General features: G+C 42.6%; 2 protein-coding genes and 1 long non-coding RNA gene across 6 annotated transcripts; all 3 read left to right on the top strand.

Moving 5' to 3' along the window:
• Positions 1 to 20328: 20328 nt before the first annotated feature.
• On the top strand, positions 20329 to 24095 carry LOC146547667 (helix-loop-helix protein 2-like). The gene is made up of 2 exons (XM_085265715.1): positions 20329 to 21024; positions 21741 to 24095. The coding sequence occupies exon 2, from the start codon at positions 21777 to 21779 to the stop codon at positions 22146 to 22148; it is 372 nt and encodes a 123-aa protein (XP_085121841.1). The 5' UTR covers positions 20329 to 21024; positions 21741 to 21776; the 3' UTR covers positions 22149 to 24095.
• A 15693-nt stretch (positions 24096 to 39788) lies between these two features.
• Positions 39789 to 116097, top strand: LOC146547665 (vang-like protein 1). Of its 4 annotated transcripts, none has more exons than XM_085263865.1 (9): positions 39789 to 39924; positions 67380 to 67658; positions 75794 to 75920; positions 90544 to 90975; positions 91460 to 91635; positions 108643 to 108776; positions 112632 to 112779; positions 112872 to 113106; positions 113440 to 116097. In XM_085263865.1, the coding sequence occupies exons 2-9, from the start codon at positions 67588 to 67590 to the stop codon at positions 113698 to 113700; spliced, it is 1584 nt and encodes a 527-aa protein (XP_085119991.1). In that variant the 5' UTR covers positions 39789 to 39924; positions 67380 to 67587; the 3' UTR covers positions 113701 to 116097. The 4 variants fall into 4 exon arrangements, with proteins under 4 accessions (XP_085119991.1, XP_085119990.1, XP_085119994.1 ...); XM_085263864.1 differs by having other exon boundaries at positions 108643 to 108803; XM_085263868.1 differs by lacking the exons at positions 39789 to 39924; positions 67380 to 67658; positions 75794 to 75920 and adding an exon at positions 76471 to 76587 and having other exon boundaries at positions 108643 to 108803.
• Positions 95750 to 108633, top strand: LOC146547666 (uncharacterized). The gene is made up of 3 exons (XR_014890633.1): positions 95750 to 96058; positions 96526 to 97130; positions 103713 to 108633. It is a non-coding gene; the product is annotated as an uncharacterized LOC146547666 (long non-coding RNA).
• Positions 116098 to 117718: the final 1621 nt, after the last annotated feature.

Here is a 117718-nt window from a genome sequence, read left to right as displayed (position 1 = left end):
TCTCCTCTGACCTCTGGCATTGATGAGGCTTTTTGGACAAGAGAACTTCTGTTTGCTGGACATTTTCTCTTGCTCAGGCCGATGTTTGTAAACCTTAAATATGCTTCTGCAGGAAAATCCCAGTCAATCTAAAGTTTCTGAAATACTAAGACCAACCTATCCAGTACAAACAACCAAGTGTGAAAAGTCCCATAAAGCCCCCTTTTTCTCATTTTGATGCTTGGTTTGAGCTTCAGCCAGTCATCTTGATCATGCCTGCATGCCTAAATACAACTCATTGCATTTAGGCATGTGACTTATTACTTGTTACCAATGGCTTATTTGATATTTGCATTAACCAGCGGCTGAACAAGTACAAATAAACTGGCCAAAGAGCACATGTTATGTGAAAATGTCTGAAGCTATGAGACAGAACTTTGAGATCGAAAAAAGCTGTTTCAGGACTCAAATATAAAAGATATGAAAGTCAAGACTGAGTGTGCAGTTTTTATTTCAAGTGACCAAAATATTTTAATGCAGCTTTAAATGCATTTCTGTTCTGTACCTTAATATTTAATCACAGGACTGCTTTTCTCTCATTAGCTGAGAGCTTATCTGTTTCTCCTATTAAACCCAAGTGGAGGTGTATGTCAAAGCCATTTATGGTTTTCATGTAGCGCTCAGAATGTACACCTTTTCATGCAGTTCATCGACAGATTACACGCGTTGATAACAGGTAACAAACATGACGTATGCCATCACACACTGGTGAGAGCAAAATGGGCATCCATCACAGATGCTAACAACTGTGATTAAAAATACATAATCTGCAAACAGCCCCCCGATGCTGCCGTCAAGCCATTTCGGGCCTAATTGCAATTGGTCTCCGTTATGATCAAAGGCAAGTCACACCTGCTCGTCTTTAGCTTTCGTTTCGCTGATTACACTTTCAAATTTCATCAACGTCAAGTGGATAGATATGAAATTACGGGATAAACCTGTTTGCTTGTGGTCAACGCCATCACAATCCCATCTTTTTCCACTGCGTCCAATTCCCTCTGTCTGGCTCACACCTTGTTTTTCTGCTCTAGTGTTCGAAATCCAATCAAGTGTTTCATAGCGTGTTGGACAGCAAAGAAAGTCCGTAAACAGGTTAAAGAAAGAGCAGCCGTGAAAGACACAGTAGAGCTCACAGTCCTGATACAAACATAATATACAACAGACAGCTGAGCCAAGCTGCCCCTCCTCCTTCTCCCCTTTCTCTTCACCTTACCCACCACCTGTATCTCATGGGGTGTGTGAGTGACAAAGCATCAAGAGGAAGAGTACCAAGTCTTCACTCAGAATGCTTTGCACCCAGCGTTCACCCAATTTACACCTCTCCCTTTCCTGCAAACCCCACCCAGGATCCCCTGGTGACAGCACCATGCTAACCATCACCTCCCTGCTGGCATGACCGTGTGTGAGCATGTGTGTTTGTGTGCACTGACGAGAGTGGAAGAAAGCAGAAGAGCATGTGTGGTATCCTTGGGGGATGCAGTTTTAGCCCTTCAGACTAGGTTCTTTTTTGCAATGGGATTTTCATTTTGTTGCCTTCAAGGCCCTAATGTGAAAAAAGGACTTGACTTCAGGGTTAAAACGAGGAGCAGGTTTCAAGTCAACATTTTTAAAGGTTTTGAAGTTTGGCATGTTTTCCAGTTCTCCACTTCAGTTTTACTGAGTGGCTATCTTCAAATTCTGATGTTTCCTCACTTTCCAGTCCTAGCCCACTACTTCCTACTTCCACAAGACATCTGATCCTAACCCACCTAAATGCCTGCACTTTGTTTCCTTCGTTAGTTGCAAAATATATAAGCAATTCACTCAAATTCATTCCTGTTTACACAGAGAAAAATTACAACAATTGTCTCAAGGAACAGAGAAAACCCCAACAATTAGACGACCCCCAGTAAGCAAGCACTTGGTGACAGTGCTAAGGAAAAAGTCCCCTTTAACAGGAAATCCCTGACAGTACTCTCACTGCAACATTTTGGATGTGGTAATGGTATCTGGAGTAAGGAAGTCGTCACACACCATGTTTGTAGGATTTTTAAATAAGAGTACAAAAACCTCAGTCTCACCCTTTCTCCAACCTCTCCACTCTCTTATGTCTATTTACTGTTTTTGCACTGAACACTTGGAACGCTTTGAAAATCCCTCATTGTCAATGCAATCAGTCCATCTGTTCCTCAGCTCCTCATTCTCTGAAACTGTGTTCACCAGTTGTTCTGACTAACCCATTTTCCCAACGAACTCCAAGCCTGTACTTCCTGCCACTATTCACTTTGCTCCGCTGGAATTCCGCCTGCCAACCAAAGACTCCCTAAGTAAGGCAACTTCATTCACTCAATTTCTAATAATATTTACATTTCAACCTTGACCTGGAATAAGCTTTCCTCTCCTTTCTCACATCTTACTAACCAGTTCCTCAAGTCCATTCCCCCAGTGTTCAATAAACCTTTTAAACTGCTCTAAGTGTGATGATTCTAGTTATTAAGTCCAACCTCGCTGTTAAGCATGACAACGATTTTTACTTCATACTTCAAATCCCAGTGTTTTACCTTTACCCTGGGGTCTTTACCTTACAGTATAGGATGACTGAATAGAACCAAATTGAACTGAAATATGAATCTCATTTTAACCATTATTTATTTGCCATAATTACAATCTGTCTCTAACCTAAAGAATCCTTCGGCAGATATTTCTCATTCCCGACGTGTAACATACCAACGATTTGTCACATGGCGTACGCTTTGGGATGAGAACGTGTTGTCCATGTTTACTCCATATTTCTTACTAAGCTGCTCTGAAACTCTGAAACTCTCACATATGAGACTATAAATGTGCTGCAAATCCAGACTAACTTTTTATTGAGGAAAATTAGCAGTAAGTGGCTCAATGGGGCAAAACTCTGCTGCTGGGGGGAAAACCAGATGTGATTGACTACTCTATCTGAAGAGACAGTTATAGATGCTAACAAATCCTAGTGCTACTATTTACATTGATAGCGACAGATGAGGAATGAATGCCCAGCACAAACTTGCCAATCAGAGCAAAGTGGGCACAGATTGTGATTGTAATTGTAACTTGAATCCTATTGTACATATAAAAAATATACTTTTTGTTTTTTCTGCAGTTCCCAAATACTCTGGTCACAACCATGCTTTCTGTCACAACCGACTTAAGCAAAGAGACAAGCCATAGTGGGCCACAGCTGCCAGCTATTACACAAAAATTAAAGCTTGATTTTACAGTTACAGGCTTAATTTTCCTGTTTACTCAGGCAGAAACAGCTTTAAAATTTGGCATATAAGTAGAGAGTATGTAACATAGCATACAGAATGTGCTTATCGGAAAAATGCAAAAACATTTGTCAGCAGCAGGATGATGGCCTACATAAACTTATTTTACTGTTGGGGAGAGGTGCTTCACAATAAGAAAGGAAAAAAAGAAAAAAAATCAGCACCCTCACTGAGCTAAGCCCCAACTTTAGGTAACAAGTGAAGGGGCAGAAAAAAATCCCAAAAACCTCACTGACATCTTTTGAAATGATGTACCTACTGTACGTAAGGCCTGTTTAAACATCTTGACAGGATTAGAGTGGAGTTAAACTGCTTTGCGAGCGCAGTTAATTGAAGCGGATGAGGTTTTTAATAAAGCGTGCAGTGTTAGCAGCTGACAAATGGCTCGGCTGACACACAGGGGAAATTGCATTTAATGGCATCAGGTATGTGCTTTGCTGGAGCTTATCACATTACACTGGTGGGTGCACACACACACGCACACACACACACACACACACACACACGCACACACACACACACACACGCAGACACCCTACTCATGCATATGTGCATAAACACTCACACCCTATTTTCATCTTTATTTGTGGGTTGGCGTATGCATGCATGTTGGCCCACAATATAACACACGCGAACACGATAATTTACGCTCACCCGAGTCCGTCAAGGTGTTTTCCCTCATGGATTTAGATTATGCCACGGAAGGATGGAAAAGGTAGGTGCAGTATGTAGATAGGTCAGCTGGGTAGACAGATGGATACACTTACATACCCTATTATTTTAATGTCACAAGAAGAACTTTCTGCATCATTATTTATTTTATTTCTGAGTTTCAACCTTCCCTATACAATCACGGGCAGTCTACTTAAGGTTCATTTGTCTTTATGCAAAAGCTGAAAACACTAAGCAGCCAAAAGGTTCATATTTACATCATTTCTGTTAGATTTTAATGGTAATATTGATTTTACAATTAGGTTGTAAAATTGTAAAAAGTTATGCGCCTCTTCCACAGTGTGTCCTATCTTGTCTTCCTTCCATCACCCCCAACCAGTTGTGGCAGATGGCTGCCCCTCCCTGACCCTGGATTAGCGATTTCTGAGGTTTCTTCCTGTTTAAAGGGAGTTTTTCCTTCCCACTGTCACCAAGTGCTTGCTCGGAGGGGGTTGTTTGATTGCTGGAATTTTCTCTCTATTATTGTAGTCTTCACCTTACAGTATATAGCATCTTGATGTGACTGTTGCTATATAAATAAAATTGAAAAGTTACAAACCACAAGTGGGTACAAGGGCACAGTGAAAGATCCTCAGAAGTTACTATCCCAGTGACAAGCTGCTAAGTGTACAATAAGGCACTTTGTGTCTTTTTAAGTGTAGGTCTAGGCATTAAATTGGGTCTAGACACCAAGACAGCTTCAGGATCAAGGGAAAAGTCATAATTTGAGTTATAATAGACCCCCTCACCACGTCAACGAGCCAAACTTAATTGATCTGCATCAAGTTGCTTTGACATTTCCTTGGTTACCTTGAATGGGTGTGACTATGAATTGAATGGTTGGTGGTTTAGTAGCCACATGGAAAGTTCAAATGTCAAAGGATTTGTCAAAGACACCCATCCAAGTGGCCCTTGATGTATCCTTTAATATGTGTGATAAGTGCTTAAATGGCATAAAGCGGGACAACAAAGCTCTGTAGAGTGAATGCCACTTGTAGTGTAGAAGCCTAGAAAAGGTCTACATAAATACTATTCTATTCCACATTTTGGCTTCCTTGGTTACCATGGTTTTCTGCCCAGCTACAGTGACAACACTACACTTTCACCCAAGTGGTCACATTGTATCTATTTGAGTCAGTATAGGACTACTGAGGTCTGTTGAAAAATGACACTGAGGAGAGACCCAGTGTCACCACGTAGATCAAAGGTTCCTGACCAAGTGTTAGCATATGACAAGCTATGAGTGAGACTGGTTGAAGTAAATGGTACATTTATTACAAAATTGTTGGCGGATGAAAGCAGCACATTAATATCAGGTCCACAGCTTTTCCAGCAGTGCATTGCTTTTCAAGCTGATCGGTGCTATTCATAATAACTGTCACTTACACCATTTTGACTTATGGATCTGCAGTATGCTGTCAGGAAGTAAGCAAAGAAGTGCTTTTAATAATTTTAAAGTTGATTATAATAGAACTACAGAACTAATAGAATTACAGTGTTAACTGACGAGCCACTGAACATAACGTAAACAAGAAAGGTTGCTTGCCATTTCTATTAAGAGGTTGTCTGCATGTTTCTTCCCAGCAATGTTGCGTTTGGATTCTCTGAATGTCATAAAAGGCAAGAAACTGTCAGAAAGGACAACAAGGCGACCTGAATCATTTCAAGTGATATGTTGGGAGACCACTGCATAGATGCCCTTCAGGAGTTGTCAGTTTGATATCTCACCCAGTAGTGTATACACACACCCACGCATACCACCCACCCACACACACACACACACACACACACACACACACACACACACACACACACACACACACACACACACACACACACACACACACAACCACAGATAATCCAAAATGTGGGCCTTTAAGAAATTCCTCATATAAGAGGACAATTAGAGTGTCTCATTTCCCACTAATATCAATCACACAGCTCATGAATAAAGACAATTAGGCCCTCACGATTCCATACAATTGCATCTGCCCTTTGAGCTCCCCTCCGAATTGGGAGCGATGCCTCTTGGGTATATGGCTCTCTCATCACCGTAGCTCAGCATGAGCCACCACAGTCAATAATAGGAGACAAAACAGAGGAGGCAAGGGCCCAGTTTCAGACTAGATCAGATCCTCTGGACGCATGTCACTCTTCATTAGGGAGGCGGGGTAGCAGGGGACGCCCTTAAGGTGAGGATGGCCACAGAGTGGAGAGGGCTAGGGAGGGGAGGGGCAGAGAGGCAGCTGTGGAACAATGACAGAATCTGTGTCCAAGGCCCCCTCGGGCCAAACACCAGCTCTCCTCCACCCTGAACTGATCCTTCGCCTCTAGACCAAGAGAGAGAGGGAGGGAGGAAAAAGAGACAGAAATAGACCAGTCACACTCAGTGGACTTTCTATCCAGACTTGCTGTAGTGAAGACTGGCTGACATTGATGGAACACATCACATCAATGTGTCTAATGTCATATTCATAGAAATGTGATTGGTTTACCTCAGGCATGGGTGGTTCCCCTTACAGCACAGCAGCTTGGATAATGTCAGGTATTAATCTTTCATAGCCCCCATTAAATTAAGCACTTTGATTCACTTATTATTAATTTATACTGATTGCTGCAATGTTGGTGTACATGCAGGCAAAAGCGGTTACTAAAGGATACCCCTCCCTGGGATTGCCATTTGGGAAGACAGTGATCTTTACCCAAGTAGGAATAAACATTTCACAGTGTAATTATGTGATCTGTTCCAAAGCTAGTGGGATGAATTTGAAGTTTAAGAAAAACATCCGATAACAAGTTTTTTTCTGAATGCAGAGCACATCTTAAGTGGGAAGCTGGAACCTAACGTTCCCCATCTTTGTGCGTTCATTGCTTTGGCACGATTGCCTCCAGGTTTACTTTGTTGTGTTTGTGCAAACACCCACTCATCAGCAGACATGTGCTTCACAGAATGGATTAAATAATGAATATTGTCTCTGAAAAGGGAAGCTAGAGCAAAAAGACCTCAAAAATTGTATCCTTCTTAACAACCAGCAGAGAGGGGTCACTCAAGCTGCAAAATGTTTAGAAATCTATACAACAAAAACCCAACTTCTGACTTGATCAGTAAACAGTTTCCTGATTTGTTTGTGATCTTAACTGATAATTTTATGTCTTACTGAACACAGCACAATATCTATTTTAATGCCCTTGTTCAGAGTATAACTGATGAAAAACCAGGGGTGTGGCTACCTTGTGGTTAAACACATAAGTACACATCCTCAATTTCTAATGGTGTTCGATGGACGTCAAATTATACAGCGCACCACACTTTTTGTGGCTATTCAGGCAGTCGTGCAAAAGGATTTGATTGTGGTTTTGACTTCTTCTTTTACTATATCAGCACTTATGTGGTGGTGAGTCTGAGTGGGGACACCTATCATTTAGGAGAAAACTGCAGCTTCCTGCACCTTAACGGCAGGTATAAATAAAAAGGACTGTGCGATGATGTTCCACAAGCGACAAATCCAGAGGGTGTGCTGATGCCCACAGTCTGATCCACCACTTTTGAAGTCAAAAATCCAAATCAGTTGGTGATGTCACTGTGGCTGCATCTATCTTTTATATACAGTCTTTGCTTCGTCTTCCTGACCAAAAAAGACCTGATGTGCTGTAGCAGAAATGTGCTGGGTTTACTGCAACATTAGAAAAACAACGTCCAATCTGTCTTAAAACTCCACGACTAACAAACACTGTGTTACACTGTGAACATGAGATCTGGCTTCTGTTTGCAATTTCTTAGATTTTTTTTTAAGCAAAAAATAAAAAAAACCTAGTTTCCATCAAACGTGGGGATATTTCATATTCCCTATTATGTGACGCACCAAATGGTGCAGCATCCGAGCACCTGATGTTTGAGCAACACACACATTTTTTTGGCATCGGCGATACATCAAACTAATAACCTCATCTAAAAGAGGACAATGGGCGCTGTGACGCAGGCCGCGGTGCTCTCCTGCCACACGTAGGTGGCACACACTCGCCTTATTAGCCAGGTCAAACATAATCAGTGATAGACACGGCAGGGCTGTTTAATTATGGCTGGCAGCTGGCAGCGGGGGCCTTCCTTCAGGGGCCGGGTTATGCCCATGCATGAACCCCCTCCCCACCACCACCACCACCACACACACAAACACACACACACACACACACACCACACCCTCCACACCAAATACTCCACCACCACCCACACTGCCTCAAATGAAGAATAAATCTAACCCTGCTTTTGTTTGGAGTGAAGCATGTGGCAGCCCCTTCATTTAAAGCAAGAATAAAAATGTGGACAGAATACGGGATTAATAGAGGAGAATGGGGCATTAAATTAGTGTAATTGTGTAATTGTGAGGTAGCAGCACTATATACGTGTGTGTGTGTGTGTTTGTGCGTGCAAACGTAATAAAAATATCCCTCCAACGAGAGCAAATCCATTTCTCAGAACAAACCAACAAAGCACCTGAGCTATTAGAGGGCTCAGATTTTTCCGTTTCATAACACAGAATGCCTGACAGCTTGTTTGCTGCACTTTGGATGACACAACAGATGTATTCACATGGCGGCTTCCTCCCAGCTAGGCATGTTGAAAAGGCACCTAAGCTGCTGTCGCAAACAGCTTGTAAATCTGCACTTAAATGAGAGCAAGTGAGAGCCCGACTCCTGCCTGTCTGTCTGCCTGCTTACCTGCTGCGCCGCTGAAGAGATATAGCCTCGTGAAGTTTGCAACAAAGCAGTCTGGAGGCAGATATACTGTGTGATTACATTGTTGCTTCACCTTAATGTTTTACACACACAAAAATACACACACACACACACACACACAGTCTGCTCTTGTGCATGCAGTAAAAAAAATGAAACCCCAAAAAACAGCTGTGTGTGTGAGAGACCCAAACAGAGAAGCTGTTTGAGGCTGCAAGCAGTTGTGCACTCTGATCTCCCAAGGCTGTCTGTCCACACACACACACACACACACACACACACACACACACACACACACACACACACACACACACACACACACTGTCTCTCATATATGCAGGACTCCCTGATTCAGCCCCCTCTGGTATATTGATCCACTTCATTCTGCTTCAATGAGATGCAGACAGCATCCCAGGCCCAGACCACTCATAATCATCATATAACACGGGGCTGCATTGAAATCTGCCATAGGAAGGCATAAATCGGATAATGCTACAGCTGGGATAATGAACAATATCAGATGACATATTGATGTTGTCATGCACAGCCCGCAATGAAACATAAACGCGTATTGTGCAATATTAGGTTTGAACTAGTACACTCAGGCTGGAGCAGCCAAACAGCTGCAAACACACGTTATTTGTCCTTAACACTGCTCCACACGACACGTACGGGAAGTTATGAAAGCCAAAGGAGCTGCGACCGCTTTAAAGCAGGCCCTTGGACATGTCTCCATTCAGACTCAAGGTTGTTTTAATGCGAGGTTGTGCTTATATATACGTGAATTCAAGTCCACTGTCCTCCTTTATTTTTTTCCCCTTTCAGCCTCTCCCCTATCACGCTGCACCGTAGCCATGGCAACTATTGTGATCGATCCGGTGCCATCTAATACCAAATCTTTCTCCGAACCAAAACTTAAACAATCATGCAGGTCGTCAGCGACGGATCGGGGAGCAGAGGGGATGATGGGAGAGCGAGGTTTGCTTTCCTTGCTTGCTGGTGTGTCAGCTCTGAATTCAGTTCAATAATAAGTACTGTGCAATCCCATTTAAATCACACAAATTAACGGATCGTCTATTTACACTGTGAGTCACAACCTAAAACAGATGTGCATACATTGGCTTGTGAAGTCTCATCTGCAGATTAGCGCTGAGTAGCACACAAATAAAGTGCGAGAAGTTCAATCACCAGAGATTGAGCACAGACTTCTGGGAAGGCCTGAACTCAAAGAAAAGGAAAATATAAATAAATCTGCTCAAATTAATTTTTTTACATGTAATTTTGCATGTCGTTTTGTTACATAATTACAATGCAAAATGTTACATTTAATAGAATCTGTGGACATCAGTTTGACAAACACAAGTGAGAGGTCCACGTCAGCGTCAGTGTCCACTCGTCATTCAGTTCAACTTAAATTAATTTAAAAAGGGTAAATGGTTTTAAAAATCGCCTTGTTTACAGGAGCAAAACATTTTTTTTTACCAGTAGTAAACAACTTTATTTCCACTTAAAATTTCTGCACATTACCACAGAATTTATCACACTGACACGCTTCCGGAGCCACATGTGGAACTGTAGTTTGTAGTTTTGCACTGGGTTTATTTTTCTGCTGCTTTGCACAGCACACAACAGAGTTTTGTCCTTCATCCGTGTGGTGTCACTTCTTTTTCCAAAGGCTACAGAGACACTTCAAATATTCTCTGGCATTTCCTTTAGTTTTTAGAGCTGTTGGGGCTTCCATACAGCACCAAAGCAACAAAGAACATAGCATCTAATGCAGACTTTAGCACTTGCCCAGCAGCTGGAAGGGGAGAGAGTGGGGTGGTAGGGGTGGTGGGTGCAGGGGTTTATGTGAGGAGAGATGTGTCACGTTTACTTTGTGTCAACAGCCATAGATCGCTGGTCAGGGTTCAGGGGTTACACTGTGATATTTCGCCATGTCTCTATTCCCCTAAACAGCAGTGGAGCTTGTGTTTATGTCCAGAAGCAACGCTGCCTCTCGCACCAGATCTCTCTGTCTGTCTGCGTCTTTTCATGTCTGGGGAATGAGAGCGAGACAGAAAAAAAACCTTCCAAAACAAAAGTAGAATCAAACAAACACAGAGAGGATGAAGGGAGGGAAAGAGAGAGACTGAATGAAGAGAAAGCTTATTACCAGAAAACAGATGGCCCCCCAATTCATAGTGGCCCCACGGGGGACCTGGAGGGACAACTCTTTGCACCTCCAGGTTACCAGCACTGCAGAGAGGGGTGGAGCACTTAAACACGACTCTGTGTGTGTGCACTTTTGTGTGTTAACTTGTAAACAAAAAGCAAATTTGTGACATCCTTGGCAAGGTGCCACTCTCAGCTCGATTTCCCAGGAGCTTGTGTTTAAAGACTATTTCATTTAGAGCTTTTGTTACATCTGAAAATGGATGAAGAAAGACAAACAACTCTGCGATGCCACAATGCTGCCAGCTACGAAGAGCTGTTGAGAGTTGAAACTCTGTTTCCTCGGCGGACGCTGCGAAAACCAGACTTGCATGTTGAATGGTGGAGTAAGTATTTTTAGAAAAATAAAACACAAACACACATTTGGCATCACCTTTTGTTTCATCAAACCCATCGCTCGACATCGTCGCCGGGCGAGTTAATGTCACAACATCCGTAAAATGAGATCTCACACGCACCCAAACATTCACACCCTTTCAGTGTGCCTATGCAACTGTACGAGTGGACACACACACACGCGTGCACACACACAGATGACAGGCAGTGAGTGGAAATGAAGGATTTGGAGTTCCATCCCGTTACATTATGCAGCAGATGGCGTGCAGGCCAAGCCCGGCCAGGCCTCTCCCAGGAGAGAAAGAGTGAGAGAGAAAGAGGGGAAGAGAGACGATGGGGGAGGTGTAGAAAAGAAGGGTGAGGGACAAAGCTGTTGTCTTTTTTTTCTTTCTTTTTTTTTTTTTAACTTGCGTGAACGCACGTGTTTGTTTTCCTTTTTTTTTTTTCCTGACTCCCTCTCGGCTTCCCCGTGGGACAGAATCCTTCTCCTCTCTTCTCCTCTTCCTCTGCTCTTCCTCACATCACCTCTCCGCTCCATCCTCCCCCCTTCTGCCCAGCTGAGGCTACACCTGAGCCCAGCCACGGAGGCTCCAACCCCAGCTGACCCGCCGCAAGGAAGCAGAGGACAGAGGAGGGAAAAGGTGAGAGCAGAGGGAACGATGAAGTATGGAGTATTTTGGAGATATTTTAACGAAAAAAATAGACCAACGCACCTTTTTTTGTTGTTGTTTCACATGGAAAAATTATAATCATGTGTGTCTCGGTGTAGGAGCTGTATACTCTGACTAATTTGAAAAAAATTCACACATACATAAACTGCCGCTGATTTGATCAAATGCCACAGTCAATGCACACACACACACACACACACACTCTGATAGACACACATGCAAAGTGTACTGTGACGTCCCCCAGATCTTTGCCCCTGGCACTTTTTGTTTTGTGTTTTCCGAATTAATTGAGCCAACGCTCAAGTGCAGGGCCAGATGTCACTGCGACCTGTGGGGATTATTAGAAATCTGTTACCCTCATTGTTTATGTGGACCCCTTCAGACCACAACGCCTTGCGTTCTTCCCTCTGAAGTTTAAGGGAGAAACAAGCCCCAAACCAGATTGCTAATGTACGAAATAACAGTCTCCAGGTTCCAGGAATGGGACCAAGCCTGCATATTGACATGTGGGACATTATGGGACTTTTCTGTCCCAACTCCAATGGCCAAGGCCTGTGCCCAATGGCCACCGGGGGCCCCCTGATGCCCTCCCGGTTTGGCCCAAACAACGCCATACTCCTTGGCAGAGCTCTGGGCCTAATGAACTCATCAGCCAGCTGGAGGCCCTAGATGGAGCGACAGGGTGCGCTCAGGGGAGGATGAGGGGCCAGGGGGAGAGAGAGAGATAGAGAGAGAAAGAAAGGGTCATCGGGCTGGGGTGCAAGGTATGAGGAAAGTGGAGGTGTGGGGTGGCTGAAGATAGCTAACGAACACCATAAATGAGACAGGTGCAGCTTCAGAGGAGGGCTGAGGGCCAAGACAGGAGGGTCAGCGGGCAGGAAGAACAGGTATGGGAGGCTGTGGAGAATGAGCAGAACAAGGTGGGATGGCAAGAGAGAAAGAGGAAGGAGAGGAAAGGATGGATGGCTCTAACATGGGGTTCAGATGGGCAGGTGATAACACAAAAGTTCTGAAGTTTCCAGTCAAGATTAAGAGAAGAATTAAATGCACTAAAGAAGAAGAAGAAAAGAGAAGCCATTCAAAGTAACAGAGCTTTAATGTTCTAATTGAAGCTGCAGATCCACTCAATATATAATTCCTATCGTAAATACCAATTTTCTGAGCAACCTTCAAGAAAATGATATACAGGAAGCAATCATTTTGAGTAAAAGTCGAATGAAATATTTGAAAACAAAGGTTTATTCATTCAAATGATTAATCTTAAAGGTAAACATATTTGCTAAAATCCAATAAAGTCCATTTAATTTGACAAGAACATTAAATTGAATATTTTACATTTTTTCTTGAGTCTATTGCCATTCTAAATTATGTACCAGCCTAGTTTTGCTCTGAAATGAAAGTTGCAGAAAGGAATGAAATATGTTTTTTTTTTTAAAAAGTCAGTGCACCTCATGGATTCATGGATAGTGCATAAAAATAATTATGCTAAAAAAAGGATCATAGTCAGGATTTAAAATCTGAACTAAAAAGCTGAAAATTATCCATATATACTCTTGTTTTTCTCATATCAAGTTTCACAAATTTCTTAAAAAGTAAGTTGAGACAACAGCTGCTTAAGAACTTGCTGATTACTGCTGTGAGCTCAGATAGAAAATCAGTCTGATTGAATAAACAAAGTCACCGGAAAAACACAAAACTTCAGGCACTGCAGAGCAAACTGAAACAGGGCTTTACGAAGCTACAAAATGTACAGTTGTGACGATCAAAAACAAAAGGGCAGAGGCTGACCAAATGCATTTTCCCACACACAGAAGAAAGTGTACGCTGATGCTGAGAAGAGTGATACAAAGACTGACACCTCTTTTAGGTGCGGATGGTTGACGGAAAAACATGAACCCTTGACCCATACACTGCAGGTCATGTGTTCCCTTAGAGGGAAGGGTCAATGCAAATCAATACCAAGTTGTTCTGAGTGATCACCTTTTTCCTGTGATGATACATTTCTGTCCTCATGGGTATGAAAATGATTTATATTCACAGCCGGACCTTCACAGTCAAACCCAACTCAACACCTGTGGCTTAGTGAGTCAAACATCACTTTCCAACCACCATGTTCAAAATCCTAAATATGGGAATATAGTTTTCCAAGAATGGTTTTCTATCCATGTATTAGAGTTCCAGAGACTTTCAGAGTCAATCCCAAGGAACTGTTCTGGCAGTACATGGTGGAGTAATGACTCATGAGGGCATTTTATGATGCCTTTTTCTATAATTTGCATGTAATATCATGCTAGCAAGAGGCTAGGTTAAAGTACTCTAACACCAATGAACTTCTAAATCCTTCTAAATATGCTTGTTTAACCCATTTTTAAAACACACAAACGTGAAAAATTGTGGACTATTACATTAGTTCAGCTGCCTGGCAAGTTATGAATGTCAACCTAGCTCCGCCTACCAGCTTTGCCATTTGTATATCCAGTCTCTGACTGTAGCGTGGTTGTTATCACACAGCACTGTTGAGGTCATTACTCAACAAAAGTAATGTATTACACATTACTCTTTACTTTTCTTAAAAGTAATGCAACATGTTTCTGAACTTCTCGCCAGAAGTTACATTACATTCCTTTTGCATTCCTTTTGTGTTACTTCATAAATTGTCACATTTAACAATATAAACCTTATCTACAGTTCTGCAGATGGACACAAATCCCTATCCTACTGTGAACACACAACCTCTCTTTGTTAAAGTTGAAAACTAGAACACAGAGACTGCCAAGAGTGATTCTACAATAGAAACATTTACAAGAAAAAAGTTCCAATGTTACAAATATGACTGCTCATCAGGATCTCGGCTGCTTGGACTCAGCTTTAATACCATTCTGGACTCTTGGCTTGCTTTGTGTTAGCATGCTATCTGTGCAGATGTAAAGATTATAAAGAGCTGAAGTTGTATTAACAGTATAATACGGCTGTTTCTGTACAGAGGCTGTATTTGAGTATTGTGCTGTTGTCCTTTCATGCAATAAAAATAAAAGCAATGGTAAATGGACTGGTTCTTATATAGTGCTTTTCTACTCTATTTTGAGCACTCAAAGCGCTTTACACAACTTGTGCATTAAACCATTCACACAATCACTTCATCCACACACATTCATACTCCGATGGATGCATCAGAGAGCAACATGGTAGGTGACCTGCTCTACCACCTGAGCTACAACCACCCCGTAATGTCATTCTCCTTTATAATCTCCACTCTTTAAAATCTGTAGACCACTCCACCGTTTTCCTCCTTCCATACAAATATGGGAACCAGCCAAGTGTAGCATAAATGTGTTGGAAGAAAAAGGTATGTTTGTTTGCTTTTATTTTTGTCTTTCCTCTTCACGCCACAACCCTGAACTGGGTAAGCGCAGGAAAATGGATCCTCTTAGCATGCAGATAACTGAGGAACCTTTTTAATGCAAGTAAATGGTAAATGGACTGGTTCTTATATAGTGCTTTTCTACTCTACTTGAGAACTTCCAGTAGCTTCATCCACCATTCATACAACCATTTCTTTTCTATGCTTAAGTGCTTTCTGTCTAACATTCACACTCTCTTGGATTCAGAGCAACTTGGATTTAGTATCTTGCTCAAGGATATTTGGCATGCAGACTGGAGCAGCCAGGGATCAAACCACCAACCCAGTAGATGACCTGCTCTACCTCCTGAGCTACAGCCACCCAGTAATAATGTGATAAATACGTTTTTTGTCCTGTCTTCCTCTCCTCACCCCCAACTCGTCCTGGCAGATCGTTGCCCCTCCCTGAGCCTGGTTCTACCTGTTAAAAGGAAGTTGCTGCTGATTGTTGGGGTTTCTTTATTTTTACCATACAATATAAAGTGCCTTGAGGTGACTGCTGTTTTGTTTTAGCACTATGTAAATAAAATTGAATCAATGTAATTATTGAATTTGGTGTGTCAGAGCCAACACTGGCACACAGGTATAATAATGACTCTGCTTAAATTAGTCAAAAAAGAAAAAAAGTTTTTTAAAAAGCACAGAAAATGAATTGTCATCTTTATTAAAATGAAACTGAATGTTTTATGTGAGCAGAGCACATCTGGGTCATTTGCTGACTAATCTTTGCCTCTGAAGTCATCACACTTAGATCAGCATCATCACCAAGACATTCTCATCCTGTTCACTGCACAATCAACAAACTCATCATCTGTCCTCCTGCACCTCTCACTATTCGTTCCCAAGTGTGTGTCTCTCCACTCCTGATGAGTGAGTGTGCGCGTAACTGCACATTCATAAGAGAGAAAGCGAGCACCTTTGTGTGTCCATATGCGTCTGGGTGGCGTAGAACGTGCTGGGCGCCCTGCTGGGAGCACAGATGGTGCCGAGGCCTGCCACGGCAGCGCTGACGACGGCCACATTCTCACATGGGACCTCCAGCTTTCTGGATCCCACACCTCCTGTTCAGGCCTGAACTGACAAACGCTTCCCCTCCCCATCCACACACACACACACTCACTTTCTTTCGCTCTCTCTCTCACTCACACACACACACACACACACACACACACACACACACACAAACACACACGAGGCCAAAGACCAGGCCGCTGCCTATTTCACTAGCCTGGAAGAAAAGAGAGAACACAACACATGGACGAGTTGGCGGTCACACGCTGCCCAGAGTGTTCCCCAGTGCGTGAGCGTGTGTCTCAGTGATGCAAGTGAAGCAAAGGTGAGAGGGGTCGAGTTAGAGTTCTATCAACTTTTTGGCTTCTGGGGCTAAATGATCAGTCGCAGCAACTTCCTCAATGTGTTCTTTGTTTTTCTCAAACTGTCTTTTCTCCCACTTTGTCTTCATTTCGCTCACCTTCGTGGAACCTCCTGGCCTGCGTGCCTGCTCTTCTCCATCTTTTCTTTTTCTCTCTCAGCCTCTTAGTTCTCCTCTCTCCCTTCTGCCTCGTGCAGACGCCCCCTGTGGCTCACCGTCCACCTGAGAGAAGCCTCATACATCTCCTGACAAAGTGACTAATCCTTCCCATTTCACAGCTCCATCCCACTGCTCTCTGGGAATGTTCAAAACTGTGTGTATGTGCGTGCGAGTGTGTCTGATAGGTGACAGGAGGGAGTATGTCACACAGGTTCAAGGTGGGTTTTTTTTTTTTGTTGTAACAAGCAGCTCAGACAGCCACAGGGGTCTACAGAGCTCTGACTGATTAGAGAAATAACTCCATTACAGACATCTCATCAGAGTGATATCACCTCCCAACTTCTTGTTGACAGCTTCGTCACCACCTACGTCCACCTACGCACAAACACACACACAAAAAGGCTTGTTTTTAAGTCTTTTCGGCTTTTAGACTAAGCCCGGAAAACAATTTGATCCTTTCAGGTTTCAAATTTGCATCTTATTTCCTCACAAACTCAGCAGCAGTATTCGGCCTCAGCTGGTTGATATGAACCCCTCAAATAATAATCATAATCATAAATCACCGAACGGCTTCCTTCCCGTGTGTCTGCCGGTCTGAATGATTATGGGAACCACAGCAAGAGAGAGTATCAGCCTACGCCAAACTCGTGTTCACAAGGTGATTGTTTCGAGGGAATATCTCAGTCTGAAAAAAGTTTCATTAGTTCTTTATAATGCTTTTTTAGCCACTTAAGGAAAAATGAGTGTGCGCTTGATTTGTTGAAATTTTAAGTATGAGATGACACTGTTCATTGTTTACATTTTCATCATATTACATTTTTTAAGGGGGTGTGTAATGGTCAAAACCTAATGACTTATTGGATTGTTTTATCTTCATATTGCTACAATGTCTGTGTGCAATGTCTCTAAAACTTTCTTTGCATCATCTCTGCGCCCACTGACCTGCTGGAAACGACACGTGTGAGGTTGTTATTAACATGCAGTGTTGTGTCACAACAAAATTTCATTTTCATAAGCGGAAGCACGACTTGACGTGCACACAAATCAGCTCGGAACCAGCTCAGCTTCTTTACCAGCACCGCCATGACTAAAGCAAACATCATCCATTAACTGTTCTCTGGTGACTCCACCACCCTGCAGCTTGCCTGTCTGTCTCCGGAATCACTACATCAGCTGTGGGATGTAATTGCAGCAGGCACTAACAAAACAGCCTTGGAGGGGTCCTTCATGTCTTTGGCCAAGGGCCTTATGGTCTGAGGAGGGGTCCGGACGATGCAGACCACCAAGCTTATACTATCTCCACTTCTTCCATCTGTGAAGTAATTAGGGTGGTGGTCCGTGCGTGTGTGTGTGTGTGTGTCTGTGGGCTCCAGCTGTCAGGAGGCCTCTGTCTCCTGGTCTTGACATGTCTCCGATACGCCCCGCTGTGAGTCCCTCTGTGACACACACACACTCCACAGACCCGGCCAGAGCCCAAGGCGAGCTGTCCGTCATCTCACACACAAGCATTCCCTCTCTCTCTCTCTCTCTCTCTCTCTCTGTCATGCACACACACGCTGATTTTTCAGTGATATGGTCCTTCTGGCACTGTGGTAGTACTTCTCTCCCTCATTCACATATTGTGTGTGTGTGTGTGTGTGTGTGTGTGTGTGTGTGTGTGTGTGTGTGTGTGTGTGTGTGTGTGTGTGCGTGAGACAATAAACACGTCGGTGGCTGCGGGCCACGGCAAGTCATCCGTGCTTCCCCTTATCGTTTTAATCACCTCGTTAGGCGCAGCTAGTCCCCACACTTACTGGCCGCTGCTCCTCCTCTGGAACCATGCCCTCCTGACCCGACGCTGGTGGTGCCACCGGGCACAGGGAGGCATGATGGGAGAAGAGAAGAGATCAAGTTTGCTTGATTTGAAGTTTTCCTAAATCTAAATGTCAATATAATAAGGAAAAGAAAAAGTTGTGTTTATGTTTGTGTCAATTCTACTCCAAAAACATTATATATGACATAATCCTGGGATATATATGTGACAAGCGGGACAATATGTTGGCATTTATCCCCACTTATATTCTTCACCAGCCATTCTTCCGCTGGACTCAGCTGTTACATCCATCTTTATTGTGTGTCTGGATATCAGGTTTGTTTCTCCGAGGCCCTTAAACTACACTTCCACTTCTCTTTTTTTTCAGGGACAGGAAAGAGCTGCAGAACTTGGATAAAAGTCAGCGATGTGTAGGCTATACTGTAAGTCGCATATCTGAGAAAATAGGAAAAATGTTCTCCCTGATGCTTCTTTGCTATTCTTTAATATCAAAGTCCTTTAATAAGCAAGTGTCATCAATCAGGGCCTTCTTGGTAACACCTCTGGGCACTTATTTGGGCAGTCATTGAGTAGCATAGAGCAAATTAAAGCATATTTTCCCCTGCTGTAGATTAGCAGCCAGGATTCTTTGAGGTGCTGTTTTTCTCTTTTATAGTTTCGCTGTTTATTTACCAAATCAAATGAGGATGTCAACAAATGGATATGAATTGTTTTAAACATAAAAAAGATTCAATGAGTGTTAAACACTGTGAGGAAAAAAAATGAAAGGAAGAAGTTTGACTGACAACAGTTGCTTTGATTCTTGTTCTTGTTTTATAACCTAATCCTAATACATCCTCGGACTGGCATGCAGCTTCTCCACCCTTTTCTCTCTCCACACCAACTAGTTTTGACAATAAAACAAATATTTATTTATTTATTTATTTTAATAATCATTAGTACAACAGACCACTGATCAACGCAGGGTGAAACACACTCAGGTGTGTCAGCCAGGGAAATCTAAGTCTCAACCTGTCAACAGCACCAAATTAAAACCATATAAAAAAACAGAGGAGCTGCTTTATTATTTCACCTCTTTACAAAAAATGGTTTCTAATTTTCATAAATCCAAGAAAATAACCAAAAATAAGCAACATTTCTAAAGCATTCTAGAAAATATTTCTTTACAGGCTTGTATCGCATTTAAGTTGACCCCCCCCCCCTTCATTTGCATTTCAAATACATATATACATTTATTTATAATCATTAATATTCACTACAAATGTGAGCACGTGCAAAAACTCACAACATGGACAAGTATTCCTTTTTTTCCACGCTTTATCATGCACACATCTCTGCTTTCCCTTTGCCCACTGCTCCCACGGGAGTGAGACCGCTTGAGGGGGCTGAGGGGAGTGAGGAAAGAGGGAGGAGGTGTGTGTGTGTGTGTGTGTGTGTGTGTGTGTGTGTGTGTGTGTGTGTGTGTGTGTGTGAGAGAGAGAGAGAGAGAGAGAGGAGGAGCGAGAGAAGGAGAGAGAGGGGTGAGAGAGGAGGGAGGGAGGGAGGGAGGGGCGGCGTTAGACAATACCATTCCTCAAATATATTCCATCCCCTCCGTCCATGAAGTGAGCCTTTATTAGTCCAGATCGCTTGGATCTTATCTCGCATATGACACTCGGCGCAAGAAGGAAGAGAGAGGGGGGATTATCCGCGAACCGCCTTCCGATCCGCTGATTCCTGACAAGGGAGAGCCTCGCTTATCTGTCCCTCTTTTTATCCCCATCTTCCAACAGGCTCACGGACGAGTAGCCCTGGCTGCACTTTCACCGCTATCAGCCCATCTCCTCTATTGTCTCTCCATCGCTGGGATCACACAGGGGGGCTGACTGATCCACGCTTATCATCACCATCACCACCACTGTCATCATCATCATCATCATTATTATTTCTTTTTCTCCAACTCGTCCGACCTAATCATCTCAAGACTTTTGATGGGCTGTTTTTTTATCAGCAGAAACATTTCCACGCTTGACGTTTGACCCCGCGTGATCCCATGTTGCAAGTTCGCGGCTGAGAAAAGTCAAAAACTATTTTAAAAAAAAACCGAAAGAAAGAAAGAAAAGAAAATAATTTTTCTCCTTTCTTTGTTTTCTTTGAATGTTCGTCTCATTAACATCTGATGTTGTTGTTGTCTTTTTTTTTGTTGGTTCTTTTGGCCGGTGGAATATGAGTTAATTTGGAGTTGAAGCTCCGCTCAAGAGCGCCTTTTAGTTCCCAACAAGAAAAAAACTGAACAAAACCTCCAACCCTTTGTCAAGGTGAGTCTCAGATTTCTGTGGAAAATTAAGCTTTTAAATAAAAACAAATTAAATACGATTTTTTCCGATTTGTTCATTTTTATTATTATTATTTTTAGATTCGTAGATCTATTTTTCTTTATTAACAAAAATCAAGAAAAAAAGCAACTGCTCCAATAATTTGGTGTCCAGCAGATGTCAACATTATTTTACCATCTCCTGCCTTCATGCTGTCAAGTCGCTCCGGCCTCAGCCAAGCAGATGTGTTCATCACACTGTGACAGATGGCCAATTCTGATTATGTTAATTCGCAAAAAAGTTTTTTTTCTTTAATTTAAAAACAAATAGTATTTTTAAAGAGTTTCGTCGTTTAAAAAACAATATTTTGCAAACATGACACTTGGAAATTCAAATTTGTTGGGCTGTTTTTAAGGCCTGAAGCTTTCGTGAATTAACCGCGAATTTTGAACCATTCATTATTTATGGAGTTTAATTTTATTATGCAATAGGCACAGGAGGGACTGGAGCACCCGCTGTGGGCTTTCTCATAGTGGTGCCTGAGTGCAGGAAAACAGCAAAAACGATGATTTCAAAAATCAATCCAGTTTTTTATTTCATCCAAACGCATGTGACACAGTAGCTCTCTGACTGTAAAATGTGGAATTTAAAATGACCATTAAAAAAAAAAAAGCAGCAATGTTTTAATGTTTCAATGACAGATTTTTTCCCGTGCACAGGTTCTTGAGAAGGACTGCCAACACCGCAGAATAAAAATGATGCTGAGCCCGGATCAGGCTGAGGCGGACCTCTCCTGGACTCAGTCCGACCCGGAGACGATGCTCAATGGGTTGAAGTCGGCCGGTTGTGCCTCGGACGAGCCGGCGGAGATGGAGGACAGAGCCAAATGCAAAGCCGACCAGCCCCTGAGCAGGGAGGAGAAGAGGAGAAGACGGAGGGCCACGGCCAAGTACCGCTCAGCCCACGCCACCAGGGAGAGGATCCGGGTGGAGGCGTTCAACGTGGCCTTCGCGGAGCTGAGGAAATTACTCCCCACATTACCTCCGGACAAGAAACTCTCCAAGATCGAGATCCTCAGACTGGCTATATGCTACATCTCCTATCTCAATCATGTGCTGGATGTCTAAAAGTGACCCACTCCACCCCCCCACTCCGCCCTCTACGCGCACACATATGTGAGAGAAACTGGTTGAGTTGTTGGGAGACTGGACTCGCTCGACGTGCTGGGAGTTAACTGGTTATGGCAAGGTTAGCGGTCAGGGTGGAATGATGCAGGAGATTTTTTTTAGCTTTCAACACCACAAAGCACTACTTTGAATAAAAGGAAGGTCAATTTTTAAGTAATCAGATAATTTTGCAGTGAATTAAAAAAAAAACAATCGAAACTTCTGCTGCAGGGGTAGAAACTGTTGTTTTAAGGTGGACTTGCTTAATTGATTGATGTAAAAATGTCGATATCGGCTCCACATATATATCGGTCTAACACCTGTGACACAGTGTTGCCTTCATCTCACCGAAACTTCTATTTCATTTAATGATATGTAATAAAAAATTTCCATCCAATTCAAGGCCCAAAATCTGCCCAGCATCATCTCCATCCAAACTAAAGCATCACTTCCCCGGATGCTGACACTCTGCCATACCTCTAATGGTGAGCTGAGCCCTTTAGTGTGAGTCCAGTGTTGATTGATGTAGTGGCAGCGGTGCAAAAAGTTACGGGAGCCTAAACTTTCAGTCCAGATCGCTCACTGCAAGCAGCAAGCGCCGAGTTGTTTTGAGCCGTTGGATGCAATAATGACAATTATTTTTTCCGATATTCAGCAAAAGGGGAGGGGGGGGGGGTCTGGAAGAGCCCCCGCAGGCATTCATGCTTCCTTTGCAGTGATGCAGTGGAGGACAGAAAAAATAATAATAATTCGCGTGGGCTGCAAAAAATTCAAGAAGATTCTGGTTATTTTAATTTGCTTCACATTTAATCTACATCTAAAAATGATATTAGCCTAATCTCATCTAATATCATGAATAGATTTCTGAATGCTCCCCTCACTGTGTCACTTTGAGGTTGAACAAAATAAACACGGGGTCTTTCCCCCCCCGATCGGAACGAAAGGACGTAAACATAGCTGCTTTAGATCTAGCTTAGATTTTCCATAAAGGAAGAAAAAAAAAAACATTTCAATGCGTAAGTGCCACTTATGACATATAAAATTGTGACCTTAATCATGCTTTTTTGTTTCTCCTAAAGTGTATGGAATTATTTATTTAATTGTGTTAATATTTAAGGCTAATTTATTTATGTTAATATCATAAGCTGCCGTCTTTTTTGTATAAATGTATAATGGTTTGTTGCTTCTATATTTTAGGCTGTGAATTTGAACTTGGAAAGTGGTGGTGTTCTTCAAAAATGGCACTTTCTGTTAATCCATTGTATAATTTATTCGTTTGATGTATGTTCGATGCTTTTTTCTGTTGTTGTTGTTGTTGTTGTTGTTTTTTGTTTGTTATTATTTTTCATGTCCGCTGTCTATCGATGGCAACGATAAGCACTTCAAGATGGGGTCTAGTGGCCCCATGAATTTGTTTCCCATTTTTTGAGAGGTTTCTCTGTGAATTAGAATTGGGCTGCTAAAGAAAAAAAACTAAGTAAAAAAAACATTTGCTTCATCGACACTGATTGTCAAATAATTCAAACCACCAAGGGGATACGATTCAGAGCTCAACCTCTTTGTCTTATTTATTTATTTATTTGCTATAACCAAAAAATTATTATTTTGAAAAAAATATTATCTTCAGTGCGCTGATTTGACTATTATTTTATTTTCTGATTAATTGGGTTATTTATTTGTCTCTGCTTTGTATTAGGAAAAGTCAATAAGTAATTTTATAGTGAAAGGGAAAAAAACATATCCTCTATCCAAAGATTTTTTGTCTCTTCAGGGTTGTGTAGGCTACTTGTTGCTTTATGCAGATCTTTTGTAGTAGAGGTATTGTGTGACAGCTGGTTTCTAATGGACAAACTTTTCATATTTTTCGGTGTTATTTTTAATTAAAAAGGTAATACTTGAAAAGAAAAAGCACGTTTTGTATTTTATTTTACTCAAAAAAAAAAGTTTTGAGGTTTTGGAATGTAACAGAGAACTAGGACATAGCCACCGTTAGAATATTCAGCTTATCCTAATGAAGAAAAGCCTACTGGCCTGATGACGTCAGGCTCACGTAACGCGCACGCGCGTACACGCACGATCGGAGTGACATAAGTGTACATGCAAATCATTCAGCATGCATGTAGTGCAAGCTCTCAGATGCTTTCTGGGCGTCTGAGAGCACACACACACACACACACACACACACACTAGCCTACTCACATAAAAATGTGCATAATGTACAAACACACACACAAAATGAAAGGTGAAACAAGTGCAAATCCAGTTTAGCATACAGATGAAAACTCAGCCTACTGTACACACATGCACATGGCTGTGTGTGTTTGCACATGTGCATGATAAAATAAGCGCACATTCATAGAAGGAAACTCAGTCAGCTGCACACGCACACACTTGCTCTCTCTCTCTCTCTCTCTCTCTCTCTCTCACACACACACACACACACACACACACACACACACACACACACACACACACACACACACAGACCCAATGGTCAGCAGCTAAAGGCAGTGGTAGCCTACATGTGTGCTCCTGGCTGAAAGGCTCTCTCCCTCCCCAGAGAGGGGGCAGGTGTTACTCCAGACGAGCCAAGACAACCAAATTACTGGCCGTCTGGCACCTCCCGTGGGAAACCCGGCGAGAGAGGAGGGATGGGAGAGATGGAAATTTATGAGTGAGAGAGCAAGTGCTGAGATGTAATATTGCCAAATGGTATGAGCAAAAAAGAGATCCAAATATTTATATTCATTTGCGATATAAATATAGACGCCTATCCCCATCGATTGTGCTATAAAAGGCTTGTAGCTGAGTCGAGTTACAGAAACAGAGATGTGCAAATGCTTTTATCTAAGCCACATTAGATTATCATGAGAGAACCTTTTTTAAGCATGCACAGCCCCAGAGGGAATTGAACCTTTAACCCTGGATATGCCAGAATTCCAAATCAGCAACAGAATAAATAAAAATCTATCTATCTATCTATCTATCTATCTATCTATCTATCTATCTATCTATCTATCTATCTATCTATCTATCTATCTATCTATCTATCTATCTATCTATCTATCTATCTATCTATCTATCTATCTATCTACCTACCTACCTACGGTGGCAGGTGCAGTCACATTTCTCCTTGAAAGTTTTTTTTTTGTAGACACTGAAGGTAGCAGGACATTTTGCTTCCTTTTCAGCTCAAGGGTCTCCTGGGTCTTGTTTTTCTATTTGGTATTTCTCAGTCAGTCATCTTCCAGACATTCTTGCTTTAACTTCAACTGCAGACTGGGAACGTTTGCTGGCCGACATTGCTAACTCACTAATCAGACTGACACGTCAGTCATTAAATTCAGCATACAGTATATACCTTCTGAAATATAAAAGAAAAACTCATTCATGTCTCATATTCTGAAAAAGACAAAAGTAGTTGATGATTTCAGCTTAAACTGTGGGTAAGGAGTCCTTGGGGGCTGCGCAGAGCTTTGCATACTCATGTCTAAATCTCACTAGAAGCAAAAGTGGCAAAAATACATGGAACAACACAGGTCACTCTTGTTCATGTTTGTGCATTTTTTGGTCCTTCTGTTTAGGCCCTGCCTCTGAGAATATAAAGTCAGTAAAATTAATAAAACCCTCCACTGCTGCCTTTGCTTTGTACTTCTACACTTCTGGTCACTTTGTTTGGTAGACCTTTCTAGTACTGGATTGGACCCTTGACTTCAGAACTGTCTTAATTCTTTGTGCTAGTAAGATTCCTCAGAGATTTGATCCAAATTCACGTGATAGCATCATGAAGTTGCTGCAGATTTCCCATCCAGCTACATGACACAGACAACAGACATTACTCAGGTAGCTTTTCTGTTTGCGGTCAAATACTATCCACTCTCAGTTTGTCTCAACATTTACATGAAATCTTGAGAGTTTGAAAAAGCCACCAGCATGGACTTTTGTCATTTGGCATTTTGTCTGGCTGTCAGGCCTCTAACTAAAGGTTTAGGTTCAATCTCAGTACTTTCTGGATTCTGTAGTAGAAGGATCTTTCTTCACAACCCACACCTTAAGGCTGACAACACATTCTGGGTATCAATAAACAGAACTCCATAATAAGCTTTCGCCATTATGTAAGTAATGCTATCAAGTTGGTCTAAGAAGAAACACACAGGAATGATACATGGCCTGTTTCTTTTTACAGCGCTATTCTACTTTACTGAAGCGCTCTATACAAAATGACACATTCACCCATTCACACAAATGTACATACAAGCACCTATTCACACGTTTCATAATCTGACAAACACATTGGAGCAACTTGGGGTTCAGTATCTTACCCAAGGATACTTTGGCATGCAGACTGGAGCAGCCAGGAGTTGACCACCAACCTCCCAATCAGTGGATGACCTACTCTACCTGGTCGAACAGGTCATCCATCGGGAGTATGAATGTGTGTGAGTGTTAGATAGAAAGTACTTAACCATAGAAAATAACTGCTTGTATGAATTTACAGTTAATCTGAGATACAACAATCACATTGAGTTCAGGAGGGCTCACAGTGGTATGGCTGTAAGCTGGAACTGAAGGAAGATGTGATGAGACAGTGGGATAAGCAAAAGACTTTTACCTTGGATAGCAGGTTTAAGTCTTTTACAGTTTTTCTCAGTCGCTTTGGTGCGTTTCTCAGAACACCATTAACATTTGCACAGCAGTTAGTGCATTTCCCAAAACAATTAGTGCAAACTGCAAAACCTAGTGGATAGCCTGCTAAAGCACGTCACATGCACAGAATTGATTATCCATACCTCAAAAGCAAGTATCCATGTCAATGAAACTGTCAGTGCCATCAAAATGAAAAGTCTTGACACCATCTTTATGAACAAGATAGTCAAATGGCATTGTCATGTTTCCACTATGACAGTTTATAATTTCAGTGTTTCCCATTGCAAAAACAATTGGTGACACCTGAAAATGCTGACGACAGCACTATGGCCTACCTGTACAGCCATCTGAAATGTGCAGTAAAGTCACTGTAGATGTTATGGGAGTCTTGGGAGTAACTGAGACACTGAATACGTACGTCTCACATTTCCATTGTGTAGAAGTGTTTGTAATCCTACAGAATTGTGCAAAAGAAAAATATGCTACAGTCACTTGTTCACTGTAGAATACATGTAAACATAAAATCACCAATTTGGTAGAGCCTCCTCATGAGTGACAGCTGTAATTCACCTGAGATCAATTGTTCAATTTCGGAGACATTTCCAGGAAAAATGATACAGAAAGGTATAGGATTTGCTTGACAGATGGCCAATATTTGGCATGTGATAACTAGTTCAACAATTTTGTGTGTGATGACTTAAGCAATGGATGTATGACTATTAGTTTTATTGGGAATGACTGTTCAGCATCCATAGGTATGATTACTTTTGACTGACATGACATAAGCAAATGGAAATGTCAGAAAGCAGCAGGGAAATGTATGGAAGCAACTGATTCATGTCCAAAATCATTTGCAGTTTGTTCAGAGAGAGGAGAAATTGCTACTATGATGTGCACAAATGACTGAGTGTTGTGGAGGTTGAACTAATAGTTATGAGAATTTCAATTCTGATCTGAGAAACGCACCAAAGCGACTGAGAAAAACTGTAAGTAGCTAAAGGCAACAATGAGTTAATATCTCTAGAAGGAACCGTTTCTTATTTTTCAAGCAACTTTAATTTGATCTAAATCTAATGTTAGGCTAGCATAAACAAAGACGCTGCACCTTTTATGCACTAAGTGTACATACGATCCACTTGGCGGGTTTATTTACCATTGTACCAAGTTTGATAGCAACAGGCACTGCTGCTGTGTGTGTGGGAGTGTGTTAACATATAGCCTAAACTTGTGCTCAGCTCAGCCTCTGACCAAAAACACCAGAAAATCTGATTCTTTACTCCACGTCCCTGTTGACTCGTTCCCGCTCTCTGCTCCCTGTACACCCTGGGATATGTGTGTAAACTTTTTTGCTAAGGCTCTTGCTAAACATTTTTAATGAGTTCATGCCTAAACTTGCTTCCCATTTTACCTGAAGTCACAACAACTGTTAAAACACGTCACTGAGGACAAGAACACCACACCTGTCACATGTTGAAAGGACGCGGTCTGCTACACTCAGCTCTTATTACTGTCGACATTTCATTTTGATTTCCACGAGATTATTTGTTTTACATTATCCAAATCTGACTGGCCCAGTATTTCAGAGTCTATCAACGCTTTCATTTTAAAAAAAAAAGGAAAGAAAGAAAGAAAAGAACACCAATATGTTGCATCAACAGATTGTCCTCTTCAGAAACACAAAACAAGCTCTGTGATTCTGGCATGGCGTGGAGACAGACTTCTGCTCAAGCTTATTGAATGGAGGAGTCCATCTGTACATTGCCACGAAGCACTACAAGGCCATTTGTGCTCTTCATCCCAAAAGCTTCCATAGCATCAGTCCTCTTCAATTTATTCTTTACAAACCCCCAGAAGGGGCAGGGGAGAGAAAAGTGACAGGCGAAGCCCAAACTGCTGAGGGCACTGAACAGCCTGGCTGACAGTGTGGCCGGTGCTTGTGTGTGTGTGTGTGTGTGTGTGTGTGTGTGTGTGTGTGTGTGTGTGTGTGTGTGTGAGAGAGAGAGAGAGAGAGAGAGAGAGAGAGAGTGAGAGAAAGTGCCACGTTTCACCACATCCCCCCACTCTCTTTGCACCGTGTGGCTTATGTAACGGCGGAGGCCGAGGAGTGACCATATGTCAGGAGGTGTGTGCAGACGGCAGGGGATTATACAGGGGCCATTAGCAGCATTTGGACATCCTTCTCCTCATCATCATTCAGGTATAGAGCTACTCAAATCCAGGAGAAGCACACACACACACATTTAATTCTGAGAGCTCACTAGCTCTGTGTAAATTGGACAGGGAGAAAGAGTATGACAACAAACAGCCATATGTTCACAGTACAAGGAACAACATTTGGGGCTTTTTGTGCTGCCTCATTTTTTCTCCCTCGCTTTTATTCTCCACGTCACCGGGTATTATGGAAGTGTTCATGTTCAAGGCGAGAACTCCCCACTGCAACTCCTTCCCCACCCACACCCGCCCCTTCCCCACCTTTCCTTCTTGCTTGCCTCTATCATTGCAGTGTGCTTTTGGGAGAGTGCGTGGAGTGTGCACATCCCTGCCTGTGTGTGTATGTGTGTGTGCAGTATGAAGGGTGCTCGTGCTGCAGAAGTACAAAGCCTGATCCATGTGTTGAAATGCAGCCCCCGGGATGGACCGTATTATCCCTGCCTACTTCACCAGCAGGGTCCCGGGGCTCGAGCTGGCTCGTGGTCCTTTGTCTCCAAACAGATGGAAATGGGCAAAGGAGAGGAGAAGTGGAGAATCGGAGAGGAGGAGGAGGAGGAGGGAAGGAATAGAATGGATGGAAGAAGGCAAAGGGGAGGGAGAAAGAGTCAGTCTGTTCTCATTAAGTGCTGTATTGAAGAAGACGTCCCCCCACAATGCGTCAGCAACCGTGGATGTTCCCCCTCTCATTCAGGCTCACGCTCGGACCATCTGTACCACAGGGTCTGTCATAAGGTGTGCGTGCATGCATTAGGCCCCGGCATACGGCCCAGTCTGGCGAGTTAAAATGGTGATATTCATTGGGTTTCTATTTGGTTAAGATCGTTTAAATCCAATTGTTGGACCTTTGTTGCGGACGCCTCATTGGATGTGAGTCACTGTGAGTGAGGAGGGGAGTTTATTCAACATCCTGCTGTCCCTTTTTTAAGTCTCAGAGGGCACAGGGACAGAGCCAAGATGTAGATTTCTAATTAGCAAATCCTAAAGACATTAAGGAAGAATGATCTCTACTTTAATCCTGTTATTATATTTTAGTGTGAAATACATTTTTGCTCCTTGTGGCCCTGTTTTGAACTCAAGCCCTCAGGTTGTTGCAGAACTGGGTAGCTAATATTAGTTACTAATTTCTAGTTACTCTGCCACACCACTGTTCGGTGTATAAAAATATGATCCCAGACTCCACAGTGAAAATAAAATTAATCTAAAAAAAGGTTTTGTTCGCTGTTGTACTTCATGGCTCTCCTTCAGGGAACAGAAGTTATAGACACAACTGTTCATTTTGCAACGCAAAAACACAAAAGATATTAGATTTGGCATTATGAAACACACAGAAATATATTAAATATTCACGTGAGACATAGAACCTGGTCATGTTTTTTCATTTGTGTTTGATTTTTTTTTTTAACTGATGTTCAAGGGCAATTTTGGCATTCAGTGTTGCTCTTCTCCTTGAATTATTTGCAAGGCCGCTCAACGTGCTGGGAGGCAAAAACTGGCAACGAATCTCTATGAATTAGGTACATTTAGAAAGGTAGGGCCTTTTGGACAACATCATTTCAGTTGATATTGCTGTGATGGATATTAAACTTACACTTGTTTAAAAAAAAAAAAAAGAACTTTATTCCTGCAACCTAACTTTTAGGTTTTAGGTTTTTAGTGCCCTGTAGCTGCTCATTTTGTCTGTTGGTAATCCAGCTTTTTGTCTTTTTGGATTTTGTCTTAATTAACTTTATTTGTGTCATTTTATATCAGATTTAATGATTTTGTCTTGTTTGATTCTCACTACATATATAAAATTGTATGTTATTAGTATTAAAGTTTATTAAACCATTACTATATAAAAAATATTAAACCATAGATAATATGAATATATATAACATTGCTCATTTGTTTTTGATGTTAACAATCAGTACTTGATCTTATTTTAGAATCTGATACAGCTGATCATATAATCATTTTAAGCATTGGGCTGAAAGCAACACATTTAAATTGTTATTTGTTTATCTTTATCGTAGAGAATTCTTGACAACCTCTAAAATAACAAAGTGACTTCATTTAAGGGCTCATGTGGACTTTCCAGTAAATCTACCCTTCATCAACTTAAAAATAGTGCTATGTTCATCCTTTTGTCTGTCTGAGTGCCTCAAAGAAACTAATGCATGCGTTTACATCTAGCATGTATTGTAAGTGTATATAGCCTACCTAAAAAGTATTGCTTGTTTGGAAAGCTTATTTTTAAAGAAGTTCATGACCTACCTCCAGTATAGAGCAGTTCCAAAGTGCAGGACAAAAAGATTTTCACCCTTTATGACCTGAACAGCTACAGTCAGTGGACCTGAAAGCAGCTGGAAATGTAAGTCTGTAAGTCTTAAAACTGTACTCTTATGTCTGGCTTTTGATTCAGTTGATCTTTATTGAAATAACTTCATTTTATTTGATTTATATCTGCTCATCTGACCTGTAGTTTTATTCTGTTTAATTATTTGGCCTTAAATCTTTTAATGTTTCAGCATCACACCTTCTTATTTGCTGATTATAACTTATTGATATCTGACTGGTCATTTTATTGTATTTATGTTTTACTTTTTAGTACTTTTTAAATATTTCTAATATTTGAACTTTGTTTTTGAATTCTTTTACAGGCATCTTATATTGTACTTACAAGCTATTCTTAATATAACTGAATCGTTTAATCTTGTTTAATCTTAATCTTTAATCTTTTTTAAAAAATTATTTTAAGGCTGTTTGTTGTTATTATTATGTTAATTACGTCATGTTCTGTCTGATTATCTGTTTCCCAGTCTGTGAAGCAGATCAGAAATACACCAACCTTCATGAGAGATGATACACAAATAAAGTCTGAATTGTGAATGCGCCAAAAATATTTTTATGATATATATATCTGAGAGGAAGCCTTGAACTTAAAGTTAATTTGTCACATACACTGAATGAAACAGGCCCCGAACATGGAATCTCATCTGGCTGACTGCGAAGCGGTGTTTCTCTGGAAACTCTGGCATTCATCTCTTTCTCTCTTTCTCTGCATGCATGCGTGTGGTCTCATAAACGGCATCTCTTCCCACTTCGTCTTCATTTTTACGCGCTTTCATTTTTCTCCCCTATTTACCAAAAAAAGCCCCTCTAAACTCATAAACTCCGTGTCTTTGGGGAGGGATCCATCCATCTTCCCAACACCAAATTGAATTGATCTCGGGGGGTGGGATGGGTGGGGAGGTGGGCGCCTCGTTTTCTCAAAAGGGGCCATCTGCGCGCGCTTCCCGCTTTGAATAAACGTGAAAAGTGACAGCACGCGCTGCTGCCGCTGCTCCTGCTGCCTGCCGTCACACGACGCGCGTGCCAATGAGGGCTCCTCGTGCTTTCACTATCACTCATGTGGGGGCGGAGGGGCCGTGTGTTAACTTGAGTGTCCTGTAATTACATTGAAACGTTGCGCTTTATTAATTCTAAGTTAAAATCACAACTTTTCACTTTTAACCGAGGAGTAAAATAATGGCGAATTACAGACAAAATAACACGTTATCGCAAAAATAATGTGCACGTTTCTTCAATTTTATGGCGTTCGTTACTGCAATAATAGAAATTATTATATATACGTCTGCCAGCTGCTTGATATACACTGGTCAGTCATTTGGGGAGTGTAATTGTGGCAGATTACCACTTGGTGGCGCACTAATCTTAAACTACGATGCCTGGAAACTGCTGCTGCACGTGAACTGGATTATTCAAAAATAAAGCAGCTAAATTGTGAAAAGTTGTGAAAACTGTGAAAACATTTTCACTGCTGATTTTTTAAAATCACACGTGTTTTCTTTTAGCTTTCATATAAAGTGACGGAGAATCTAACATTCACCCATGTCTTCCCTCCCCCCAGGCTTGACACAAGACTGGTGATTATTTGGTTCTCCAAAGGGGGGAGAAAAGAGGGAAGCTCCGGGGTCGTGTCCCAGTCATGACCTCCATTGTGTTCTGGAGGGGATGAGATATATCTAAAAGAGTGCTGCATGTGTGTGTGTGTGTGTGTGTGTGTGTGTGTGTGTGTGTGTGTGTGTGTGTGTGCATTGCATTTCAAAGCAGGACAAAATATTGATTCATATACAGCTGTGCAACTGCTGGAGGCATCTGTTGCCTTGTGGATTGAGCACTGTGTGTTTGGAGACTGAATGAACTGGCTCGAGCCCTCTTTGTCTTATGACACAATAGATGGAGAAGACAACAACAACAGAGAAATGTGAAATCAGTTGGTGGGGATATATATTTATCACTGATGTTCTGTAGCCTTTATTTAATTTGTTTATCAAGGTTAGACTGCTATATATAGAAGCTGCAGGGGAAAGTCTAAGTAGAGGTGTTCTACTTTGGGTCTCTCCTCATCAAGCTCCTTACTTTATCTCTTAGGGAGAGTCCAGCCAATCTTCAGAGGAAGCAAATTTCCACTGATTGTTTCAGCAGTCTTGTTCTTATGGTCTCTACAACGAGTTTGTGGCCATAGGTGAGGATGGGAATGTAGATTGACCAGTAAATCAAACGCTTTGCTTTGACACTCAGCTCTCTCTTCACTATAATAGATCAGTACAGACCCATCACTGCAGACGCCACCCAGTCTGTCTTTCAGTCTCCCACTTCACTTTCCCATGAACAAGACCCAAAGACACTTAAACTCTTACACTTATTTCAGCAACTTGTGCTTGACCCGGAGTGAGCAATCCACCCTTTACAGTGAGGACCACTGTATCACACTTTCAGCCCTTTTCCACTACTACCTAGTCAAGTTGGCTCAGCACAGCTGAGTTCGTAGGATTTTCCATTAGGTGGTGGTTCCTTGTATCAGGTATGTTTTTAGCGCCTACTCGGCCAGGGTTCCAAGCGATCCAGGGCAATCTGAAAATATGATGTCAACAGACTGAATGATTGGCTAGTCAGTGGCATCACTTGATGAGTCACAAGAACATCTCTTTCTTGAAAGTCAAAACCAACATTTTTGAAACCCAGCAATGAGGGAAATGACTGCACAAAAACTATACCATGGTCCCTGAGGCTGACAAAAAGACACAGACCAGCAGGTATACCATTGCGTTGACATCCTTATACTACCAGCAATGCGAACCAAGCTCTCACTAAGGCTATACATGAACCGAATGACCCATAGCAATTGGCCACTCACCCTGCATTCCCAAAGAACCCCCACAGGATTCTCCAAGAATGCTTTCTTCAAGTCCAGAATACACAATTTGGCTGGTTGGGCTACCTCCCACACACCTTCACACAAGCTGTACCAGGACAGAAACTGCATTGCTCTTCTTAAATCAGTGGTTTGACTAACAAATCCAATCCTCTCCAGCACCCTGGCATACCCTTCACACAGTGGCCGAGGAGTGTGAATCAGCACACCCTCCAGTCCTCCTTCTTAAAAAGGGGGACCATCACTCCGGTCATCCCAAGGCTCTGTCCCTGACTTCCACAAGATGCTGCAGAGGTGTGTCAACCAAGACAGCCCTACAATATCCAGAGTCTTAGAGGACTCACCTTTCTCTCCTCCTCCCTCTCTCCCCCACACTCTGCTTCCAGGTGTGTCAATAGGGATTGTCAAACTATTCTTTGCACCACCTGGCTATATCCTCAGTTGAGGTCATCAGCATTCTATCCCCATTGCATATAGCATAGCAGGAAGCCAGGTCTCCTTCCTTCCTGAGTCTCCTGATGGTTTGCCAGAATTGCCTCAAGGCTGACCGAAAATCTTGCTCCATGGCCTAACCGAGTAATCAACACCTGAGGTTTTGCTTTAGCTACTGCTAGGACCACATTGCTTTACTCGGCATCTTCGTATTTGTCAGCTGTCTCCAAAATCCCACAAGCCAGCCAAGCTTGATAAGACTCTTTTTTTCAGCTGCCTTCACCTCTGACATCTGGTCGGTAAATTACCACCATAACAAACACCAACCACCTTGGGGCCACAACTCTATATTGCAGCTTCGACAATAGGGCTGTGCAACAAGGTCTACACGGACTCAGTGTCTACAGCCTCCTTTGTAATGCTGTTGAAGTTGGATTTGAAGATCTCACAGACTGGGACCTCTGTCAGATGCTGCTAATGCACCGTCATTACCCTAGACTACATCAGGTCCATCCAGCATCCTCCCCCACCACCAGATTCAGCTCACTATCAGGTGATGATCAGTTGACAGCTCTACTCCCTTCTTGTTCAAACATGCAGCCACAGATCTAATGAAACATACACATGTACTATATAGCGGTAGGTCTGATGATACAATTAAAAAATCAATGATCGACCTGCGACCTAGGGCAGCCTGGTGCCAGGTGCACTTGTGGACCCCCCTATTCTCACATATGGTGTGTGTTATGGGTAAACAGTGGTTAACACAGATGTCCACATAAAAAGTCCCCCGGAGGGGACAATGGAGCCCAGCTTGGGTACCTTCAAGCACCACATCCATGGATTCCAAGGAGACTGGGTACACTGAGCAGTAAGTGCAAATGATATGAAGGTGCAGAGAAGCAGTCCTCTTGTCCACCACTGAAAACTCCCAACGTGAAGGCACTGAACCACTACAGTCCGTCCTGCGAGTGGCGGGCCCACAGACCGACCCATGTATTGCTTTAATGCAATTTCCAGCCTCGGTCCATCACCCGTGTCCCTCGATTGTTTCTTCATCACAGGGGTTTTTCTGAAACCCATTATCTGGTCTCTCACCATGGATGAGTGGATGTATTGTTTGTCTTAGAAAAACCAGCTAACAGGAAATATCTTAATGCACAATAACTTATTTTTCTTTAATACTTTATATTGGTACTTTTAGTAAGGTTAATCATCTAAATACTTCTTCCACCACTGCTGAACTGTTAATCCACAGAAGTGTGATTATCTCTAAAACTGAACAGCCAAATGCTCAGGCGACACTGACTATAGCATCATAACATTCGTGTCTGCCTTTATCAAAAGAAGAGTAGTTATCTGGAGTGCTTGTTTACATTCTCTTTTCAGAGGCTTACCCAAGGCCTCACTGACTTCATTGTGTTTGTTTCACTAACTGTGTCCAAGCCAGATTGCTATCGCTCCACTGCTTTGATTTTTTGCTCTGAGTGAGTGACTGACATCATTGACGACTGTTTACCTTTTTCAGCATCATGAGCTGTGACAAAAACATTGCCTCTCTGTGTAAGTGGGAGGGGAGAAAAGAGATTGGTGCTTTTGTAAATAAACAAATACATTTAATATATCAATAAATCACAGGAAAAATATCTTTTTAGAACTGTGCTAGATTTTCATATTCTGCCCATTTAGTTCATGCAGTTTTACATTAAAATATCTCATTTTAAATCTTTCTTAATGTTGTGCTATTTTGATATAAATGCCTGCAATTTTCACTTAAAAATCCAGATTAAAGAAGGATATTATATTCAATCTACAAAAGCACAGAAAACCCCCAAAACAAACAAAACAACAACAAATTGAAATTATTGTATTTGCGTTTTCCAATATAGCCCTATGCTTAACATGTCTTACAAAAGTTGAGATATACAGTAAAATATTAAAAATGAATTCAAAAACAAATGTACCCGGTAAAAAACAACAACAAAAAAACAACAAAAAACAAATTGCGCAAATAAGCGATTCATTTGTAATATTGTTGCATATGAAGAAACAGAGATAAGAAGTTCAGCACTATGAAAAACTGCCAGGTCTCTTCCTGTTTAAAGTAAGTTCTTGCTCCCCACTGTCACTAAACACTTGCTCACAGGAAACTGTCACAGTGTAGAGGTTCTCTCTCTATTACTACCACTGTGGATGGATGGATGGACTAACTGTACAAATAGTTAAGTCATTTAAAATAATTTTCCTTACAAATGTTCTAAATTAGTTTCTCATGTTATTTGCACAGTATTTGTGTATTCAATAAGCAGCGCTATTATTTTTAAGATGTTTTGTTTTAAATGAGAGAAATCTCTGCATACAAAGACCAAGGCAAGGACTACTGAAGAGCTAAAATCCTACACTCACAGTTAAAGTACAACTTTTCAACTATTTTTAAAAGCCAAACAGCTAATCAACAAATCACATAGCAGCTCAATGCATTTAGGTGTGTAGACATGTCAAGACAGCCTGCTAAAGGTATAACCGAGCAATGGATTGGAGAAGAAAGGTGATTTAAGTCACTTTGAGTCTGCCATGTTTATAGGCTTCAGATAAGCTAATCTGAGTATTTCAGAATGTACTAATCTCTTGGGATTTCCCACACAATCATCTCTAGGGTTTAAAGAGACTGGTCTGAAAAAAAGAAAGTCTCCCGTGAGTGGATGAGAATACCTTACTGATGCAGGAGATGCGACAATGGCCAGATTACTTCATGCTGATAAAGAAGACAAAAGTAGCTCAAATAAGCACTTCTTACAACCAAGCAAGAAAGTGAAAAAGAGCATCTATGAACACACAAGGTGTCAAACCAAAGCAGATGGGTTACAGCAGCAAAAGACCGTGCTGCTGCCCCTCCTGTCAGCTAATATTTGAAAAGTCTCTTCTAAATGGAACAGTAAACAATTTTTAGAAATGTTGCCTGGTCTGATGAATCTCGATTTTTACTGCAACATCTGGACGGTAGGGTCAAAATCTGAAAGCTGAACATGAAAGCATAGATGCAACCTGCCTAATATCAACGGTCCAGACTGAAGCTGGTGATGTAACAGTTTGGGGCATAGTTTTTTGGCACACTTTGGGCCCCTTATTACTGAGTGTTGTTTAAATGCCAGAGACTTCCTGGGTATTGTTGCTGATCGCTTTATGATCACACTGTACCTATCTTCTGATGGGTGCTACCAGCAGTAAAATGCTCCATGTGACAAAGCTCAGATCATCTTAGACTGCCTTACCAGGGTTTTGTTTATCTCACCAGGTTAAGGAGACGACGCATACGCCACAAGGTTCATGCAGCGACTGGTGACTGAATCTGCTCTGGACCGTTTGTTGCCTTCCACCTGCTCTCTTCTATTTTCCTCTCACATTATAACTGTTTCTATCATAAAAAAGGTGAAAAGATCTGAATACATTTTCTCAGTCTAAACTTTGTACAATTTTCAACTTGACATCCATTTTCTTCTTTTTATCCGATGCAGGATTCCAAGATAGCTGGAGACTCTCCCAGATGTCATAGCACAAGAGGTGGCTGGACAAGATTCCAGTCTGTCACATGTTTAACCCACTGAGATGGACAGCTATTCCCACCTTTGCATCTATGGCTAATATAGAATGAGCAGTTAACCTAACATGCATGTGTTTGCACTGTGGGGAGAAGCTGGAGTACCTGGAGAGAATCCATAGAGATCCCGCAGGGCTGGTGAATTTGAATATAGGACCCACATGCTGTGAGCTGACAGAGCTAACCACTGCACCATTGTGCCACTCAAATCACTTTTCAAAGTACTGCATTCTGTGTCCAACTGTTTGTGGAAAAGTATATGTTTTTTTGAAGAATGAGATATTCTTTAAGGGTCCATTTTGCTATAAGTCTCTCTTTTGTTTTTGTGTCTGGCAACAACCAGGACTGTAAGTCTCTGTGAGAAACGGTTTCTTTTTTAGAATTCATCAGCAGCTCTGGAAGGATGTATTTGAGTATTTCCTTAGATCTTTTATACCACTTTGGCTTACCTACAAGCTTAATCCTGTGATGGCTTAATCCTGTAGAAGTGGGCAGAACTATCTCCAATTATTAACGAACAGCTGAAAAGGTGTGTCTTGTTGTATTAGCTATTTATCATTAAGTATTTTTTAAAGTAAAAGTATCATTATTAGTATTGGCAATACTTGCTCTGTATTTACTTGGTACTGGATGGATATTGAAATTCACAGTATCACACAGCACTATAATCCTGACAAGGAGAAAAACCTCAGTGTTTAGCAATTCTGTGAAACAACTCCAGAGAAAGAGAAAAACAGCAAGAACCACTCATCAAGATCAGCCAGAAATCGGTTCCTTTCTACAGCAGTGGTTGACCAAAGCAAGAAATGGGAAAAGGCAACACAAAGTCTGCAACAAAGACTACGAGTAAATGATAATTTTTAAGTTTTTGGCATAATGTGTTCCCATTACATTTAGTCTTTTCTACACTTTATGCTCAATAAAGTGTTTTACACTTTGTTAAACAATGGTGATTTTAATCCATTGTGCTGTAAAATCCAATATGACTACACATTTTAAAAATGATTCATTATTCACTGTAAAGTGATGCTTAGTTTTTATACTTCCAATTAATCCCAAACAGAATAATAGAAAATGGAAACAAGAATTTCAGGAGGATGATCTGTCATCAGTTATGTAACTAACATGTGTGAAAGTTGTCATTTTCACATATATTCCAAGAACCTTCTGTTTTCATCAGCTTTACTGACCATTTCAACAGCTAACAACACTTTTTTTTTTCTACAAACATTAAGTCCCTCTGGACACCGCAGTTTTCAGTGGGTGAAACATTTCATTACTTATCCAGGAATTTACTAAGGCATTTTTTATTGCACAGTTCGTTATCGAATGCTTTATTTCGACTCTTCTGGTCCTTCATATCTTATATATTATTAAACGGCTTATGCAGCAGGTTCACTTTAATTCGGTGTTTCTGTGATCTTTGCAGTGGCAAACTGGGGGCAAAGACACCCCCCTAGCGCCATGTATCCGCACTGCACCCCCTCACGCCGAGAAGCACTGCCCCCTGTGAAATTCCTGACTGCCAGGGTGATTCCTACGGTTACCAAGGGCTGCTTCCTACTGTAGCTTACCGTGTGCTGTGTGGCAAACTATTTTATAACCTCTGGATAAATTATCAACCACGGGAATGATATCCCCAGCGATAAAGGGTGAGTTATGATTTAATTACACCTGAGATTGTGTCGGCCATGTGTGTTCTGCAGATGTTAGTGTGCGGGCTCAGCAGTGTGTGAAGCTCAGTCTTATAGCCTATAACGTCCTGTCTTGATTCCAGTCGCCTACAAAAATGTGTGTTAGCGTGCCTACCTGTTTTTCCATACAGACAACAAAGGCAGTTATCCGCTGAATGTGTGTTTTTAGAGAAAGACTTGGGAACACGCCCTTGCTTTTTTCCTACCTGTATGAAAGGAAATATTTTTAACTTAATTTCAATACCCTTAAACTGCGGTCAGACCCACGCACAAATCCACACTCGGAAAGTTACCCGTATTTGTTCATATTTGGCCGCAGTTTGGAGTTTCTAATCGTCTCGGATCGAGTAGATATACATATTTATTACTGTCGCTCTCTCAAACACAAACTCCCAGAGCTACTGAGAGAGAGAAAAGTGAACTATGTTTCATACGGATGGCTGGATCCGCATAACCCCGGCTGGTGCACCGCAGCTCAGCTGTTAACTGTAACCTGCGGCGGCAGAGTTGTCGCGGACGGATACATAATGACACCTCAAGCCTCGAAAAGCAACCAGTAAACCGAAAAACACCCAGTTCGCCCGCCTGTGACCACTGCAGCACGCTTTGGGTATTCAGCTCGTCGTAAATATGGGCTACAGAGGTTAGGGAGAGCAAGAGGGGGGCGTCCGAGGCCACGGTAAAACCGGGGAGTTTCCTGCCACTATAGGTCCGCCTGCGTGCCGGGTCACAGGTAGAGGTTGGGCGGGTAACCTTGCTCAGCAGCTCCACCAAACCGAAACATGACTTCTGTTTAGCTAAATGGTATCACTTTCCCTCGTGTAGGCTTAGGCTAGGTAGCTTTTGCTTTCGTGTGTGACTTGCTAAAATACTCCACGAGGGGAAAAAAAGTCTAAATTAAGTTAAGCAGGTGCTTATGTGGCACGTGCAAGTTAGGTGACTTCTAATTAATAACCTGTAATGGTTTCTGTTGAGCTGCTTTCATCATCAGTGGTTGCCTGCTCTGTCTACAGGCCAGTGTGTGATTGACAGAAACTTTAATTTCCAGTGAAACACACCAGGCCATCCTTTGCCATGTTAGTTTAGACAGGGTAGCATCTAATTATCAGCTGCTGTAATAAAAAAAAAAAAAAAAGAAAGCTCATTACTATGAGCCAAAGACTGCAAACTGTAATAAATGATACAAAACGGAGCAGAACAACAGATTTGTGGCACTTAGACTTGCTGAAGTACTTGTTAAACGACTAACCACTTGGTTAGCCTTAATAAAAAAGTTTTATATATAATTACAGTCAGTCATATAAAGGCTGATGTTTTCACACAGTTTCTGAAATCTGTCTAAATAAAAGCTGCATGAGTGATGCAGTGAGATCCCTGACCGACATTACATTGTGACAACAGCTTCCTCTCCATAAATTATGTAAGACCCTCATCATCATAAGGACTTTATATTCACAGTGCACATGGATTCTTTTTCATTTCCTGCTCTAGAACAGTGTCTCTGGTTTCCTTAAAGCTTATCAATGGTCTGTCTGTCATATGTAAAATGTGTGTTTGACAGTGCGTCTGTGTATACAGCATATTTGGACCTAATTCTTAAGCTTGACATCAGAATTACTTCTGTAAAATAACCATGAACTCTAGGCATTGCATTAGCTGGTTAGAAATCAGTGAGCTCTGCAGAATTCCTTACATTGCTGGGGTGGTTCTGATAAACAAGAGGCTCAGCCACTTTACATGCACTGCTGCAGTATAATGTGATGTGCTGAATAGCTTCTATTTAAATAGTTACACGAGCTGTTCAAGTAGAATCATAGAGGAAACAGGGCTTTCTCTAAGAAAAATAAGATTTGTGTAATCATGTTAATTTATGTCGTTCATGTGAAGGTGGAGTGATTTTTTTTAAATTCTTTTTACTTTTCTACTGCTTTTAGTACAACAATAATGATTGTGAAATGATTTTTTTTAAAGTATGCTGGCATTTTCACATGTCCAGTGGTTGAAATAATAAAATATTTAAAATGTAGTTAATAATTCATAGTGACATTTTGAGACTTATTGTCACTATTCTGCCTGGAAGAAAACAAACCAAAGAAAATACTGTAGTTATTTATGAGACCTCTAAACGACTCGGTGAGTTTTGGGGAAAGCTTATGGTTTGTGTCAAATTAGTCCCTTTCGCAATGATAACCATGTTTTGAAAAGCTTATCTTGCTTATCTTGCTGACTGAAAGCCCTGAAGGCAAACCTCTCATATGTGTGGTCTTTTTTCCCCCTTGTCTTACAAAGCCATGACATCACAAAGAGGTAACTGATCAGTTTAAACGATTGTCCTGGAGCAATGTCAGATACACAGGTAACCAGATGAAGTGTAAACAGAAACGCCTTTTGTAGTGACTGTTCTCGTTTACAACAGCTTCTTTAAAGTGTGAGACAAAATGGGGTTGAAGAGGATCCTAAATTGGATATATTTAAAGTCTCACATCAGTGAGGCTTGCGTTTCCGAAGATTAGCAGAACATCTGATTTTCATTCTGCATAATGGGAATTATTTTGCTTTGACAGGATAAAATGAAGAAGTTCACTACTCCTTCATAACCTATTGAAACTTTTTTTTTTGACCGGCATATTAATGTAGGGAAGCACTTTGAAAACAGAATTTTTTTTAAAAGGGCTGCTTCCTGTTAAAAAGGAGGGAGCAGTTGCCAGTAGCTAATTTGTGTAATTCAAGATGTAAATAGTTTTTAAAAATTCTTTTAAAGTAGGATTGGGCACTTCATTCATTCCCACAGCATGTCTTTATCATGTCTTCCTTCTCTCACCCCAACTGGTCACGGCAGATGGCCCCGCCCCTCCCTGAGCCTGGTTCTGCTGGAGGTTTCTTCCTGTTGAAAGGAAGTTTTTTCTTCCCACTGTCGCCGAAGTGCTTGCTCATAGGGGGTCATATGATTGTTGGACCTTTCTCTGTATGTATGATTGTAGGGTCTACCTTACAATATAAAGCGCCTTGAGGCAACTGATGTTGTGATTTGGTGTTGTATAAATAAAATTGAATTGAATAGAGTCAAAAGTGAATCGAAAGCTAATACCACCAATCTGTAAAATGTTCCATTAATCACGATTTTGTTTGAGGGCATATTGCCCAGCCCTATTGTATAAACCAGGAGCTTCATATCAACTAGATAATCTGACTGTAGCTATTGCGTTCATCAGAAGTCAGTTTATTGACTGACCACCGAGGACCAGCTCATTGCGGTTGCCTAGTAACACCGGCACAAAACTGCAACAGGTAAAGGCCAGCTGTGAATCAAGCATAAGGTGTGGAGTCGGTGTCAGTGAGCCTGCCACTCTGCAGCAGCGCGAAATGTGCACGTTGAAAAAGTGTGAAGTCAGAAATCCTCAGATTCCAAATATGAAATGCTCGTGGAGTCTGTAAGTGTCTGCTGCTGGTTCTCTGGCTCTGTTTTCATCTCAGTGGTTTTCTCTGGGCTTCACTTTCATGACACTTGGGGATGTTGATTGAATTCCACAGAATTAATGGCCCTCATTTGCTCAGTCATAGATGACAACACAGCGAGCTTGTGACCGGGGCCAGACTTCCACTGCGACATGCTTCCCTCGTGTCCCGGCACGCCTCATGACTGCAGCCGTCATTGAGCTGCCTTCTCTCCAAGTGAAGTGAAGTCGGTACTTTGAACTGGGAGCTGCTTGGGTCTTATTACAGCGAAGGGAGATGTTTTATCATGGTGGTAATAGAGGCAGTGCTGCGAGGGCCTTGTGGCTATGGAGCAGGGCGGCGAGGGAGAAGGAATGAGCTGCGTGCTGATGTTGGGGAGCAACTAGCATGCTAATTTGTATTGTAATGAATGACAAAAACATCTTTGTGTAGAGATTATGTCAAAAGTCAGGTTATCCAGTTATTTTATAACTAAGTGATAATCCCCAGTTTAGCACTAAGGCCATCACATGCTGAAGAACATACATAATTAGCTCTTAATAACGTCTTATAGGGATGCACAAATTGTGACAGTCTGGGCTGATGGAGATGTTCATCCACCTGTTAGAAAGTCTGTCAGCGTGTCATCACATCATTTTTTTGACCTTTATCAAGCACAACATTGATGAGGAGCAACACATAAACCTCTGTTATCAGTAAATACCTCTCTACCCGCATCAAATACTGATACTTGGTCAATACTTCTGTGCATCCTGAGTATATTTCCTCAAACCTGCATCACTCAGAGATGAGATGTTCACTACAGATTTGGCCCTAATCATTTCAACCAATATGCCGGGAACATTCGACCTTTTAAACTTGTGGTTCAGTTGGGTTTTGTTGTTTTAAAGCAAAGTGAGTGTTACTGAGTATAAAATTAGGGTTGAAACAGTGCAGGAATCAAAGATTTGCCATAAAAGGCTGTGGGATTTCAGGATTAATCAGCGCTGGGTGTGAATGATCCACAGAGCTTTGCACTCCTGCTCTGTAAAGGGGAAGAACGGATAAGCAGGCTGCCTGAAAGGAGGTTTTGAATGAAAACACGATAGATAATCTTGGCTGCTTCATTAAATGCCTAATTTGCTGTTCAACACTGGAAAGTGCCATTTCTGCCTCTAACTTGGCTCCTACTCGTATAATGAGCATGCCTTCGTGGTTTAGGAGGAAATCAGCTTGCAGCAAATCACCTTGTTGGTTCAGTGACTTCGGCCCGCATGAAAACAACAGGTTCTGTACAGGCTGCATGTCTCTTCGTCTGTTGCTGTAAAAGTTCATTGTGTGCTATGGGACCAGTAATTTGGTAGGTTGTGAGTGAGCTGTGTGCTTCCTGGAGTTTCCGTAAACAGCTTCACAAATGTCAGTCTCACAAATAATTGTTAATCCCCTCAAGATGCAGCTGTAACTACTAAGTGCTTCCAATTTGATGTATTAAAACATCACATATTTTTCTTTCAGGTTGGTTGCTGTGAAGCTGTCAGTCAGGTCTGCTCAGGACTAGACACCCAGACTGAAAATGACCTTTTCGGGGACCCTTAGTTCTATTCTAAGTGAACTCTAGTTTGTGAAAAGGCACAGGATATGTGATGGCATTTGTATGAGAATTAACACGTAACATGTTTGTATAGTTTACTTACTTCATTGCATATACAAAAAATAAATTACATCTTTAAATATTACATTTTTCAGCAGACTAGCATAATTTAACCGGACATTAACGATGGCATGCCTGCTACAGAGCAAGATGCAGACAGTATTCCAGATGTTTTGAGTCACAGTTTGCATTCTGGATTTTAGATTTGTTGCACCACGAACAAACGTCCATCAGTCCATAAGCATCGTCTTACAATGGCTGGAAGATATTCACTGTGGCTCGTGTTGCACGTCTGCTATTATAACTATTACATATTCATTGTAGTACTTTCCCTGGAAGTTATCTTAGCCTTCCAAACCACAACATTCTCATTAAAATACATACTATGCATTTTTTTTTAAAGTGAATCTATTATGCTTCCCCTTATTAGTCAGCATACCTTTACCATGTTATGTTCATAAAACGTGAATCCTAATGCAACAAAAGCTCAGGCTTCAGACTGTTTTGTACATTTTTTGTCTTCTCTTGGATCTGTACGATGTCGGTTAGAGCAGCTATCCCTGATATGATCGCCTCTGGCACGCAGCTCTGGTTGTGAATCAACAGCTTCACCCATGTGCTGTTGAAATCACAGTTTTCAAACCATAGCCAGTCAGAAGAACCCTCGCTTAAAAACTGGGTGGTCTCACTTGTCCTCTTCTTGATTTCTCTTATTCTTTTTTTTCATGTATGTTTCACGTAATCAAACTAATTTTAATATTTGATAAATATAACCAGAGTGAATAAATGATGATTTCATTTATTAAAGGAAAAAAAGCTATCCAAGCCTAGCTGGTCCTGTGTAATTGCTTTGCTTATTAATATTAACCACAGTTTTTGGGAAGCGGAGTTCAATTTCACAAGCCACACCCAGGCCTGTTTACTGCCAGACCTGTTGAATCAAGAAATCACTTAATTAGAACCTGTCTGACAAAGTGAAGTAGACTAAAAGCTCCCAGAAAGCACAATATAAAGAAATGGATGAGAAATTTGGAAAGGGTTATTTAATTGATTTGAAAAAAAAGCTGAACTTTTTGTAATGTTATAAATTTTTCATTATATCTGGTAGGGCTGGGCCATATTATACCGTTCACGGTAATACCGGTATAATGTTAGGCAACGATAGGAAAATGAAATATCGCGATAGAATGGGAGTAAAACGCGCATGCGCAGTGCCTTTGTTTTCATACGCACATGGCCGATTGTTGAGTGAAACAGATGAACCAGAATTGGTTTGTAAAAATGGTGCAACTTCCGTGATGTGGAACTGGTTTGGTGTTTGTCCGTCAGATACACAACAAAGCACATTTTTTTGCAGAACATGCAAGCGGGCCGTCGTTATTGTCGTATTTGTCGGACTAAGATGCTCTTAAATCTGGGAGTAATCTGGGTCCTAAACTCCGTATGCTTCAGGTCAAACAACACTGCAGCATCACTTAGAGTTAAAAACTGTCTAAATTCTTTCATCTTTAATAAAACGATCAGCATTGCTGCTTTACCAGGTGTAACTATAAAGTTTAACTTCCAGGCATCCATGAAAACAAAAGTTATTACATTTAACGGAGTTAGAAGTTAGCAGGAAGCTAGCGGAAGTTAGCTCGCTAGTTTCGCTAGTTACCTAAGCATGATATTGCATGTTCTGACTGAGAGATTTCTGAAAAAAATCAAACGTACAGCTCTGCTATCACTTCCAACATAAATGAAGACAGGAAACTAAACAGCAGTGACGTTTGTAGGGTTACTGAAGTTGGGCTAGCTGGTATATAATGATGTGCTACGTGATCGCTAGCGACACAGCTATGTTAGCATAACATAAACAGTGAAGCTGGAGGACGAACGCTAACACTTTTCCACTTATAAAAGTTAACGTGAAGGTTCTTCATGGTTAGAGACAAATGCAATCGCATGGCAGGATGCTGTAAACGGACCAAACTTCAGTCAGGAGAACAACTGAGATAATCCATCCACAATACGAGGTTAGTCATTAATATACTGCAACAACATGGGAATAGAGCAGCTGCCAGAGAATTCAACATTAATGAATCAATGGTACAGAAGTGGAGGAAGCAAGAAGAATGAGTTTAATAAAGTTTGATTTATCTGACTGCTTTGTTTCGCTTAATGTGCCTTATAATCCTGTGCACCTTATGGTCCGAAAAATACGTACTGCACACTGCAGTTTAATGTTGCAAAGCACCTCTTTTTAACTTCAGTGGATATTATACATGGTTATGCTCAGGATGTGTCAGCCCATTTCTACTGGAAATGCCTTTTGGTTAAACTTTCAGCAAGGAATTTGCATTTGCACTGTTACATTTTTATAAAGCTTTAATGTACATAAAAACCAGCTTCTTGTTTAAGTGAAAATAAATGGAAGGTTGTCTTTTTGCGCTAGTAATGTTGTGGAGTTGTATTTTGTCTCGCATCAATTATATCGTCAGTTATATCATTATCGCAAATTTTCAAATATATATCGTGATAAATATTTTTGGCCATATCGCCCTGCTCTAATAGCTTATATTAACTCTTGGCTGATATTAATGTGACACCAGCCTCAAATAACATAACAAGTGATGTGGTGCTTTGGTTATGGTGAACCATGAGAAATATTTTTGATTCTGAATAATTGCATCCATCCAGGCTTCCATACCATATCCTAGCTGTGTCCTGGAATGGTTTTATTAAACAATAAAGACACTAACTTCAAAATTACTTCCCCTCAATTGAAGTATGAGACATGGTCAATATAAAGTCAGTAGAACTCAATCCATCCATATTTTGACAGACACCAAACCAATTAGGTGGTTGGAATAAAACAGAAGCCACATCACGTTAGGTTGATGCACGGAGCGTAGGAGGAGTTGCTGGCAGCAGCACATGCACTAACGTTTGAGGTACTGCAGTCACACAGACATGTTAGGAGTGCGAGAGGGTTCAAAGAAAAACTGACAACAGAAAATGTTAATGAACTCGAGCAACAGTGTTACCGAACTTGGTGGGGGACAAACTGTAACACCAAGCATCATCTAAGACAATGCCATAAACAAACACCCAGCACGCCCCTGCGGGCGGTTTTATCCTTCAAGCTCGGGTCCTCTACCAGAGGCCTGGGAGCTTGAGGGTCCTGCGCAGTATCTTAGCTGTTCCCAGGACTGCGCTCTTCTGGACAGAGATCTCCGATGTTGTTCTCGGGATCTGCTGGAGCCACTCGCCTAGCTTGGGAGTCACCGCACCTAGTGCTCAGATTACCACGGGGACCACCGTTACCTTCACCCTCCACATCCTCTCGAGCTCTTCTCTGAGCCCTTGGTATTTCTCCAGCTTCTCGTGTTCCTTCTTCCTGATATTGCTGTCATTCGGAACCGCTACATTGATCACTACGGCCGTCTTCTTCTGTTTGTCTACCACCACTATGTCCGGTTGGTTAGCCACCACCATTTTGTCCGTCTGTATCTGGAAGTCCCACAGGATCTTAGCTCGGTCATTCTCCACCACCCTTGGGGGCATCTCCCATTTTGACCTCGGGACTTCCAGGTTATACTCGGCACAGATGTTCCTGTACACTATGCCGGCCACTTGGTTATGGCGTTCCATGTATGCCTTGCCTGCTAGCATCTTGCACCCTGCTGTTATGTGCTGGATTGTCTCTGGGGCATCTTTACACAGCCTGCACCTGGGGTCTTGCCTGGTGTGATAGACCCCAGCCTCTATGGATCTTGTGCTCAGAGCTTGTTCTTGTGCTGCCATGATTAGTGCCTCTGTGCTGTCTTTCAGTCCAGCTTTGTCCAGCCACTGGTAGGATTTCTGGATATCAGCCACCTCCTCTATCTGCCGGTGGTACATACCGTGCAGGGGCCTGTCCTTCCATGATGGTTCCTCGTCTCCCTCCTCTTTCTTGGGTTTCTGCTGCCTGAGGTATTCACTGAGCACTCGGTCAGTTGGGGCCATCTTCCCAATGTATTCTTGGATGTTCGTTGTCTCATCCTGGACTGTGGTGCTGACACTCACCAGTCCCCGGCCCCCTTCCTTCCGCTTAGCGTACAGCCTCAGGGTGCTGGACTTGGGGTGAAACCCTCCATGCATGGTAAGGAGCTTTCTTGTCTTTATGTCAGTGGCTTCTATCTCCTCCTTTGGCCAGCCTATTACCCCAGCAGGGTACCTGATCACGGGCAGGGCGTACGTGTTGATGGCCCGGATCTTGTTCTTACCATTCAGCTGACTCCTCAGGACTTGCCTGACCCTCTGCAGGTACTTGGTGGTTGCAGCTTTTCTAGTGGCCTCTTCATGGTTCCCATTCGCCTGCGGGATCCCCAAGTACTTGTAACTGTCCTCTATGTCTGCAATGTTGCCTTCTGGTAGTTCAATCCCCTCAGTTCTGACTACCTTCCCTCTCTTTGTTACCATCCGACTACACTTCTCCAGTCCGAACGACATTCCAATGTCATTGCTGTATAGCCTGGTAGTGTGGATCAGTGAATCGATGTCTCGTTCACTCTTGGCATACAGCTTGATGTCATCCATGTACAGGAGGTGGCTGACAACTGCTCCGTTCCGTAGTCGGTATCCGTAGCCAGTCTTGTTAATGATCTCACTGAGGGGGTTCAGGCCTATGCAGAACAGCAGTGGGGACAGAGCATCTCCTTGGTAGATCCCGCACTTGATGGTGACTTGTGCTATGGGCTTGGAGTTGGCCTCTAGTGTTGTACGCCACATCCCCATTGAGTTCCTGATGAAGGCTCTTAGAGTCCCATTGATCTTGTACAATTCTAGGCATTCCAGTATCCAGCTGTGGGGCATTGAGTCATAGGCCTTCTTGTAATCAATCCAGGCAGTGCACAGGTTGGTCAGTAGCGTAGTGGTTAGACTACACGCCTTTGGAACAGAGGATCGCAAGTTCGATTCCTGCCTGAAAGCTGCACTTTCTTTTTGCCTTATAGTCTCATTTGTCATAACTTCTCCGTTTTGTGGTAAGCTTTTCTTTGGCTGTCACTTCTTCACCCTGACCTGTCTTATTTGGCTCAGCAGAACTAAAATATATATCCTGCTGCTTTTACACACGGACTCACATAAGCTCAGCGATTCTCTGCGCGATCAACCTCTCACATGTTTAAGCTTGCTGCGGGAGATTTCACTTGTCATGTTTGCATAGTAAGCTAACGATTAATAAGACGATGTCAGAGGAATTGGTGCACAAATTATCATCACTCACAGATCAGTGCTGTCGCTCTCTATACACAGTTCGCACGATTGCAAAGTGAAAGCAAAAAAACAAGCGCAAATTCAAACGCGATTTCAATATGTCACATATTGACAGTGGCTCACCGATGCCAATGACATAATTACCCAGCTACATTTCTGAAAGAATGCAAAAGCATTGACATATATTTTTCCTTCCTACAATAGCCCGACGGGCAGGGTAGCCCGTCTGAAAAAAATCGTTAGGCCCAGGACGTCGGGCTAGCGATTTTGCGAGCGCTGTATCTGATTGAGGAATCACTCATCTTTGGAAAAGAGAGTTTATTACAGAGAAATGTCTCTTTCTAAAATAAAAGCTATACTATCCGCTTCTTCTGGGCTATATTCTCAGCAGCATAAGGAGAATCATGTGCTAACAGCTGTCTAAATGACTCGGCTAAAGTTAGTAGCATGCTTGTTGTTTTTGTCTTTGCACTAGGATGATGTCGGCGTAAATGTGCAGTCATATTCGTTGTGTTCCCACTAGTGCTTTCAGGTTAATCTCGTTGAAATGACCTTAACGCCACAACACGGCAAATCTCCGTTAACGAGCTACCGCCGATCGCCCCGTGCATGGGGCTAGACGGCCAACACGTTAACGAGCTAACTGCGCTAACACACTAGTTCCCACCCATGTAATTGAGCATTGCATGGCACATCCAACATACTGTTTTACTTTAGTCCATGACTCGCTTACCTTCAGGGTCATACGTCACATGAAAACCAAAATAATTCCAAACGCCAGATCTGAATGAGAGTGGGGGAGGTCCATGTTGCAAGGAGAGCTTAACTTCTGTCTCGCTAGCTTGCCCTGTGCTCTTCCTTCTGACTATGCTGTCTGTGTTGAGCGCTCAGTGGATCTGCGCTCGACAGTGCAGCCTCAGCGGAGTAGTCAAACGCAGATTCACTGAGCGCTCCACACAGACAGCATCGTCAGAAGGAAAGTTGATAAAATAAATTACAAATGTTGTATTGTTCGATACATATGCGTACCGAACCGAAAGCACTGTATCGAACGGTTCAATATCGATACGAATATCGTTACACCCCTAATATATATATATATATATATATATATATATATATATATGTAGTATGCATATGTATCGAACAATACTAAATTTTTCATTTATTTTATCAACTTTCCTTCTGACGATGCTGTCTGTGTTGAGCGCTCAGTGGATCTGCGCTCGACAGTGCAGCCTTGGAACTATTTTGGTTTTCATGTTACGTATGACCCTGAAGGTAAGCGCATCATGGACTAAAGTAAAACAGTATGTTGGATGTGTCACGCAATACTCAGTTACATTGGTGGGAACTAGGTGTTAGCGCAGTTAGCTCGTTAACATGTTGGTCGTCCAGCCCCAGGCACAGGGCGATCTGCGGTAGCTCGTGAACGAAGAATTGCCGTGTTGCGGCGTTAACGTCATTTCAATGAGATTAACGCTGACAGCACTAGTGGGAACACAATGAATATGACTGCACATTTACTCCGACAGCATCCTACTGGAAGCAGACAAAAACAACAAGCACGCATGCTACAAACTTTACCCGAGTCATTTAGACAGCCGTTAGCACATGATTCTCCTTATGGGGACCTGATATGTTTAATATGCTGCTGAGAATATAGCCCAGAAGAAGCGTATAGTATAGCTTTTATTTTGGAAAGAGACATTTCTCTGTAATAAACTCTCTTTTCCAAAGATGAGTGATTTCTCGATCAGATAGATTTATTATTTTATCCCTTTGTTGTTTCAGCAACATTAAATTTAAAAACTGTACTTTTGAGTTAAAATATATATTTATAATTTTAATAAATGACAAATTAAAAAGGCATGAACAATTTTTTTTGTATCGAAAAAATACCGCACCGTGAAACCAAAGTATCCGTGAAACCGAACCGTGAATTTTGTGTATCGTTGCACCCCTAATATATATAAATATATATATATATATATATATATATAGGGGAATTATGCAAACCATAGCATATATTGATGGATCGATTATCAACTGATATGAGAATTTTTATGATAAGACTGTTTCCACGTTGACAAGCCCTAGTCTGAAGCTGCAAAAGTTTCTAGATCGAAACCTGCACTGAAACTCTGAGCAGTGGCTTGGAGCGCAAACACAAAGATTTATGGCTGATTTATGGCTCCAGTCGGCTTGAAGGTGATGAGAAACTGAACAAACTGTCTCCCTGTTATTCCACATTCAAAATTCCAGGCAGAGGAGTCACTTAGCCAGGTTTAGTGCACAAACTACACTCCCTATCTAACACTTAATGGGGACCACACACACACACACACATTTCTGGTTCCAAAAATACACTCTAAACATCTAGTGTGACCCATTTCGAAGGAGAATGGTGTCAGCACATCTGTGACTGTGTGAATGCATCCTTGTCTGACTGTCATTGATCCCTAAAAATACTTTGAGGACTGCAAAACTGCATATCTGGATATGCTAATCCTGTAAATCATTTTTAAATGTCTGAATCATCCTCACATGATGACAAATCCTCCCTCAACTGGCTCTCTGCAGTCTTGCCAGCCTGCTGCATTACCCATGCATGCAGTATTCTGTCATGGACTCACATAGAAGAAGTAGGGTTTCCATAAGCCCCAATTTTTGATGTAATTTCTGCCTCCAACAGATCAATACCAGTTCTTTCCAGTATATTTACTGGCCAGACTTAACAGGTAAAAAGAAAAATCCCAGAGCTCTTCTCAACAAGCAGGGATTTGAGTAACAAGTAGTACATCAAAGTATCGATCTTGGGTAAAGTTTTAAAATGACAAGTCAACACAACTTTTGAAAGGAGCAGTTTAACATTTTAAATAAACCCACCCTCTTTCTTGCTGAGTCTAAGACGAGATACTCGTCATGCCTATAGAAGCTAATGCTGGAGTCACCAGCTGAGTAGCTTACTATAAAGACAGTATCAGGTGGAAACAGCTAGCTTGGTGTAGCCCAAACTCAATACAGTTTGACTAAAAGCACTTTTAAAGCTCAAAATGTTACATCCCATTTGCCTAATCTGTACAAAAAACCCAAAGCGATTCAGGACTTGTGTTAGGAAAAACAGCAAAATGCAGTTTCCACATTATGGCTACTATAGAGACCCAAAAACCAAACTAAATAGCCAAAACATCTGTTTTATTACGTGTAGTTGTCAAAATCTATGTTAAATCTATACAACAGTCATCTCAAGGGGGCCTGTATATTATAAGATCAACCTTATAAGAGCGAGAACTCCAATGAGCCAAAAATCCCCTATTTGCAAACACTTGGCAACAGTGTAGTAAAAGAACTCCCTTCTAACAGGAAAAGATCTGCAACAGTGCCTTGAAGGAATGTAGAAATGTAACTACACGTCTGCAACTATTACAATACAGGAATAAAAATCATAGCATCAATGTAAGGACTCAATGTCTGCAGGTTCCTGGAGGGAGATTGCTGAAACTATCGGAATGGATATAACTGAATATACAAAGATGTGGAAAAACTTGAGGGATAAATATGTTTGCCCCTGAGGAAAACTTACCACAACAAGGAGTGGGAACCCAGAAAGAAAATTAGTCCCAGCATTATATTGGTCTTTATCATGGCTAGCACCGCATATAAAACACCAGGACACAACCTCATGGTAATTAACACAATGCACCAGCACACGCATAAATGCCTGCAATGACATCAGCCACTTGCTGGTTACATCATAGGCTCAACAAAGATTCCTCAGAGAAGTCTAAATCAGGCCATATGGTCAACCTCTGGCTTTAACCAGCATGGCAGCAACCAAAATGTTAATGTTAAGACTTCAGAAAGCAATGGATGAAGTCACAGTGGCTATATTTGTCTTTTATATACAGTTTATGATCACAGGAACATTTTCTGTAGGAAAACAGGCATTACCCGAGGCTACTAGTGGCTAACACTCAGAGGTGTAAATACTAGGAATTTTTTTCAAAATTACTCTAACTACTCTTAATTTCTACCTAAAAGTATTAAAAAAAGGTTTTCTCCAAATCAAAAGCAACTATAAAACCAAAAAAACTTTATTCTGGTGGCTCAGCCAACAGCTTGCCAACCTTGGTTAAGTGGTCCAACCTAGTGCTCTCCTGCAGACTACATCTACTGAATGATGTGCGCTAAGTGAGCTGGACATGTCGCAGGTGCATTTCCAATACCTGGTTTAATCCTCTTAACAGTGAGGGCACGCAGCTTCAAGAGGGATTAATTGGGTTAAATGAGAGCGTGGTCCAGGTTCAGTCTGAGTGCAGGCACGGGAAGGATCAGCCGGGTTAAAAGCTGATCGATTATTTCCTGCTTCAGTGCATGCAAAAAAAGCTGAATCCCTTCTCTTAAAGAGGGAGGCAACCCGACAGATTCTTCACAGTAATCCAAGACCCCTGCTGAGCTGCCGGCTTGTCTGTTTGCCCTCGAAAACACCCGCAGCAAGCAGTGGGAAAAGAGTAGGGGCTATATTATATCACTGCAATCAAGCATGAAGGGTATAGACTCTCACAAGGCCCTTTTGTGCGCTTTGTGAAAACATATCGTTCAATTAAGTGACTCAAACCCATCAACTAAACTCTGAAAAATAAATGGTAGAAAGATTATATACACTCCAGTCTAATATAACCTAACAGGTACAACAACCTGAGCACATACATAGAATATAAACACCCAGCAGACATTAGTGGGAATGGAAACAAACAACCTTGCGTAAACAGCCCAAGAACATACTTTCATCTGAGAGCAGAGTTCCTCTGTGGCCACGAGACATCTGCTGTCAGCCACCAGCTACACAGTGCTGCGTAGCTGCCCCTTTCCCATCACATCCAATAAAAGCTGGCAGCATGGCAAGATCTGATTATTACCGGCTTCAGTGAACACATGTATGTAATTTAACTAAAAGGACTTTGGCATTGTAACATAGCTCAAAGATCATTTTCTTTGTTTATCCTTTAGACAGCAGACAAAGAGTGCTCTTTGTAAACTGAAATTTAGATGAAAATCTAGCTATTGTGTTTATTTTCAGCGTCACGTTGTTATTCTTGGACTGAACCTAGGATAGAGTGGTGGAAAACGGTATTTACCCCCATCTTCATTTCTTAGTTTTTAGCATATTTGTCACCTAATTTTAATATGAGACAACAAAAGTTGTCCAAACGTGCAGAGTAACTGAATACGTCGTTCAGGTGCTAAAGCAGCAAAGGAGCCCCAGACCATCACACTTCCACCACCATGTTTGAATGTTGGTCTGATGTTGTTTTTATGAAATGCTGTGTTAGCTTTATGCCAGATATTAGAGCTGGGGCCTGTTCTTCGTACCGCGCTAAGTGAGTTAGCTGGATTAGATTGTTGACGATTTCGCGTGATCCTGGATCGTTCGGTTCCCCGAAGCCCATCCGGGACTTGCTGTCATAGCAACAGAGCCGTAAGCGTAAACCTGCTGGGGAGCAGGTTTACTTTATGTAAACAGGATTAGATCGCGGCCACGCAGGTATGTCCGCTTCATTTATACGAAAGCAACAGCGATATTCCACCACTGTTTCACCATAAATAAATAACATCAATGTAACTAAAGATAATGCAGCACTTGATCCTTTTATTGATGTCACACAGATACATACAGGTCATTCCCTAAAAAAGGGAAATGTACTATTAACATTCTATTACATGTATGTGATTATTACAGATGTAATTCATATTTCAGAGTAGTAATTGTAAATTACTTCGTGTAATCAAGATGAGAGACCACGGCTATAAAAGCGAAGGTGGATTTGGGAAGTCTGTCGCAGTCATATCCTGTCCGTTTACGCGAGCAACCCATTGCGGAAGGTGCAAGATTGATAAGGAGAGTCCTCAGAATTCAGCGTATATTGCGGGACAGACAGGATCCTTTAGCTCAGCGCGACAGTGTGCTCATAGAGAGATATCGATTTTCCCGTGAGGGTATTATTCACTTAACCAACTTGTTGACGAGGGGGTGCAGGACCACCACCTGTCTTTTTTTGCTCTGCCCTTTTCTTGGTTGCTGTTATAAACAAACAAACAGATTATTTCAGGGTCTCTTTCCAAGAGACGAAAAGCAGTATAAGTGATAAATATTACCATTCTGTAGAATATTCTTATATTTCACTTTTACTTGTTCCCATGTTCTAGTGGGTCCTGTTGTGGCTCTAATGTGAAAGGGGATATAATATAACATATTATAATATAATATAATGTAATATAATATTGGATAATATGGTGTGATATGATAAATCTACCCTACCGCCTACTGGTGTTGGCCAGAGGGGCCGATGGCGCAATATGGCAGCCTGGCTTCTGTCAGTCTGCCCCAGGGCAGCTGTGGCTACAACCGTAGCTGCCTCCACCAGTGTGTGAATGTGAGAGTGAATGAATAGTGGCATTGTAAAGCGCTTTGGGTGCCTTGAAAAGCGCTATATAAATCCACTCCATTATTATTGTTATTATTGAATTACTTACGAGTTTGATTTGTCAGCAACTTTCTGCCAGCCCTCTCTCCTTGCTTTTGCAGCCTTTGCAGTGTTCCCTTGCGTTTTAATTAAACTCTGAAACTCCTGAAATCCCTCACTCAAGAGTTCTTGCTCTGCTGCCGAAAAATACCGAGCGCGCTCCTTCGACATTTTCGCCGACCAATCAAAGGGTTGCCGATCAATGTTTCTACTATCGATGCGTAGCCCCTGTTGGGCCACCCAGTGATCTCACATTACTTCATCCAGCTATACTAATCGTCAACAACAGGTGTGTTTGGGGAACCGGAATAGCGAGCTCAGAGTTAGCGCGATGATTTGGTCTTGGATGTTTCATTTGATCTTGGATGTAGTAAGCGACGTACGAAGCACAGGGCCCAGGGCGATATGGCCAAAAATATTTATCACGATATATATTTGAAAATTTGCGATAACGATATAACCGACGATATAATTGATGCGAGACAAAATACAACTCCACAACATTACTAGCGCAAAAAGACAACCTTCCATTTATTTTCACTTAAACAAGAAGCTGGTTTTTATGTACATTAAAGCTTTATAAAAATGTAACAGTGCAAATGCAAATTCCTTGCTGAAAGTTTAACCAAAAGGCATTTCCAGTAGAAATGGGCTGACACATCCTGAGCATAACCATGTATAATATCCACTGAAGTTAAAAAGAGGTGCTTTGCAACATTAAACTGCAGTGTGCAGTACGTATTTTTCGGACCATAAGGTGCACAGGATTATAAGGCACATTAAGCGAAACAAAGCAGTCAGATAAATCAAACTTTATTAAACTCATTCTTCTTGCTTCCTCCACTTCTGTACCATTGATTCATTAATGTTGAATTCTCTGGCAGCTGCTCTATTCCCATGTTGTTGCAGTATATTAATGACTAACCTCGTATTGTGGATGGATTATCTCAGTTGTTCTCCTGACTGAAGTTTGGTCCGTTTACAGCATCCTGCCATGCGATTGCATTTGTCTCTAACCATGAAGAACCTTCACGTTAACTTTTATAAGTGGAAAAGTGTTAGTGTTCGTCCTCCAGCTTCACTGTTTATGTTATGCTAACATAGCTGTGTCGCTAGCGATCACGTAGCACATCATTATATACCAGCTAGCCCAACTTCAGTAACCCTACAAACGTCACTGCTGTTTAGTTTCCTGTCTTCATTTATGTTGGAAGTGATAGCAGAGCTGTACGTTTGATTTTTTTCAGAAATCTCTCAGTCAGAACATGCAATATCATGCTTAGGTAACTAGCGAAACTAGCGAGCTAACTTCCGCTAGCTTCCTGCTAACTTCTAACTCCGTTAAATGTAATAACTTTTGTTTTCATGGATGCCTGGAAGTTAAACTTTATAGTTACACCTGGTAAAGCAGCAATGCTGATCGTTTTATTAAAGATGAAAGAATTTAGACAGTTTTTAACTCTAAGTGATGCTGCAGTGTTGTTTGACCTGAAGCATACGGAGTTTAGGACCCAGATTACTCCCAGATTTAAGAGCATCTTAGTCCGACAAATACGACAATAACGACGGCCCGCTTGCATGTTCTGCAAAAAAATGTGCTTTGTTGTGTATCTGACGGACAAACACCAAACCAGTTCCACATCACGGAAGTTGCACCATTTTTACAAACCAATTCTGGTTCATCTGTTTCACTCAACAATCGGCCATGTGCGTATGAAAACAAAGGCACTGCGCATGCGCGTTTTACTCCCATTCTATCGCGATATTTCATTTTCCTATCGTTGCCTAACATTATACCGGTATTACCGTGAACGGTATAATATGGCCCAGCCCTATAAGCTATATATTTGTTCTCCACTCCACAGAGTTTATGGCTGTTTAATGTCAGGTGTAGGCAGACAGGCTCAGTGTGCAGAGTCAGGCAGAAATTAGATTTAGTCTGAGCTACCTGTGTATTTCATCTCCCTCGGAGTAGTGTGTGTGTGTGTGTGTGTGTGTGTGTGTGTGTCCTGCTGCTTTATTATGTGAATGTATTTACAAGCACGCCTCAAGCTGTGACTCACATCTTACTACAGAACTGTGACTTCCATCAAATATGAATTCTGCAAACATTAATCTCCTGCTAAAACCAGACAAAGACCCTGTATATCTCTCAAGCTATCGTCCAATATCCCCTATAAATGTAGGCCTTAAAATAATCTGCAAAGCTCTCTCAAAGAGACTGGAGAAAATAACCCCCCTCTTAATTCATCCTGACCAAACTGGTTTCATAAAAGGTAGGCACTCATCAACAAATACACGTAGATCACTTAATTTGATAGACTACTCATACAGTAAAAACCTTGAAACTACAATATTTTCTTTAGATGCAGAAAAAGCATTTGACAGAGTTAACTGGAAATTTCTATTTGCAACTTTACACAAATTTGGTTTTGGATCCTCTTTCATTAACTGGTTAAAAATATTATACAATTCCCCAACAGCTTGTGTCAAAACAAATGACCAAACATCCTCCAGCTTCTGTCTCCTGAGGGGCACCAGGCAGGGATGCCCACTCTCCCCTTCACTGTTTGCAATTTTTATTGAACCACTAGCAGCAGCAATTAGACAGAATTCAGTAATTACGGGCATAAAATGCAAGAACGTGAAACATAAAATCAGCCTTTATGCGGATGATGTGTTACTTTTCTCCAAAACTCACAAACCAATATCTCTGGGGTGATTGAATTGATAAACTCTTTTGCAAGAATATCAGATTACTCAATTAACTGGTCAAAATCTACAGTCCTTCCGATTAATTGCTCCTTCCATAATTTTTCTTCTACACCACTGCAATTGGAAAAATATTTGGGTATTAATGTTTCTCCCAAGCTTGCAGATCTAACTAAATTAAACCATATCCCACTTTTAAAGAAGGTAGAAGCCGATCTGGCTAGGTGGAAATGTCTACCCATATCAATTTTTATAGCGGTTGCCGCTATAAAAATGATGGTCTTACCAAAAATAAATTATTTATTCTCAAAGATCCCAACTAAACCGCCACAAGATTGGTTCAGATCTCTAGCTTCATACATGTCCAAATTCCTTTGGAAAGATAAACCCCCACGTATAAGCTTAAAAACACTACAAAATAGGGCTGCTCAATTAATCGAATTTTAATCACGATTACGATCTGGGCTTTCAACGATCATTAAAAATGACTGAGCCGATTATTAGCCCCTCCCTCATGCTTTACTCTCGCGCTGCTCCGTGTGGCAAATCGAGCGCACCTCTCTGCATTTTGAACACGCGTCACAACAATTAAGAGGACCCGAGGGATGCTTGGAAAGCTAAGCAGAAGTTATTTGGAGAGGAGAGTGACTGCTGTTGGTTGAAAAGAGGTAAAAAAAAAAAAAAACTTCAGTAGTGTGGAAACATTATGGATTCGCGGAGTCAGACGTGGATCAAGTAGACACAGTGTGTAAACTTTGCTACGGTGTCGTAGCTGCACCACAGAGCAACACTGCAAAGTTCACTAAACATAGATGTTTACATTTTTAATTTATTTCTTATATTGCAAACATTTGCACTGTTATCAGTATTTGCACACTGTTTTATATTATTTTTTAAAGTCATTATTCAATACATTGTTATTGTTAACCCTTTAAAGCCGGTCAGAGCAGCACGCTCCGTTTTGTGTAACTATTTTTAAATCCCTGTAGAACCTGAACCATGTAAGCTAGCGCAATAATTTTTTTGCATATGAAACTTAAATCTTATGCCATCAGCTTGTCCTAAGTCACGGTTTCCTTCCACATATAGCTTTGCAAAAATTGCATAAAAAGCGTTTGCAGGAACAAAAACATAATACTCCAGAAACACGCTTTGCCGATCCGATCAGCTGTTCATAACACTTCCCACATTGAAACAGACGTCACCGCTAACTATCGCATGTCCGCCATTTCCTGCCCGAAACCGGAAGTGACGTCATTTTCGCAGAAAATGTAGTTTTTTACTTGTAGGCCTTAAAAGCCTGTACTGGTGTTTTTATAAGTCATGTTTGACTTTTCTGAATAGTTGCTGGGATGCTTAGAACTCGAATTGCACTGCTGGAAATAGTTTATTTTGATGCACATGCTGCTTTCTTTGCAAATTTGCATCATAGGATTGTTTTTCGTTTTTCCTGCAGTATATAAAAATTGCTGTATATCCAAAATAAAACTATGAAGACACTCAAACTAAATTTCCTGTTGTTGTAAACTATTTTTTGCAACTTTTTTTGTATTTAAAGTTTTGAGGGATAAACCTCTTAAATTTCTCCAAATAGAAATATATGTAAAAAAAACAAAAACGATTTTCAATTCTTTTGTAGTTTATTGCACTTTTTTGCAATTAATGTAGTTACTATGGACTTAATACATACATATTATGAAAATATGGGCTATAACAGTTGTATTGATGTATAGCAACTTGAAATGCTCCCACAAATGGCACTACAACATGTAAAAACATAATATAAGCTCTGGCAGACTTGGTTCTATGGTAGGTCTTAAAGGGTTAAATAAATATCGTCAAATAATCGAGATCTCAATTTCAGTGAAAATAATCGTGATTATCATTTTTGCCATAATCGAGCAGCCCTACTACAAAATACCAAGGATAAAGGAGGATTAGAACTACCTAACTTTCAGCACTACTTCTTAGCCAACAGGCTTCAGTTTATCTCAGGATGGCTAAAACATACCTTCTTAGATGAACCTTGGCTAGATGTAGAACAAGCACTTTGCAATAATCTAGCGATTTCAGATCTACCATTTATCAGCTCAAACATCCAACGACATGAATGCTTCAAAAGCGTCAACATCAGCTCTTCTCTGACAGCATGGTGGGAGTTTCTAAAATTGATGGAGCCTTCATTAATCCCATGCAAACGTACACCTATCTGGAAAACCCTGACATATTACAAAACAATAATATGATAAACTTTTCAGATTGGAGTAGTAAAGGAATCAAATATTTAGAACATATATCAGAAGGAACAGAATTTATTTCATTTGACAGACTAGTTACACAATATGGGTTCAACAAGAAAAGATTTTTAGAATATCAACAAATTAAATCCATAGTAAAAAATAAATTTAAACCAGGTCAAGTTTAACTACAAACACCACCAAGTGTGGTTCAATTTCTTAATCTTAAAACCCCCAAATTACTTTCCAAAATATACAGAATGCTTTCTAAAACAGATGAATCAATATCACTTCCTATTGCAAAATGGGAAGCGGATTTATCAGTTAACTTAGACCAAAACTTCTGGTCTCAGATTTGCTTAAAAACCTTTCATCTAATTAGAAATCCCAGTCTTCAATTAATTCGATACAAAATACTACATAGAGTGCACTGTACAGGTCATCGGATGTTCAAGATGGGCTTTACGTCTACCAACAACTGCTCACACTGCCAAACCAACTCACCGGACAATTATATCCACGCTCTTTGGTTCTGTCCACCAGTTCAGACGTTTTGGCGCGAGATATGTGAGGACTTATCAAAGTGTCTGAAATGTAACATTCCAACTTCCCCTTTAGTGTGTTTGTTGGGCAGCTTAGATAATGTCACTACAGAAAAGAATATAGCCCATATGGTTTTCACTGTCCTATGCATAGCCAAGAAAACAGTCCTCATGAACTGGAAAAATAAAACTAATCTTAATTCTAACCAATATAGAAATCTATTATCTATTAGATTACATTAGTCTTGATACAGCCTCTGCCACCACATCAGATCAATTGCTCTGGGCTCCTTTGATCAGCTCCATCACCTAGTGGGGGTGGGGGGTCATAGTTTAGTCCCACCTTCGCTGTTGTGATTGGTTGGGGGTAGAGATAGGCTTAGGGCGTCGGGGGGTTCCCCAGGAACATCTTCCTTGGAGGGCTCAACCCGGGGTAGCGGTCATGGCCTATTAAGGGCTCTGTTGGCTCTTAGGTGACGGTTTCCTCGTGGCTGCGTGCAGCGGGGCTAGGGGAGGGTCTGTGCTGACGGACGTGGGTTACTGACCTGGTAGCCTGGCTGCCCTTCGGTGGGCCCGGACGGGCGTGAGGTTCTGGGGGCGCTCCGTCTCTGGGCTGGGGCTCTGGCTGGGCCTCGGGGGCTTGGGTCCTGGTTGGTGTGTTGTGGGTGGGTGTATGGGGGCCCAGTCCTGGCGCAGGGTGCTGCCGGTGCATCGAGCCACCTGGGGGGCTCTTCAACTGGTGGGGGAGGTTATTACATCTTGCAGGAGCTCTCCTCTCTTCAGGAACTCACTCTGCAGGAGGGGGAGATATAGGAGAAGTGGAGGAAGATCTCAGCCTGGACGTCTATTGTCTTGTATAGTCTGGAAGATGAGTGGATGACGGGGTGGGTGCAGTTTTCTCTGAGGTGGGGTTGGGTAGGCTGTCCCGGGCTCTGTGGGGCCGGGCGGCGCTGCTGTACTGGGCCCCAGTCCAGATGGGCCTGGGCCCCCTTTCCCTGGCAGGTTGCAGAGTATGGGGGTGCCTACTGGGGTCAGCAGGTGAGCTGGCCCCAGGGAGGGGTCACCTGCCCCTCCCTTCCTTCCCTCCCCATCTCCAGCTGCCTCCCTCTTCCTGCTCCACCACAATCACCCACACATGCAGGGCCTTGGGGTAAAGATGTATCACCAGAGTGCAGGGGAGGCATCCCCCCCTTCTGTCCCCTTCTGGCTTCTTGTGCCTCAATTTTATCTCACAACTTAGACATTCACATTACTCACGCTCTCATAACACATACATATAGGATCTTGGGGGTGGGCACGCTACACGCAATCCAAAAGACCATCAGGGTGTACAACCTCACCCCTGGCGTCGTTGCCCACCTCTCAAACCCTCCTGGGTTTTAAAGGCACCTTAGAACACACATGCATCAACACCATATATGAGTGGGCGGAGGGAGGTTTGGAGTCTTCACACACCCCCGTTCTCTGCGGCCTGTTGGAGCGGGGGTCTGGAATGTGGGGCCTCCCTGCTGCTGCGGAATCGGAGCGGTCTGCTTCTCCCCACCCCAGGGAAAAGGGTAGCACCACCTGGGTCTGGGTGCAGTTTACCCCTCCAGGGGCAAGGGTACCTAGACCCGGGGCTTGGAGTACGCTTGGGGAGTGTGATTGTGTGTACAGTGTCTCTCTATGTCTGTCTCCATGTTGGGTGAGTGTTGAGTAATTGCATATGAGAGATGAGGGTGGGAATGGATGTTTGTATCTGTGTGTGCCTGTTTGTCTGTGTCCATATGTCAGGTTGGGTATCAGATGCCACCTCTCTGGGGACATCCCAGGTCCTCCAAGGTATGGAGGCCTATCTCCCCCACCACTTCCCCTACCAGTGGCAGACGCCCTCAGACATCGGTGCGTTGGTGGTTCTTTGTGTCCGGGGATGGGCGTCTAGGTACACACCGGCTCACCCCTTGGTGGCTGCTTATCGGGGCCTGGAGCCTGGGGCTTGCTCGGGCCACTTCGGGGGTGGGGTGCCCTTGGCCTCTCGGCCTGGGGCTCGGTCACTCTGGCACAGCTGGCTGCCGACAGAGCTCACGGGCACGTCACTGCAAGCCCCTCTAGCTTCTGCTCGGCGGCTGCTGAGTGACCCCTCATCTGGGGCTCTCCTCAGCTCTTTCCGGGATAGTGGCGCGGCTGCCCCTCTGTTGGTCTTCCTTGGTCTCTTGTGTTCTGAGGGCCTCTGGATGTCTGGAGTTTTGATCTCCTCCATACCTGCTTCATGCCCTGGTGGACGGGGCTGTAGCTCCCCAAACCCTCTAGCAGATCATTACATGAAGGAACCTTTTAAAAACAAGCGCGTTCATGCTCACAGTTGTACACACGGGTGCTCACACACACAAACTACACCCTTTTTGGCTCCTACCTCAAAGCACACTGTGCGCTGTCGATCTTATGTGCTGCACAATAATGTTTAATATTTAGTATTTACAGTTATATTCCCATATATCATCGTGATGTTGTTTATTCTATTGCTCTCGTTTTCTTCTGCTTGTTTTCTTTTTTCATTCTCAACAGGTGAAATTACAAAAGTATTTACTGTTATCTATTGTTAGCTAGTTTATTGTGATGGTGTTGTTTTTATTATGTTGCTCTTTGTTGTTTGTTTTCCCTTCTGGTTTTTTATCTCCGTACAGGTGATCCAGGTGTTTTGTTTTTCTTTCTTTTTTCTTCCCCCCTTTTTCACCATCTCTTCTCCCCTCTATTTTTCTTTCTCTCCCTCTCTTTCTTTCATTCTTTCTCACTTTCCTATCCCCCAGTCATGTCTGTCCCGTCTTTAAAAAACGAAAATAAAATAAATACATAATTATAATAAAGGTCAATCAAATGGACCAATAAGGCAAGGCCATGATGATCCACTTGATAAAGTAAATCCACTTGGCATCTTTCTTGGCCTTCAGACAACAATTCTGATGGCTAAAGATCCAAACGGGACAGGCAAAAAAAAAGAAAAAAGAACTGTGCTTTTAATCTGACTCTGAGCCAAATGTATCTCACTCTCCACACCTGTGAATACAAACTCTAACCATTCCAATAAAAGGCGTCTTATATTCCCCGTAATGAATCCTTCAAACCTTCTACCTGCTATATGTATATGATTTTAATCTATTGTTTTTTGTTGTCATTTTGCTTTTTTAAAGTGCTGGAGCATTTTTAGAGCTATGTGATCTTCTTGAGGAAGATTACCCAGTGAAATTCTGAGAATTATAATTGATGCAATCACTGTTTTGTTGAGGGCTTTGGATAAAGGCATCAATATACCTGAACAATGTTTGTATATACATCCACCCATCCATCCATCCATCCATCCATCTTCTACCACTAATCCAGGTTACAGTGTCAGCAGAGACCTTACTGCCCTCTCCCTGACCACCTCATCCAGCTCGGGACACTTGGGCCAAGCAATATCACCTCTCCAGCAGGTCCTGGATCTGACTTGGGGCCTTTTCCCTGTAGGACATGATTGGAATACCTCACAAAGAAGGCATCCAGGAGGCTTGCTAGTCATATATCCAAACTTTCTCAGCTGGCTGCTTTTAATGTAGGGGAGTAGCAGCTTTACTCTGAGACCCTTGTGGCTAGCAGAACTTCTCGTCCTTTCTCTAAGGGAGAGCCTTAGAGATAGCCCAGGCACCCGTTGGAGGAAACTCATGTCTGCTGCATGTATCCATGGTCTCATTCTTTTGGTCACTAAACAAAGCTCATGATGGATGTACTTCGACTGCTTTGCTTTCACATTCACGATTACCATTACAGACCAATACAGTGTCTGCATCCTGCATCACTGCAGAAGCAGAACCAGCCCATCTGTTAATCTCTACTGGACCCTTTTCCAGATGAGACACTTTTCAGTTTCAGTTTCACAGTTTCAAAAAAAAAATTCCATTGCTATTGTTTGACCATTTTCTTTTTTTTATATTATATCAGGATAATCCCCATTACCACAACACAACCCATTACCACCCTACAACCTTTCCCATGCATTCCTACTAGTTAAAGCCACACTTGTTGACTTCTTCATTAGGTATGCCTGTGCAATCTAGTTCAAGCAGGATAAATTATAATTGTACTTTATATTTATTATTAAATCCACACTGAGGGCACTTGGTTGAGCTGGTGAGGCATATACTATAAGGCTGCAAGGGCCTGAGTTCACTTCCTAATAGTCTAATCCTGGGTTGACACAATTGTAACAGGAGCCGAATTTGTGTTTGTAGCATCCAGCTATTGAAGCAGAGGAAATACCAGGACAAAGGGGGTCTTGCATATGAATCCAGGATCCATATATGAGACTCCAAATCTCAGAGTTCTCAGTGACCTCGACCTCAAGGTGGTCAGGTTTTCTTGTAAATGAGGTAACTCATTAAGCAAGTCCTGTAGGAGTTAACTTAAAAGGCTAAGGGGTAGCACTGGAGGCCACCAGTATTTTTGACAGTTTTTCTCAAGCCAGGATTTTACAGATATCTACAGACATGTAGGTGAAACTGCTGTTTGTGTGAATTTCCTGTGCTATCACAGCTCTTTGAGACTCACTTCCAAACTGGCAACACCTCATTCTCATTTTGACGTCTCCTTCGAAAATAAGCCTTATCTCTATGGCACTCTTTCTGTATTCATCACGGAGCTTGTCAGTGCCGGGCATAAATTGTTTACTGTGTGTCACAGACTTAAGGCTGCTTCAGAACAACAGTCGCCAGTCTAATGGGAATAGGAGCAAATTGCTGTTTCGGGATAGCGGCGTTTCTTTTATCTGGAATGCTCAGTTGAAGTGTAACCTCTTGGGAACTGCCTTTTATGGGAAGTGTTGTCACTGTGCAGGTTTGGAGCTAGGAGGCAGTGATTGTCATGCAGCTGCAGATAAACGTCGGCACGCTGAGCATTTATGCACTAGAGGAAAATAGATGTGGCGAAAAAGCTTGTGACTTGAATGCTTGATTTGGGTTTTCGTCTCTATCGCCAATAGATGTGGACAGGTTTTCCAGAGACTTAACATTTTGAATTTAAATTTTCCTGTCTCCCCCTGTCCCCTCCTTCCACTCTGCAGGTTAATGTTTCCTTACCGGGCGCCCCCAGGGTCGCTTTCAAGCCTGACTGCTGACAGCTGACACCTCTGTCATCCTCCTGAGCGATCTAATCGATCACCTCTAGCTCGACAAGACAGCACACCAGGTTCTGCTTCGTTCTGCTGGCGGTTGAGTAGAGCAGGCTCTGTGTTGCCCTGAGCCCAGCTATCTCAGCAGGACTGCATCACCATGGATACAGAGTCCACCTACTCGGGATATTCCTACTACTCGGGGCGCTCCCGGGGATCCCACAGACATGGGTAAGTCCTGCCAGTTGGTTATTACGGTTTTTCCTGACTCTGGTTTACGTGAAGTGTTGGTGTGGGCTGCAGGATTTCCCTCAGTAAAACATGCCTGAGCTGGTGCCTATTATGTGAAGTTGAAGTGATAGTGGATGTGATACGATTACTACTGGTTGGTTAGTAGATATAGATGTAGTAGATGTTAACAGCAAAATCAGTTTTTAGGAGATGGATAGAAGAAGCAAGGATTTTTACAGATGTCTTGGAGAGGACGGTATTACTACTTTGTCCCTGTTGGAGCCTTTGGGGGCTCAGTAAATCAGTGGATCTGTTGTACTTTCCTTTTGTGATTTTCTTTCTGACTCTGAGCATTTGTTTTCCTGTCCTGTTCTGTGTCTTTGTCCACCTCCGTAGTGTCACCTTTTGTGTATCTGTGTCTGTCCCTCTGGCCAAACATGTGTGGAGCCCACAGCTCCTGGAGGCGCATTAGTCTGTCAGCAGCCAAATGAGTGTGGTTGACAGGCCTCAGGAAGGCAGCAGGAGACAGGTGCTGAAGAGGCCTGACTGACTGGCTCAGCGGATACATTGAGACTCAGAGAGGAGATGAGAGTAGAGAACTGGAGAACAGGATCCTGTTCCATAACAGCCCCTCCCAGGTCAATGACAGTCCCCTCCAGCTTGTTTGCCATATATCTTTTGGAGTACTTGTGCCTGCCTTTCCCACTCTAGCTGCCACCTGTTGCTGTTTAAGGGATTTGTCATGCTGTCTGCAACTTTCTGCCTCTGTCCTCTTCACACTGCACCCCCCTCAGCCCTGCCCTCCTTATCTCTTTCCTTTCATTCTCCTCATCATTAAACATTTTGCTCCCATGTGGCCAATCGTGATATGAAGGCAGCAGCTGCCCCCGCTCTCTGTGATCACCCTTCTTCCCTTTTCTCCTCCCATTTTTTAAATGTAGTCAATGCTGCTCTTTGAGGATGAGAAAGCGCAGGGATATCACTCGCTCCCTGGTCGTCTGCATTCCCCAGGGCACCAATGTGTCCTTGTAGCTCAAAGTTAAACTGAGCAAAAGTGCTCTCACTTAGCATGGAATCAAAGACAGTGGGGAGAGGTCAGTGCTTAGGAAAGTGGTGGAGACCTGTGTTCTCCTATTTCTTTTGCTGCACTCTTTCAAGTGAGTGACAGCAAATTGGAAAGAGACATATGGGCATCCCTGCCAGGCGCCATTCCGCTCCCTGCTCCTCCGGTCCTACCGTGACTGTGCCAAAGCCACCAGCTGGCCTCTAATTTAATGTAGAAAAAACTAAATTGTTGCCTTTGAAACCCCTTGCTGTTCTCGCGGGAAGGTAATCTTTTTACACCAAGGGGTGCCATGCGTGAAGCTGCTTCGGATCGCTGTCGTCTAATTACCCTGATGCCAGGAACAGATGCAAGCATGTGGGAGTGGGCTCACTACTTGTGTGCATACAACCATAGAAATAACAGATAAGAACAATATCCTTATATATGGGTACATGTGTGTAATTTGCTAGGACATGATAGAAGAATGGGATTTGCTTAGAGTCTGAGTAACAGAAGTTGCAGGATTTTTGGAGTTTTTTCCCCCCTCATTGGTAAATGGTAAATGGCCTGTATTTGTATAGCTAGTCCCGCCTAGGGACCCCAAAGCGCTTTACACACCCAGTCATCCACCCATTCATACACTGGTGGAAGCAAGCTACAGTTGTAGCCACAGCTGCCCTGGGACAGACTGACAGAAGCAAGGCTGCCATATCGCGCCATCTGCCCTTCTGGCCAACACCAGTAGGCGGCAGGTGAAGTGTCTTGCCCAAGGACACAACGACCGAGACTGTCTGAGCCGGGGCTCGAACCGGCAACCTTCCGATTACAAGGCGAACTCCCAACTCTTGAGCCATGATCGCCCTCATTGCTGGCTTTTTACCCCTTCCTGTTGCAAGACATCTTCTATTGGTGTTGTCAACAATACATTCCCCTGTCCCTCCAATAATTGCAGCAGCAGATCTGTCTGCAGATCTGCTGTTGCCATGTTTTTGGCACAAAAACATGCTGAAGACACCAATTTCTTACTTGCTTTTAGTTAATTAGTGTATTTCTGTATTTAGAGCATGACATTAGCAGTGAAACAACCAAATTATGCACATGCACAGGTTTAGCTATCCAAAGCTTTGCTTTGCTTCTCTCTCCCCAACCGGTTGCAGCAGATGGCCCCGCCTCTCCCTGAGCCTGGTTCTGCCCGCGATTTCTTCCTGTTAAAAGGGAGTTTTTCCTTCCCACTGTTGCCAAAGTGCTTGTTTGTTGGGGTTTGCTCTGTATTATTGTTGGGACTTTACCTTGCAATGTAACTTGTGATTTGGGGCTATATAAATAAAACTAAACTGAGATGAATTGAACGTGTTTGTAGATTGCAGTACTTGAATCACCATTTTTCCAACAGGTGCAATCCATAATAATTGCTACTCAAAATAGGCTGCTTCTAAGTAAATCCTAACAATTTGTGTTTTTACCTGCAAATATAATAATTGCAGCTGCCCTAAAGAGCTTCTCCTCTCATACTTTCAGAGCGTGGAGTTTTGATGCAGAGCTAATTTAACTTTCTTCAGTTTTGCTCTCAGAACTTCTCCAGAGCTAGGCTCCTTCACTTATTCAATTTTAAGCATTTAAATGACTATAGACTTGCAAATCACATATTAGCAGCTGTTCATGTGTAAAATTGGTTCTTTTGATTGGTTCTTTTGCTGTAACTCCAATTACAGAGCAGCACCCAGTATTCACACAGGACAGAGTCACTTCAACTAATATTAAGTCATAGTTTTAATACCATTCAAAGGTTCCTGCATGATATTATTCTTAAAGCAGAGCGGTTTACTTTTTGTTTCAACTGGAAGGTTAAGATTGGATCAGAGAAACACAAAGACTTATCTCACTTAGTGCCCATTCAGCTCAGGTTTAGACAGCACAGCAGAGGCTTCTTGTGACTCATTACCTTGTCGATTAAACAGGAGGCCAACAATCTTCAGAATCATCTAATGGTAAGCTTATGGTTAAGTAATATAGCTACCAAGAAGCTTAATGAATTCAGGCGTGTCTAGGCAACAATATGTTGATCTGAGCACCATGTACTGTCTTTTTTTATAGCTGAGAACTAAAAAAAAAAAGAGAGATTTCAGCAGACAGACTTTTGCTCTGTTTTTACACTGTGTTAAAACTCACAGATAATAAATAGGTGTAGATTCAGATGCTGAATACCTTATATTTCCCCCCCTCTCATAAGGAATTAACAAGGGATTGCTAAAGAATCAGACCTGCAATCAGGATTGAGAAAGGCATCAATGTTCATCCTTTCTCACTGTTTTGTTTGGGTTGTTTGACCCCCAATAAACTGACCTCAAAGTCTGGGCTTTATTTCCCAACTAAGACATGTTCAAAGGGAATTTGAGACTATGGATATGCCCGTAAACGTTTTTCCGAGGCTTTCTTGACCTTTTAAGCTGCTGTGAAAACATCAGATCAAGTATTTATATGGTATCAGTTCACAACAACTGCCTCAAGGTGATTCATGTAAGATAAAGACTGTACAGTATTAGAGAGAGAGAGAACTCTTACAATTAGATGATTCCTATAAACAAGCGCTCGGTGATTGTGGAATGGAAAAACTTCCTGAAAGATTTCAGGAAGGAGGTAGGGGCAGCTACAAACCATGACCAGTTGCGGTCACAATTAGCTGGAAAACCTTGTTTCCCATGGGGATTTTGGTCATCATTAGTTCTTTGGAAATGAAGTTTCTGGGACTTGTGTGTCAGTTTGAATGAAAATCCAAGTTCACGTAAGACAGAGTGGTGATTGTTTGCTCACACCACTGCTAGCTCAGTGTGTGATGTGCTGGTTTGGACTTGTGTCACCATTGTCGCTGTTGGTGGTGGCTGATCTGGACACTAGTGCTTTGGCTCAGATTGCTGTGTTGACACAAAGCTCTGTGCCGCACAGGTGTGTGGGTTACTCTGCCAGCCAAAGAGAGGACAAATTGGTCCACAGACAGTTTGGCATGCCACCCTAGTTGGCTGTACTTTTTCACTAGCCTCTGTGTGAGGTGGAGAACACACTCGTCCTCAGGTGTTGGAGGGAAATACTGCTTCCAGAGACAAACTGGCAGGACTCTGCCTCATCCATTGTCAGTTTTCCAAAAAGCCACACCCATTTCAGGGATACACGCTGCAAGTCAAATCCCATTAATCAAATCATAGCAGCACAATTTTGGAATATCAGTGAGCCAGCTGCATGCTAATGAGGCAGGAAGAGGATGTGGTAAGAGAGACAAAGGGGGAGGAGGTATCCATACAGTGCAGTAATCCCAGGATGTTGCTGAAGGGGGAATGAGAAAATGTGCTGGAAGAGGGGAGAGGCTGGTACACAGATTGGTAGGCCAGTCTGCGAAACCACTTGCTGGGCTGTCCGCAGGCTTGCTCGCCTCTGTGTTACTTTGCAAATTGCATATTTTATTGCATTCTTAATTGCTTTTTGTTCAGTTTCTGGGGTTTAACTGACATTATCTTTTATCTTATTATTTATGCATCGTCTGTCTTTTCCAAGCAGTTGAGGGTCAGGGTTGTTTTTGCTTTTTTTTTTTTAAACTGAAGATGATTCCCCCCCCCCCCCCCCCCCCAATTTCTAGAATCTGAATAAACAGATCTGACCAATCAGATCACTGCATTTGGCGACAAATTTAGTTTCAGTTTGTCACAACTCGAAAGTTCAATTTTTCTGGTTGCTAGAAAACATATGTAATCCCAACCGGCTGGCGAGTGGTTTCTGGAGGTTGCTGGCTGTCATTAGGTGAAAATCAGTTGCACCAAAAAGCTCCTTGCTTTAGAAACCACAGTTTCCTGTAATTTGCATGGAAGACACCAACTTATTTGCAAACTATCACCATTTATTCTCCAAACTGCAGTGAAGCTCAAAGGAAACTGTAAAGAGACAGATGTAAACTGAAAACTGAGAATTCCAAGTCAGTCTGATTTACCATAGAGTAACACACATTTGAAATAAAGCATTCATGAATTAATAATTGCTTATGTCATAAATTTATTTATTTATTAGTCAAATCAGTTACAAATGAATGTTTAATGTATTTTACTTATTAGATATTAAAAAAACAATTAATTATTTGACAATTTAATATATAATAAGAGCAATTTTAAATACATGAATATATGTGTGTATAAATGTGTTGTGGGATTTTACAAACTGCATTCATAAAGATGGCTGTCATGTAAAAAATAAAACTGCGCATGTAGTCTCACATATAGTCTAGCTTCAGACAACAATAATACAGGGAATGATGGACTGATCGGTATCATTGTAATCACTCTTTTTCAATTATTTTAAATCGTAGGTATCAGAAGGTTATGTGGTAACAGGTGGACTCCTGAGACTGTTTACAGACAGTGTTTCCATAATTAATTATTATTAAAGGCTGTAGGTTATAGCTATTGTTTTAACTGTGCTAGCTGATTCAGGCTTCATTTAAAAGGAGCAGATTAGCTTACTAAAAATGGCAGCCCACTAGTACTGATGGGATGTAATCTTTTTCCAAGCTAACATGAGTCTTAAAGAGTATGGCTACATGCAGCGATGCTAGTCTTAGCCACATCTGCGTGTTACCTTCAGCAGATGGTCAGGTGATTCCACAAAGTGCACACTTCAAGATCGGGGCTCTCTTCAGTTAATGTCAAGGCAGAGCTATTGACACAAGCAGCAACCTAGAAAAACCCGGTCAGCCATCTTCATCATCATCTCTCTAACCAAACAGAGAGCTCCTTACATCACATTGCATTATTAATTTGCATTACTTTTTCTCCAAGGCCAAGAAGTCACAGAAAGGCTAATTGGAGACATGGAGACATAGGAAAAGGACATGGAGTTGATAAGGAGGAGTGGAATCTTGATTTTAAATATCAAGAAAATATATTGTTAATTTGATTTTTTCTTGTTCTGTTTACTTATTTCTTTTTCTGAAAATGTGTTTATCAAATCTGAATTAAAAATGTGTTTTCAATAAGACTAAATGGTTGGGGAATTTTCCCCATTAACAGAAGTTGCCAGATGGTTGGCGACTGGCAGACATGTGTGACTGGGGACATATTTGGGGGGGGGGTCTGTTTTAGGAGTGGATGTGAAGGTTTTCTGAATAAGTAAAATAAAGTGATTATTATAATTATGTAAATGATTCTTTTCTTTTTCAGTAGAAGAAATGTTTGATTACTTCTCTAGGTGGTAAGCCCGTTTACGTGACTAGTTAGCATAGTTTTTTTGTTTTATTTTGCTCTTAATGTGACTTTCTGCTCCTTTCCACTCTTCTTTTGTAGCTGCTACCTTCTCCTTACTTGTCTCCCAGACCTCCTTATTATTCTGACTGTGATCTTGAAATAGGATCTCTGCTTTGTGAGCCCGGCTGCTCCTCCCTGCTTCCTCCTCTACAGCTTTTCTCTCCAATTAATAAGTATAATCAGCGCTGACGTTTGACTGATGAGCGCTCCCTCTGGAATAACCATCACCACAGCAATGACACTAGTTGTAATAATATTTAAAGTAATAATGATTGTGGTAATATATTTAAAGGCCTACATTCACCTCCTAATCTCCTGGATTTATTAGATAAGAACATGTCAGTCACTTTGTGAACTGGATTGCTGCAGGCTATTGAAAATGAGCTTTCTCTCACTCGGTGCAGGTTTGAAATGTTCGTCGCTCTCGTGATTTTCTGCAGGAAAGCGAGTCCATATTTAAAAAGGAAGGGCAAGAATAGAGGCGGAAGGCAGACTGGGCTACACCCTTTAATGAAAACACTTGGATCTAATGCAGCTCTTGCTGGACTATAACAGCTCCACTGCTGTCAGTCATACGGCTTCCTCCATTACCAAAGGCAGGATATCCTGTACTTTATGAATATGAATGGTTATTGTGTGACAGTAGTGTTCAAGGGTCACTTGAGTTTTTCTTGCATAGGTCACTGTAAGGTTGATGGTGATGGTTAATGTGTAACAGCAAAGATTGAAGCTGATCGCATCAATATTTCATATTAATATCAGAACAAATAAATATGTAGAATCCAAAGTGTGCAGTTCCTGTTGATTCTGCAGGCCAATTGAGGATCTTTTAGGTCATTGTTTTGGTTTTATAGTATATACACTTGCTAAATTAATGCTAATGTTTCTCCGCATTTGATGTAAATAAACAGAGGTCAGAAGGATCAGTTCATGTGGGTGTCAAAAGGACTGCTTGTGTTCTTGTGTGTCTTAATAGAAAGCAGGACACAAAAGCCTTCTCCATTGTGGAAATTAGATTTGTTACACTTCTGTTCCAGTGCTGCTCCTGCATAAGAAGTGATTACGAGGAAACAACAAGCTTAGAGACTGCAGGAAACTCATTAACATTTAGCATGACAAAGAATACAGCATCAAGAACAATCCTTCTGTCTTTAAAAGAAGGGGAAGACAAGAAAAATCATGTAATTTCTTCTTTATTTGCCTGCATATTCAGTCAGTAATCTTGCTGAATCTTCATACCTAGGTTAGATCCGACAGCCTTGCCTCGGCTCTGGTCTTGTCAGTCTCATTCATTGTCCAGCAAAGGTTCTCAAGCATATGACTGCTCACATAAAAGCTGAACAAAGCAGTTTATTTGTACTGTATTTACTGTATTTTAATCTGGAAGTGTTACTAAAATTAGAGCATAACGTGTGTTTGCCTAGGAGAAAGGAGACGGATAAGGGATTAAAGGGGCTGCAGAGTGGGCTCGGCGCCATGTGGTGGTGGTGGTGATGCTGGGTGGAGGATGGAGAGACCTGCCGCTCTCGCTCTATACCAGATTACTGTAGCGCTTACATTGCAGCTGACATGGTTGGAAGACCTCATGGACAGTGATTCAGATATTTAGGCTTTATGCTCACTCTGCACGCACTTGAATTCTAGAAAACCAGAATGTCTTCAAATTCCTTGTTGTGTAATTCAATTCTGTTTAATTTCTATAGCACCAAATCACAACAACAGCCGCCTCAAGGCGATTCATATTGGAATGCAAAGACCATACAATGCGCTCACTGATCGTGATTTTTGCTTTTTACTTTCTCTTTCAGAGAGCGAAGCCGGGACCGGCACAAGTCGCGCAGCAAAGACAGCCGCTCGGAGAAGTCTGTAACGATTAACACGCCGCCTGCAGAGCCGCTGCTAGGCGACACAGCTGTACGGGGGGAGCAAGTCCAGGTACGACCTGCTGCAAACACAAGGCACTGCACAGTCACTACCGTGCTTCTTCACAAACCTCTCACACTTTTGATTCACAGCTTAGTTTCCACACGTTCAGCACATTTACCATAGATGACCTCTCAACAGTGTTGCTATAAGTTTGACGGAGGGCTCTGCTGCTGTGATTTATATGTAGAATTTGGAGCACAGGAGACTTATCACTCGCACTCAGAATGAGCTGGAATGATAATTGTGTTTATCAGCCTGGGTTGGGACAGGCCATCTGGTATTTCAGGGCAAAAGCCAGGAGGGCCAGTCCATTTATGTCAAGATCTGGGCCGTCACTTTCCGGAAGCCTGTTTCTGAAAATATCTGCAACAGGGTATGGACGCAGCAGGCTTCCTCTCTCGATGGCGAAGCTCTGATAAATCCACTTCATTAAAGGCAAACGGCAGGCGCTGGCTCAGTTCATGAAATCCACCAGCACTGGGTTGGTAGACGCTTTCAGTGGCCCCCTCTGAAATGGTCTAGGCCAAGCCCATGCAGCAGCTAAGCTGGAAGCTAAGCTTTTGACTGTTAAAATTCAAAAGTGTTGCCTCAGAAATCATGCTGACTGGGAGTTCCATGATTGCGAGCTCAAAATATGGATTTTGTGATGGATTATTTGATACAAGATAAGTATAAGGTAGGCAACATCATAGGTTACACCAGCTTAAATGTTTGCTAAACATCTGGTACTATACACTGAACCATCTGGCCTTTGGTTTGTTTGTGTCTAACAGAAAGTCTACTGACTCATGTTTAATTTCACGCACCAGGCAGACATTTGACTATGTTGCTTGGATTCAGATAAAAGGTCGGTAGATCAGATAGCTCTGTGTAAACTGGGCCGGTTGGCTGCAAGCTGTCATGTCGAGACATGAAATTCCAGGTAGCACTTGAGCAGTACACGACTTCTTAGTCACAGTGGAAGACACTGAGTAACAGCCGGTTTGTTTTCTTGTTTTGTGTGGTTTTTGTGATCCAGAACATAATTCATTGAGTAGAAATAGTTGTAGTTAAGTACTTCATTGCACAGAAATATTGTTTTTGGAATGGCTGATAGACAAAAATATTATTACATCATCTGCGATGTAATAAAGTCATTATTGCTTTAATAATTGCATAATAATTACAAAAACCTTTAAAATCGTGCAGTGGGGCACATTTAAACTCAGGTTCATTACTTTTATCAGCGTTCTTCTGAACGTGCTGTGTTATAAATGGTGGAAACGAGTTTGTTTGGATGTATTTACAGAGTTTCGGTTGTATTAGTAGTAGTGATACATCCCTCTACTAAACAGCATACATCACTTCTCAGTTTAATCCCTGTCCTTGCTTTTAGTTTTTATTCACTGCATGGCAACATAATGCAGTATGAATAACTTGTTAAGTCATTTACTCACAGCTGCTTCATAACGTGCATAAACACTGCTGTAATCATGTTGTCAGAGGGAGCCTCTCCTGATTTCTTCTGATTGCTACAAACAGCTTCGCTTCTGTTCTGCGGTTGCTTGTTAGCATCTTAAAAGCAAATTATTCAACAAAGCTTTTAAAGAAGGAAATACTTCTACTCCTGTTTTGTGTTTTGCCCCAGCCATAGTAAACATGATGCAAATATCACATTCCAGAGTTGCAAAGTGCAAGTAAGAGCAGATGGTTATTTTCCCATAGGCAGTGATGGTGACTCATTGTTTTGCTTTTTCGTGGCTTGGTCGGACATGAAATTATGTCAGTTGCACAGGATAGAGAGACACAGGTCTAACGTGTTAGTAAGTGAATAATGTTGATGTGCTTTTTACAAACCAAATAAGCTGTAGACTTGTTAACAAAGGTCAAATCAGATTGAATTTTAATTGACTATGATTTCTTTTCATCGCAGTTTAAGCCCTTTTAAAATTTGAAGGTTTAAATGTAGCATCTGTGCATCTTGATGAAAAAACTGGTGACCCCTTGTGCTACAGTCACACTAGGAAAAAGTAGTTGGAGACTGTGGTACTACTGGGCGATTGTGGCTCAAGAGTTAGGCGTTCGCTTTGTAATCGGAAGGTTGCCGGTTCGAGCCTCGGCTTGGACAGTCTCGGTCGTTGTGTCCTTGGGCAAGACACTTCACCCGTTGCCTACTGGTGGTGGTCAGAGGGCCCGGTGGCGCCAGTGTCCGGCAGCCTCGCCTCTGTCAGTGCGCCCCAGGGTGGCTGTGGCTACAATGTAGCTTGCCATCAGCAGTGTGTGAATGGGTGGATGACTGGATATGTAAAGCGCTTTGGGGTCCTTAGGGACTAGTAAAGCGCTATATAAATACAGGCCATTTACTGCAATTACTGCAATAGCGTACAATGAACTTGAGGAACAACTTGAGGAAATTTGCCACCTTTAAAACAGCTTTGGTGTCTCAAGATGAAGTAACACTTAGTCCGCAATCAGTCTGCAGCGAGTTTGTCACATTGTTTGTGATGAAATGCAAATTACCTGAAATAAACTGATGAAAATCTCACATCATCTACTGGCAGAAATTCACACTAAACAGAAATTTGCATTGACTGCTTACGTTCAGAATCCATTAACTGTCTGCTTTTCAGGGTTTTTTTTTTTAAATTATGGACCGTGAGATTATAAGAGTTTGCAATGAGGAATGTCATCATTGGAAAACTAAAACATAATGGACCTTGTCTGTGCGGCCACACACAGCGATAAATTTTCCATATTTTTAGTTTTTTCAGAAACAAATTTGTTGGAGGTCATGTAAGAATGTTTTTAAAAAAGACAGTAACATTGGTAAGGCACTGATTTAAAATTGATTCTGTCATTTACCGAAACAGAAAAACCACTAATACTAATAAGCGAGAAATGCTTTCATCTGAGGCAATGGAGCCTTGTGACCTGCCTCCTCAAGGCTCCATGCAGTCTGCATTTCCACTAGTCCAAACGCATTGCGAGCAGACTGTGTGCTGTGTGCTACTCGAGAGAAAAGAGAGTAACTGCTCAGCTTAGTAGATGATGGCAGCTTATAATGTCTGATGTCGCACGGAGTCAGAGGACAGAGCCCTTTACTTCATCCACACTCGCCTCTCTGTGCATACGGTGTTCTTTATCAGTGGGTTCAGTCCTAAACATCTTCAAAACTACTTTGGGGGATCAAGATGGTGATAAAATGGCAATACGAAGGAGTCAGTATTGAATTCTTCTGTTTTACTTTTAAAGGTCAAACTGTCAAATACATTATTTAGGATTTAGCCTTTGTTTACGTGAGAGCGTTTAGTGTTTTAGCCAAACCGTGTGAAACAAGTGGAGTTCATCACATGTGCCGCTTCACCAGATGACTGGAAATGATGTCAAACGCAAACATGAACTTTTCCTGTGGCGAGACTCGTTTGCAGGAGTCTGCATGCGCGGCTGTTTGTTTTTTTCATCTGCATACTGTGTCTTATTTTAACAGACAACAGGATTTGCCACACAGCACAGCCGTTCTTAGTATTTAGCTCTTCATGTCTTATTCATGCCGTGGCCTGCAGTAGCGCTGCTGACAGGGCGGGGAGTGTTTGGCTTTAGTTTGAGTAATCAGGGCAACCAATTCTACTGAGAGCAAGGCTCAGTACAAATCCCTGTGCGCGTGCTCGTTGCGCAGGTCTGCTGTCTCACATATGCCCCCCGCTCCTCGTCTGCATGCGTCAGTGTGATCTCAGAGTCTCACAGTGCAGCACTGCGCTCATTACTCCACTGCTGAGACTTAATCAGAGTCTTGGCTGACAGAACAGTACATCGCTCCGGGCAGGGATGTCTTCGCGATCCAGCGGTAAAGTTTCCGATGGCTGTGTCTGTGATGTCTCACCACAGGAAGTATAAAAGAAGGGAGGTTTACATGGAAGTGCTTTGGAAAGCATAACTGGAGTTTTAAGCAGGCGGAGGGATGATGTGTTTTTGTTGATGTTACTCACTCAGTTTATATACACTTGTTTTATTTGAGCTTAGTGTGAGAGTCTTTGCTGTTTTTTACTGTTCTTTCTCCTGTCTTTGCTCTCAGTTTCCTTGGGTGTACACAGAGTGGAGGAGGTGTGACACAGGTGTCACTGTTAGTGCATAAAAGCTTTCCAATGAGAGAGCGGGTCATAAGAGGAAGTCACACACTGGTGCAAACAAACAAGCACGAGTTGTTGTGGTGGAAAGCATGGATCGCCGCCAAACTGCTGACCCTTTATTGTATTTTGCGTATATTCAACACATGTTTACTGTGATTACACGGACATTATGCACGAGTAGGTAATGGGTAATAAAGTACTGATTTGTAAATAACCTGAGCTTATTATAATATTATGATGCAGTTTATTTATCACTAACTTGCCAGCACATTCTCTTTATAAGATATAACGGGTATTGGGGACAACTTGAAAGAGGGAAGGTCAGAGGTCACATGTGACGTAATATTTGGATACAAACCATAATATAATATTTAGAATGTCCATACACCAGGATCACTTTCTAAATGTTGCCAATACAAACAAAGGCAGTAGAATTTAAGCATAATTTTAAAGATTTGACCTTGAAGAGGAGGTCAGAGGTCCAAAGTAGTGTGATAGAGTTTCCATATATCATTTCTTATATGTTGTCAGTGGAAACAATGGCAATAGGAAACATAGTTTTAAATAACTCTATAGAGCATTATTATCACTTTGCACTTCAGATCAATCCATTGCCCTTCGGGTCAGATCGTGGCTCAAGAGTTGGGAGTTCGCCTTGTAATCGCAAGGTTGCCGGTTCGAGCCCCGGCTCGGACAGTCTCGGTCGTTGTGTCCTTGGGCAAGACACTTCACCTGCCTCCTACTGGTGTTGGCCAGAAGGCGCGATATGGCAGCCTCGCTTCTGTCAGTCTGCCCCAGGGCAGCTGTGGCTACAACTGTAGCTTGCCTCCACCAGTGCGTGAATGTGTATGTGAATGGGTGGGTGACTGGGTGTGTAAAGCGCTTTGGGGTCTCTAGGGGGGGCTAGTAAAAGTGCTATACAAATACAGGCCATTTACCATTTATACGGTACTTTCTGTAAGCTGACAATACACGCCACACTTGTAGTTTTTTTTTAAGTTATAAAGCTTTTTGTCAGCTTTCAATAAAGAAATGGTTAAGTTGACCCTGAAGACCCTAACCCAGAAGGAATGACACACTAAACAGTACAAAAGCCCTGATTGGCAGAGGTAACCAGTGTAGTTTTTTCTGAAATTTTCAGGTGGCGAAGAGTGGTATCATACAGTGTCGATGGGAAGTGCGCTGTGAAATGACACTGGACGCGATCATGTTTTGCTTGTGTGAGAAATTGTGTCAGTTTATGCTGCTGTTATTGTTGCACGTGACTGGATATTGGAGTGTGTAGTATGCAGTAAGTGGTGGATTGGAGTAGCTGAGGTCAGTGTGGCATGGCAGCTGTGCAGCTTAGGAGTGTGCTGCGGAGCTGCATTGTATGAAGTGTCAAACAGAAGAAATGTGATATGTTTAAACCGTAAAGCATTCTTTGAGAATTAGCACCTTCCTTTCAAAGCTGATGGAGAGTGCACATGGAGCCAGGTATCATTTTACATGTTTATGTGCAGGTCAGGGGAAAGAACCTCACATCTTTGCACACCCTTCATAGCTTACACACATTTAGCCCAGTAATCACCTTATAATGCTTTCCTCTAGGGTTCCTTATGCGTCTCTCTCGATGTAGCCAGTTCTTTGACGTTGCACGCTTCCCTTCTTCATCACCTTCTGTCAGAATCCACAACTTGCTCCTCCACCTCCCGCTCTTTCACCTTTCGCTCACCCTCCCTGCAGCCTGGTTTATTCGGTCCAATTAAAAGCAGCTGCTTTATGATCTCAGCTGTCCCCCAGCTCGAGCTTCAGCACGGTCAGAGTGACACAAAGAACAGCGCAGGTAGCTTCACTGCCACAGACTCTAAACCATGTCAGGTTCCTGGAACAGGCGGAGTGCTTGGGCTGGTGTTTTGGATTCCTACTCTGTGGTGAGTGCCACCTGGCTCCGTGTCCTGTGAGAGAGAATCCCACAGAGCTTCATGGTTATCCCAGAGCTTTGTGTGTGTGCGTCTGTGCTTGTTGTGAGCTGCATGGGTGGGGAAAGAGAAAGGGAAAGACGTGCTCTTCTGCTGTAGATTTGGAAGATGATTTTTGAGGTGTTTTGGTGGTTTTTATGCCTTTAGTGAGTGGACAGGATTCTTCTTCTTCTGTTAAGATGCTTAGGTCCATGGTTCTTTTGCCTTAGCCCATTTGGGGAAGTTTAATAGCACAGAGAGGTGAACTTTGAATAAACATGCAAACTTGTTCTTGCCTGATTTGCTATTGCTTTAGATTAGCTTTTGTATTCTTTAGTTTAAGGATTATCTTTTTTAAGCTGTAGTATGATGACACATTGTGTGTCACTGTCAAAAAGTCATTGCAGTATGAATGTTTTTAAAGCTGAGTCACATGGCTCAGCAGTATGCTCCTAACAGGCTGTTTCTAGTCAGTCAGAAGTGGTCTCTGGGCTCCATTTGGGATGCTAATGTTCACTAGTAGAAAACAGGCCTAAAACAAAATATACTAGTGTGACTGATCTGTTGCAGTACACTGCATAAATGGGCACTTCTCTAAACTTGGGTGTCTTAACATGGAGGTTTATGGGGAATTACTCACTTTTAGAGCGAGCCTCAAGTGGCCTTTTGAGGAACTGCAGTTTGTGACATTTTTGTGCAAGAGAGCCAAAGTACAGCACAAGCGTCATTCTGAGAGACACACACGTCATTCTTTAGTCATTAGCTTTATCTTTAAATGTCATATATACTGTATATATACTCTATTTAATAGCTCAGAGGCAGCTAAATGTAACTGTATTCAGAGTTACTGAAGCAGGAGACAGCGTTGTCTGTATTTTCAGCTGTGTATTAATACACATGTGTTGCCCCGGTGAATATTCGCATTTGCACAACAGAGAAGAGGAATAAGATGAGTCTGATTTTTTTGGACATACAAAACACTTGTTATTAAGAGTTGTTCATCTTTTTATTTGTGCGTTCAAAAATATTTAGAATCTAACCCGACCTTTATTTTTAAGACATGCCATCAGTCGGTTGGATAAACTCGTTTTGTTTTACTTTGCACACATGCACTCTCTCACACATTGACACACATGCCAGTGGCAGCTCGGTGACACCACAGTGCTCACTGGGTCAGAAGCAATAGACGGAGAGTGGTGCTGAGGCAAGAGATGAACAGAGAATGAGGAGGATGAGAGAGGACGCCTTGAGGGGAAGAGGGAGGAAGGAGTGGGAGAAACATATCTTTGGGTGGATGGCATTGGCATCTAATTGTTGCTATTTGTTTGCCATCATCAGTAGGCTCAGATATTTGTTTATTGTGCTCGTCTACTCCTCTTTCTGCTCCTCTCTTCCCTTCTTTCTCAAGCCATCAATCCCTTTTATCCCCCCTCCATCCCTGCTGCTGTCAAGACAGCCCAAGCAAATGGCTCCTCTCTCCCCCACTTCCCAGCTTCTCTTCCTCTCTCCTGCTCCTCGCGGTCCCTCACTCTCTGTCTTCCTCAATAAAGCCCCTTACATTATGTGGCAAGTGAGCACACAGTCCCATACAATACCTCCTGAGGCACCATGGGAGAGATTTCTATATAAAGACGGATAAAGCGAAGGGCTGGGCTGCAGATCGGGCGAGAGTCAGGGAGGTCACATACACACAATAGCAGTCTGAGATGGATGAGGGGAAGAAAGAGCAGTAACTGAGTAACGGGACAAGGTTAGGTTCGGTAGGCGAGGATTTCAAGATGCAGACACCAGCAGTGTTGGAGGCGGGGGACGTATTGCAGGTGCTGGAGGTTTGTGAGGCTCCGGAGGAAATTAAAGAAGTTATTGTCACCACATTAGAAGAAGGTTCTAATACTAACTCGACTCCAGTGACCAGCTGTGGAGCAGGAACTAAACCAAGCCAGGTAAGGCTGACAGGTCTCTGCGACTCAGCAGAGACGACACTCTGTTGTTTTTAGCAAGCTGTGTTTGCTTTTCATGCTCAGTGTGGCTTTATTTCCTAATGCAATCATTTGCATGAGTCCGGACACACGTCCAGTCAGGTGGAACGTGTACTTCACGGTATAGCAGGCATGTATTTGGTGTGTTGGTCTGCTGTAACATTGAACACAGCTGCACCACAGTATTCTTGTAAATGCAGCTGATGTGGAAAGAACACTAAAACATTTGTACAGTCTAATGGCCATTGAGCGGTGGCACGCTTGGCATTTATTTTGACTTAATATAATCTTTGCTTTCACTGCGCAGTTCTATGTGCCATCAAGTAGGAAATGAATTTTTTTGGTCAATAGCAAAACCAAAGCAGAAAGAGTGCAGCTCTGCTGGGTTTCCTCCTCAGGCAGCAGAAATGGTGGATGCTGGAACAACCACAGCAACTGTTTGAAGTCTACCTGACAGAAAATATAGCTCTGCTAGTGGAGGAGGCAAAGAAGAAGAAGAGGGATCAAAGTGAGAAAAAACCAAAGTAAAAACAAGCTGACTCGATGAATCTGAGACTTGAGACTGTTCAAGAGGCTCATTCATTTGGCACTTTTTCCAACTAGAGAAATACGTGGCAAAGCCTGACTAGTTATTTTTCCTATTATAGGAAATTCCTATCTCAGTTTTTCACTGGTAGCATAAGGAAAGCTTAGTTACCTCTTCATGTCAGGTATGACAAACACATGTAGGCATTTCAGAGCAGTTCTAGCATTCATTTGGACTCGTGTTTCTGATATCTGTTTCTGGTCTTCACCAACTTTTTATCTGTGGCTTTTTATCTGACAAATCCTTCATTGTGTTTATCAGCTAACGGCTAGCTTTATCTGGTTGTTTGGTGCTATGTGGAGTAGGATGGAGGGGTAAATGTACAGCGGGTATTTAGATCTTTTTTGTTGAAAACAGTTGCCATTGTTAACCTTGGTCATGCAGACGAGCAGGTGAAAGTAGTTATTAAAAGCCTTATTTATGGCTGGCATGTACTTGAATCTTGATCTGAAGCTAAATGACTGACACTGTGGCTTTTGAGGTGGGGATAGGACTCTATGAATCATGTTTCTGCATCCACTCTACAACTACCCCCTCATGATTACCTGACATCGTGTATAACCCTGTTAATCATACAGCAGTTTGGCTCTTTTTCATGTGCCACTCAGCTGTCAGTCTCCTGTTGTCTAACACTCCCTCCTCTATCCCGCGAATTAGTCAAAGAAACTTTTTTAAGTGCTTTGCTTCCTTGTCCAGACAAGTTGTTGACAGCCGCACACGCTGTCCGCACTTTAAACAAAGGAGGTTTTAAATTGCTGTGAAGAGCTCTTTGGGGCAGCTTGATGCTATATTTTACACACACACATGCAGACACACACACCTTGCCTCCCAGGAGTCAGTAGAGTGCACTTGTTCCTGCCCTGAGTGAGGGGCTTTGTTTGCTGCCCACTTAGAGCTGAACAGAAAACAGGCTTTTAGTGAACATTTGATTTACTGTGAGAAACAATAGCTGTTATTTATACTCTGGTGGACCTAGAAGGCAGAAAATACTCAAGTGAAAGCTTTGTAAAAGTTTCCTGGCTGACACGGCATGCACTATATATATAAATATATATATACACCTGTGTCAAACACACATGGAGCTTTCTGAGTCTGTTTTGCTCTGTTATCACTCTAATCATTTCTTAACTACTCCACTACTTGCAGCAGAAAAAGGGAAGGCAGCTCAGGGTTTAGGTTATTAGTGAGCTGGCAGGCTGAGTTGAAAGCTTATGGCAGTTATTTCACTTGTAAAGAATTTCTGCAGGTGCAAAATGTGTTGGTTTCTCCCACTTATACAGCAGAAATGGGTTGATGTCTCACCCAGGGCCACTACTTTGGCAAAAACAGCTGGAACTGTCACACAGTTTCACATCAAAAGCACCCCAGAGGCCTTTTGAGCAAAGCAGTTCAGTAATGCAATACGATGCATCCAAACACGGGCTCGTGTGCAGCTCAGATCAGCCTCTCTGGATGCGTTTAAAGCTCAGCAGATACGGTATCGTGTTGCAACACTTAGTTTGCTGCCTCACCAATAAATTTCTCTTTTCAAAGAAATGCTTTCAATGTAAAAACTACACCTGCTGCACCTGCCGTGCTTTCCATAGTGTCTCTACTCAGCTGATTGTTATGTCTCACTACATTGTTTGCTGGGTGAAAGATTTGTGCTTTGTTGGAGGTTGCTGAAGTACCTCTGTTTTTGATACAGAGTTATCATTAGATCTCATTCTGGGGGTTTGTCTCATTGTCGTGACAGAGAGAATGTAAACGTGTAACGTCTCTGTCACAATTTTGTTAGTGATTTTTTTGATTTTTTTCAGTACCAAATTCAAAGGTTCTTGGCTGACGAAGGGCAGATTGCTGACTTTGGGTTAGGAATGAGTTGCTGCCTGAAGTTGATGAGTTAAAGTATCAGGGTTAAGCCGGGGGAAGAGTGAAGTGGGAGATTAATTGCAGTGCACTGTTCTGATTAGTTGTGGTAATTAGAGCTGAGCATGAAGAACAAGACGTCTACTTTCTGATCTTAACCTATCACCGTGAGCTGTGTTCTGTGACAAAAAAACCCAAGACACACTGAAAAGAATCAGTTTCTGTGCCGGCCTATAAAAACTTCAGTTTCCTGCTGGAATAGTTGGAGGTGGTGGCTGGGAAGAGTGTGGTCTGGACACTTCAGCTTAACTCCTAGATCCTGATGAGTGGCACAGTAGACGTTGGATGGATGGAGCAAGGGCAGTGGTCACACATAAACAAAAAAAAAAAAAAAATTAAAAAGTCTATTGGTGGAAAACAACTAGTTTTGATTGGCTGGAAATAAAAAAATCTTCTCTTTTTCTAGAGTATTTTAAAATCTCTCAATCAGGGTTCAAAATTCTACCATGTGCTTCTTATCATTAAGTTAAAGGTTGTTTCATTTTGGCTGCACAGTTGAGAAACTGTTACTGGCAGTTCAGGAATGTGTGGTTATATTTGTAAAGTTGCAGCCTGGAGTTATTCCCGTGCGGACACGTCATTTCAGATGTTTTCGTCATTGTTTGTCACCCAGTCTGCATCCAACAAATCACTGCAGATGTAGGACAAGAGCAGACCTGACAAGTGTTCAGCTGCCGTGTGTGTATGTAGTCACGAATGGAAGATGTGTTGGTCTCTCCGTCTGGCCCTTGAACTGGCCTGGCTTTGCCTGCCCCTCTGGATCAGTCCCTTTCCTCGTTTAATTGGCTTTCCTATTGTTGAACATTTTTGTCATGCTCCTGCCCTTTTCTTCCTGCGTCTTTGTTCCCTTTCTCTTCTCACTTTTCCTCTCTGTTTCACCTATTTTCATATGATGAATGGGTCTGGGCCTCCTGCGAGGCTGCCGGTACTGAACCAGATCAGCCTGTGGTGATTGGTTAATCCCATGATGAAATGTGGGTCACTGATGTCTATTTTTAGTCACGCTGGCAGAGGGAAAGCCCAGGTATGGTAATAGGCATCCAGCAAAAATCCAGCTCCAAATTTTAGGAGCAGTGAGCCGACTGAGGGGAATGTCGGCAGGTTTGCTTTATTTTAAGTTTTGCTGATTTAACAGTTCAATGATTTTTGTCTATGAGACCAAGAAGAAAAGTGGAAACACGTCAGTGGACATCTGTTTTTCCTTTTCTGTTTTGGGGGTATGTGATGATAGAGTTCTTGATGGAGTAATTTATGCGGTGTGAGATTCAGGTGCTCGAGGCAAGGGCAACGAGCGATGAGTGTACAACAGCCATGAGGCTTGAGAAGCTGTGATTCATGTTTCCCCCTGGGTGTTGTCGAAGTACACTGTGGTTAGAGAGGCAGTCTTCCTTACAGCTAATGCCTATCGATTCACTTCCTCACAAACACGCACACGGCATGCTTGGCTTGACTTAGAGAGCGAGCAGACAAGAATCAGATGCTCTGTACTCGGCTCAGCATGGGTCAGCGGGTCAGTGGTTGTAGGTTTTCTCATTCAGACACTGGAACATTTCAAAATTAAAGCTGCCCTCACTTATCTTCTGTGCTGCTGTACATCTGTCTTAATCTGAGCAGCAGCAGTTTAACATTGGCTGTAATAGTAGACTAAGCAGAGGAAGTTCATATAGCACATTTTTCCATACTTTAGGGGAAAAACTGATGACGTGTGATGTAAAGCCCCTGTCCAGGTACACCGGTTGTCAGTCTCTGCTGATATCTGCCAGTGCAAAGACAAAATAATGACTTTAGCTAACTTTAGATCTCAGCTGCGGATAATTGCTTCATGTGAATTAAAGACCTGTTGCATAAGTCTCCACGGAGAAGCTGAGGGCTCTCCAGTCTGTCTCTTTCATTATTAATGAAGTGGCTGCAACTGTTCCACAAACAATCTGCACTCCTGTTGAGTGGACTAAAGCCTGTTTTATTAACGGTTGTGCATTTGCTTTGTGCTTTGCTATAGTCTGTTAATCTCCTTTAACTCTTAGGTTTAATCAGCTAAATCGATGTACAGAGTTCATCTGTGTCTGCTATAGTAAACAGTCGTTCCAGTAGTAGTATTCTGCAGTTTCTGGGGAATAACTGAAATTCAGTGGAGAAAAAGGACTTTTTCCACTTTGTTAGATATAAAAATACATCCACTGTCAGGCTACACATGTTCGTAAGTCTTACATTTAGTTGCTTATCATATTCAGTTCAATTTATTTATACTGCGCCAAATCACAACAACAGTCGCCTCAAGATACTTTATATTGTAAGGTAGACCCTACAATAATACATACAGAGAAAAACCCAACAATCGTGTAACCCCCTATGAGTGAGCACTTTGGTGACAGTGGGAAGGAAAAACTCCCTTTTAACAGGAAGAAACCTCCAGCAGAACCAGGCTCAGGGAGGGGCGGGGCCATCTGCTGCAACCGGTTGGGGTGAGAGAAGGAAGACAGGATAAAAGACATGCTGTGGAAGAGAGACGGAGATTAATAACAAGTATGATTCAGTGCAGAGAGGTCTGTTAACACATAGTGAGTGAGAAAGGTGACTGAAGAAGAAATACTCAATGCATCATGGGAATGCATCATATGAGTCAGTTTTTATGACTGTAGCGGGTCAAACATCAGACCATCTTGAGACTGCTTTCAGTGTTGAACCTCTTCAGAGAGAGACCAGTAAAAACAGGTGCCTGGGTGGTCCCCTGTGAGTGTTGGCGCTACTAAAAATATACCTCATGCATCATTTTTAAAGCTTTGTTGATGCTGTGGGGTTGTTTTTCAGGAGTTGGGCTTGCCCCTTTAGTTTCAATGAAAGGACCTCTTAATGCATCAGCATACCAAGACATTTTGGACAATTTCATGCTTTCATGCTCCCAACTCTGTTCCAACATGCACAAAACAAGGTCCATTAAGATGTGGATTAGGAATGGGATGTCGCTCATGTTACTATGCGTGTGAAGGCAAATGTGCAAATACCTTTTGCTAGAATAAAAATCAGGCTTGTTTGGTGATATTAAGGTAGTTCTAGACCAGCCTGATCCTATGATAAGGCTGCCCTTGTTGTTTAAAGCGCTATATAAGAACCAGTCCATTTTCCCATTCATCTGAAAGGTCCTGATAAAACCTTTTTACCTTTTTCTCTCATCATCTTGGCTTGTATGTGGGTGCAGACGTGGTCTTGTAGTGGAATTCTCTTATTAAAACTTGAGTATGCAGATTAACTGCAAAGTTTTCACCCTGAGGCCAGTGGGATACTTTCTGTTCCCGTGCAGCATCATCATCCTTTCAACCTCCTCAGTGGAATTGTTCATAATGTGTCTCTCCCATCTCTACAAGTCTCAGGCACATGTTATGGATATGAACCCGAAATATGCATTATAATCCACATTAGGTGCAGCATTTCTGGCCGATTGGTGGGTAAATCTGTTACTGAATTTACTTATAGCTGATGGCAGTTCATCATCTACCCTTTTTTTGCTTTTAGAGGCGGAACTCAGCGGCTCGCATGGTCATGTTAGAGGCCTGTTATGACTACAGCGTAAAGAGTTCTTATCTTTGTTATTCTAGCAGCTCTGCTCTGACACCGCTAACCATCATTATCTGCGGATGCAGTCCAGCCCAGACGTCAGCGTGTAGCCCAGTTGGCAGCTTGTGCTGTTAGCTTTTTCCACTTCCCATTTTTAGTCCCTTCTTTCTCACGTGCTTGGAAAGAGTCTCTCTTTCCTTTCAGCTGATGCTTCAGTCAAAGGTGAAAAACCACTTTAGAATGCAGTAACAGGTGATATCCATCTACAAGTGTATGTTAAGCTAAAGAGAAGTGGCTCAAACAGAGGGGAAAACCATCCATCTGTCAATCCATCCTTTTTTTCCTTGACTAAATGATGTGAATAGGGATGGCTTCAGAAGGCAAGTACCATCCAATGTTTACTAGAAATGGAATGCATCTTATTGACCGCTCACTGCAAGACACCCTTTAACCATTTTCCAACATCCACGGCCAGCTTACAATCAGTCTTTGGACTGTGGGAAGAATCTGGAGGGCAAGGTTGTGTTTTTTTAATGACCTTTGACCTTTGTATTTTCACAGGATGACAACTGGGGTGAGACCACCACAGCCATCACGGGCACTTCGGAGCACAGCCTCTCTCAGGAGGACATCGTTCGCATCACAAAGGATCTGGAGGACAGTGTGGGGCTCGACTGCCGCCGTTACTTCACCCGGACCCTGGCAATAATCTTAGGCCTGCTGGTGTTTCTCACGCCACTGGCCTTTCTGGTGCTACCCCATATCCTCTGGCCAGACAAGCTGCAGAGCTGTGGGACGGCCTGCGAGGGCCTCTTCATCTCTGTGGCCTTCAAACTGCTCATACTGCTGCTGGCTGTCTGGGCGCTCTTCTTCAGGCCAGCGCGGGCAGGACTCCCAAGGGTCTATGTATTCCGGGCACTACTTGCTGTACTGGTTCTGCTCTTTGTGATCTCCTATTGGCTCTTCTATGGAGTCAGGATACTCGACTCACAGGTGAGCTAAGAGAGGGGAAAACTGTACGTATGAATGAAAATTCATTGAGTACTACACACACATACGCACAGAAACAAAGGTTTCAGTAGCACGAGTACTGCAGTCACATTCATTTTTAATGCCATCAGAAGCTCAACAAAGCCACAAACAGCTAAAACACAGATATTTGATTTCCCAGTGCTGTGTGTTTACTCTGTGAGCCATAATTTAAAATCCTTGTAAGTCCCTGATTGAGAATCCCTGTAGGAATACACACTTTCAAAGGACGGTGTTTCAGCCGTCCTTTGAAACGCTGCTAAATATTTATATGCTCTACATCTAGTCTCACATGTGTTTATGCCTGGAAGACTATTTTAGGCATAATCTGTGCTTGGAACTGTGTTGGGACATATTTACTATGCAGTTATTTTATTAGATTTGTGTTTACTTTACATATAAAGTAAATCGGTCACAAACGATTCCCAAAAATCCTAACTGTTGATAGGACGAGAACTACCAGGGTATCGTGCAGTATGCCGTGTCGCTTGTGGACGCTCTCCTCTTCATCCACTACCTGGCCATCGTCCTGCTGGAACTGCGGCAGCTTCAGCCGTGCTACTCCATGTGCGTCACACGCTCCACAGATGGCGAGACAAGGCACTACAACCTGGGACAGCTCAGGTAAGGAGCACAGAGTGACTCAATTAAATGTAGACATTCTCTTCTTTTAGCATCGTCTTTGAATAAATTTGTGTTTTTCATGACGTTAGTTCGAGGGTAAAGCATTAACAGTGTGAGCAAGAGGGAGTGTTTGAGGTAGGTTTTTGAGGGAGTTCTTTCCAATAAAATGCACACATTGACATATTTGGCAGCCAGGCTTGCCTCTAGTGGCCATCAGGGGAACTGCAGTTTTGCAGTTCCATTTGCCTTTTGGTTTCATTTTTCTGGCCTACTTGTTCTCAGAGGGTTAAAATGAGATGTGACACTCTTTGCTATCGTAGCTTCCATGTCAATCGGACTGGAAAGAAAAGCATATTTACATCCAAATGTGGCTCAGCGAGCTTTCAAATGCTTTGCTGTTGCTGATGAGAACTAAAAAGTCAACAACTTTATAAGACTTAGTGACACTGTGTTAGCAACCAGGAGAGAGAGGAAGAGATCAAGGGGAGATGAATTTAGGGAAAACAAAAGACGTCCGTGTGGGCGAGATGAAGGCAGAGGAAAGGACAGAAACTGGGGCACCTCAAGTTAGAGAGGTGGGAAAATAAGAGGCTAATAGCTGCTTACTAGCACAGAGATGGGAGTAAGAAATTCATGTAGGAAAGTCAAGAAAGAGAAGAAGATGAATATTAAGGAGTCATTAATACATAGATAGTAGAAATGATTATTATAAGGTAGAGCTGAAGAAAATGTAGAATGTATGAAAAAGGCACAAAGACAAAGTGCCTGATGTGGAGAGAAAACCATGCCAGAAGGAAAGAAAGGAGAGGGTGGGGAAGACTTCAGAGAGGAAACTCCTCAGAAAAGAGCTGCAGACACAGGGCGGAGTACATAGGAAAGCCCGGGAGACTGGAACAAGGAAAAATCTAAAGGAGGGACCAAAAAGGAGAATAGAGAACAAGGAACTAATAGTTAATGGAAAGGTTGTGCTGACGAATTGTAAAATGTTGTAAAGAAAGAAAGAAGGTGTGTGTGTGTGTGTGTGTGTGTGTGTGTGTGTGTGTGTGTGTGTGTGGGGGAAGGAACCGTCAAGACCAACCTTTTTATGACTTTATCGTCTCTGAGTAAAAACAGGAAGAGACCATTTTCAGCCAGACCCAGCAGCTCCCCCGTTGCTCTCTGCTATCAATACACAGCCCTTAGTCTGACATACCTTTTGCTTTTGGGTATCTAATAAAACCTGACGGATTTATGGATGGAGCTTTTTTTATGACTGGATAGGTGAAACACTATCTGTATACCGTATCTGCACTTATATTTTAAGGTTTATGTCTTCCTGCATTTTTGCCCATGGACTTCTATTTGCATATCCAGCCTCAAAATATTTAAAGATGTTTTTATTCATCAGCCAAAATGCACACTGAGACAGAAATAACTGCAGCAAGTCCATACATGAACGTGCAGTCAGTCTTGCATTAGCATTTTCAATTATGTTTATCTGGCTAACTCGCCGATTGCCACTAAATAACATCTGATCATATTCATGCAGGCGTCCAGTGCACCCGTTATAATTGTTACTCTGCTGTTTTATTTTACCTATTTACGCCTCTTGTCAACTCCACCACCAAAACTACTTCATGTCTTTTATTTTGGAATTACTGGTTTTGCTCAGATTTAATATTATTATATAGGGCTGTTCGATATAATGATATATACAGTGGGGCAAAAAAGTATTTAGTCAGCCACCGATTGTGCAAGTTCCCCCACTTAAAATGATGACAGAGGTCAGTAATTTGCACCAGAGGTACACTTCAACTGTGAGAGACAGAATGTGAAAAAAAAATCCATGAATCCACATGGTAGGATTTGTAAAGAATTTATTCATAAATTAGGGTGGGAAATAAGTATTTGGTCACCTCAAACAAGGAAAATCTCTGGCTCTCACAGACCTGTAACGTCTTCTGTAAGAAGCTTTTCTGTCCCCCACTCGTTACCTGTATGAATGGCACCTGTTTGAACTCATCATCTGTATAAAAGACACCTGTCCACAGCCTCAAACAGTCAGACTCCAAACTCCGCCATGGCCAAGACCAAAGAGCTTTCGAAGGACACCAGGAAAAGTATTGTAGACCTGCACCAGACTGGGAAGAGTGAATCTACAATAGGCAAGCAGCTTGGTGTGAAAAAATCAACTGTGGGAGCAATCATCAGAAAATGGAAGACATACAAGACCACTGATAATCTCCCTCGATCTGGGGCTCCACGCAAGATCTCATCCCGTGGGGTCAAAATGATCATGAGAACGGTGAGCAAAGATCCCAGAACCACACGGGGGGACCTGGTGAATGACCTGCAGAGAGCTGGGACCAAAGTAACAAAGGTCACCATCAGTAACACACTACAACGGCAGGGAATCAAATCCCGCAGTGCCAGACGTGTTCCTCTGCTGAAGCCAGTGCATGTCCAGGCCCGTCTGAAGTTTGCCAGAGAGCACATGGATGATACAGCAGAGGATTGGGAGAATGTCATGTGGTCAGATGAAACCAAAGTAGAACTTTTTGGTATAAACTCAACTCGTCGTGTTTGGAGGAAGACGAATACTGAGTTGCATCCCAAGAGCACCATACCTACTGTGAAGCATGGGGGTGGAAACATCATGCTATGGGGCTGTTTTTCTGCCAAGGGGACAGGACGACTGATCCGTGTTAAGGACAGAATGAATGGGGCCACGTATCGTGAGATTTTGAGCCAAAACCTCCTTCCATCAGTGAGAACTTTGAAGATGAAATGAGGCTGGGTCTTCCAACATGACAATGATCCAAAACACACCGCCCGGGCAACAAAGGAGTGGCTCCGTAAGAAGCATTTGAAAGTCCTGGAGTGGCCTAGCCAGTCTCCAGACCTCAACCCCATAGAAAATCTGTGGCGGGAGTTGAAAGTCCGTGTTGCTCGGCAACAGCCCCAAAACATCACTGCTCTCGAGAAGATCTGCATGGAGGAATGGGCCAAAATACCAGCTACTGTGTGTGCAAACCTGGTAAAGACCTATAGTAAACGTTTGACCTCTGTTATTGCCAACAAAGGTTATGTTACAAAGTATTGAGTTGTATTTTTGTTATTGACCAAATACTTATTTTCCACCCTAATTTACGAATAAATTCTTTACAAATCCTACCATGTGGATTCATGGATTTTTTTTTCACATTCTGTCTCTCACAGTTGAAGTGTACCTCTGGTGCAAATTACTGACCTCTGTCATCATTTTAGGTGGGGGAACTTGCACAATCGGTGGCTGACTAAATACTTTTTTGCCCCACTGTATCGGATGACGATATAAAAATGTCTATCGTTTGTTTCATGATGTCGCAAAATAAACTGTTTACGGCAATATTTTTTCATCGTTTTGATGGTCACTGTAGTGGCTATATAAATTTCTTAATGTTCTCTCTTTCTCTTATATTTTATATAACCACACGACTGATGGACAAGCGCCTGTTTTTATGCGTTGTGGTTGGCAACAACGACGGTAACAGCATCGCGTGTCCGCTTGTTTATGTTCCACATAAACCTTTCACAATAAAGCTCAAGATCCTGTTGAGACTTTTCAAAATAAACTGAATCACGTGAAAGAGCAGATTATTTACGGATGAGAATTAAAAAAGAGCCACTAGGTGCTAAAAAATAAACCTTAGACTCAAACATTAGAACAGGCTTTTCACCGCAGCACGCTGTGTAATAAATGCTCACAAAGAAAACGGCGGCCGTTACAACTTATGTCTAAAAATGTATAGTTTCATACATCGGTTAAAACACTCGACTCCAGCTACATGACGCGCAGCTGGAAACACTTCCCGCAAGTCGAGCTGCCGGAGATTCACAGAATTTACAGAACGTGTTACATTTTTGTGATTTATATCGTTATCGGGACGATACAATTCTTATATCGGGATATGAGATTTTGGTCATATCGCACAGCCCTATTGCTCTAAGTGTTTAAGGGGTTATTTGTCCCAGGCGTTCATTGGCACCATTTTGGAGCATTGGTGCCATTGTTGACTAACAAATTGAAGAACTTTGCACTGAAACACTCCATCCACACATCTTCTACCATTTATCCAGATGTGGGTCGTAGGCACAGCAGTCTAAGTAGAAATGCCTAGGACCCCTTTCCCCAACCACCTCTTCCAGCCCTTCTGGGGGGACACTGTCAAGTCAAACCGAGTAGGAGGTGGAGAGCCCTGAGGAAAAAAAGTAAACGTGACAGACTGGAGGGCGGAACTAATCTTGTGTCTGGGTTTCTGTCGGGAAGGAAAAAGAAGGCGAACTGGGGAGCAACAGGAAGTTGCCACTTTCGGGAAAAGCCCAGCATAATTCTTTCAATAAGTTGTTGCCAACATGAATATTGTGTGGAACTGAAGTATCTACAAAGCCAGGGAGGCAGCCGGTAAGGGAATGGTTGCTGACTATGGTAAAAGACTTTGAAGCGAGTTGCTAAAGAATCGCGGCTGCCGCTAGCTTACGTAGCATTAGCACTGTGCCGTGAGTTGGTTGCCTGTTTACGAGCGGCACCATTGTTTATTGTTGGTCTGCATATGGAAGACTGTTAATGCTTGCATATGGTTAAGAGAAGCTGGTTATAAATACTATTGTTATTGCTCAAGTTCTAATGCAGATTGATTATTTAATTTAGCACTTTAATAGAAAGCAGTATTTCTCAAGGTGTATGTACAATTGCTAGTGAATTACATAATTTGAGCATTTAAAAATACTCAAGTAAATATTGTACTACAAAGCTTGCGCACTGCATTGATGTGTTTAAAAAAGAAAATGTGTTTGGGATTGTTTACAATATTTGCAGATGTGTGATAACAAACATAATTTGTATTTTGGTTTTTTGGTTTGTATTTAAAGGTTTTTCACCTATGGCTGACTGTGGCCGAAAAGAAGATTAAAGAAAAGGAAAACAAAAGATCTGCCTGGTCATTGAGTGAAACCCAGTTAAACACCTGTGGTAGATGCATCAATCCCTTTCAAGCGGGGAAGCTGCACAAACTTAGAGAGCTTGACAGTGAAAAACCGGGAAATCAAATCTGGGAAAAATGACCTGGAGTCCTGGGATAAGGGAATAATTAGTGCAAAGAGGAAATTCGGAGAATCCCTCAAGTTGCATGTGCCATTCCCATTAGTAAATAAACCCCAGTTCAAGCCTGAGCACACAAAAATGGCAGACCAAGCTGCTGGAAAGTCAGTTGAACAACTCAAAGGAGTGAGGGCAACAGCCAAGAGATCATTCTCTCGTCTGGTTAATAGCATTACGAGGACGCATGAGGATATGACTGAAGAAGAACTCAAAGACAGTTTCAATAGACTGACGATGGAAGCAGAGAAAGTCATGGAGGCCAATGATGATCTAGAGGCCGGTTTCATTACAGAGCTAGAGGCAAAGCCTGACACAAGTGAAGCAGCTGTGCTGACAGAACAGCAGAGAGCCGACTTAGCAAAGACTGCAAGTGAATGTGAGTTAAAACTGAAGGAAATAAAAACCCTAGTCAGAGAGGCTCTCTGGGCCAACTTTGGAAGTGCAGAATTGTCCACAGCACTACAGGCAGCAGAGGCTGAGTGTGAACATGTTGCTGCCATTATGCCTGACGGTAATTATGAAGTGTATGATTTCGTTCTTGGCCACCTGAAAGAACTGGTGGGAGTGGCAAAGGAGAGGTATAGCAAGTGGAAGCATTGGATCCCATCAGGTATTCGGAGAGATCTTCAAAGCAATACAGAAGCTGGAACTCTGCGTCCCCAGGCTGGTTTCCAGAAAAGCTGACTTTCTGGAGATGAGAATAAAGGAGGATGCTGATCACCTGTCATCATTGCCAGTTACCTCCAGCTGCCCCATGCCAATCATCAAGCTGAAACCAACAGCACTTCCTAAGTTTCTTGGAAATAAACGAGACTTCCACAGATGGAAGAAGGAATGGGAGGTTCTTCAGGGGCAGGCGGAGCCATCTGGTTCGAAAGAGATCAAAAAGTTTCAGCTACTTGATAGTGTGGATGAGAAAATAACGAGAGAACTTCGACTCACCACTTACAACACTGCAGACGACATCTTTCGTGTTTTGGAGAATCGGTTCGGCAATCAAACATCAATTGCTATTGAAATAGTGGAGGAGTTACAGAGAATGCCAGCTGTCAAGAGCCACCAGCCAAGAAAAATAGTGGAATTAATTCAAGCTGTGGAGAAGGCACTTCAAGACCTGGTTGACCTTGGTGACACGGGGGCCATAAAAAACCCACTGGTGACAAAGTCAATCGAAAGTAAACTTCCGGAAACACTCAAAAAGGAGTGGCTTATTTATGTTGCTGACAGTAGAAACACGGTCACCCCAGAAAAACGATTTGATAGTCTTCTGGAATTCCTCAAAGAGCAAGAAACCATATATGAACAGCTTGATCATCTGAGAGAGGAAGAGCCAAGTAAGCGAGAAAGAGTGGAGCTGAAACATTCCAGAACCAAATTCACCAAATCAGGTAGTGATGAAGGGTGTGTGGTCTGCGGTGATGGAAAGCATAAAAAGAAACTCTACTTCTGCAGGCAATTTAAGACATTAAAGCTTGCAGAAAAGAAGGCCGCAATTAAGAAACTAGGCGCATGCTGGAGTTGTCTTGACGTTCATGACAAAGGGTCATACTGCAAACCCACTTATCTGTGCAAAAACCCAGGCTGCAAAGAAGCACACGCTGCGGAGCACCATTACTACCTATGCCCTAATGCTGAGGTGAGGAAGGGAAGTGCAGCAGGGAAGCAAAATAGATCTGATCCAGAGGGAGGAAAGGTCAGCAGGAAATGTACAGAGGATCAGGAGGAGTTCCTCAGAAAACTGTCACCTGAACTGGCAAGAGAATGCAGGGATGCGTTTTCAAACACTGCATCTAGGACATGCAGCACCACCAAGGAGCAGCCAAGCCTCCTATTTGAAGGTGGGCTTCGAGAGCTGCCAGTAATCATGATGCTCCTTGAGGTCACAGCTAATGCTGGGCAAAAGATTGGGACATTAATTGACCTGGCTTCTGACACCAACTATATAACCCACAGGGCTGCAAGCAGTCTTAACCTAAGAAGTGAAGAAATCACTCTGGTTGTTCATGGAGTAGGGGCAATGAAAACGCACGTGAGAACAAGGCGGTATCTTTTAAAGATCCGAGTCAGAACGCCTAGAGGCACCCTTAGGTCACACCAACTGGTCTGCTATGGACTCGACAGCATAGCAGAAGTCCACAAACATGTCACACCGAGTGAGCTACAAAGGTTCTTTCCGGATATACCACTCAACGATCTTGTAAGACCGAAAGACATTCATCTGCTTATAAGTCATAAAGAAGGTCGGCTAGCGCCTCAGAGGAGCAGAGTCATCGGTGACCTTGTGTTATGGGATGGGCCACTTGGAAAGACAGTTGGGGGAACTCACCCTGAGCTCTTCGAGGAGCTTACTGTCTCTGCCCACATGTCCAAGACACACTTTGCCAGGTCAATGAGAGCAGCAGCTGTCAAGTATGAGGAGCTCATTGGCGAGGCCTCGGACCAGTCTTCAACAAGGAAGCATGTTCCTGCTAAGCTTCAGAGGTCAAGTACCTCAACCACCAGTCGAGGATTCTTAGAGTGGTGGAAGTGGGATAGTATTGGTGCTGCATGTGAGCCAAAGTGTGGGGGTTGTCGTTGCGGAAATTGCCAGCCAGGTGGGAAAGAAATGACACTGGCCGAGGAGAGAGAGCTTGAAATAATAAGAGAAGGACTCACCTATGTCACGGGTGATGGCCACAGCGACGAGCCACACTGGCATACCAGATACCCTTGGGCTGAAGATCCAGTATCCTTACCAGATAACAAAAAAGGAGTTGAGAGCACATTCCTCCGGACAGAGAAACAATTGGCCAAGGAGCCTGAATGGAAAGCTGCTTATGCCGCTCAGGTGCATGACATGGTGGAGCGTGGAGCCGCAGTCAAGTTGTCCAAGGACATGATCAGTAACTGGGATGGGCCAGTGTGGTACGTGAGCCACCTCATTGCTCCGAATCCCCACTCTGTTACAACTCCAGTGAGGCTTGTGTGGAATAGCAGCCAGAGGTTTAGAGGTGTGAGCTTGAACGACCTGCTAATAAAGGGTCCAGATGTCCTCAACCAGATTCGAGCAGTTCTCCTCAGATTCAGGGGCGGAGTGTACGGAGCCCTTGGTGACATAAAAAAGATGTACAATTCAGTTTGGTTAGAAGACAAAGAGATGCATCTGCATAGGTTCCTCTGGCGGGACTCTGAGGATGACGAGCTAGAGGAATATGCCATCACAAGGGTGAACATTGGAGATAAACCGGCAGGATGCATTGCACAGCTGGCAATGCGTGAAACTGCCAGCCTTTCTACCTTTTCCCACCTCAAGGAGGAACGTCGTGTACTCCAGCAAGACAGCTATGTCGACGACATCCTTACCTCTCACAATGACATGAACCAACTAAAAGTCATTACGGAGAACATTGAGCAGATCCTAAAGGCTGGAGGATTTGAGCTGAAACCTTGGGTCTTGTCTGGTCAAAGTGGGAGGAGGAAGCGCAATGACGAGGGTGAGAAAACAAGAATGAAAACCATTGTCCTACCAAACCAAATGCGTGACGAAGAAAACAAAGCTCTTGGTCTGGGTTACATAGTGGAAGAAGACAAGCTTCATGTCATGGTAGCAATCAACTTCTCCAAGAGGAAGAAAAAGATGCGAGTTGGCCAAGACCTTGCCCAGGAGCAGATTAAGACCCACACGCCAAACCCACTGACGCGAAGAGAGCTTCTCAGCCAAGTGTCAGGGTTGTATGACCCAGTCGGTTTGGTCACTCCTGCAAAGCAAAAAGGAGCAATCTTAGTTCGCAGGGCATTCCAAGAGACAAAAGTAGAAAGCTGCTTGGTCAAGGACACTTGGGATATGGCGCTCTCAGATGCCCTGAGGGAGGACGCCATTAGGCTTTTTGAGGAGTATGCCCAGCTCAGCAAAGTCACATTTGCAAGGGCGCTAACTCCCCCGTGCTTCACCGAAGAACCCTGGGCAATTACTTTCTCCGATGGAAGTGAGCAAGCCTATGGGGCAGTGTTGTACTTAAGGTGGAATTCAGATCAGGGCCCAATCATCAGGTTGGTGGAGTCCAAAGCTAAGTTAACACCATTGGACCACAAAGGGGATGTTGTCAAAGCAGAGCTGTGTGGGGCAGTGTTTGGCTCACGCCTAAAGAAATACTTTGAGGCGCAAAGCCGGATTCAGGTTGAGAGGTGGTATCACTTTGTCGATAGCCAAACCGTCATTGGGGCAATACAGCGGGAGAGCTATGGGTACCAGACCTTTTTTGCAAATAGGATTGGAGAAATACAGAGCAGCACAAGGATTCAAGATTGGTGGTGGGTTCCTGGCCCTCAGAACATTGTGGATGTAGTCACAAGAGGAGCTAGTCCCAGGGATCTAGATGAAGACTCAGAATGGCAAAATGGTCCAAAGTTCTTGAGTTTGCCGGTGTGCGAGTGGCCAGTCAGGTCAGCTAAAGAGTTAGCCGCCACTGCCAAAGAAAACGTCAATAAGCTGCAAAGAAAGGCGTTTGTCGCTGCCTTGACAAGGGCCGAGATAAAAGGGCAAGAAGAAAAGCGAAGTCGGGCTGCTGAGGCCCAGGGAGAGCAGCGAAGGCCAGTCATCAAGAACCTTGTAGATGTCAAGCGGTTCAGTGACCTAACTCGATTAGTTAGATCAGTTGCTTGGACTTGGAGAGCAGCTAGAAAGTTTCTTGGGGGACATCCAGCTGCTAATGACCCAAAGTGGGAGGCAGTCCCGTTGGTAGGAGTAATTTCGGTGAAGGAACGTGAAGATGCCCTAAGAGACATCTTCCTTGCAGCACAAGACAGCGCTGTCTTCCCAAGCACTACTACAGATAGACTGGTTGTATACAAAGACCCAAGCTCTGGGCTCTTTGTTTGTGGCGGCCGAGTGCAAGCTTTTAAGAAAGACCAGGTTAGTGTTCCCATCTTGGCTTATGATGCTTGGATCTCTACACTGTTGGCTCGGGAGGCCCACAATGAGAGTCATGAGGGAGTTGCTGGGACCCTGCTCAGAATGAGGAAGAAAGCGTGGGTCATAAGAGGGAGAAGGATTGCTCAAAAAGTTGTGGATGGTTGTGTGGTTTGCCGGAAAGCAAAAGCACAGAGTTGCCGGCAAATAATGGGCGACTTACCTCCGGAAAGAACTCAACCTGCTTTACCTTTTGAGTTCACAACAGTGGATCTCTTTGGACCCTACCAAGTGAAGGATGACATCAAGAAAAGAGTCATGATAAAGGTTTGGGGGGTTGTATTCTGTTGTATGGCCAGCAGAGCGATTCACACGGAGTTAGTAAATTCCTTGTCGACTGAAGGCTTCTTAATGGCTTACCAGAGATTTACAGCAATTAGAGGACATCCAAGAAAGATCTGGTCAGACCCAGGTACTAATTTCGTAGGAGCAAAGTCTGTCTTGAAGGAACTTTACGGATTCTTGGAAAGTCAGAATAAGTTTGTCTTGGAGGAGACTGCAGCAAAGAATGGAACAGAGTGGATGTGGAAAGTAAATCCGGCTGATTCCCCACATAGAAATGGAGCTGCTGAGGCTGCTGTGCGCATTGTGAAGAGAGCACTCCAGAGTCTTAGAAGGGAGTCTGGGCTAAGTTACAGTGAGTTCCAGACAGCTCTTCATGTGGCAGCTAACCTTGCAAATGAGCGCCCGATTGATGCCAGAGTACAGAGTCGGGAAGGTTGCATTCATTACGTCACACCCAACAGTCTTTTGCTTGGTCGAGCATCTCAAAGTGGGGACTTCAAGATGTTTGACTTTTCCGTTTACCCCTATAAGAGACTTCAAGCAATCCAGGCAGAAGTGAGCAAGTTTTGGAGGTCCTGGAGCCAACTTGCTGGCCCTAATTTGTTTGTAAGGAGCAAGTGGCACACTGCACACAGAAATGTCACTGTTGGAGATGTCGTCTGGTTAAGTGATCAGAATGCGCTGAGAGGGCACTTCAAAATGGGCATAGTTGTCAGCACTAATCCAGACAAAAAGGGTATTGTGAGGGACGTCAATGTCCGGGTATGCCCAAGTTACAGTGGTTCTGTGGCTAAGTCCTTGAGGGCGGAGGACTTAAGCTCTAGTTCAAGAGGAGCGACTCCAGTGGCTCAAGCTACCATCCTTCATAGAGACGTCAGACGTCTAGTTGTTCTGTTACCTGTGGAGGAGCAAAATGGGACCAAGTCGTCAGTGTCATGCTTAAATGGGATGAGTTAAACTGCGGTTTGCTTGTGAACTTGGCGATCTCCTGTGTTCCAAGGGAAGATCGAGTGGGAGGTGTCAAGTCAAACCGAGTAGGAGGTGGAGAGCCCTGAGGAAAAAAAGTAAACGTGACAGACTGGAGGGCGGAACTAATCTTGTGTCTGGGTTTCTGTCGGGAAGGAAAAAGAAGGCGAACTGGGGAGCAACAGGAAGTTGCCACTTTCGGGAAAAGCCCAGCATAATTCTTTCAATAAGTTGTTGCCAACATGAATATTGTGTGGAACTGAAGTATCTACAAAGCCAGGGAGGCAGCCGGTAAGGGAATGGTTGCTGACTATGGTAAAAGACTTTGAAGCGAGTTGCTAAAGAATCGCGGCTGCCGCTAGCTTACGTAGCATTAGCACTGTGCCGTGAGTTGGTTGCCTGTTTACGAGCGGCACCATTGTTTATTGTTGGTCTGCATATGGAAGACTGTTAATGCTTGCATATGGTTAAGAGAAGCTGGTTATAAATACTATTGTTATTGCTCAAGTTCTAATGCAGATTGATTATTTAATTTAGCACTTTAATAGAAAGCAGTATTTCTCAAGGTGTATGTACAATTGCTAGTGAATTACATAATTTGAGCATTTAAAAATACTCAAGTAAATATTGTACTACAAAGCTTGCGCACTGCATTGATGTGTTTAAAAAAGAAAATGTGTTTGGGATTGTTTACAATATTTGCAGATGTGTGATAACAAACATAATTTGTATTTTGGTTTTTTTGGTTTGTATTTAAAGGTTTTTCACCTATGGCTGACTGTGGCCGAAAAGAAGATTAAAGAAAAGGAAAACAAAAGATCTGCCTGGTCATTGAGTGAAACCCAGTTAAACACCTGTGGTAGATGCATCAATCCCTTTCAAGCGGGGAAGCTGCACAAACTTAGAGAGCTTGACAGACACCAAGGCATTTCCAGGCCAGCCGAAAGACACAATCTCCAGCATGCCCTGAGTCTGCCCTGAGGCCTCCATCCAGTTGGACATATCCAAATCGCCTCACTCAGGAGGCATCCTAATCAGATGCCCACACTACCTTAACTGGCTCATGTTGATGTGGAGGAGTAGCAGCTCTACTCTGAGCTGCACCCAAGTGACCTATCTCCTCACCCTATTTCTAAGGGAGCGCCGCCGCCACCACCTTTCAGAGGAAGCTCATTTCTGTCACTCATATCCACGATCTCATTCACTACCCACAGCTCGTGGACATACAGTAGATGAGGCTACACTAAAACTGAAAACTTTGGTACAGCATCCACATCACTGTCTGTCAAACATGGAGTAGCAAAGGGTGGCTACTTTCAGGAATCTACAATATAAGACATATTTAGAGTTATTTATTAATTTTGCTACATAATTCCATATATCTTGCTTCATATATTTGATGTCTTCAGTATGTATCTACATTGTAGAAAGTAGTAAAAATAAAGAAAAAACATTAAATGAGAAGCTGTGTCCAAACTTTTGACTGGTAGTGTATGTTCCTCCACACTACGTTTCTAACGTTAACCGTGTACCGTGTATATTAACCTCATGTTTTACCTGAATTGAGAAAGGATGTATAATGTAAATAGAATTGGTCCTAGCACAAAACCATTTTTTTGTTTGGAAAAGCAGGATGGAAATTTTTTAACTGTTTTTTGAACATTTCTGGCTCTTTTCAGACTTTTTAAAAAAAGTAATCAGTAAGCTAAAATGTGGGGAAAAAAGAAATAAAATTGCTAAGCATCAGCAGGAACAGGTCAGACAAGTTAAAGCGTTTATTGGTCTGAGCGGTGTGTTCGCCGGTTGCCTTGGGGGTGTCGTCCTTTTGTAAGCCTTGCCATTCATCCCTGCACGGCCGGCAGCAGGCCCAGCCTCGCTCTGTTGTCCGTCTGTGACTGTAAACACACAGCTAATTAGTGCTCCCTACAGACTGCAGCGCGGCATCTGGTCAGCCTGACGCGCACAGCCATACACAAACGGAGGCACGCCTGTGTGTGTGTGCATGGATAATTGCACCATATACATGCAAATGACAGATTTGTGCACACATTGCCTCAAACACGAGCAGCGTATCATACAGAGAATCCCAGACACACTAGTGGGTGTTATGTTTTCCCAGCCAACCTCTCGTGTATGTTCTCTATTAACAGGCGGTGGCTGGTGCTGCTCACATTCCTGCTTTTCTGGCATCCATCCTCAGCCTTATCATAATGAGGACCCTATCCTGGGCCCTCAGGCCCCGGTGGCTTGTTTCTGTCTGCCTTTGATGCCAATCTGAGGGCCAGAGGAGGTTTTTCTTTTTTTTTTTGCTTCGTTGTTTGACCGGATGAGTCGAATACAGAGTGCATTCCTTACCAAGTTGTTAAGAGAGGAGTGGTTTAAACACATTCACAGTTGGGGGGACTTCCCTCTTACCGAGCATTCCTGTGCATCAGAACAGTGATCAATCACCTCGCTCTCAGAGGATCTGGTTTATGATTGAACTGCAAAGTTTTAAGAGAAGGTTCTTTATTTCCTTCTCTGAGTTTGCATTCTCCTTGCTCTGTGGGCCCAGTTGAGCTCCTCGGTTTGAATTGCTTTGTGTCATGTTTGCTCTGCTTAATAATTGAATGAACTTGGGAAGAAGCAGGGACTGACTCACTATTTACGTAAGTTACAGCTAAACAATGGTGCTGCCTAGTGTGAGTGCTTAATGCAGCACAGGGCTGTCTGGGTGTTATCACACTTTCTGCTGCCTCTTTGGCGAAAATGAGCGCCGACTCCACTCGTGCTAAAATAATCAATACCCTGTGATTTATTTGTTTTTCTGCAGCTGGAGATCCCATTAGAGATTATCTCCTAAAATCTTCAGAGTTTCTCTAAATGCGTATGTACACTTTCTTTTTGAAATATCAGTAAACAGTGTGTGAGCCTAACACCTGATTGTATAACTAGATAAAGAATTTTGTGTTAATTTGCTGTGTTTCTGGTCTTGAGGGCTTTTAGGCAACTCTCTGCTTCTTAGGGTCAGAAACATTCAAACAGAAATCAAGAACAAAGTGCTGTCTCACTTCCAAGTTATTGAAGTGGATGCAACAGGGTGCTAATCTCTGAGAATGATCACAGAGTCAATATTGATGCCATTATTTCTCGGTGATCTGGCAAATAAGTCCACCCATCTCATTCCCTAACTACCCTGCTGCGATCCGACAGTGCCGATCACTGCAACGCCGTGCCGCCGGGCAAAGAAATCATCAGACTGAAACTGCATGAATCCTATGCTAAATTTAGAGAATTAAGCTTGTTTGATTAGGAAATTGGCAAGACCACGCTTGTTTATTTTAAAGATCCTCCTGTTCAAGCATGTTGTACAACCTTTAGCTGTCATCTTAGCTCACTTAAACTTGTTTTGTTTTTCAAAGTCTCAATGAGATTAGTGGCAATGAAGGCAGCCCAAATAAAAAAGTCCAGCAAAAACACTGTCTCGAGATCTGTATCTTCACCGTGTTAGAGGACATAGTGCGAATGTGGTGTTTAGAGTCTTCTTCACTTTTCTCCAGTGTGTAACAAATCCTATGGATCGACATGAGGAGACATCCTCTGTCATTGAGAAGTATTTCTTAGAACTCTGCTTGCCTCTGGTGATGTTAGTGTGAGCTCACATACATGTGACTGTCATCAGATGGCAGAGCGGTAACAACGAATGACTTTTTAATGCTGCCTGGGTGATTTCCAGCTCTCTGTAATACGTCACATGACGCATTATTTAATGTAAGGTTTGCTTTAGAAGCAGGAATGTTAAAGGTCAGAAAAAGGATATAAGAGCTTTCATCAGTGAGTCTGTATTCATTTTGCCTCCTTTGGGATAATAGGAAGCGCATGCTGCAGACTAGCACGTGTTGTTGTTTGGGTTTATTAAGTTAGAAGAATGACACAGGACGGCTCACACAATGAATGAAAAGAGTCCAGTGTTGAGCTGTAAAGTCTTGTTATGTGCTAGTTAACAGCAGCATCTGCTGTCCTCCTTTCAGCCAAATGCAGGGTGTGAAACTGAGCCCATGATGTTGCTACAGAGTTGGTACAGTTGTTGAGACTAACTGTGAGTTAAAAGATATCATACGTAACATTTAGACTAATTAACATCTATGACAGAGTTATACTCATGATCACTCACACTCTTGTTGATACCTACACCAAAATCACTCGTTAACCTAGTGAGCATGTCTTTGGACCGAAAAGCCCCACAGGTACAGAGAGACATGCTAACTGTAAAACTATTGATGTGAAGCTATAATGTTTTGATATAAAACTGCAAACCTTTTCCAATCAGCGATCACATTTTTGAACCGTGACACGAGAGTCGGTATTTATAGTCAGCTGATATTAGCATGACTGCTGTAAAGTATTGGTAAACGCAAGTAAGGCTGTAGTGTCGCTGCTTGAGTAAGTGTGTCGTTTTGGCGTGATTTACCTTTTTATTTGAAAGAGGAACCACAGAGGAACTATATTATTATCAAGCCAGTGATTTATGACCTTTATCGTGTGAAAGTACTTTACCTGTGTGCAGGACCTGGCATGCTTAGTGATCCATGGTATAAAGTATCAGGGTCTGGGTTATACACTTCGAGCTCACTTTGAGTCTCTGGCTTCTGTTTCATGCTCGTGACTCCTTCTGTCATCTTTGCGCCTCTTGTAACCTCAAACCTCACTTCCTTTTCTTGGTTGGCTCTTAAATACCTGTAAGGCAACCTTCACCCTGCAGCTCGTAGTGGCCCCCCGTCTGATGTTTGTGAACATGCAGTTATCACCTGCTGCTGCTCACCATGTACATGAACAATTATATAAAGGTATAAATGTGAATAGCACTCCACGTCTCTTCTAGCTCTAGCTCTCCTTTTTTCCACCTCATGATTTGTCTTTTCCTCCAGGCTATAAATCACCCTGCCTTTTCAAATCTTACGTTTGCCAGGACGAGCAGTGAAAATAAATTGCATTAATGAGACATCGAGGAGAAGCAGAAATCCGATTTTCTGTCGCAGTCTTCAGCTCTGACTAATGCATTAATGTAGTTCCAGAGGATTGCGGGTCATCCGGTGATGAAGATCTGTAAATGTTTTTGTCACTACTACTACTCTGTGTTTATATCTTCACTTAAATCTCGTCAAGCACAGCAGATCCACCTCTACACTGTGCATTATCTTCTAGACGTGCTGATATTCTGTTCTCCAAGGTGGTTTTTTTGTGTGTCTTTAAGAATCATTTCCACTTAGTCATTAAGTATTACTGTCAGATCTTTTCATTTCAGTTGCTGCACTGTTCCACCTTTGTTCCATATCACTTCCGTCCCCTCGCTCTGTCTCTCTCTCCCTGTTTTATGTTGATGGTACTGTTAGTCTGAAGAAATGCTAGAAGGGTTTTTCTTCACTCGCAGAAAGTTTTCAAAGAAAGCCAGAAATGTCTGTTGGCTAGTGCTTCCTCCTGCTTTTTGCCTTCTGCCTTTTCGCTGTGCGTTTGTATTCAGCAGGAAGGCTTGTAGAATTACTACGGCTATTTTCTAGTCTTTGGTGTTAAACATCCCGTGGCTAATGTTCCTCATGTCCTGCTCTCAGACCTGAAGCTCTCATGCTGGCCCAAAGCTACCTGAATTCCAAACTCAAACATTTCCTGTGGCTTAAACTTCCCTTTGATTTTCCCATTTCTTCCTCTGCAGTATTCAGCGGGCAGCTCTGGCCATCATAGAGCACTACTACTGTGACTTTCCGGTTCATAACCCAGCGCTGCTTTCTGCCTCCAAGTCCCGCGCTGCCAAGCATCTGGCTGGCCTCAAGGTGTACAATGTGGATGGTGAGTTCCCAGCAGCCCCTGCTGAGGGTGAGTGGGATGCTTCATGTCTTCAGTGATTTTGGTTGTTCTTTGTGCTCTGGGGTGGTGGAGTCTCAGAGGTCTGCTTTTCCTTCCTTATACTGATCTGTTTGGGCAAACTGTGTGTTTTACTTATTACAACTATCTGTTCAACAAACTGATTATTGTTCAGTCTTTAAAATGCTCACAGACACTGAATATTTCCCTGTTTTCAGACTGACCCACAGCTCAGATCTTTTATCCTGTCTTCCTTCTCTCACCCCAACTAGTCACAACAGATGGCCCCGCCCCTCCCTGAGCCTGGTTCTGCTGGAGATTTCTTCCTGTTAAAAGGGAGTTTTTCCTTCCCACTGTCGCCAAAGTGCTTGCTCATAGGGGGTCATATGATTGTTGGGTTTTTCTCTGTATGTATTATTGTAGGGTCTACCTTACAATATAAAGCGCCTTGAGGCAACTGATGTTGTGATTTGGTGCTGTATAAATAAAACTGACTATAAAAATTGAATTGAATTGAAATCTATAGATTTAAATAGGATTTTGACATTTAAGAATCAGTGACATTCGGTAAATGAGTGATTAGACACCAAAACTGTTTCTCAATTCTTGTTAGTTTAAATGATGTGGATTAGTTATCTCATATTCAGATTTGTAGTTTGACCACTGACCCTTTTTAAACAACATGTATTTGATATTTGAATTGCCATAATGCCTTTAAACTCCAAGGATTCATATTCGCGCGTTGCCTTTTTTTGGGTCCAACATTTAAACGCAACATTTTTAGCTAAAAAAGACAAAAAAAAGTCTCCAAATCTTCTCATTTGAAAACTTTAACAGCAAGTTTGTCTAATGTTTTGCTTAAAAAGAATCCGCCTCAACTGTGATCCAGTCTTCAGGGTCATGTTGATTGTCTGGTCACAATTTCCCACACTACATAATGAGATATGACTTGTTTTGTTTAATGACAGAGCAGCAAGAGTCAGACTGAGAAAACCAGCAAATGTCCAACATTTGTTCCAGTTAATTAGGCTTATTCGCTTAAATGGTTCTGGTCTGTTTATGACAATTAAATTAAATATGGCTGTCTCTAATTATATTTAATATAATATCTGCCAATATTTTGCCCTCATTTCAATGTAATGTGACCACTTAACTGGCAGAATAAATACATCTTTAACACCATTACACAGAGGCCACATTGTTTTTGAGTTAACTGTTAGAAACTGCGTTTTTGTGTAGCAGTCGTTCGCTCCAAATGACATTTCAAGTCTCTGCAGGTCGAATCTCCTTAGCTGTGCTGGAATGTGCTAAAACATATAACTGCCTGGAAGGAAGAAAATTGATCTGCAGTCTTGGCATAATTAGAAAATTGACCAGTGTAGTATAAAGCACAGGTGATTTGTAGCTGATGTGTTACAACATGCAAAAAAAGTGTGGCTATCTATATCGCCCCGGGCGCACCTTCTGGAGCAGGTGGAGTGTTTTAAACTTGCTCTTCTCTCTGTGTTTTTCCTCACACTGACGCTAACCCGTTAAGACATCTTTAAAGCTAAACTGAAAGCCTACCTGTTGGACAGTAAGTAAATGCAACACTGCCACCAATAAAAGTACCCTCACAGCCTGCTGGTGCTCGCTTTAAACAAAGATATTCCTTCAATGTACTTGAAATGAAAAGCCCCCACCTCCCCCACCCCACTTCCACCCACTCCTATTCTCTCTTTGCATGCCACAGGTTGATGAAAAAGTTCAGCGTTGTCCTTACAACAGCTGGCAGAATGCAACACAAACCCTCGATTAAATTATTGCAGTCCCTTAAGTGTACTCAAGCTTCACTTAAGTGCACTAACTCGACTCCCACCTCTCGGTTTGGTGTTTTATTTTCCTGCCATTTATTTCCCTCCTTTCTTCCTCCTCCTCTCAAATGTTCGTGGGAGGCGTTGACGGAGATGGCTGATAAATCAATAGCTATTACAACACCAGTATTCTCATTTCTCTCTCGAGCCTCATCCTCCTTCATTTTCCTCCCGCAGCAGCTGCTCGGGGACCCCTCCGTCGCTCTCATCGCTCTCTTGTCTTGAGCTTTTACTTCCTACTTCTTGCTTTCTGCGGCCACACTGCTACTGTAATAAATAATTCTGACTCAGGGACAGACGATAATCATTTCTTAATGAAAAACTGGTGAAGCTCTGAGCACAAAACAGCCGTAATACTCGATTAGACTGCGTCCAAATGGCTTCGGGTGAGCTTTGTGATTCCTGGAACAACATTTTAACTGTGTTGTTTAGTCAGCTCAAGTTTCTGTGACTGAACTACCAAATCAAAGAAGCGGAGTGAAATACAGTCACCGCTGTTACAGGTATTTCCTGTTGCAGTCATGAGTAATGGTGCCACTCTTTCAGGCAGCATTAAAAGTCTGATCTGCGTTTTGGATCGTCGTCCCACTTTCTTGTCTGATTGTATGACACATTCCTGAATCTGGAATATTCTCATTTCTGTACATGCAATGCTTCCTAATATCCATCGCCCCAGCGCTCCCCATTTCTTAACAGTTGGCGACAGTTCTGCTTCATCTACATGCAGCCTAACATTGCTCAGACTTTAAAGAAAAGCTCTTTTTAAGCACGGCTGTTAACAAGATTAGTATCATTTTCACTTGAAAAGTCCACACAGCATTTCATGTGTCCACAGGTACCTAAGCAGTTACACACAATGACACTGTGTGAATAGTACAGGTGGGACTCACCACACATGAGATTCATGATTTTCAACATTTTGTGATACGTACATCTGTTAATATTATTTCACTGATGTAGCTTTAAACTGTGAACTGGTTGTAAACAGGATGTACGATCATGTGGTGTGGCCTTATGACTTCACAGTGTCGGAGAATTCCCAAGTTTATTTGTAAATTTGTGGCTTTAATCTCACAAATCCTTCTCCTAAACTATGAACCCCACTGCTCGGCTCGGTTTGTATTTGTTTTTGTTTTTTTCCAGTATCAGTGCCCCTGAGAAACCATCATACTCCAGATTATTATTGTTCACACCAATGAATTTTCACATTTGAGAGATACAGTCTTGAACTATTGAAGACCCTCTAGACTACTTTTACTTCCACTCGACTTCTAACCGACACGTGTTTCTGTTGTAAGTGTGTCTCGTAGAGTTATTTGAAATCTTCCGTACAGAAAGCGCCACATGGCAAATTCCAAGTGCACCTTCCTTCCCCTGACATTTAGTGTAACGTTTCCCGCCCGTAAACCTCATGTCAGTGCAGTGATGCCAGGAGCAGAGTTGGGAGGGGGGGTCCATGAATTATTCTGTTCATGCTCGATCCCTGCCCCGCATTAATAATTCGCCAGCGCTGCCATCTTTTAACCTGCATTAACATCAGGCGGGGTTCATCAGCCGCCTCCAATTTCTAATTCTAAAAATGTAAACTTTTGAAGTTGCCCGAGACCCTCATTTAATTGCACTCCCCGTACCTCCTGAAGGCAGAGTAATGGAAGTGTTTGCATATCAATGGCCCGTACATGGGGGAAGGAATGTGTTTTGGATTTTCCACTGATGACATCGCTCGGAACAATAAAAAATTCAGACTTTGTGCGGCTCTTCTTGTCAGCTTCTGGGGTTTTAAGTGTTGCAGGTGATAAAAGGAAATGGACTGAGGTTTATGTGCATTAATAATCTCCCCCCTTCACTCTAACAGCAGCTTGTTCTCTCACATTGCACTCTGTGTCATCACCAAAGATTTCTTTCTTCCTTCACCGGCCGCTACCACCTGTGAACACTCTCATACATGCGTTTAACCCTTCCCGTCAATCTGATTTTGCCGCGGCAGGTCCCGGAAACAACGCAGCAGCGGGAATCGCCCATTCTCAGTCCAGAGCGATGATCGCAGCTGCCGCCCGCCGCAGAGACACCAGCCACAACGAGCTGTACTACGAAGAGGCCGAGCACGAGAGGCGCGTCCGCAAACGCAGAGCACGGTGAGTCGGTCAGATCAAAACGCGTTTCAAGCAGTAAAACACAAAAGCCTGCTGTTATTGAAACTGCTGTTGTTTGCTGTTTCCCCTCCCAGGCTGGTGGTGGCAGTAGAGGAAGCGTTTACACACATTAAGCGCATGCAGGAGGAAGAGCAGAAAAAAGCACCTGGGGATGTTATGGACCCTCGAGAAGCAGCACAAGCCATCTTCCCATCCATGGCTCGGGCTCTGCAGAAGTACCTGAGGACCACCAAGCAACAGCACTGCCACAGCATGGAGAGCATCCAGCAACACCTGGCCTTCTGCATCACCAACAACATGACGCCCAAGGTCAGTCCTGTGACCTCTACACACGGCATTCGGCCTTTCTTTGGGGGTCATTTCAGTGAATTATATTTATATAGTGTCAAATAAGGTAACGAACCTACAAGGAAAACAGAGAGAAAAACCCCAACAATCATATGACACACTACGACCAAGCAAAAGTGGGAAGGAAAAGCTCAATTTTAACAGGAAGAAACCTTCAGCAAAACCAAGCTCAGGGAGGGGCCATCTGATAAAGACAGGACACAACATGCTGTGGAAGAAGGCCAGAGATTAATAATAACTAATATTTAAATGCATTTTTATAATATAATGGTTTCATACTTCCTTCTTTTCCAGGCGTTCCTTGAGAGCTACCTGACTCCAGGTCCAACCGTTCAGTACAGCCGGGACTTCTGGCGAGCCCGTCAGTGGACGCTGATCAGCGAGGCGTCAGTCACCAGCGGCCTGAAAGACGGCACCATCTTCCTGCTCAAATGTGTGGACTTTAGCCTGGTGGTGACATCCAAGAAGATCCCCTACATCCAGATGTCCGAGGAGTACATCGATCCCAAATCACACAAGTTTGTCCTGCGGCTACAGTCGGAAACATCTGTGTAGGACGCCAGATGTTTTATTTTTATTTCACACCCTGTTGCTCTCCAATATTTTCATTTTGGGTTTTGCAGTTTTCAATTTTTACTTTTTTAAAAATATATTATATATGAATCTAGCTATCGCACACGTTTGAATATATTGATCTTTTATTGTTGATAAAATCGAAAAAAGAAGAGTTGCAGCAGGATTTTTGCTCACTGGATTCTGGACGCGGTTGAGTGCACATGCTCTGTGTGTGTGTGTGTGTGTGTGTGTGTGTGTGTGTGTGTGTGTGTGTGTGTGTGTGTGTGTGTGTGTGCGTGTGTGTGTGTGCGCGTGTGTGTGTGATGTAATTTTGTGTCAAAACAATCACCCCTTCAAACAAGATGGGAACAAGTAGCATTTAAAGGTTGACATCTCCACAGAGAGCAGTTTTTGTGTTGGATTTCCATGAGACGGACAGAGTAACAGGAGGAAAGTGTGTTGTTTTGTTGTTTTGTGTACACTTGGAAGTATTTGAATATTTTTGGACACCAAAAAAAATAAATGGACTTATATATACAAGAATGAAACAACTTCAGTTTCAGCATTAAATGCACATTCACATGACGGTGGGAATGATCTCAGTCTGCACATAAAGGAAGAGGCACGCCTCCTCAACACTTTTTCCTGACAGCTGAGACGTCACACTCCACCGTGTCCATCCTGTGGCGTGCGGCCCACGCCCTTGAGCGCTAATTTTAGCAGCCAAAGTTGGGACTCTTTGAGTTGTTTTCAGTTCCTCTCCAGGTGCAACGGAGCACAAATCTGAAACCTTTCCACTCCAGTCAGGAGCGACGCAAGCGTGCCGTGTTTGAACACCAGGGTGAACTTGGCATGAACCGGATAATAGGAGACGCACTGAGATGGACACGTGCCCAAAAACATTTGCCCTGCCTCAGCGGTTCGGTAACCTTCTCAGGGCTTTCATGTCGCCCACATCTGCCTGACGTGATGGAAGGGGAAGGCAGCGGGAAAGAGAGACCCAGCCATCATGTTGGAATTAAAAAGTACTACTGATTTCTCCAGACTTTGGGTTACAAAGCAGATGTATTCATTGTGTGTACATTCTCCTTTAGACCTCAGTCTTCAAATAATGGTTGAAGTTACAGGTAACAACTCTCCCACCTGGCGTGAGGTGGGCGTTAAGTTACCATTGTGTCCATTTTCACAGCACTGACCCTCCTTTTTCTAAACTACTGTCTGCAAACACTCCACGTTTCCTTTGTTTTGTTTGGGTTTTGACATATGTATGCACACGTGGTGCAAGTATGCACCTTTTACCTTTAACTTACCCCTGCTGCAATGCTTTTAATTTGAAAATTCAAGAGAAAATGTTAAATTTTCTTCCTCTGTAGTGAAGTGAAAACAGACATTAATGCTTAATTTGCAAGATGAGCAACTAAACAACTGGCTTAAACAAACAGCAACATGTAAAGTCTGATTCCATCTTTCAGGGCTCACAGGGTTTCATTATGTATGATGATAAATCACCAGAGTCTTTATCAGCAGTGAGAGCTGCGGCAGCAGGGCGGAACCTCCTTCCCAACTGGACTGTCTGGTTTTCCTTTACTGCCTCGTCTCACCCCTGTTGTCTGACAATTCCCTCGAGGTCAGTCCTTTCATGGAAGGCTCAGAAGGGATTCTCTCGCCTGCTGAATGGGTTTACACCGGCAGGCCAGAAAAATACAGTTAAATGAAGTTAAAATGACACGTGTCTGTTCCTCTGTTACTGTCGAAACTGATAATACTGATCTGGTAAAATCACCAAAGAGAGGGGGAGAAAAAGAAGAGTCGCACTGAGCACGCTCAAGAAGACATGCAAGCAGTATAGCTTTGCCTGAGAGCAAGGTTGTCCCCTACTGCCCCCTGGTGATGCAACACAGCATTGTCACTGCATCTTTTCAGACAAAAAGAAAAAAACTACTGGTAATTTTATACTATAATTATTTCACTGTAAACAAAATGTTAAAACACCTGCAAAAAAGTCAGATACGTGCTGTTTTCTGTGTGACACGTCCACAGCAAATCTTTTTTCTTTTCTTTTTTTAAATTTTAAACACGTGTCATTGGTCAGATTTTGTACCAACTAACTAAACTTTGTATGATCCTGATGTGATGGTGCCTCCTGTTTTTAAACTGTATCTATTTATGTAAGCGTGTGTGTGTTTGTGTGTGTGCCATTCCAGTTCACACAACCAGCCCCAACCCGACCCCCTCCTCCACCATCTGTCACACTGCTGCCAAGTTACAGTCCTCTGTCATGGATTGGTTTCTGATGGGCGGTTTTCTGATAATGAACGTGACGTTGCAATGTAAGATGTGTTTCGATCTCACAGCGTTAGCGTTTGTAGAAAAAAATAAATCATTTTTATGAACATTTGTAAAGCTGCTGAGTACTGGGCTGCTCTTTTTACTTCCAGGATTACCTTAAGTGTTTGTGACGTGTCGAGGTAACCCAGGATTACGCCATCACAGTTCACACTCACTCTAACTTTTTTTTTTGTTAGATTTTTCCAGCAAACACATCACAGCCTGCTGTCCAACTCTACACCATGGCGATCCATTTTTAAATGTTCCCAGTTGTAGTCTTTTTTCCTTTCTTATCTCCATTTCTCACAAACTAACAAGTCTTCTGTTCACATCATCGCTATCTCCATATGCACTCGTTCGATGCCCTGGCTGTATGCTCGCTAACACTCTATTCTGTCGTTGCAAATTAAGCGGCCGGTCGTGCTTAGTGACACGCCTGAGCAAAATATCATCTTTTTTGGCCATATTTTGGTGGCTTTTTGTTGTTATGGAGCTCAGCGGTAATTGGCTTGCCGTCAGCCTGTCAGAGCGGCGCAGCCGGCCCTTGTGGGTAAATGAATGTCAATGTCGCTGTCCAGTGCTGAAAACGAACAACCTCATCCCTCCGTGAGCCCCGGGTGCAAGGCCGCCTGTCGGAACTCATCTGTCCTTGGCTTAATCCCCCTCCCGTACCCACCTGCTCCATTGCAGAACCTGGGTGAGAAGGAAGAGACATTGGTAGAGAGGAAAATGAGGAGCATTTGCATCTAAATGGAATGTTTTCTTCCCTTCATTTCTCTCGCTCTCACTTTTGTGTAATGGCTTGGTTATGTGTAGATGGAGACATGAGAGTAAATCCCCTCTTACGTCTTGTAGCTTTGATTTTGAACAGAAATCTGCACCTTAATTCATCTTACTCCTGTCTTTTCTTTGTTCTTTGCTGTTTTTATTGAACCTTAGTCAGTGTGATTTTGTAATTCCTCCTCTCCTGGAAGAAAGGAGAGAAATCGATCTTGTCCTTCATTTGGTCAGTCTTCATGTAAAACCCCATCACATCTGATATTCACAGCGACTTTGTCACCATAAAGCACTCGCACAGCATCCAACACTTACACCAATACCATGACTAGCTGTTTCTCATCACGAGAGAGTATGACATGTCTAGTTGCCCCAGGGTCATGTTTTAAATGCGCACACACTTGAATGTTTCTCATCACCTGGCATAGATTAACTGCAAATCCCCCATCATGATACAAACATCCTGTTGACACACTACATCACATCCTCCTCCAGGGGAATAACGAGTCTTGCACGGCCTTGTATTATTAATTCATGCCTAGACTTACAGTTTCATCAGGACTCTGTCCAATCCTCATGCAGCTCGTCGGACCCCAGAGTGCCGCGTTTGAGCCTGTCTCACCCTGATTCTTTCACCTCCGACCTCCCCCAGCTTCCAGCGTCCAGGTCCCTACTCACATTAGGAGGCATAACAATACTTAATTATTTACCAGTGTTTGAATAATTCAAGGTGAAACACCCATTTACTGGCTGAGAAAATGTGCCAATCTGATCTGTCCTGGGAATAAGTAAGGACTTCCTTAATGAGGGTGAGAAGGGAATGAAGATACTCACAGGGTTCACTTTTTTTTTTTTTTTGATGCACAGTGTATATCACTATATGTCATGTGTGTGTGTGTATATGTATGTATGT

Source organism: Mchenga conophoros, linkage group LG23 (assembly GCF_057382185.1).
Source record: "Mchenga conophoros isolate Kocher_MC1m ecotype Shallow Benthic linkage group LG23, M_conophoros_male_GT1.1, whole genome shotgun sequence".
Taxonomy (NCBI): Eukaryota; Metazoa; Chordata; class Actinopteri; order Cichliformes; family Cichlidae; genus Mchenga; species Mchenga conophoros.
This window is presented reverse-complemented; position numbering and strand designations above follow the sequence as displayed.

Coding starts and splice junctions, on each gene's coding strand:
- LOC146547665 (XM_085263864.1), top strand. CDS start 67,588: ATGGATACAGAGTCCACCTACTCGGGATATTCCTACTACTCGGGGCGC. Junction 91,636..108,642: donor TACAACCTGGGACAGCTCAG/GTAAGGAGCACA, acceptor CTTCCTCTGCAG/TATTCAGCGGGCAGCTCTGG. Junction 113,107..113,439: donor CCAACAACATGACGCCCAAG/GTCAGTCCTGTG, acceptor CTTCTTTTCCAG/GCGTTCCTTGAGAGCTACCT.
- LOC146547667 (XM_085265715.1), top strand. CDS start 21,777: ATGATGCTGAGCCCGGATCAGGCTGAGGCGGACCTCTCCTGGACTCAG.